This window comes from Strix aluco, chromosome 5 (assembly GCF_031877795.1).
Source record: "Strix aluco isolate bStrAlu1 chromosome 5, bStrAlu1.hap1, whole genome shotgun sequence".
In the NCBI taxonomy this organism is placed as follows: Eukaryota; Metazoa; Chordata; class Aves; order Strigiformes; family Strigidae; genus Strix; species Strix aluco.
Window position 1 is genome coordinate 61,176,481 of NC_133935.1, and position 119,367 is coordinate 61,295,847.

General features: G+C 39.2%; 1 protein-coding gene across 1 annotated transcript; it reads left to right on the top strand.

Moving 5' to 3' along the window:
• Window positions 1-26,592: 26,592 nt before the first annotated feature.
• CFTR (CF transmembrane conductance regulator) lies at window positions 26,593-118,273 on the top strand. Its single transcript, XM_074825474.1, has 27 exons — window positions 26,593-26,677; window positions 39,469-39,579; window positions 40,753-40,864; window positions 47,476-47,691; window positions 48,601-48,690; window positions 50,083-50,246; window positions 50,717-50,842; window positions 54,851-55,097; window positions 57,376-57,468; window positions 57,956-58,129; window positions 60,755-60,946; window positions 72,091-72,185; window positions 74,796-74,882; window positions 75,750-76,482; window positions 77,605-77,733; window positions 79,969-80,006; window positions 81,221-81,474; window positions 82,533-82,612; window positions 88,048-88,198; window positions 89,292-89,519; window positions 91,606-91,706; window positions 99,612-99,854; window positions 103,521-103,676; window positions 111,629-111,718; window positions 114,771-114,943; window positions 115,298-115,403; window positions 116,889-118,273. Exons 1-27 carry the CDS (start codon window positions 26,625-26,627, stop codon window positions 117,093-117,095), a joined length of 4,449 nt encoding a protein of 1,482 aa, XP_074681575.1. The 5' UTR covers window positions 26,593-26,624; the 3' UTR covers window positions 117,096-118,273.
• The last annotated feature ends 1,094 nt before the right edge of the window (window positions 118,274-119,367 follow it).

Here is a 119,367-nt window from a genome sequence, read left to right on the forward strand (position 1 = left end):
AAGAGGCAGGTGCTAGTGTGGAATGGTGAGTGTTGGCTTTGCGCCCATGACAGTGTAAAATGAAATTTTTAATAAGTTAATTTTAGCAAAAATTTAACTCATTTTAATCAGAAGGTGATTGTGAAGCATTTCTTTTTTCTTTTTTTTTTGGTGCAATGCAATGTGTAGGGCATCTTTTAGCTTGTTGGGAATTTGCAGGTTAGCTAGAGCTATGCTTAGGACATACTAAGTGCTGTAAAAATTGCACTTATTAAAAAAAACCCACTACGGTTTGCGTATTTCAATTGTGCACTTCTGACACTTTTAACAGCTGTTTTTTTCTGGATTTTAGTTGCTTGTCTGTAAAATATGACAACCTGTTTGCATAGAAGTATTATGAAAGTCAGGTTATTAACAATGAGGAATTCTGATACAGAGCTAGCAGAGCATTTTAAATGAACGCCCATGAAGAAGCTTCCAGTTCTGGAAACTTGTTAGAAATGTAAAAATCTTTCCTTTTGCACAGCCTTCCTAGAACAAAATATGCTAACATTGAGTCAACTGTAATACAAACCTTTATATAAAGGCTTAGGTTTATGTGCTTATTTTGAATTTACCTGCATATACTAAAGGTCTGTTTAAATTAGCTTGGTAATGAGGTTGTAACATTTGCTGGGTGTAATAATAAAACACTTTTGTAGCCATGTCAGTTCTTATAAAATTGTAACTTTTATTCTCTAGAGTTTTCAGTTTTCTGATCACTGGCCTGAAGATTTCTTGTGTCATTTTCTGCCTGCAGAGGAAAAGTAGAATTTATGGCATTGTCATCTAGCTTCTTTGTATCAGTATGAGTCTACCAGTTGTCAACATTATAGTCTCCATATCCAGGATCAAGTTTCCATAATATTCTTTGTTGGGGTCAGCTGTGATGCAGAGCATGGGCTTGCTAGTAGAATTTCTATCTCTGGCTGCTACACTCTAAAGACAACTGAGTGTGACTTTTTACAGTTAACACGATGCAGTGCAAGAGAGTTGTTTCTAACTGGCGATGGTACTATGTATAAATTCCTTACTTTTAATGCACTACTGATTATTTAGTATTTGGCAATTGTGATTTATTTGTTCTGGTTCAGATTGTAAAGTTTGAGATCAGTTGGGGCTTATTTTCTTCCCTTTTCTCTGCACCATCTCATGTACAATTTTAAATGTCACAGCAGACACTTCAAATGCAACCTGCATGCTGCTGCTTTGCTCAAAGGCCACCCCTCTTTAAAAAGGTCACCTTCAGTAACAGGCCTGACAGTTCCTAGTACTACAAAAAAAAAAAATCCTTTCAAAAGTTGAAGAGTCTTGCAGCCAGTGTACCTGATAGCTATTTCGAATGTACACGTGCTGATTGTGCGGAGGTTGATAGCAGGTGATCGCTCCTTGTGCATTTGCTTGGAACTGTGAATCAGATGTTATTGTTGATGTGGATTCTCCCTCTTTTTTTCACATTCTTCTTCCTCCAGTTCATTTGTGACCTTGAAGCCCATCTTCATTTTTCAGATGAACAGACTCTTCATTTTGGTTGACAGCATGGTAAGTCTTGGCTATCATCTGTATTTGCCAAATATCATTATGTTTTTACTTTGGTAGGAGCTGCTCCCAACATCTTTTACTTATTGCTATGTAGTACTGATTTTACACGCATGAGGCAATTATAGAATGGCTCAAGCTGACAAAACATCTCAAAATAATTTCCTGTATCTCACAAGGGGCATCAGAACAAGCACTAAAAGCCAACTCTAAAATAAATACCTAATCTGTTTGTAGCCTAGCTCCATATACTTGCATGTCAACATATACTAAACATACCTGTTAAAAATCCAGTGACTAGTAATGGGATAGCAGACACTGGATGCAGTAAATAACAGTATTCCTATAAGAACCTCTTTTTTCTCTAAATAATAGAACTTCCTTTAATACACTTTCTGTCTGTCTTCAGGCACCCTGCTTGCCAGCCATACTTGCATTTAGACTTCAGCTTGGTTTTAGTCATCAGCTGACTTTTAATCTTCTCTCATTAATTCTGGTTTTAAATAGATTTCATCAGTTGTCTGAATTTCTTCTGTATTTTTATCTATACCTGTTTTGTCTTGTGTGGGACTGATACATGCATAGATAAAAATTTTTATTCAAACATCGTTGCTAGAATATTCCGGAATATTTTAACTGGTTCAGTTTCCTCTGTTTCAGACCAAAAAGCTGAATCAGCAAATATTTAAGGGCTTTGATGTTGGGAAAGTAACACTCTTGTAAGGAGAATCAGAATTGGTAAATGTTTAAAGAGAAAGACTAAACCTTAACTACTGTGGTAACATTCTACTAACAACAAAGCAGCTAATAGTTTAGAAGTTTAATAGCAATAGCATTTTAGTGAAATTCTGCATAGTCCTCTATCACAGCTACTAGTCTGAGTAACAGTCTGTGCTCTTTCAGTATTATTCTTATGTAATTTTCATTGGTGGTAACATTACTTAAAGTAAAAACTCAGTGATTTTTTTAATCTTAATGTTAGCTAGATATTACTTTGACAGAACTTAAATGAACTGTGGGACAACTGATAAAAGGTCTTGAACCCATTCCTTTCATGTTCTCCTAGTTTATTCTTGCAGAGGAACAAAGAAGTCCTTGTGCAAGGAATGGGCCTTCCAGAAAGAAGGGACTTAGTAATTGTAAGAGATTCTCATTCCTAGAGAGTTCTAGCAGCTCTGGGTCTACTGAATTGAAAAATTACCAGTAAATTTTCAGTTGAGGGATGGTGAAGTACCAGCTGTACTAGTTCCATGGTTAAGGGTAGGACATCATACAGGAATTTGCATAATTTGAAAAATGTCCTATAAAGTAGCACAGATGCTTGCAGTTTCACAGGTCACATTCATGAAATAAATGGGAAACAAAGTACTTCACAGTAGTTTAGGTTGTTTTGGATGAATTTTCAGCTGACTTGTGTATGTATACCTGTACCATCTCTTATTTTTAAGGTATTTCAAGTATAAAGAACAGCTAATATTACAAACTTTCGCTTTTTAGACTGTAAGGCATTTATTCTGTAAAAAGCATTGAAGTGATTTGTGTCCTTTCTGTGATACATGAAATCACCCTTTGTGTTAAACCACTTTTAGTTTTGCCATCCTGAAATTTTGTTATGAGCAGCTGCACTACAGCAAATCAAATTATTCACAGTTATTTCAGTCGTTGTTCTGATGGTTGCCAATAGATGGAAAGCATTTAATTTCAGTTGTTTTGCTTCTGATAATTCATATTTTACAGCTGTGTTCATACTGTCTACTTTGACAAATCTGACTGGATATTACATGATGTAAAACTTTCAAACTGCTGCCAAAAGTCTGAGTATAAATTGCATACCAACTGTTTTCCTGTTCATAAAATTTGTTTTCTGTTAGCAGCCTTAAACCATTGTGAAAATGAGACTACATAAACTAATTAGTGGGGAATTCATGGGTGTGGTGTAAACCTGAATCCTTTTCAGGACCTCCTAGGTGTCAAAAGTCATGAAAATATCTCTCATTATCATAGTAATGTATAAAAAAATCTAGAACAGGAATTAGGGTGTTGAAATAATTTATTTTTTTTAAGTGTCAGACAGGCATATTTTTAGCTTCTTTCCATATAACCTAGAAGCTTTGGTCTGTATAACAAGTCCATGTCAGAATGATTCCTGCTATTACTAGATGCATTCTTTCTGTTAAAAAGTCTTCATTCCTCCACTATCTCTCCTCTGTTCTACACTGTTTTGTCCCATTAGTCTGGACTGGCAGTACTCCCACTTCATTATCATGTTGCTGAATGGTGAGTACCTTCATGTTTCAGCCTGTTCATTCTCTTCTGATCCTCAGGCAGCTACTTCTAATAGTAATGCCTGTCTCTTAGAAACTCAAACATTTGAGTATGCTAGTGACTGTTTATATGATCAAATGGTGCTTTGAACTTTCTACCCCATTTACTGATATATCACATTATCTTATCACTTTTATCAAGATTGAAGCTTATCCACATATTTCAGTATATTTATATATAATATTTTTGTTTAGTTGCCGTGTTCTTATTTTGCTCTGACCAATTCAAAAGGAATATGGTGTCTTGGAAAAGGAACTGAATCAAAAGCTCTTTTTGCTTTATCATGTTTGGTGGTTTTGGTTTTTTTTTCTTAGCAAAACGTGCAATCTATTTGTCATTTTTGCAGACTGAACTGCCTTGCTATCATAAGTTTATCACAAGATATTAAGTCTCTGATTATCTCTTATTTTTATGGCTGCTGGGGCTGCTCATCAGTAGTCTCTGGGCATTGTGACAACTCCCACGCATATACCATCTTCTTGGACTTGCTTGCTTGAGTTTATTAAGTCAGGGTGGTGTTTTACATTATGGTCTGTGATGCTGGCTCTCAAAGTGATTCTAGTACTTCAGAGCTCCTAAACTTAACAGCTTCTCTTCTGAGAAAAACTGTTCAGCCCCTCACTGAATTCCTAGGATGTACTAACTGGACTTTTCTGCTGATTCCTTTTATCTCATTCATCTCTTCCAGTAAAGTCAGCATCTCCTTTACCTCTGCTTTAAACTCTTCTCTGCATCCTCAGTGTTATGAACCAAATTTGTTACAAATGTCAATGTTTGGAACATGAGAACATGCCCTGTGGGAAAACCATCCAAACATGTTGCACTGTTTTCCAGCTGTCTTATACTTGCATTCTTACGCTACTCTGCAAACTTTTGTCCAGAAGTGTCTAACTGTGGAAGAGACTTTTATGATCATTTCTGGGTACGCTGTCACAGCTGGACAGACCAATAACAGGAAGCCATAAGATTTCCTTATTGGCCAGGAGGAAGCAGTTACGCACTGAGGATGCCCTGACTGTTTGGCTGTTCAAAGCAATGACTACTGAGATTGCAGAGGAAGGTTCTTTCCCTCTAGTAAATCCCTAATATTTAAATGGCCATAGTCCAGCCTCCTGTGTGCCTGTATTGAATCATGTTGTTACATAAGATCCTGTATGCGTATCTGCGTCTTTTTCTCCCCAAGTCTCTAACCACTGATATAACTCCTTCGTTCAAGTTGCTGTTGCCATAGATATAATGTTTTTCTTGTTACAAAACCCTTTTATTAGTCCCATTAGTTTTGGTGTGTGAAATCTTAGAGTTATCAACAGGCATTAATATATCAAAAAACATACCTCCTGTCTAATTAGTGCAGTAAAATCGTCAATTCCTATCCACATTGATACCGTAAAAATGCCCTGAACCTTTATAATCCTATAGACTGGAAATATTCAGGTTATCAAAGAGATGGTTTCTTCTTTGTTAATGCAGATGTATAAGCTGCCAAAACAGCTGTTTGCTCTGGATTTCTTTCTCATAACTCTTTCCTGCAAAACTTACCTTGCACTAAACTTGCAGAATCCCAATTGCCTGACTATTAGGCTCTGCAATGAACAGATTTGCCTCTATCCCGTATAGGTCTTTCTTGTGTTCTTCCTTGAAATACCCATTCCTTTAACCAGATCATCCAAACTGTCATGGAATGTATCTGAAATCCAGATGTATATGGGGGAAAAATGGGGCCACATGGCTTGCACTAATGATCCATGATCATAGATTTCCTTGACCACATCAGCAAATAGTAACAAACCTCCGATTAACCCCTCGGATAACTTTCTGCAAAATCTCCACAGTCCCCTTTGGCAACAAGCTCAGACTGGTCATTTCAAATAGATGGGGTTTTGTGATAAGCAAATGTCCATCTGAGTTGAGCAACTTTCAGGTAGATGGCCTAGTAGTCAAGAGCATTGTATCTCCACTCACCTGTTTCATCATTTGTTAGTATCTCTACTTAAAGGCATATGTTAAGTAGACTTATTTTGGTTACCACTTGGCCTTATGTCAAAAGAGACACTGAGATGTATCAATTAATGTAATGGGAATAATGTGACGACTGTGGATGGGAATGTAATGGGAGTAATGTGAGGATACAATATGGGTGTATCTGTCACAAGTGGACAAGTGACGAGTCATAACTCAGAGAAGAGAGGGGAATGGTAATCTTCCGTGATGGGGACCAATTTCTCTGATGTTGTTGCAGTGTACCAGTTGGTCCTGTCAGTGGGGTGTTCCTCTGATAACTTCACAGTCACTGTTTTTAACAAAAACCCAATCCTTTGCTCAGCTGGGATAGCACTCTATGGTAGTCTTTTTCTACCCTTGTAATCCACTATTGTCCTAAACTTTGTGAATTGTATTCTCAGGCTAAATGCTTTTGTCCTCTCCCATAGAATAGAAAAAACCCCAAAAACTTCTAAGTGTTCAGTATTTTTTAATCAACTACTTGTTCCTTCAGAAAAGTTTTATATTTTCCGCATAATTCAATGAATTTGATTTCTGGAGGGGAGAACAAAAATCCTGTTCCTCTCCTTCCAGTAAGAGCTACTTACTGAATGCCTCATTAATATCACAACATCCAAAATCCCTTTTCCTGTGGGTTGGCAATTCCTAGCCATTTGTATTTATGGTGCTTACAGCAGTTGCTTGTTTACATCTGGAGTTTTGGCATCAGAAATTTTAGTTGATCCTGTGTAAATGCAGACCTTCTGCCAAACACGCAAAGTATATGTTTGATGCTGAAGTTCAATATTCTGACCTTTTTTAAAACCATTGGATGCAACAGTATTAGAGAATACTGGCAAGCTGATGGAAAGTAGAAAGCTTGAGCAGTTTGTTGTCATAGTTTACCTAATTCTTGACTTAATAGAATTAGCTTGCGGCAGTGACACTTACAGGATTCTTACTATTCTTACATCTAGAAGAACAGACACAAGACAGTGTGCTTTAAATCTTATTCCTCTGGGAAGTTGAAATTTCAGCTGGGTGTCAGGATATCTAATTTGTGATTCTGAGTCAGGAAGGTGCTTGAGGAATGAATGGTCCTAGAAAGGCTCTTTGTTTGTTTGTTTTGGTTTTTTGTTTGTTTGACTCTCTCCCTACATACCTGGTTTCTGTTATCTGGAGTGGGATGGGTAGGTTTGTATACAGGTGGCAATAGAATTAAAGGATGTATCATAATGTTCTGGGGGAAAAAAGAAAAAAGGATTTCGGTGTGATTGGTTTTTTTTACTTTTGTCTTTGCAGTGTTCACATATTTAGCATAATAGGTTTTAGAAGTGTTTATATTCTTAGTTCTTACCAAGTTTGGAATTTTTCAAAGTTAAACACTGTGTAGCCAGATAGTAAAATTAAGTGTAAAGACTTCAGCAGAGATGCAAATTCACTGCTCTTTCACCTTGGTTTTACCTGGTCTGCTTACCTGTTTATTCCTACTTTTAACCATCCTTTCCATCCCAGTTCTGAAGAACAAGGCATGCTATTTCACTCCCTCCTTTGCGTGGGAGAGTTGGTTGTCTCTCAGTTGATCTTGCTTAATTTTACCAGGAGCTAAAAGCATTACAGCAAGAAAGGAAGCTGTGTTAGTTATACAATACCCATTAAGGTTCCATGTAGACTTACCCAAAGGAGGTAGAAGACAAGTTAGGGAGGGAAAGGAAGTTGGTCTTTGTACTGAGAGTAGAGGTAACATTTGATTTCTGCCAAGCTGAGGACAGAGGAGGTTCCCTATGTCACGGGGAGAAGAGGAGGCCAGTGGACAAGGCAGACTCCTGTGCAGCTCAGTAGTACTGGCTATTCGGAAGAGCTTTTGAGATTTTCTCCATTTTGTAACAAGTCATCAAGTCATCTCTTTTTCCTTGAGCCCTCTGTTACATCAGTAACGAACACATTTGACAGAAGATAAATTCATGTAAACAATTTCTAATGTGTTTCCTTTCCTTGTTTATTTTAGTTCCCATTTTTTTCAGTCTCTTAATTTCTTGTGATGAGACTGCTGCAAAACAGTTTTGATAAGGCTTTTGGAAACAAACAAGGCGTCATGTTTATAGATTTTTTTTTTCCCCCCCCTACAAGATAACATTAAAAACACAGTATGTGTCTCTAGGCATTGCTTTGTCTAAAATAAGGTCAGATCAGTACATTAAGAATGGAATTTTAGTTTTACCAAGCTGTGTTTATACTGAACTGAGAAGGCCTTTACACAGTGAATCTTTAAGAAGAACCAGGACTAAAAAAAGTACAATATTGAAAATACATTTTAAAAAAATGTTCACTAGATTGTGATGATAGGAGTAGTGTGGCAATCTGGAGTAGAAGAAAATAGGAACCTGAGACTGCCACAGTAGACAAATATTTTCTGTTCTAAATGCTTGTAGTGCTGTAAATATTTACAGAAAACCAGTTGTATGGCGGTTAAATGTAATGAAAAATTATGTTTCCATCATTCCACAATAGCTTTTCCTAGAAAATATGTATGGTTCATACTGAAATTGTAGTGTTATATGCTTATAACTGTTGAGGTCAAAGGACACAAGTGAAGCGAGATACGGGAAGAGGAAATGCTGTCAGCTATTTGCTGAGAGCTAATATTTGCTGAACAGCTCAGTTTAAACCTGCTTCACTAAAGGCATCACCAAACTTGGGCCTAGCCTATACCTCCAAGGTAGTGCTTTCAGGCTGCCTAGTTGGTACTGAATGCCAGAAACATCAGCATTCTAGTCTGGGATGTCTCAAACAGTTATTGCTGCGTAAGGTGGTTACTGTGCTGTATGTAAACCGTGATGAGTGGCTACTGATCTTTTACATTAGAATTTCTGTACCCACATAGAAAAAATATTTAGAGTCTTGAGTTTGATGTATGGAGATATTTAGGTTTCTGTTGATTTCCATAGGAGCTGTGGCTGCTTGCACACCAGAAAGAGTATTTAATCCTATATATTCAAGAGATGACTTTTTTTTCAGTGGTGTTCAGTATGGTGCTTGTGTGTGCTTTACCTATTCTGTCAACTTTTGCAAAACACCTTGAGATCTTCAAATCAAAGCAATTATATAATTCTGAGATACTAAATTAAATGCACTGGTTTTTGTTACAAGTAGTTGTCCTGGTTTAACCAGGATAGGGTTAAGTTTCCCCAGCAGTGGGGGGGAGCTCTAGCCGGGTTATTCAGATACCATGGGGACGTCACATCCTGGCAGGTCACATTTTCCTGGCACGGGAGCGCGGTGCACTCGTGGTTTTGTACATCGTGCTTCTCACTGCTGTATTTGGTAGCTATTTTGCTCTGTTCATTGCTATCACTATTACTGTTATTGTTATTGCTGTTGTTGGTTGTGTTGCTATTGCACTGTTGTATTAAACCTTTCCTTATTTCAGTCTTGGGGCTTTGCATTTCACTCCCTTTGTGGGGGAGGGGCAGCGGCCGCGTGGTCTCAGACCCTGGCAGGGGCTAAACCACCACAGTAGTAGATATGAATCTGTTAGTAAGTCACATAGATTTCTCCTGAAGTACATCGTACCAGGCTAATAAATGTCAACACATTCATTTCTGGTAACGTTTTTCTTAATGTTTTAATAATTTTGTTGTTATTTCCTACAACATTTACCAATACTGCACTATTGAATTTAATGGATCTTGGACCCATTCCTGTTAGTGTTATGACAGAACTCACCTGTACTGCTTTACAAATTGGCTTCAATAAAGGTGATCTAATTTCAAGTTTTGTTACTTACTTCTTAATAATGTAATTTGGTCCCAGTCCTCCTTGCAGGAAAATCATGATTATTATTAATTTTAGTGCACAAGGTGTATAGGTTGTGTGATATAGACTGTTGTACTCCAACACAAAGCTAAAGAAATGCACTATTTCTTTAACCTATAGTGCAAAAAATGCCACTATCTGAAGTCGGTGGAAATCTGGTTGTCAGCCTTGGAGATGGCAGCTGTTGGCACAGCTGTAGTGAGAACTCCAATTCCAAGAGATAGCAAAATTTAGTTTCCGTATTTGTAATATGATTATGCCATTTTTTCATCTTCAGTCATAAGATAATATTAAATCCAGCTGGTGGCTGGTCACAGGTGGTGTTCCTCAGGGCTCAGTGGTGGGACCATTTCTGTTCAACATCTTTATTGATGATCTTGATAAGGACATAGAGTGTATCATCAGTAAGTCTGCAGATGACACCAAGTTAAGCGGGAGTGTCGATCTGCATGAAGATAGGGAGGCTCTACAGAGAGACTTGGATAGATTGGATCGGTGGGCCAACGTCAACGGGATGAGCTTCAACAAGGCCAAGTGCCAGGTCCTGCACTTGGGCCACAACAACACCATGCATCGCTACAGGCTTGGGGAGGTGTGGCTGGAGAGCTGTCTGGAAGAGAAGGATCTGGGGGTTCTAATTGACAAGCAGCTGAACATGAGCCAGCAGTGTGCCCAGGTGGCCAAGAAAGCCAACAACATCCTGGCTTGTATTAGAAATAGTGTGACCAGCAGAAGTAGGGAGGTGATAGTCCCCCTGTACTCTGCACTGGTGAGGCCACACCTGGAGTATTGTGTCCAGTTTTGGGCACCTCAATACGAGAGAGATATCGAGGTGCTGGAGCGAGTGCAGAGGAGGGCAGCGAAGCTGGTGAAGGGCCTGGAGAACAAATCCTATGAGGAGCGATTGAAGGAGCTGGGACTGTTTAGTTTGAGGAGGAGAAGGCTGAAGGGAGACCTCATCACTCTCTACAACTACCTGAAAGGACATTGTAGAGAGGTTGGTGCTGGTCTCTTCTCACAGGTAATTAGCGATAGAGCAAGAGGGAATGGCTTTAAACTGCAACAGGGGAGGTTCAGACTGGACATTAGGAAAATATTTTTCACAGAAAGAGTGGTCAGACAGTGGAATAGGCTGCCCAGGGAGGTGGTGGAGTCACCATCCCTGGATGTGTTTAAGGGTCGTTTAGATGAGATGTTGGGGGATATGGTGTAGGGGAGAACTTTGTAGAGTAGGGCTGATGGTTGGACTTGATGATCCCAAGGGTCTTTTCCAACCTGAATGATTCTGTGATTACAGTATATTACACTCATTCATCTAGAGCGGCTCATGAGATTTCTGCTGCTTTTTTCACCCTGCCAGATGTTTGCTTAAAAAAGCAGTGGAGGATGGTAGTCTGTTACATGTTCCTAAATGTGGGTTCTTCTGTACAGTGGTCTAAAACCATCATTGTACCTGTTCAGAGATAGGGGAAGACATAGCAGGAAAGAAAATATGTCATTGGACTTCATATGTTCTTGGGCTAGTCATTGTAGCAAAAATTGTCTAGTGCTAAAAATAACTCTTGAAATTACACACTATGTGTGGGTTTAGGTGGCGAGTACAGGGAAATTCTATTCTTTTACAAGCCTCGACTCCATTCAGGACTATTAAATATACTTGTAAACTCTTTCTGATCCTAATCAGTTTAAGTTAGGGTTTGTCATTTTCTGTATGTATGTTTGATGTCCTATATGAACAATACATGCTAGAAAACAAATTTTCAAAAAAAGTGTTAAATATGACATTCAAACCTCATCTAAGCCTCATCTACATTCCTAAACAGCATAGCACGAGTATTTACAAATAAATGAGCAAACAGCGGTTTTTGCTGAAAGAAACTAATTTTCTAAGGAATTAACGTGACTTTTTAAAGCATAATTTAGGCTTGAAAAGAGTTAGCCTAGAAAAAAGGAATTAGATGTCTACGTTACATCTGGAATCAGTGTTAAGGATGCGTATGCTTTCAAATAATTTAAATTCATTTATCTTTTTTCTTTTCCTGCTTGCATTGTTTCTACTTCTGGTATGTAAATACGACTTCTGTTTAACATCTGCTTGTTATTCAGGTCTTTTTATTTGTATCCATTAACAAAATAGTCTTTTGTTTTACATGCCCTTGACATCTGTTGATCATTTTGTAACACGTTCTAATGTTATAGCTTTGACGTTACAAAGCTGCAAGTCACTGTGTGAAAAAGACTGTATCACAGTCAGCAGCAAAGAAGCATTTAATTGCATTTCATGTCATGTTATGTCCTGGCTATTAACTGATAATTTTAGCATGGCAGAGCCCCAAATAACACAGGGACTAGAATGCATAAGAGTAGGTATTCAGTATGTATATATTCACAGAATACACCATTACAATTCCACCTTTTGCATGCTACTTTAGACCTGTCAGAGCCAATTCCATCTTCCCTGGATTGGTACCAAGATATTTTGCTTCCAACTGTTCTCCAGATCTGTGAGACAAAAAGGTGACATAGTGAATGCAGTGTCAGGGTAAGAACAAAGAATTTCCCATTGAGAGTGCATGGTGTGCTTGAAGGGCAGGATCCCTCCGAAATAGTTCCTAGATGGTTTCTAGTGGGAGCACTTGCTTCTAGTAACCATACTGTCTAATTTCAGACTTCATTTTTATTTGAGAAAAAGCAATAAAAAAATCCTGTTGGATCAAGGAGAGTTTTCTTCTTTTGTTGTTTTTGCTGACATAATTTAGTTTATTTAAATGCTGCCAACAGAAAGTCTAATGAGTCTTGTGCCTTGTCTCGCTCAAGTGTGAGTGGGCTTTTTTATGCAGAGGCACCTGGTTTAAATGCCTGTACAAATTATTTTTGTCTAGATGTCTCTGAAACTTAGAGCTATTGAGGAAAAAGTTCACAAGCTTGGAACTCGGAGAGAAGCTAAAGAATTTCTGAGGAGATGATGAGTAGTTATCCATCTACTGATTTTCTTTTACCTTCTGCAGCTAAGCCAGGGAGTGAACTCAAGACTTCTTGAGCTATGACCACGTCCACATTATGCCCGTAGCTCCATGCAGCACGTATACACAATATGGAGACTGCTCAAGTGATAGGTATCTGAAAATCCCATCTCCATTTGGAATCATATTCTGGCTTTTTTGAGAAAAGCCCTGCAACTATGTCATTAATTCGGTAAATTGGATACATGAATGCAGTAAATTGAGATGTGATGGGCTAAATCTGTTTGTGCTCTGATGAGTGCATACTTGCAATTTTTGTCTGAGGATGGGCATGGGTTCATACACTTGATACAATGTCATAACTGACTTGGGGGAAGAATTCTCAAAATGTGGTGTTAACATGTCATAACAGACCTCAGAAGTCATCTAGAGCAACCTTTGCACTGAAACAAAATGCAGTGTACCTATAACTTTCTTGACAGATATTTTGTGTAACTTGTCTTGAGAGGGAGACCTGCAGTACTTCCTTACCCTTAGAAGGGGAAAATTTTTCTGGTCCTCTTTATTGCAAGTTATTATAGTTCTTGTCTTTGATAGATAACTGACATTTTTAGATGTATTTGAAGATTTAAGTCTCACAGGTTAAAAAAATAAACACATCACTCTTTAGGTCTTTTCCTAAATGTAACAGTATAACTACCTTTCATGGTCTATATACCCCACTTATGTTAATACATTTCACAACTCTGTTTGCATTTTTACCCCCACTTACTTTGTTGAATTATTGAACCTGAATTCCCAGAGTATTTTCCACATAACTAGTGGGGTATTCGTGCTTCCTATTCGTGCCCTTGATTATTTATTTTTTTCCTTCCTACTTGGTGTTTCAGTCTTGCCTTATTTCACCTTGTATTATTTCACATCACTTATATGCTGTCCTTTGTCTTGTGTATTTGTTTTGTATAATTTCACACACTTTCTCCTCTTTATCAAGATCATTTTGCTTGCATTACAGATTTATTGGTTCTGAAACGCTGGGCATGACACTGAAGTTTATCTTCCTATAAAACACTGCTCCTGTTTGTAGCAGTGAACAAACAAGCAGATGTTCTTTTTTGGACCTTTGTTATCTATTTCCTTTCTTATATCTGAGTTTTTAGTATGTATTTTCCTATCTAGTCACAAAAACTTCTTATCTGGAAAGAATGGGAAAAAATAGGTATTAATGATCTTGTAAATTTGAACCCACATCTACCAATTTCAATCACAACTGCTGATGTAAGTTCAAATGTAGTGTATTCCATGTAATGTTTTGGAGATTTAATTGTTAGACATGCAAAGTTTGCTACAGTGATGATTGTTTTGTAAATGTGGAGGAAGCACACCATCAAACAGTTATGCCTTGATTTGTTCCTTAATAAAAGAAACAATTACCCAATTTCTCACACCAATTTTGCAAAGATATAACCATACAAGTGGAAAAAAGCCATTTTGACTACAATACTAAAATAGACTTTGAAATGCCTGACTTCTTATAAAAATGAAAAGGTCTGTTTGACATTTTTAGACTTTTTACAGAGGGACAGAATGAATATTTTCAGACATGAGTGCATAATGTTAATCACCTGAAGTATTTAATGTCTAATAGATTACCAGCAGGTGCAGTGAGGAACTGTGTTAAATTTGAGCACAAGATGATAAATACAGATCTTGGTTTGGGGAGTTTTTCTGCCAAACAGTAGTGTATGTCTTGTTACACTGTTATTGGAGAGGGTCTCTAGGAAGCGACTGCTTTTCATTACAGATGAGTTCTCATGCTATGATCAAGCAACCTAAACATGTGATTGCTCTATTGAATTGTTAATCTCACTGCTGTACTTGTTGCGATACTTCTGGAAGGCTCTGTTAAAACTGCAACTATCTCTTGAAATAGCGTTAGAAGTTTTTGACAGGTGATGGAAGAAAAAAGATTAATATTTTTTTCCAGAAAACCTGAGGAATAAGAAAGAATTTTATACTAAGGCTTCTAGAAACAATGAGTAATTATTAAACCACTTCCAGTGATACAGTAAACGATCAAAACAGCAATGACAAAAGTATAATGAGAACAGTGGATTAAGTATAAAGAAAGGCAGTGTTTTCTGTTTGGTAATGTAGTGTTCAGTTAACAGCACTGAAACTGCTGTTTGAAAAAAAATTTGATCAAAGGCATGGTATGTGGGAGCAATAGATCTAATTGATCCAGAGATGATTAAAAGTCAAAAAAGAGGTTTTCTGTTGATTAGGCTGGGGTTTGCATCATGTGCTTTATCTGTTACAGAGTTGCAGTGGAAACTTAAGAAACATCCCATTTGGTTTGGTTACATAGGTTATTTACCTTTCTCTGCCTTCATTCTTTCAGTACTAAAAAAATATATAAAATTGCAGGAAGTAAGATCTAAGGGCCCTTTTTAGATAAATGATATCTGAAGCCTTCTGGGTTTTGCAAGCTTCTGACGGGTGTGGATCCTGGCTCTAGTTAGGCTGAATGATTCAGAAAAAATTTCAACCTACTGGAAGAACACAAAGGATACTTTTTTAATAGAACCTCAGTGCCTGAAAATCATGAATCAGGCAGGAAAATCTCACTCAGTAGTTGCTCTCCTGTTGAGGCAGCACTGATGCACACCTGTTTTAATTTAATTTGTCATGGATATGTTCCTGGGGGATATCCCAAGTGGGAATCAATTGGTCTCTGCTCATTTACGACTGATACACCCACAGAGAAATTTAACAGCATTGTCTTCTCATGAGCTCTGTTATATGGAGGATATTCCTTCTTCACTGTTTTTTAGATCAACTTTTTGTTCTGGCATTAACAAGGTTCTTGGTAAGGGTCAGCTATATCTGGATAGTGGTAAGTTACAATTTCTCTGTTTGCTTTTAAAAGGCTGCCTTCTTTTTGCAGTGGAGTCTGTTTGCTGTTCCTGCCTGCTGAAGCAGAGTATTTATGACAAGCTACCAACTCAAGTTCATTGGATATAGAGAACATGTTAGACTGGGTGTAGGCACTTGATGTTCTAGCCTCTGTTTTGAGAGTGAGTTTTCCCCCAGACATTTGTAGTAGAATACAGTTGTTTGTAGTTAGACAAGAAGGCGCTTGAATAGTGAGAAAATGTCTCATGACTTCAGAAAGCCACCTCTTCATCTGTTCAGTATTCAGAATTCCTATGACATTTCTCAAGATGGATATATTAGTTTCAGTTTTGGTTTGGGGTTTTTTCTTACTGTTTATAGTATTTTTTTCCATCTATATGTACATGAAGTGAGGTGTGTCAGCCATACCAGTAGAGTTTTAGCTGTATCTTTCAGCATGGTATCCATTTAAAAATTCTCCTTTAATTTCCTTTCCTGGCTTAATCTTTGAAGAATAAAAGTTAATTATTTCTGTTACTCCTTTTCTTCTAGCCTTCAGTGTTTCTACTCTCCTCTCAGCATCTGTATGGAGTTCAGGGAACATAAATTTCAACTGTTTTTTCTAGCTTTGGTCTTTTCACTGGTGTTCTTAATTATGTTATCCCTTAAGGAAGGAAGTAAAAAATCACACCACACCTCTGTTTAACTTCTTTCTAAAAATCACAAATGTCTACTTCTCTTTCTGACTTCTCTCTTCCTATGCATCCCAGGCATCCTCCTACCCTCCCAGGTGTGCCCTGACTGGGTAGACCTGCTCTTTCAAAAGCATGTTTGGTCTGCTTCACTCACAGAAAGCTGGCTGAGGCTGGGAAAAGGGTGAGCTGAAAGAGAAGCCTCTAATATGCATGCTGCTGCCTCTTGTTGTTACATGTTTTCTCACAATCTGAAAGCTTGTCTCACTTATTTGTCATGTCTTCAAACTGGAGGTGGTTTGAAGAAAGAGGGTAAATTTTTTATGTGTTTGTGTTCAGTAAAATCCTGATTTAGCTGACCGTAGGTAGTACCATAATAATAGGGAAAACAACTTTTAAGGTAATAAAGTAAATAAGCTGAAAATATCTCTTATTTCTGATTTAAAAAATGAAATTATTATACAGCCAATAAGTGTTCCTGTTCTTTAGTTTACTTGCTAGTACTCAGATGTTGTTCCTTATTTTCTAGCTCTGAAAGGAAAGTCTAAAGCAGTACTGTATCTCTGTCAGAATAAGACTATCTTAATTTGTGTCAAATGCATATAACAATCTACTGTGGTTGCCAACCCTAGCCAGGATCCTATACAGGATGCCACAGTGCAAAGAGTAAAGCTACAGTAACACAATGTTTTGTGATAGGCTGCATATACCAGATGTTGCCTCCTCAATTCATATAAGTAGAGATTGTCTTAAAACAAAGGCATTTTAGATTTTCATAAACAACTACTATAAATGCTTTAAATATTTCTCTTTCTATGTAAATATCTGTTTGTTTCCTGAGTCCTTGTAAGCTTAACAAAGCTGTGGGTCATTGACTTTCACAGCTTAATTATGTGTTGAATAACAAAAGCATTTCCTCTTACTTATGTATTATGCAAAAGTGTAAACAGAAGTGCTTGATATTCTTTGTCTTTCCCATATAGTACTTCAAATGCATATTTTTTTTGTTATTCTCTAAATTCTACTCTATTGTTGCATCGTTTCTGAGAAAAGATGAATGAGATGAAACAAATATTTGATGAGAAATCGTTACATTTCTCTATAATATAATTAAATACTTTAATTATTATTTTTTATCTCATAACTTAGACTTACACCTTGTGTTGTCCACTCCTGTTTCATTGTGCTATCTACAATTAGACCCACAGCTGGTTCTTCCCCTCAATGGTTATACTAATTTATAACCCATTAGAGTGCATGAACAGTTCATATTGTTCCTTTCATACTGGCACAGGGAAGTGTAAATTAAGTTTTTGTATGCCAGCAAGGGAGAAGTCTATCCAAGGGTAGAGTATTAAATTCCTATTTTTAATTTCTGCAGTAAATGCAGTTAGAATTAAAACTGTTATACCTGCAAATATTTTCCATTTCTTAAGAAACAAAATCAGTGTGTGAGTTTATAGTTGTTTTTGTGTATACCTGGCTTTTTCAAACTCTACTTTAAAAATATTGTGAATATTGGCTGTTTGGGGAGGTAATTATGAGCATATTTGGGTAACATTTGTCCACTCAAAGCTGACATTAAGCAACATAATAGTCGTAATTGTAGCTAGCTAATTATAGAAACCCCTGGGTAGGAAAATAAAAATGTAAAAGAGCCTTTGTAGATTCTAGAGTCTAATTTGAAAATGCTTTCTCCCATAAACTCTTTAGAACTGTTTGAATCTGTCATTTCAATGCTCAAGGCTGTTAAATTTATCTTTTTTTCTTATTTTCTATCAAACTCCATTATTGCCAGCTCTCTCCAGTCTCACACCAAAGAAAACAGTGAGATTATCCATTCTCCCGTTCTACTGTGCGAAGGAACTGAGACACCTGACAAGTTCAGGGGTTTGTTTTGGTTTTTTTTCCTTCTTTTATCAAAGAGTACCTTTCTTTTCAGAAAAAAACTCCACCCATCATTCCTCACTTGAAAGACAGGGTTCAAATAAAGGATTGGAACTTGGGTTTCACTAAGCAGCTCATGACTGTGGGTGCTTGGTTGTCTTTGAGTGGAACAGCTTTAGCAGAGCAAACCCAGAAGACTCATCTCAGAATGATCACCCAGGTAGGTCTCTTACAGTGTGGGAGATCGTGGTTGAAGTTCATGGTCAGAACTTAGTGAAGCATGTATTTTGTCATCAGTTTTGTCAGTCCTTTCAAAACTCCTTAATCTTTGGTTGACCAGTTTTTAATTCCTTTACATATCAGCGATTATATCTTCAATATGTAAAGTTTGTTTCTTTAGTAAATAACTAAGTGAAAAGTCAGGGGCCTGAGTTGCCTTATATGCCCTTAATGTCCCTTGCTCCCTTGTTTTTGCAGTGTTAGCTGTGGTAGCCACTATTTTACAATAAACCTTAATTTTCCTAGAATAGTGGAAAGTACTTTTATGCCTGCAGCATCTGGAGGTGTGCAGTACTGAATTGCTCTGCAGGTTTACTTGCAACAGTGACAGGCTGGGGTTGATGATCAAGCTTTATGTTCCAGTGGTTTAGCAAGTATCATCCTGTGGTGGTTTAGTCCCTGCTGGGGTCTGAGAGCAAGCGGCTGCTGCCCCTCCCCCACAAAGGGAGTGAAATACAAAGCCCCAGGGCTGAGATAAGGAGAGGTTTAATACAACAGTGCAACAGCAACACAACAAACAACAATAACAATAACAGTAATAACAATGAACAGAGCAAGGTATGTACCAATACAGCAGTGAGAGGACCGGCTGCGCCAACCCACGCGATCACCGATTCTTTCCGCGCTATATCGCCCGGACGTGATGTCAGCATGGTATATGAATAACCCGGCTAGAGCTTCCCCCCCACTGCTGGGGAAACTTAACCCTATCCTGGCTAAACCAGGACACATCGGAATTCTTAAATCTCAGGAATTCCTTCTTAAGTGGAGGAATGCTTTTTTCAACCAATTCTGTGGACAACTTCTTGAAGGCTGATACCTGCTTTGCCACTGATGCCACTGTGCTGTGATTGTCTAATATGAATCTTACCTTCATGTAATGTAAGCTTTTTTTTTCTTTCAGAAAAGTCACAAAGCATTTTGTAAAGAAAAATATGGCAGCTGTCTTCCATAGGTATGTAATTGTGGGTTTCTCTTACTGTCGCTTATGTAAATCACAGCTTTACATAAGTTTACACAAATTCAAAGGCCTTGCTTTTAGCCTCAAAAATCTTAACTATTTAAAATACAGCTGCACCTGCTTGGCTTAGCACAAGTAGCTGCAAGATCCCATGATGAGAAGCACTTTTCACCTCATATAAATTTTCCATTGTGTCCAATGTGAAAGGTTTTTAATTAAACTCAGTAACTCGTAATATTCTGCTGTCAGCTGCCATTTAAAAAAAAAAAAAATCACTTCTCATTTTGGCTGGGAGAAAATCCTTTGTGAAAATGTCAGTCAGCGAGCCCAATCCTTGTTCTTTTGTACTTGAGAACATTATAGGTTTTCTGAAGCCTGACTAAACTCGGGGCTTTAACCTACTAACCTGAATCTCAGCATGTCCTCTGGAAATGGGGTGGACATGGGCTGAGAATGCTGAGAAAACTGCATGGAGAGTGGGGGATTGTATGCCTCCCGGCCCTTTGTCTTCATGTGGAACACTGGCTGCCCCCTTTACCCCCACAGTGAGCTCAAAGTCCTTGGGAATCTTTAGGGGGACCTTTATCCCTTCTTTTTTTTTTTTTTTTTTTTAATTTTTTTTCTGAAGATTGAGGCAACTTCCTTACTGAAGAGGCAATTGCAGAGGCAATTTTAGGCTATTTGAAGACTAGAAGAAAAGACCAAGTCTTACAGTTCTTTTGTAACTTGAGTAATGGTGGTGTTTGCTTCAAACTTTCCATTAAGATGAGAAAATATTTGGACGCATATGGAATTATTTTAGGCAAGAATAGCATACAGCAAACTAAGAACACTTTCAAAAAAGCAGTGGGTTAAGGATTCATTGCACTGCATGGATTCACACGGCAGAGTTTATACTGCATGATCTGTGCAGTAGAATTCCAGCAAAGAAGATGCCAATCTCAGTGCTCTGTCAGGAACTCAGGCTCTTTTTTCTTTTAAACAGTTGTAAATAATTAAGCACTTTTTGTTATGCTCTAGGTGGTTCAATAATCTTTGTTGCTCAACTGTTTAAGATTGCCGGCATGTGCCTTTTATTGAGTCTTGGATTTTTGCCCCTTTAACCTCAATAATATCATTGTTCTAGGATTATTACATGACAGTATGAAGAGGAAGAAGTTAAAGCTATCTTTGGAAACATAAACCTTGCAAGCTTGTCAGACTTGGATTCTCAGGCTCTTAACTTCTCTCACATTTATTCTAGACTGAAAGCAAACAAACCCTGAAGTCTTCAGAAAACCTTCTCCAGCTTATTTTCTGTGGCAGCTTCCAAAGAAATGTTTTATCACGTGTAAAGTGCAAGAGTGTGCCCCTACATCTGATAACTGTTCTGTTATATTGCTACCTTTTTTTCTTTTTTCTTTTTTCTTTTTTTTTTTTTTAAATGCAGATGCCCTATCTGCCAGGACAGTTCTCATTTCTGATTAAGCTGTGTCCAAACTGACAATATCCTCCACAAATCTTATGAATGAGGGTTACTACCAGCAGGGCTTTCATCATTTTAACAAATGTTTTAGAATTCATGCTTAAAAATGAGTAGTATGACTTCCTCATGTAATCAAGGCCCCAGTCTAAACTTCCTATTCTCAGATTCTAGTTCCTTCAGGACTTTATTCGACGTAAGCTTAGTCAGCAAGACCTCAGTGAGTATTTTGATAGATCATGTAGCAAGGCAGATCAAGATGACACTTCATCAGGTTTGAAAGTTTTTACTGGTTTTGATGCACTGATGATATTTTGAATATGAATATGAATATCCATCAGTACAAATAGAAATGGGTTGTCACAGAATCCTGTGCTTCTGAATGAAATAATATATTTTCACTTCCCTTATTGTGCATCAACAATTTCAAAAGGCTTAAAAATACCTTCCAGTTTAGAAAGGCATTCTTGCAGTTCTTATTAACTTCTTAGACCAAATGGCAGCATATGAATGTGTCTGACTTTTGTCTGATGGTTCCTTCTAGTGTGATGTTATAATTTTTGTTGAAAACTATATGCAATTTGAAGTGCTTTGAAGAAGTTTGTCTGGAGTATCTGTAGAATCAACCTCTGCAAATTTAGGATGAGTTGCACTAAACACCAACACACAGCTATTCTTCTGTTCTTGCATCAGGCTTGTGATGCATTCATTGCTGTTTTCCCTTTCATGACTTCCATGTAAGAGTTTATCAACATGTGGTCTTCTGCCCATTTTGCCTGCCTCGAATGAAAGGTCTGGTACTTTCACAGTACTTTACCTCCCAGCTCCATACCCTGTATCACAGAAATCCATGCCTGGTAGAAGATCTGCTTAGTTTCCCTGAAATATTAAACTGTTTTCAGGATTTATCGAGACCATGAGTTGAATTGACATAGTCAGATACTGATGACGCAGTGTGGGAAAACATACATGACTCTTCTTGCCAAAAGTATCTGGTGCACACAGATTAAGAATGTTAATCTACAAATACTGAGAGCACTGGTTGAAGCAATTTTAGCAGTACTAAGACGATGCATTGGGATACAGTTTTTGCTTGTGTGAATGGATCCAGCAGCTGTCAGGCATGCATCTTCTGCATCTAAAAATAAAATATTCTGTCCATCTGTATTCTAAAAGTATTACAAATGTGGACTCAAAATCTATTTGCCTGGTAAATATTTGAATAGTTTACTTTTTTCCAATAAATGCTGCTGTAGCTTTTATCTTGGTTATGATTCAGTTTTCATTATATTTCCTGAGAATAGAGAAGCTCTTTGGAATTCATAGTAGTGTAAGCCAAAACTGACAAGCAATATGAAAAGCAAGACATTGCTAATTTATCCACAACTAGAGAGTCTTGTGGGGACTTCAACAACTAAAAATAGATATTTTTAAGCCATCAGGTAGAATGCTTTTGTTGAATATTAAAATATACATATAATTCTAGTTGGCAAAGTTCTTTCATTGTTACTGCTTTACTATTTTGTATCCTTTTCTAAGGTTGTCTCTACCTTGGTGTGTGAGAAGCTCTGAGATAATAATTTTTTTTTTTGTAAATGAAAACTGTAGGGTAAAGTAAAGCTGTACCCTATGGAAAGGTGGCCAGAGTGCTTTCCCTGCTACCAGGAATAGTTGGACGTTAGATGAAGTTAAGCCATCTCACAAGAGATATTGAGGGACTAGACCTGACCCATATCTTAAGGGCATTCATCCAAGAGGATCTGAAACAAGGCCTCCCACCATTATTTAAATCCCTTGGAATGAGGAAGTGAACCCAGGTGCACTAGAGTCCTCAGGAAAGCTTGAGGGAAGGACCGTTGTCAGGTTTGTGGATCAAGTTCTCTGCTTTTATTAAAAAAAAAATCTGGAGAATGGACAACAGTTGAATGAAACATTGCAGATATGGAAAAATTTGAGGGTTTGGATAGAAATTTGATTGATAGGTCTGGTTGCTTCAACCACTGAACAAAGAAAATAAACTTCACCTTGATACCTGTTTTCTCTCTCCCTATCCCTGCAGCAAAGGAACTGGTTTTTTGTCAGGTCTATTTTAAAGAATAAACTTTTCAGATCGGAATTACAAGACTGAACAAAACACTTTTTCATTTTAAGCAACAACAAAAAAACAGTGGCTTAAATTGTTACTTTTGGCAGCTCCTTGGCTTAATTTTCTAAGGAGATGGTGTTTAATATGATCATGCTTTCTCTTTCTTTTGTTCACTGACGTTAGCTAGTCCAAGATTCAAATATAATTAATTTTGTCTACCCTTGAAAATCAGCAGCTGTATAAAAAAACAAAAAAACTTCAGACCCCTAATGCATTGCTGTACCTAAGAAAGGGGATGCAAAATTCCACTGGTGACTCTGTGGCAGCTAAAGCTGATCTTTCCCCTGCCCTGCCTTTCCTCCTGCCTTGCCCCTTGCCATAGGGTTTTTACCCTTTGCGCCTGTGTTAAGTGGGTTTTCCTCCTCCTAAGTTCAGATTCTGCTGAAAATGCACCACTCTGGTGGAGTTTTCAGCTAGACCAGAAGCCTTTAGCAGCTTTACAGGCAACCTGGAGGTCCTGGAGAGGAATGGGAATGGGTACCCAAGGGCAGGAGAGAGGCCAGGGTTACAGCCCCTGGGGTAGAAATCACTTTAAGTTGCTGTGAGCATGAAAGCATGTAACCAGTCAGTCTGTTTCCCATGTGTGCAACTTCAGACTCTCCACAAGACGCTGGTTCTCACCTGATTGAGGTAGCCCTGCACAAGTGCGGTAGCCAGGGTTACTGCAGCGATGGTACAAGAAACCGGGCTTTACTCGTCCTCCTGTTCATGTGTCACCTGGCTCTGTAACTCAGCCTCACTACATTCTCTTCAGAGATACAGGGTAAAGACAGATAGATGGTGCATGTGGATATAATTAAAAGATAAAGTAGCTGTTGTCATAGTGGGTTGCATTTCTGTAGAAGTAAAAGATCTTGTAAATGAAATTCATAGATAGTACTAAGATTGGAGGTATTTCAGTCCCTAGAGAGAATAGAAATATTATGGTTTATTCATTCCTACTCACAGTAATGCTAATGACAAGTTTCACATTCACATCAGCTGAGTATGTTCAGGATCCCTGAGAATATTAGGAATAACAGTTGCCTAAAACTGCAAAATGTTCAGTTAGAAAAAGAAAAAAAAAAAAAAAGGCAAGGAAATGTACTAGTGGAACGTTTTTGGAAACAGTCAAGAGAAACATGACAAGAAATAATTCTGTAAAATGCAACTAGTTAGGAGTTTGTGATTGGGGATGGGTGTGTGTGTGTTTGAAGTAGCTGTTACTGGTAAAACTATCAGATCACAGAGCAGGGAAGTAATCCCTCCCCAGGTTCTGGTGGTGCTGACCATAGCCACAGCTGGTACTTAAGGAATTAGGCAAAGAAATATTTTAAGAAATGCTCACAATAGAGATCTAGAGAGCTTGACTTATAAAAGGTAGTGGAATTTTTCAAGTAAAAAAATTAAATAGTTGATAATGACTGACGGGATGTCTTTGTTAGTTCCAAATTTGCCACAAATGCTCACAAGTCAGCTCTGGTGGTAATAGCAACAGGGAGATACTGTTATGAAAAACACTCCATTAGCCATTGACATTTTAGGCAGTTTGGACCTGATCCATGAGAGGTTTTAAATGACTAACATACCTCACCTCCTAATGTAAATTACCAAAAAAAAGTATAATCCCATGCTCAGTTTCTGCTTTATTCACCTGCACCAGAGATCCGAAGGCTAGAGAGGGAAAGAGCCCCTACCAGGGGCGTGTGTACTGCTCATAAGACTCAGTTGCCAGTCTGTCTTTAAATTAGCATTTCACCGTTTTCTAACGAAGTGGAAGAATTTTCGAGACTTCAGTGATCTGCAACGCCAGGGCCTACGCAAAGAGCTTCCGTCAGGGGTGGACGGAGCGTGTGGGGTCGCAGCCTTGCCCCAGGTCCGGCAGAGGAGGGATCTGGATCCTGAGAGCCGGCTCCAGCATCCCATCGCGGTCACGGAGCGCGGCCGGGCTGGAGGAGCCGTCACCGGCTGCCGCCGCCAGCGCCTCGGGGAGCGGCGGGAGGTGCCTCCCTGGGGCCCGACACCAGGCGCCCCGAGAGGCCGGTCCCGCCTTCTCCCGGCGGCCGCGGTGCGCTGCGCGGTGCGCTGCGCGGTGCCGGCCCGGGTCCGTCTCCGCTAGGTGTCAGGGTGCCGAAGGGCTCGGCGCTGCTGTCCTGGAGGAGCCCGAGCGGATTTCGCTCTGCCTCTACACATTGTCTGAGGACATGATAAAGTGCGGACAGTTTCCTGGAGTCCTGCCTGCCCCGTGTTTCTTACTGGTTTTGTCATTAATAAAGCAGAATGGGGAAGGATCCGAGGGAGGTCTGAGACACAAAGGAGCCCGGTGCGGTGGCAGGGTAAGAGGGCACTTCTTAGCTATCCACAGTCTGCGAGGGAGAATTGCCAAGGCAAGGAGAAATTCTTTATGAAAACACAGTGGGGTGTAACAAGAGGCGGCGAAATAAAAAATGTCTGCGAAGTTTGCAGAGAGTTACAGCTGGTTAAATTGTAGTGCGATCTATAAGTCTATAGAGAAGCACGTTTGCCTCTTTACAGAGCCAGTTTAGAGGGGAACGGCTGCGTGCTTAGGAAAGCGTGACCTTTTCCATCCATTTTTTTTTAAGAAGTGAAACTGGAGTGTGTGGATACCACAATAAAGCATTCAATAAAATTAAGTCTTAATACAGAATTAAATCCGAGTTCTTTTTCCTGTTTCTTGTCATCTTTGGCTTCTTTAAAGCATGTTTTCTACTGTGTGCTCTGAAAGCGGGGATTTCGTTTGGACGGCACGTGTATAACGCTTCGGAAACAGCTTTAGTGTTAAATCTGGGTGTTTGGGTTAAACTTCTTCAGGAAGTTTTTCTTTCAGTGCTCGTTTCTCTCGGTTCAGGTAGCTGTGCCTGCCAGAAGATTTGGAAAACTGAAGCAGGTGTGTTTTAAGGTGGGTACGATGGGGCTTGCCGCTCACACGCCCTCCCCGCGGCTCACAGGCCCTGCGCCCCTGCGCTCTCCCGCGGGACCGCGCGCAGGTGCGGGGGGGCGGGTACGGGGGCTTCTGGCTCGGACCCCGGGTACCCACCAGAGCCAGACCCCGCTAAACCCGGCTTCGACTCCCGCGGGTCTCGGGGGATTGCGAGCAGGCGGCCGGTGTGCTGGGGCAGGCTCAGCGGTGGGCAGCTCCGTGCCCCGAGGGGGGTCTCCTGGCTGCGCTGCGCCCGCCGCCCGGAGCGCGGGCAGGAGGCACGACGAAACGGGTGGCGTCACCCCCGCGGCCCCGGTCGGGCGGGGGCTCGGGGCTGGGGGAAGGTTGGGGACCCGCCGTGGGGCGACTGGCGAAGCGGCGTCGGCAGGTGGAGTTAACGGGCTGGCCGAGAGCCGGCGGGGAGCCGGGGAGGAGAGAGGAGGGGTGCTGGGGGAGCCGCGGGGCGCGCCCGGTGCGCGGTGCCGGGCGCGGCGGGGAGGCGGGGGAGGCGGCAGCGCGGGCCGGGGCCCCAGCCCTCCCGCTTTTGAGCCCGGGCAGAGCAGAGGCGGGGAGAGGGGCAGGGGCAGGAGGCAGGCGGTGACATCAGAGCCGGCCGAGCGGATAAGGTGGGAGAGCCGCAGGAGCGGAGCGGGCGGGCGAGCCGTCAGCGATTAGCGGCCGCCGCCGGGTCCCCGCGCACCGCACCGCACCGCACCGCAGCTCCGCGCAGCTCCGGGCACCATGCAGAGGTCCCCGCTGGAGAAGGCGAATGTCTTCTCCAAACTTTTCTTCAGGTGGGAGCCCCGTCGCGGCGGACACGTGCGGCGCGGGGCAGCGGCGGGCAGCGGCGGGGCGGGGGGCGCGGCGGGGGCTCCTCTGCCCCCGGGCTCGGCGGAGAAGGGGGCCGAGCGCTGGGCGCCAGTTAGCTCAGGAAAGGTCTGCGGGAAGAACGGTGGAGGCTCGCTTGTTGCCGAACGATGAGATCTCTCTTTTTTGCGTTGTTGTTGCTGGGGTTTTAGCACCGGGAACGGGTTCTGTCTGCCAGGTGTCATAAACCCTCGCTGGACCCGGACAGATGTATTTATGACATAATTTGAGTAACCTTTGGTAAATTGCTCAACTAGCTAATCTGTTATTTCACTGTGAACTGTGAGAACACGATGAGGTGGGGGGAGCAGAGGGGAAATGCTCTCAGAGCAAGGATTCCTTCTGTTTGTCTTTTCGGGTGTTTAGCATTTGCTTGGTGTGCGAGTGTAACATAACTGGAAACTGCTCCTTGCCAGCCTTGCAAGTGTTCTCTCCCTGGCGCCTTTTCTTTCTCACAACTTCAAATAAAAAGAGAAGGAGCCAATACCAACGCCTGGGCACAACGTACTTTATAAGACAATGTAGAAGCCTGAACATGTTTTATGTGACATTGCTAGAAATGACACTGCCAACTGGAAAGAGCAAATAATCTTTCTGGCATTGGCCCACACACCAGCAGCTTTGCCAGGGTGCTGATTCCCCCTTTTACTTGAGGGTCTTTTGCACGGCAGGGAGGGGAGGGAGGAAATCTTGTGTGAGATGCGAACATGGTGTCTGAAATGGGAACACGTGATGTAAAACCGTAACATTGGCACGAGGTCTCTGCCCGAGCAACTGAGGGCTTTTAGCTCACTTTTTAATCCTTTTGGGATAGGTGTCCTTCTCAGCAGCTTGGCCTGGACCTTTTTTAAAAGTTTCTTCATGGAAGTGGGTCTGTCTGAATCACTCTGCCTGCCTCCCCCACTTTAGCTCGTTTTAGCCAGATGTGACAGTGGGGAAGGATCCCAAATGTAACCTGTTCCTAAAGTTTTACAACCATCCAGGTAAAGGTGAGGATCCTAGAGGTGTCCTCCAGTGGTGCTGCAATGGGAAAGAAGCCATACCTGCTCTCAAATGCTGTTAGAACCAGGGAGTGTGGATGATGGGAGTGTAAACCTTTACAAATTCTCCACAGACGTTTCAGTCAGTGCTCCTGACAAGTATAATACAAATCTGTAGGAAATAAAGCTGCATATTAGCTTCATTGCTTGAAGAGCCACTTGCTCTATTTTGTTTTATTTATTTGTAAAGCTTCTATCAGAGTAGTGCTCTCCTAGAAACTGTGATGCTGAAGGTGTCACAAAAAAGCCCCAGTAAGATAAAGGAAATATATTTCTGATTCCTACCTTAGTTTAAAGTTCGTGTAGCTGAAACCAGATGCAGTTCGTGCTCATTAAGTGTATAATTAACCATCCTTGGGCCTGACCTGGTCTTTTAAAATCATAGTCTTTAAGTGAAAATGACGTTTGAATCATGTTTATCATGCATGATACGGTATGTTGTACCAGCTCTCCGACTGTAACTGAAGTGATAAGTATATAAAGTTAAAGAGATGTTTATGATGAATATACTAGAGCAATTTCTTTACAAAATTTTATAGTAACATTGTTTCATAGAAAAATCAGGCTCTTAAACGTTCAGTTCACTGTGTAAGAACAGCCAAAATTGTATGTGTACATCTATAAAGTACCCAATATGGTTCTAATACCTTCAGAATGATGTTTCTGTGAATAACAAAGTCTCTCTTACTTGCATTTTACCACATACACTGTGAATATCTTTGTTTCTTCACATATATGAAATGAAAAGGTCACAAAAGTGAAAGCCACAAGGTAAGAAAATGCATTACATCCAAACTGACAGCAAAGATGTCTTTCTCTTAAAAATAAATAAATAAATAAACATTTTAAAAACATACATTATTTATAGAGATGAAACATGTTAGCTTGTTTTAAAATGTATCCCTTCTGTATTCAAGGTCTCCATCAGTTTCTGTCTCATCAAAAGTAGATCAGGATCAATGCTAAAGATTATTAGCAGAGCAAAGATTCTTCAAGGTATAAGAATTTCACAACACTTTGAAGTGTATTATTTGGGCTGAGCTTTAAGTCAGAAGCACTTGCTGCATATCAGTAACAGGAGACCTGTCCACTCAACTGGAAACATCCACAAAGTAGTGATTAATGAGTGAGATTGGAACAAGGTTTTCCAAGATGTCAGACTATTCTATTAGTGTTTTAACTGAGTCTACACACATCATTGGTTTCTGATACTGACCATATTTAGTAAAGCACTCCAGGACATGCCTACATTTTAGTACATGCTTTACTTCCATGAAAACATGTGAGACAGAACTCAAGGGCATTATATCTGAAATAAGTCGTCAATTCTTTTTAAAGAAAATACAAAATAGAAAGGTGTGTATGGAAAAAGATTGCTTTTTCCAATTATGATGAAATAGTTGCTTTCAAGTACAACATTGCAGAATGCTTCAGTTAAGAAACTTTTATAGGAGGCTCCTATGCAATTATGTGTGAAGTACCAATCTGAACATAATGCAATAAGTTGAAGGTCATGTTAGCAGAAGTGACGCTAAAGTATTAGCTGTTATTCAGGAAATCTTGCTAATAAATGTAATATTATTAGTTAATATTGTATGAGCTGTTATCAGCGTCTTGATGCCGATGTCATTAAACCTATTGGCAAGGTTTTATTGCTTCATAATGTGTTGTTTGGGCTGGAGGGATGGGTTTAAATGTGTGAAAGTCAGAATGGAGCTCCATGCTCTTAAGTGAATAATTTAGACATGTTTCATTCAGTATTGTTTGTACATTTTTTCTTAATTCTTCATGCCAAAAAGTGAGAAACTGTCATGTCTTTACAACGAGTAGTATCTTAGGGAATATGTTACCTTTTTGTTGGATTTCCAAGATTAGTGGCACTGGTGGGGCAAAAAAAGAGAATTGCTTGGGGTGGTCATGATAGAAAGTATTTAGACATTAGAAACCAACTTTCATCCTAAAATCTGAACAATTTTTGTTTAGAAACTGAGTTTTGTTGGTTAGGAAATGAGGTATGAAGACAAGTGGTTTGAGATCTTCCATTGGGATGACACTTATAAAACAGTAGATACTGTTTGAGCTTTCAGGGTTTCTTTTGTGTTTTGTTCTATTTTCCTTATGACATTTTCAGAGCTGATCCCTTTTGTTCCCAACCACATGTGAGATATTTGTCTGTGCGCTGCCAACTTTTTGTCTTGTTTAAAGAAAATAGAGTTTTATGCAGAAGCAGTTAGATGGTCATATGCTTAACTTTGTATTCATTGTGAAGCTTCATTTTTGTCTTTATAACAGTTACTGATGTTCTTGGAGTTTTGCAGGGTCAAGCCATACCTTTTGTAGCAAACAACATCAGAGTACTTTGCATACACCTAGTTTTTATTGTAGATTAACTGAGATCAGGCAGTATTGTTATGGTTTTATTAAGGCAAGTTAATTAATTAATTTCTAGCTGGCTACTGAAACACAGAGTTATTGCTGGAGTTTCAGAAATGGCTGCAACTTTGAGACAATTCTGATTTTTTTTTTTTACATGCAAATTTAGATATTTAAATAGAAGTTAACAAAAAGCAATCCTTGTGCTCGTGACCAACTCTCTAAGCATATACTTTTGCTTTGGTACGTACCAAGTGTGACAACTGTCTTGGCAGGACTGAGTAGTTTGGTGCCTGATTCATTATTAAATCCAAATGAGAAATACAAACTGAGTCAGCTTTTGTGCCATATCTTCTTGTGGATTCAGTCCATCAGACCTGCTCTAGTTACTTATCTCTTTCCAAATCAGAGAAAAAGTAACCTGCTACCTTTTTATACAGCTGTCCAGTAGTTTCAAGAACAATTTAGCATGTAGGGGATAAATGTTGGATTCCTTCTTCTGCCATGTGTGTGCTGGGATGGGTGGGATAAGGAATTCAATTCCACACCTCATCTCTTCTGTGAAGTAGGACCAGTGTTACCAGTGTATGGCAGTGAAGGTGTTTTAGTTCTCTATCTCTGGCTCAGCAAGACTGACTCTGTAGTCTACTGGGTCAGAAACTTGTTTGCAAGTCCTGATTTCTGTTCCGAGGGCACTTTTTATGAAGTCTGTTAATAGCCTTTAGGGTGGATAACACATCCAGGACTTAAGTTTTGAAAGTACCTAGCCCATGAGCTACAGTCATGGTTATTCTTTCACTCTTTCTAGCTTAATTCAGTCATAATTGCAAATTTGAGACCTTGACCAACATAGTTTCTGGTTTGAAAAGGCATTCTCATGAGAATTAGTGTGATTCTCTTCAGCGAAAGGAACTAAAGCCAGACCTGCTCTAAGCAGTCCCTGCTCTATCCTTGAACTATGTATTTTAGGATTGAATACCAAGAGGAGACTTAGGATTTTGATTCCTGAACTGAAAAGAATTTATGTGCCTATTTTCCTGGAGAAGTTTGGGAATTAATGTGTACATTTGTACTCAAAACTTGCCCTGAAACTGTCTTGAGTTTCTAAATATCCAAGGTATTGTATAGGAAGTTTAAAGACTTAATTCATGTCTATAAATTTCACTCGGGAGGGCAGGTGTCTGGAAATTGTCATATCCAACATATATTTGGAGCATCCTCTATCAGTACCTAGCTGTAGCATCGTGCTCATCTTTCCCCTCTGAGTAGGGAGGCTCTGTGTATGCTGGCTGCTGTGAGCAGGTGGATTGAATTGTATGGTGTGATGTCTCAGTTCCTAGGACAGCTGGCTTAGACACTTATACAAGCCAAATTTCTTACAGTGTATTCTTAAGGCCCTTTATGGGTCTAGTCCTGAGGATGTGCCTTTCACTGATCCCAGGTAATCATACGTCCTAGCTGTTAGTGAAAACCAAGCACAGATGCAGCCACAGAACAGATTATGGCCCTGTGAGGCTGCCTGGTCATTTGTCTGTTGCCACAAGTGGTTCTTGGAGACCCACTGGTCTGCCAGCCCTTCAGACCTGTTTGAAATGGCAAGCTTTCAGTACTTCTGAAAGTCAGCCCCAGATGGTTCAAAGATGTGTGTGCAAGTTTTGGACTCCTTTTGAAAATTTTTTCATTAATGTGTCTAAGGTAAAATATGAAACTTGAACTGGAGAAAGGATGCTGAGTCTCCTACTCTGAAATAGTTTCAGCCCCATGAATACCTTCTCTAGTAGTAAGGCTAAATTTTGTCCTTGGCTCAGCCTGATACTGCATCTAACGAGCAGAAGTGCAAACCCTGCGTAGCACAGTGACCTCTGTCTCCTTTATACCTCTAAAGCACAGTTGCCTCTAAGTTGCATCTGAGTTTCTGGAATGTATGTAAAGCTTCTTTTACTCCTGCAGGAGGAAAACTTACCATCCTGATATTCAAAATTAAATGATGAAGATTTGCAGACCTGTCTGTACCTTTTTATTCTTCTTCATGCTTATTTGATCTTGGTGGGATAGAAAATAACCCATACAAATCCTTGAATTCTTTCTTAATACTGTAGGCAATGACATGGAAAGCAGTTTTATTATCTGTATTATAGAGGCTACTAAACGCCCTAACAGAAATCTGAAATCTACTGTACTAAGCACTGAAACATATTTGATAAGGAAGTCTGTTTTGAACATCTTCAAGTCTAAGTAGATAGCACAAAGAATGGGCTAAAAAGACATTTCCTTATTAGTTCTGTAGAGAAGAAAGTGGGGTGTACAAGGACTGTGATTTGTCCTGGGAGCATGTGGTGGAGTCAGTGCAGACTGCCTGAGATCTCCTGTCCAGGACTTTAATTACACAGGGATATTTGTGGTGTGGCAAAGTTATTTCAGAATATTTCTACAGTGAACAACTATCACCTCTTTCTTACAAAAAAGTCTCAGTCTCTGAATGTCTAAATTTTTGGAATATGCTTATTTTCAAACTGGTGAGAATAGTGTGTATTGTTGCAGAAGAGTTCTACAGGTTGCCATTATCTTGTTTTTGTTTTGTTTTGGTTTGGTTTTTTTCCACCTCCCCCTGCTTTGCAGCATATGTATGTAGGTATAATGGTTGTGGGGACAGGATGGTGCCAACCTGACATCTGGATAATAGTGTGTCACATTATGTCCTCTAAAATAAAAAAGTCAAAGGTCAAATTAAATTGTAGCATATAAGAAGAATTTAGTGATACATGTTGCAAAATTTTGCAATGTAGACTTGTAGATGCAGTTCAACTGCCTTTCATGAGAGAGGGGGTATGCCTGGGTGAGATGAGCAAGAACTCACAGGCTGTGTTTACATATCACTCCCTCTCATGTAAGCAAAAGGATCTGCATGAGCATTTTCACAGTCAGCAAGTAGCTAAACCAATGCTGCGCTGTCATGAAGCTCCCAAAATTAGGAGAGAATGAGTAGGCTTTTAAGACATATTTTGAAACAGCATTGTTTTTCCCTTGAAACCGGAACCCTCCTGCTTGTCAGATATGGGTAAGCATCCTTCCTTCAGGAGAGGGTAGGTGAAAGAGGGGATCGATCCTGAAAGGCAGTGCTTGGGTTGGCCTGCTGCAATACTAATGCCTTGGCTCCATGGTCAAGATTGTGCCTTAAGAGAAAATACTAAGTGACACCTGGGAAAGGTACTTGGTTTCAGGTATATTCCCATGTTTTAATGTTGGTATTTATCTTTTTATAAACTTTTTTTTCAACGTTTAAAATAAAGGATGTGATTCTGTATTGTATTAGAGTCAATCTGATATTTCACTTTATTTCAATTTAACTCAGTTTAAGGTTAATCTGTAAAATCTGGGATGCTTTTATTTCTCTGGAGGTAACAAATGCAAAGAACACAAAACCAAAAAAACCCCAGTGTTGCTTTGCACAAAGCCCAAGATTGTTTTGGAAATCAGAAGATATGAGACATTTTCTCTATTAACTTGCAAGGGTCAGGCTGAGAAATAGCAGCATCGAATACCAAGATACAGAGACGATGGCAAAGAGCAAGTAGTAAGAGAAGCAGCCCCTAATTCAGGATTAATTCCATGTTACTGTAGTGGCGATTTACATTTTGATACTTGGTATTTAAATTAAAAAAAAAAAATCTTCCCACCTTCCAGTTGCCCTGTTTTAACTGCCACAAATGTGTTCACCAGTTTGTGAAGGTGTTTATACCTGATCACATATCAGTCACTGGGACTGGAACAAATTACAGGTTTGGAAAGGGCCATTGCACCTGATGTGTAACTGTATGCTAATTTGTTATGAAATGTATCTATAAATGCACAGCTAAGACAGTAGAGTGCTAAATTGGGTTAAATTTGTTGCTGTCACATTAGTGACACATCTGGGAGATTTTAAAATTCAGTTCAATCATGAATAGCACAGCTCTGCAATAGTTTTGCTGATGCAAACTTTCTGCAATGTTCCTTGGCCTTTCAAAAGACTAAGAGAAAGAAAACTCTTTCTCTTATTCTTGTTATGGGATATATAACTGAGAAAAACAGTGAAGATGAAGAAACATCCTCTCCTAGCCAGTTTCACTGTAGGTACATGCTGAAACAGCCTTGCAAACCCTATTTTCTAGCACATCATCACCACTATGTTATTTTGATAGCTTTGTTAAAGAAATATTTGAGGCGTATATTACACTTGACTTTGGTATCTAAACAGTTGACAGATTTTAATACATTGAATGTATTCTGTCCTTGCATTTTACACAATTTAAACACCTTTGTACCCTTAATGTACTTTGTTTTCTCTTAAAAATAGCTCTCGGTACTTCTGCAAACTGAAATAATTTTGCTACCTTATTAAGTGTAAGGAAAAAGTATTGAGTTTTTGCTAAAAATCTGAATCTCAAAAAGCATTTAGAGGTTAGATAATAATCTGAATAAAGGTTGCTTTGCAAAAACTAGGCATAAAAAGGCAAGCCTTCCCCAAGAATTGCTGTGGAGTATTCCTAATTAATATTTGCTGTTGAAATCCTAGGGTTTAAGCAGAACATTGATTATTCTTAAAATGGTGCTGCTTACAGCTAGTGGCAGAGTCAATGATACTGCAGCTTAATATTTTCCATGTCAAATAACATCTCATGGGGAAGAATTGTTTATCAGCGAAGAAATTTAAATCTTAATTTTTGTGATCTGGGGGAAAACCAAAAAAAAAGCAGAAATCAGTAGGGTCTGCATTTACTTTCTGTTGTTGAAGCCCTGCAATAATTATGCGTAAATATTAAGCTCAGAATGTTGCATTTGTTTGTTTTTAAAGGGGAAAATGCTAAAGGTTTAATACAGTTTTCAGCATATATAACATGCTATTTCAGCAGGTTACCATTTGAAACAAAGTAACTGCAACCCTGCTCTGTTGAGAGTCACCAAGTTGCAGGAATTGGGCTGTGGTGCCCGACAGTCGTGCTCCGTGGGCGCGCTGACTCGTCCCATCTGTTAGCAAGGATCATGCAGAGCTGGGGTCACCCTTTGTGGCTGCATTGCAGGATGCTCAGAGAAGAGGGTATGTGGTGCAGACACTCTTCTGGGGAAACAGTTTTGTGTGTAGTAAGGATGCCACCTCCAGTATAAAGTAAGCACCAATTTACAATTTGTTCTGCTGGCAGGGTGATGGATATCTTTTGGGACAGGATGGGAGTGCAGAGCCTCTGACAGAGTCCAGTCTGGTTTGACCCTTTGGGAATGTCTGAGATCTACATGATACCTCAGTCTTTTCCTGCAGTCAGCAGGAATTTGTGGCTCTACAAACACTTGTATAACACAGTCTCCAAAGCATCATAATCATGGCTTGATTATGTTCCCTGCCCCCCTTCCCCTTAACTATTAAAAGAACGGATAAGATAAAGACAGAGGCACTTTCCTTGCTCTGTCTCCATCAAGATTTAGGTCCGGTTCCTTAGGAGCCGCAGGCACTATGCCTAGTTATGGTGTGTACAGGTATCAGTGCTGTGGAAGAGAAGGAAATGAAGCCATGGTCACCTTGGCACTGCTCAGTAGATACTGCTGTGTTGTGCATAGGACACCTGTTGAAATGGTACCAGCCTGATCACAGACCCTTGCAGGAGAGCTGCTCTGCTTTGCAGGTCTTGGATAGCCCAGCCCCGCTGCTCTGTCACTGTCTCAACGCTCCGTGCTTCTTGACCTGAAGGGCCTGATGGAGCTAGGGAATCCCTGTGCCTGGGAGGAAGATCTGGGCAGTTGGCTTAGCAACATGGAGGCTCTTTCTGTCTTCAGTGACATGCAAAGCAGCCTTAAGGGAGAATCAAATCCTATTGACAAGCTAACAGTCTGTGTTAATACTCTCTGGAAAGCCAAAGACATCTGTCCTATTGGTGGAATTTGCTCAAGTGGGATGAGGCTGAACATGCTGGAGAAAGAAATAGCTGTAGTAAGAAATCTTCTTATATATTGTTAAAGTGAATGACAAAGAAATGATCATTAGAAATCTACCAAAAGAGAAGTTAAAACAGTGTGTTATGTATATGATGTTTACATATCAAGCTCATAAGGTATTTTTTGCTACAGCCATTCAATAATAGAGGTGGAACTTGTTTTCCTTCTTATCTTCTTTCCTACTGTACACCCTTGAAACTTGTCCCCTGCTGGGTTTCATGTGTGTACCCATAATAACATTCCTAGTTAGTGGCAAAACTCTGACAGCACTACAGGTTTCTCTGTGAAAGAGTTCATTAAATGCCAGCCAATAATCCGGTGGCATTTGCTAATGTAATGGTGTAAAGCCAATCTGTTTTCCTTCCTTCTTGGTCTCTTCCTTTTAAAACAAATTTCTCGTTCTCAGTAACCACAAGAAGGAAAAACTCAGAATTAATGCTGGCAAATTGTCTCTATTAAGCCAAAAAATAGAAGAGCCGTATTCATTGGCAAACTCTGACTGAGCTGTGTTGGCTGGTGATAAAGAAACATTGATAACTACAGATTATATTGCTAGTTAAAAAAAATTTATAGCCATTTTGCATTTCAAAACTTTGCAAGGAATCCAGAGCATAATGGTAAACTGGATGTTATTGGAATCTGGCAAAAGGTTGGTTTTAGGAGATATTTATGTATTCTAGGTCTAGTAATAAAATATATACCGTCTCCCTCCTACAGTTCTTGACAGCACAACCCAAGCAGCTGTTGAAAATCTGCTTTGAGACAAACAGCACGTGACACCCCAGCTCCTCCCATGATTACCACTCCAACCCGAAGCCACTTGGCACAGCTTGCAAATTGGCCAGATCTAGTTAGGGTGGGACTTCTGAGCAAGGCCAGGGCAGCTGGGAGATGAACATCTCTGTGCAAGCCCTGCCAACAGCCTGTGGTAGGAACCTGACTGTGGACTTGGAGTTGCCTGGGGGAAGGTGTCAGCACTGCTCCTTTAGCAGGCTGGAAGAGTTACTCTACCATAGTTGCAGCTACTCCGATGAGCAGAAAGATGAGGACAAGGAATGCACTAAGTCTGTATCAAACTTGTTGACTTAAGAGAGGAGGGTGGCATAATTTAGATGGCACTGATAACTGCACCCGGTTAAGCACTGAGTAGAACAAAAGACATTTCTAGGAGTACAGTAGATCTGCTAAGCATACTGCCTTCCCCAAATGATAAAACAGCCACTCTGTTCACTTTGTAAAGGCACGTTTTGTTACTTCAGGCAGTGGCAAAATGCCAGGGTAGGTGCTATTCAAAAGTATAAATAAAATCAAATGTGTGGAGGGAAACAGTGCAATGAAAAATGTTTTCCCAAAACAGTCTGAAACTGTAAAGCATTTCTCTTTTGTCAAGACAAGTGGGGAATTGCAGTCTCAAAGCTTTATTAAGGGGCTCAGCAAGGTTATTACTTAGCTACGGTATTGGGAATTACAGAGGTTGTTTAGGAAGTACAGTTACTTACTTGCATTAGCTGCAGTAGTGGTTTAGTGTCCTATAACTTGTATTCATTGCCAAAATATCTGCGTATACAGAACTTTCGATGAAGCCAGTCCATAAGAGTTTCTGTTCCCAAAGGATAAGGATTAGCCATTTCTCCACATTATGTGCACAAAACCAATAGCAACTGGTCCTTTCTGCTGTCAGGAGCTGGCAAAATACAAATCAATACCTGATTTATCACTTACAGTGGCCATGAAAGACTTTCATATAACAGTATTATTTTAAATTCAAAAGTTTACTCCTAATCCATCTTATTATATCCCTGAAAACATTGGCCCTTGTTTCCAGTAGTAGTAAAGTTTATGGATGTTTTACCTAGGACTCTCCAAAGTGGACTCTTCTAGCTGCCTTGCTGTAACATACCATGAATCGTGTGTTATTTCTCAGCTACAGTGGTGTCAAAGATGGAGCTAAGGCCCATATGATTTATCTGAAACTGTAGTGTGATTTCAGAAATTAAAGATAATCTTCTAATTTCTTAGAACACATTCTCTTTGCAGTGTGTGTGATATTAACTGTTCACTTGGGAAATATCTTTGTGCTTTACTGAATTATGGGGATTATAGACTGGTGTCTCATATGATTCATAACTTCATTAAAGTAAATTTTAGAGTGTGCATGTGCGTGCGCACAGGTGCACACCAATAGGCTTTGGCTGTTGTGCTAAGGTCTTTTTGCACTCGTGTAGTGTCTAATAATGTTCTTTTACCTTTGATTCAACCTCTTTGCACTATCAGAGGCTGCAATTGAGTGTGGATTACTTTGTGTGTATGATACATGTTCTTACAGGCATACGGGTAAGCATCTTCAATAGCTGTTTGTATTTTCTAAATGATCATGGGAAACATTATTGCATTTCTTTTGCAATTTTGCTAACTGTTGTCTATAAAGAAAATTTAAAACAAAAATTCTGAAATGATTGAGGTTTTGCTGATGATAACTTTTATCATAATCATAAATCATGGGGTTGTTTTTTTTACAAACTGTGTTTCCATATGGAAGCATGACAGCCATCAACCACAAGCTACTTCTTTCACAGGCATTTTATTTTTTTAAGGAAATGTTTTTTAGCAACAGCAGTAAAGCAGAAACTCAAATAGTTTCAAAATAAACCATTAGTTCTTAGGGTTGCTTGTTTATGTTTTGTTTTAGTCCCGTGCTTTCAAAAAGATTTCAGAACAGAAGCTGCTGCAAAATTTTGTACAATTCAGCGTGTCCTTTAAATTGGTATTACATTTTTAAACATAATGTTTGAAAAAAAGAAATGCAAAATGTTTACATATGATGGATGCAATGAAGATCTTACGAGGAGTCATGTAAAAGATCTTGTATGTTGTTAAGTGCATACCGCAATGTCAGCTGTCAAAGGAACACTCAAATTATATTAAGATTTTCTGTCTTATAGGAATGAAGCTTATACATCCAATTTACTAGAGTTCTGATTTATTATTCATTTATATGGACCAAGCACATATTTGGAAATACAGTGCAAAGGTCTCAATCACCTGTTCGTTTGTCTGCTACTGACTGAATAGGAAGTTTGGGGCATGATCCCATCCCAATACTGATAAAATGCAACAGTTTTGCAATTATTCTTTTAATGCTATGTTTGTCAATATAGTTTTGTAAATAGGATGCAGAGCTGCACTATATTATGTCATATTATGTGTGTGTATGTGCGCCTGTGCACATAGATGTACTTGGGTGCTGTGCACAAAATATTTCAGGGTGAGAAAATGCAACTCCAGAATGACCCTCAGAAACTGGTGATTTTTTAATTTATTTTTTTTTTTCTGCTTAGATGGACAAAACCAATTTTGAAAAAGGGTTACAGACGACGGTTGGAGCTGTCAGATATTTATCAAATCCCTTCTGCGGACTCTGCTGATAATCTTTCTGAAAAACTAGAAAGGTATGAATGATTCATGAAATTATTTTGTTTCAGGAATCACACTGTACAATTTAATTAAAAAGGCTGTTGTAATGTTCTAAATGTTTAAATAGCATTGGATGCAAGCTGTTTGCACCCATTGACTGGCTCAAGTGTGTCCTCATTGAGCACACAGTGGTCTTTTGGAGCTGACTGGGATCCCTGGTGCAAATATATCACCCAGATGCTCTAAATTACTATATACAGGTACCTGTGATATCTGTACAGCGACTAGCAAGGCTAGACTCACTGTTCCCTATTCTGCTGTTCTTTCTTCCCAAAATATCCTTGTAAAACCTTGTTTTATTTTTTCTTCAGCTAAATAACATTCTTAATTTCCTTCGATACCACTGTTGAAAGACTAATTGCTTCTGCAGAAATCATACCCTGACTTTCCTACATTCCTTTGGTGTAGCTTCCCCTGATGTGCCGGGGCAGCTCATGTCTGCACTGTTGTGCCAATCCAACTAAACTTAGTTGCAGTGTGATATATGTATTCAAAACTGGTGGAAAGTATTGAGAATACCAGTAAGCTTAATACATTTTGAATATTTATAAATGGAATATTCTGGTTATTTAATATTCTGTGGAAAAATGGAGACAAGAGCTGAGGAAATTCTTAGGAGTTTTTTAATCTGTGAGTTGAATTTTGACTAAACATATGCTTTTGGTATATAGCATTGCTTCTGATCAACAATTTATTATCGAATAAAAAATTATTTTCCCAGCAACACAGGTTAAAAGTAATGCTGTGCAGTAGAAAAGTCACATTTTTATACTTTGTTGGTGTTTTCTTTTTTGCAGACTGGAAGAGCTCCAAAACGTTTATTTGCCTATTATTTGTGCTTTGGTCTTAAGTACAGCAAGTTTCTCTAAAACACACAATGTGACCTTTTCATGAATTAATTCCCTGCAGAGTGATGTATGGCTGAGTATTTAAAACTGCCAAATATGTGGCTGAACTAGGTTTGAACTTTTATTGATCTATCAACTCAATGAAGGCCAGGTCTTTGGGGTCTCTGCAAAGCTTTCTTTCATTAGTCACCTTAGCTAAATCTCCTTGGATATACTTGAGTGAATTGAAGTATGTCAGAGCCATAGACCCATGTATTTGCTCACACAACTTAATGGTCTTGTTTTTTGGTTCCTTTTCAGAGAGTGGGACAGAGAGCTGGCAACTTCAAAGAAAAAACCCAAACTTATTAATGCTCTTCGACGATGCTTTTTCTGGAAATTTATGTTCTATGGAATAATGTTATATTTAGGGGTAAGATTTGCTCTTGTCTTCAGTAAACTTCTGGTGTTCCATAAATAGATCCAAGTCTTAGGGATTGCTAAATTAATACAGAATCCTGTGAATAGCTACAGATTTTGCTCTGTGTATTGCTTATGAAGATGATAAATACAGAGACATACTCAGGGACCTTCATAAAAAAAAGGTATTTTCTGATAATGTCTTAATATCTTTAAAACATGCATATTAATAATTTTGAAATATATGTAGTGCTAGGTGCTGGCATATGCTTCTCCAAGTACCGGTAGAGCACCTGAATTTTTGTATCATTGCTGAACTAAAGTAATTATTTTCTCATGTTACGGTTTTAAGAAGTTTCTAAAGAATTTTCTACCCTACTGTAATGTAAATGACAGCAATTTTACATGATTTAGTCAATTTTGTCAAAGTGACTGTCAGCCAACTCCATAGTTAAATGCTTTATTCAGGTTTACATATGCAATAAACAAGTTGTCTTCCTTAGTGGTAGCAATTCTTCATAAATAACTGTGTGAAATATGCTTGGATCTTGGTGCTGTTAGTACTCTGAAGTGTATGATCAGGAACTTGATGTAAACATCTGAACTGATTATCACCTTTTCAGCATGTTAGTTAGGATTGCTCTGACTTAGAAATGCCACCTGTTTGAAAATCCTATCACTGGGGTTAGGAGCTGTGAAAATAGTTTATTATTAGTGGTGTCTCACTAGGTATGTTAGACAGCAAGACTGTAAATCTGAAAATTCCTGTTAACCAATATGCACATTAAATATCCATGTTATTTTCAAGTTTCTGCATTTCAGTAGTAAAAGCAAGATATTACACTCCATGCTACCCTGTTCAAGATGCTGTGATATCAGAAACTGCAGCTATAATAGCCCAAATGGCCCAAAGTGGTCCGAGGTACATAGATAGTGTTTTCAGGTGTGAGCCGGATCTCTAGGCCAGATTTTTATTTTCAGAAGGTTGGTACAGAAAGGAACTAATTCCACCGGCATTAGTGTTGAGTGTGATCTATTTTAGCTGTACTTTCAAGATCATGGATTGAGCAGAAGAGTGTAAGGGGAATTTATGGAGAATAGCCCAAAATATCTCTGAAGTTCACGTTGCTTGCTATAAAAGCAAACTTCTCTTTTCTTCTGCCTTTATATAGAATATCCCAAGGAACTATTCTAAGAGAATAACAGTTACAGAAATGCAAACCTTCATGCCCATTAGAATGACACCTCTCTCAGGCAGGAAGGGGAGAGCAGTATGGAGAGTTGTCATCACGCCCATGAACTTGCTATTGACTCCTCTGTAGAAGGGAAATTTCAAGCTAGGTAGATCTTCTAGTAGGTAAATGAAGAAACATCATAATCTGCACTATGGCAGCCATGCCAGATGTATGCTCAGTGAAACCACACCAACACCTATACCCTCAAGTTTTAATAATTTTGTATAAAACACTTGAAACATAAATAAGAATATCCTGAAAACTAAAACACAAGTCCTTAACCACATGCAGTCTTTTCAGCATTAAAAGGGGACTTTTTAAGTGTGAAAAGTTTTAATGCATCAGGCAGCATTTCAGGTCAAAGATCATTTTTCAGGTTAAGCATCAAATTTGGAGCCTGACTTCTGTTAGTTTTATGCTGGAATGGTTCTACCCCAATAAACTTCCATGGAGTTCCTCCTGTTTACATGTCTGTGTGAAAGACAGGCTGATCGTGCAGATTACAAAATAGGTAAATTTATTTAGTGTCCTGGGATGGAAGTCCTGTAAAATATTCCTAAGTGTATTAATTTGGACTGCTAACAATGTGAATGTTCTGGTTTAGATCACTGTTGATTTGATTTGGATAACTAATAAAGGACTACAATTTCACTTCAGATTGGATTTTCCCCTAAGAATTATGGAAAAACTGACTGCTTCTTTCTCTTATAATACCATGGCCAGAGGAAATGAGTATCAGTAATAGAATCAGAAAGTCGCAAAGTAAAATGGCCTAAAGAGAAAAGGAAGAAATTCTCTAAAGAAAATGGAAATTGCTTCCCTTAAAATGCAGCATTCACAGTCTTTTTAGTTTATGAAAAATTTAGCATGTACCTCAGTCTGTCAGGCTGCTTCATTGATTCAAAATGAAAAAAAACCTATAGGCCTTAATCTTTTGCAATCACATTTAGACTGTCACCCAGATGTAGTTCATAAAGAACAACTCTGAAATTTCTCAGCACCAAGGCTTGATTTTGAAAATACAACCTAGATTGAAAAAGTTTTTTAAAATTTATCTTTTGCTTATTTCTTGTGGATAGATTCACTTACATGTGTGTGTACACAAATTCTGATTAAAAATAGGGGAATCAAGAAATTAGCTCCCAAGCCAACTTTGTTCTCTCCCAGTTGAAAGCTCTTCAACTTGCTGGACTCTTGTCACTTAGTGAAGAGCCTCAGGTCTCTTCTCACTGCTGCTTACCTCAGTCTGAAGTCTCCACTGCTATAGATCTGGTTCAAAGTTTCTGGTGCTGTGCTTGCCTTCTCCATACACGAGGGCTGCACAAGGAGAAAGGAGAGATGGTGTGCTCACTCTGGAGGGCTTTTCTGCATCAAATCCTGGGTTACCCTCTGTTAGAGTGTTGTGCAGGGCTGGCAGGAGGCAATGTGGCTAGAATGGAAATTGATGAGTCAATTAATTGTCTTTGTCCAGGTAGGGCAGTTAACCATCTAGGACAGGGCCCCTTGCTATCTAAGGAGCTGTGTAATAACCCTTCTTTCTATACTCTTTCATCCTGTTTGGCAGCTCTTTTCTGGGACAAGACCCTTTCTTTGTGGACTCCTACCCAGTTCTGTCTTTTATTTGCTCCTTTCATCTCATTACTGCCTTTAATTTTTTAACCTTTTTCCTCACCAAGCCAGCAACTCCTTATGTCAGGTTTGTATTTTTAAAAAGAACATCAGTTCTACAAATTTAGCCTACCGTACACTATAATAGGTGTTCCTGCAGAGTCTGCCAGCCGAAACTTCCGTGGTAATGCATTCCTGTTAAAAGTTAAGCAGTGGTTGAGGGCTTTTGCAGGCAGTTTTGAGGGTAACTTCCTTTCCCGGAGTACAGGCATGTGAAGTGTGTGTGGGCATGCACATGTGGGACTTGTGCAGGGCTGATTTTTCCATGTGGACTTTTTTAATTGAGTACAATTTTAGACCAGGTGAGGACAGAACAGGCCTACAGATTTTTTGAGTCATATTCTTTGGTTGTTTTTTTCTTAAATTCCTTTAAGAAATCTCAGACATGTGTGATAGGACATAGGATAGCACATATGAAACAAAATCTGCACCTTTCACAGTGAACAGGGAAAGATTAAATGTTAGTTTAAATTCTTGATTCTGTTATCATTAGTCTTCATTTTATTGAAATCTGTAAGACAAAAAACTCACTGCTAAAGCCACTGGTGTTCTTTTCAGGCCTTGCTCACGGAAATTAATGGGAGCTTTGCCATTAATTTGAACGGGGACAGGATGTTGTGCCGTATTGGCATAGGTGCAACCAAGTTGTGCCTTCTTTTGAACTTCACTTTCCTTTCAGCTCTTCTCTTGTCTAATCTCTCAGATGTTTTCACGGCACCTTTCTTGGAGTGTGTTTTAAACTCTGCTGACATCCCTGCTGTTTGTGTAGTTGTTGCAACTGGCATCACAGCTTAGCTCTCATTAAGTCTAGGAGTTTTTCCGTCTCTCCCTTTCCTGTGATCACTGTAGGTAATGTTATTGCAGGGTGGACACTTGCGCTCTGGCCCCCTAGAGTACTACGACTCTCCCTCAACACGTGTTGTGTTAGGCACGTTGAGTTACTACACCTAATGCATCTGCTCCCCTGTTGTTCAAAACAGCTTCTGTGCTTCACCTCATCAGCAGATGTGTCTTTCAATCTAAAGAAAAGATGGTATGGCAGTAAAACAAAAACCTTGCTTTTTAGCACCATACTGTCTAACAAATTGGGTGCTTTGCTGTGAGGATCGGTTTGATCCTACTTACATTTTTCTCTTATATTCATCCCCATGAAATGTGTATTTCCACTCAGACACAGCAGCTGCTAACATTAACTTAGAAATGGTTTTAGTATCATATCCCAAAGGACCCTAATGAGGATTTCCTGAAGTTCTCGCATATAGGTCACGGGTGTGAGTGAGAAGGCAGGGAGGGATATGAAAGTCCCGAAGCACTTCTTGGGCATATGCCAAAACAGAGATGTGCATTATTGTCTTCAAATGCAGAGTGATTGAGCATATGGGGGATACACGTAACGTAAAAGTTCTCATTGCGTAAGAATAGCCACACCAGGTCAGATTAGCACGGTATCCTGTGTCATACTCTCATTTCTCTTCAAATCTTTGTTCTTTAAATAAAGATTTCTGTGAGGGGGACGTTTCTGAGTTTCTCAATGGCTTATGATGAATGCAGAGGGAAGAGTAAGGACAGAAGAAGGAAAAACATGACTCCTGAAAACTGGATTTCTCTTAGATGTACAAATCCCATTCCATTTTTTAGGCAGGTCATTCTAATCAGTTCATTTATCCATATTTATATCGGTGGATAATTTCGAGATTGCAAGAGGAAAATTGGAAAACAGGTAATTCTGCTTTCATTTGTATGTAGACTAGATAATATCATCTTCAGTAAGTAAGCTGATAAATCTCCACCTTAAACCCATGGATTTTTTTGCCCCATGAGATAGCAAATGATTTGGCTTATTGCCAGCCATTATTCTACCCTTAGTCTGTAAGTCATGTTTTTTTCCAGCAAACTAGACATGTATGCAATACCTTTATAGTCACAACAAACACAGCAGCAGAGCATGGCATTTTCACTAGAATAAGGGTAAATAAAAAAAAAAAATCTTGCTATATTAAGCCTATATACAAAAGCTTATCTTGGAATCTCTGAGACTATGAAAGCACCACATTGTCCTTGAGAGATGACTGTTTTGTATTTTGTGAGTTTTGGGGAGTTTTGGTTTGCCACTTCGGGATGCATATGATCTAAGCACAGCTGCCTTGGGTCATGTGTGTTTTAATAAACACTCCTCCCTTTGCCTACTAATAACACTGAAGTCTTTGTCAAAGCTGGCTCCAGGTTTACAGCATTTGTGTTGTGGCAGAGTGGTGTTTAATTTGTGAAATGTAGTGCGTAGCATAGGTATGCTATTTGAAATGTAAAATTTCATCTCTTCTGTGGAAAAAGTGTATGATGACTATCAGTTCTACCAACAGTGACATTCAAAAGGGGTTACAGTACAGGTTGTAGAAGTACTTCGGATTGCTCTTCTATAAGAGACCAAAAGGAACCCAAAGGAGAAGGAAAAAAATTAAAGGGGATTTTCCCAACCTATTTTTCACTGTAAACATTAATTACAGCTGAACTCCACTAGTTCACTTCTCTCTGAGTCTCTATAGTGGTCTGTGTGGTTTTCAGCTGGAAGGCAGTACTAATAACTTTTTGGCAGAATTTAACATATCTGCACGAAACAGAATTCAGTAGTTTCCTACTGTTTTTGAAGTATTAGATGCTTTCTGCTGAGACACAACAGAAAGGATAAGGACACACACATAAAAGTTTTTAGCACTAAGTATTTTTATACTGAATATAACAGTGAAGCAAAGGATCACATACATACTTCATACCCTTCAGAAGCTGATGCAGAAGATGAAGCAAATTGTTAGACCGCAGTGCACTGATGATTTTTGCATTTCTTGGGGAAGGATTGGGTAAGAAAAGAGGGGGCAAGAGGCAGAGATGCAAAAGGAGTAGGTTATAGGAGTGAAAGTATGAGAATCGTGAGGGTGTGAAGGGAAATGGAAGACAAAGGTGAGATAATGCTAGTGGGCTTTAATTACAACAGAAAAGGAGGCTGAGAAAAAATGTAATAGCAGTCTAAGGTAAAGCCAGGGCTATAACAGATCTTTTGGATGCCTTGCAGTTTAGCGAGGGACTGGTTTCTCTCTGGGACTTTTATTAAACGTGCCTCTCCTACCATTTATGCCCTCTCCTACTGCTTTTGTAACAATCCTGGTTACAATGTCTAGAACTGTTGAGTAGCATGATCAAATTGTTTATGCTTTTATTTTGTTGCTATTTCCATTTACTTTATATTTTAGCTATATCTTCACTGTCTTGTTCTGGTGGTGGTCATTTGAAGAGCTCTGAGTCTTCCTGTGTCCTGTAAGTCCAGTAAAGTGCAGTGAGAACTGTTCCCTAGGGGCCAAAACAGAGATCCAGCCTGCTAAACTGGATTCAGTCATATGATGTGGCTAATCCATTGCAACTCTGAAAAGTAAATGTGGAAGCTAATCTCAGTTGTCACTTCTGTAGAAAACGATCAAACAAAATTTACGATCTAGATTCGCTTTGGTGGAGTTGCAGGAGCATCACAGGTTAAGAGAGCAGTGAGTTGTCTGTTCTCCTGAGCAATTACTGCAACTTTCTGTGGTTGCACAGTGAACAGACCTGGCTTCCTCATTTAAGATATAAAGCTGTAAATCTCATTTGGTAGAACTTGAAATTAACATGTTAACCATTTGGAAAAAATGAACAAACTACTGACCAAAATATTTTTTCTTGTTTCCATCTGCAGGAAGTCACCAAATCTGTGCAACCCCTTCTGCTGGGAAGAATAATAGCCTCTTATGATCCAGACAACTCCGACGAAAGATCCATAGCCTACTACCTGGGTATTGGCTTGTGCCTTCTCTTCCTTGTGAGAACACTACTCATACACCCTGCTATATTTGGTCTTCATCATATAGGAATGCAAATGAGGATAGCTATGTTTAGCTTGATTTATAAGAAGGTAAGTGTTTCATTTACGCTCAAAGCCAAACCTCTGTCTGTAGCCTACGTAACTTTTAGGCCAGTTTGTTGAAAGATTGATAGTTTTGTTAGTCAAGGTACACAAAGTGCACAAAAGAATAATGTGGCTAACATCAGTTTCTGACAGCTCTTCATTTCCTAAGTCCAAAGAATTAAATACTCATCTGCAGCTGGTTTGACTGAAGTCAGCCTCTGTGCTGCTGGATATGTGGTGAGATGCCTTAATTGTTCTACCACTGTGCTCCTGTTATGCATGTGTATTGCAAAGGCAGAATGACATATGCTGGTGGCCAAAAAATTTTTTCAAAAGAGGATTAGAGGTGAAGATTTAAACAATAAATATAACATAGAAGGGACTGAGTTTGAATAATGTTGTGTGAGATCTCTATATCATGAAGAATCAACAGATACTGATGCATCACGTGTTCATAAATTCAAAGATTTAAAAAGGTATTTGGTTTTACCAATACCAAAAGCAAATAATTTAAACAAACATGTTAGTTACTCTAGTATAAAGCTCAGTGTGTAAACATCTTTCAAAGGTATTTGTCAAAATAGGCACAGTAGGAGATTTTTGAGGATGCGCTGCGACACACAGCATGCATGCTTAATTAAACTTGCATTTGCATATATATCTATATACATAAAATATTCAACAGAAAGCAAAGACTAAGTCAATAAATCAATATTTGTAAAACAATTTAATGACTATCTTAAATTCAAGTGACATGAATAACAAGTTTAATGAGACTTTCTTTATAGCATGAGCAGATAAGTGAATTGTTATTTATACTAATGTACCATTGCTTATTATTTTTATCTGTATTTATTCTGTTTTATGGGGATGAGTTACATGGCCATTTTTCTATAGTTTTGTTTTCTTTTACAGATCTTAAAACTGTCAAGCAGAGTTCTAGATAAAATAAGTACTGGACAATTGGTCAGTCTTCTTTCCAACAATCTGAACAAATTTGATGAGGTACGTCATTGGTTGTTTAATCCACTTGGTGATCCATCAAATACAAATGCAATACTTCAAGCTGTTCATGACAAATATAAGGAAGGAAGGAGCATAAATGACGAACTGCACTGAGTGCTCATTGTAGATACAAAATGAATCACTACCTTAAGAAAATGTCTAGGCATGTGATAATGGAAATGTTTGTTTTGATACTTATGACATCCTTCGTCTCCTGTGCTGATTAGTAGAACAAACCTAAAAATCAGGTATACTATAAAAACATGTTTGTACTACAGTCCAGTGAGAACCTGCCAGGAAATCTCTGGGTTATGCATTGGTTTCACAGAGGTCAGAACTGGCTGGTTCAGTCCTTCCAACCTCTTTTCCTGACCACCATATCATTTCACTAAGGCGATCCAGTCTGTTCCTGCCATTGAACAAGCAATGATGTTCAGCATTGTGTTGCTACTATTACCCACTCTCTTAAAAGTGAATAAGTGTTGATATAAGACCTTATTAGGAATCATTCCGAACACATCTGTCTTAGACAATACTTCCAGAGTCTTCTGTAAAACTTCTCTTTTGTTAAAGACACAGAGGTAAATCCCTGCTAATGGCTTTGAGGACTGGAAACTCTATGAACTTCTGTTCAGCGTGTATGTTTAACTGGCCCATTGGTAGTATGAGGTTTGCTTCCTATGAAAGAAGCAAGATCAGAGAGACTGTAGACACATGGCTGGAACTGTAGGCTGTATTTACTTTAAGCACTGTATTACTATGTAGAGCACTGTCAGCTAGCACTGAACAAGCTAGCACAAGTGCCCTATCATTGCAGCAGTGTAGCTGCAATAACACAGACCCCTGTGCAGCCCGATCACAGGATTCAGTCCAAAACCTCCCTAATGTGAAGGAACATGGCTGAAGTAGGCAGAAATCTGTTTTGAATTCGTTGTGTTCACACAAGAGTCATCTCTTCATCAAAATAATATTTGCCTCCTGTATCAGATTCAGTCACTCTCAGAAGATTCTTTTGTGCATTTTTTTCATCTTGCAGTGGTTGAAAAAGCAAGCATCAATGGCAAATTATGTTTACTTTTACAAAGCTGGGATTTTTCCTTGTGCGTATACATAGCAAAGAGACAACTGCAGCCTGAACTTTGCCTTACAAAAATCAAAGTTTAGGTGTGGAATGTATATGTATTGCTGCACTGTCATCATAATTAACACCCAGAATGCTATGTGCTCAGGATCACAAATCCTCCTTTATAAACTTGTTTTACTACTGGAAATATTTGTACCATTCTTCATTACATTTTTCAAAGTGTCACTTTAATGACTTCTTTCTTTCCATGTAGTTTTCAAAGCACATCTGTAACTTGTATTATTATTTTCTGCTGTGGGCTTCCACAGGGTCTTGCTCTGGCTCATTTTGTATGGATTGCACCTTTACAAGTGGCACTGCTGATGGGACTGCTCTGGGATATGTTAGAAGCTTCTGCATTTTCTGGACTTGCTTTTTTAATAGTTCTGGCCTTTTTCCAAGCCTGGCTGGGACAAATGATGATGAAATACAGGTGATGAGACTGTTTTAAAATATTTCAATATATTTTCCTGAAATACATTGGTTTAAGAGGTTTATACCACTTGATTAAGGGTCTCTAGTTTGACATTGTTACAAGAGAGGTCCCCTAACAGTGTTGGCTGTGTTGGGAAAGTTACGGACAAGCCTTTACTTACTTAGCAGCAGCTGTCTAAACTTAACGAAATGAAGGGTCTAACGTGCAGTAAATAGCGATAATGCTTTGTAGAATTGAAACTCCTAGTTAGTGACTTGATTTATTCTTTTTAGAGCTTGTATTTTCTCCTTAGTTTAACGATTACTATCTTTCTAATAATTCCTTTCACATTCTTTCTAATAATTCTATTAAATAAACATTTTAAGTGTAGGCATATAGGGAAAGTGTTTTCATAAGATAATGGGATACAAACTATCTATACAGGATGAGAAAGATGAAGACTGACCTACTGCCTTTTTACTTTGTAGGAATAAGAGGGCAGGAAAGATCAATGAGAGACTTGTCATCACCTCAGAAATAATTGAAAATATACAGTCAGTTAAAGCCTATTGTTGGGAAGATGCAATGGAAAAAATGATTGAAAGCATCCGTGAGTAAGTGTTCCATTTGTTAGTCAAAATTTTTATGTGCTCAGAAAAAAAAAAAAGAGGTGGCTATGAACACCATCTGTGGTCTTGTTAGTTGAGAAGTAAAGCACACAAATGTTAATCCTTCATAAACGAACTGTGCATTCCCACACTGCGGCTTGGGTTTTTTCCCAATTTGTCAAGTTCACTATGGAGGTGAGATTTTTTATTTTTTTAATTTGCTTCCTCATTTGTTATAATGATATTTCAGTGGTTAGTTTGCACAGGTAAAACAATTGTGGCATCTGTGTTTGTTTCTGGCCAACCCTATCCTCATCTAACAATAAAAAGCCCTTTTGTGATAGTTACTTAAGGCTTTGCAGACTTTTCTATTCTGCAGTGAAGGAAACAGTATGAGTCCTCTGCAGACATTTTCTGAGAAATGCAATAAAGCTGGTTTTAAATGTTATGTGCAATCTGTGAAAGGATTAAAGTAGCACAGCTTCATGTATTCACCCTCCACAATTGCATTAAATTTATTGTCTGTAGATAGCCATATATAATGCTTATCTCTTCAATTAATATCAAAATTGACCTGGAAGTACAAGACCTGAAGCAGAAAGGAGGTAAAAGAGCTAACCTAGTTAGCTGAGAGCTATGAGAAGGAGAGCTTTGTTTCTCACAGGGAGTTCTGGGGAAAGGGAGGAGAAGTGACATATTGATTGATGGGTGATGCTTCACTAAAGCTGTCCCGTGTGTTTGTTTAGTCCTTTACAGAGAATTAAAATTCTGTGCCAGGTGTGTGATTGGGAAAATAAAATAAAAGAAAAGACATATAAGTGTATTATTATCATGTAAATAGAAGAGATGAAACGATATTATTACACAAACACCTTCTTGTTCAGCTGCTGTCTGACAGACAATTTGGGGAAGGTGAAGTGTTCTTTAGAATAACAAAAATCTTAAAATTTGTAATAATTTACTGTAAACAATCAGGGAAAACTCAGTTTGAATCCAGGCTGGGAGTTCCAGCTCGAGGATGGAACCAGGTTAGGGTTCCCCTGGTGTCACTAGTCACATTCACTTTTAGGAAATTTGAGACCACAAATTGTGAACAAATCCTGTAGAAATGAATTAAATAAATTTTAGTCCACAAAATGGTCTCAGAAACCTGGAAAAAGGACTGTCATCTTATGATCTATATTTTCTACAATAATTTGTAGTAAATTTTGTAATGCTGGAATTCAATTTTTATTATATTATGAATGGATTTTTAAAAGACAAGAATGCTAGCAATATTACAAGATCAAAGTGTCTCTCTTTTACTTCTCTGCATCAAAATACCATATTTTTTTGAGTGATCCAACAGATCACTTGGTGAAGACATCACTGGAGCAGGTCAACCTTGGACTGTCAGAGTTTCAATTGGGGATGAGTCTCTTGAACCAAGTAACAAGTGATAGGACAAGAGGGAATGGCCTCAAGCTGCACCAGGGAAGGTTTAGACTGGATATTAGGGAGTATTTCTTTCCAGAACGGGTTGTTGGGCGTTGGAATGGTCTGCCCAGGGAGGTGGTGGAGTCCCCAACCCTGGAGGGTTTTAAGAGTCAGGTTGACACAGCGCTGAGGGATATGGTGGAGTTGAGACTGGTCAGTGTGAGGGTCATGGTTGGACTGGATGATCTTCAAGGTCTTTTCCAATCAAGGTGATTCTGTGAATTTTGCTTGCTGAGCCAGGGCCTCCCAGTCAGTTGGTTTGTTAAGCTGGTAGGAGACAAGACCTTGCGCATGAAGCCATGCCTGTGTTTTTGTAACAGTGTGTTATAACTCAGTCATTACCAGACCACTTCTGCATGCTGGCATTTTCTGATGCAACCCATTTAATCAACTCTAATGAACTAGATAGAGCTGTGCCCTTACTCTGGTAGACTTGAGCTGCCAGGGCTGGCCATCCTGCAGGTGTAACACTGCCGCAGGCAAACTCCCCCAGAGAACTGTGACACTTCAGAGGGACCAATACGGGCTATCTCCTGTGTGCCCTCTTAAATCTGTACTGATAATAACTATTTGTAACAGGTGTTTGAATAAACATACCTGGACTCCTCTGGGCTATGCAATGTATTCAGAGAAGTAAAAAAACACAACATCAAACTGTTCTCTTGAACCATACCATAGCACTGGAGAAGGTGAAGTCCAAGGTTGGAATGTCTATACTTTGTCAGTGGTAGATACACTTTCACATAAGGCAAAGTATCTCAAGCTCATGTATTTGTACTGATTCCTGCAGCATCACTTCAAAAACAGGCATACACTTGTGTGCACTCTATACATGCATGAGGCTCATAGTGTCCCTTATGTCTCACTGCAAGTGCCCATCCACAAGATCTGTCCCAAATAAATGCTTAATTTACAGAGCTCTCAAGCCTGTATCACAGACTCATGTCTGGAAAATTTTTGCTTGTGGCTGGTACTTGGGAGCTTACTGAAGGGGTTTAGTTCTTTCATTCTCCCTCTTCAGAGTAGTGGCTGTGTGCTTCAGCACTGGGGGGCTTTTTGAGAGCTTCTACCCAGGCATTTGTGTGGGACTGGATGAGCACCAAGCCCAAAAATCTTTGTTATTCCTATTCAGTGCTGCCACCCACAGTCTCATAGAAGCTCTGGAGGGACTTACAAGCCCTTTCTCCAGGGCAGTGACTACTACCGTGGTGGTGGTCTGCATGCCCGGCTACTGTCTTCAAGCCTCTCTTGTGAAATACAGAACAAGAAGTGCTAGGCACCCTGCTCCAGAACTGTCTGAGCTCAGATTTTCTGTCAGGGACTTTTAAGAACACTTTAGCTAACAAAAGTTGGTAAGATGCTGGATGCATGTGGAAGTCTCATGCATGTGTAGTGTGGAGCTGAAAGGGGGTTCCACACAGCTCCAAAATCCTGGATGGATTTTGCGTGCAGACACTGGCCCAATACCAGGACACATAGAGGTTTTGGTACTCAGCCTTGCAACACAAGGTATTACTGTCACCAATGTGACTGTGAATTTCTTCAGTGTCCCAGTGGTTAGAGCACTCACCCACTGAATGGGCACCTTGGGGTCTAGCTCCATCTCTAGCCCCAGTTAATTTCTCTTGCAGCAGAGCATTTGCTCTTTCACTGCAGCAGAGGTGCCTCTGTTCAGTCAAAGCTGAGCTGCGGGGCACCTGAGGAATGTGAAGTGAACAGGGTCAAAATGAGAGCAGTCAGTAGAAAGCTTCAGCAGTGTGAGTTGGAGCTATCAACTCAGAAAATGAATTACGCGAGTTAGCGCTATCGACTCAGAAAATGAATTACGCTCCCTGAATTATTTCTCTTTTTATTTAATAGCTTGCTGTAAGATACATACACATTGTGGAAGCAGCCAAGATTAATTACCTTTTGCATTCCTGACTGCACAGCAGTCAGTAAGCTACTCCGTAGACTGAGCTTCTATGGAACAAGGAAGGTGGAGGGCAGACTCCCTGCCTTCCACCTCTTCAAGCTGAGGTTAACTGATACCTTTCTTCATGGGTGAAACTCTTAGTAGGGTGCTCTGCAAAAGGAAATGACACTATAATCGTATTGTGGATTGTTCTTAGTTTTTTATGGTCACGTATAGCAAATCTGGCATTTCAAAGTATCTTATTTCTAGGGGAGTTATGTATCTAGATGATCAGATGAGTATGGGATGATGATTCTGGGAGTGTATCATGTACCACAGCATCAGATGCTTAAAGATGGTTGTGCCAGGAATTGTAGAGGCTTGTGGTTTATGAAGTATCTAAATCATGAAAGATCATTGTTATTTGCTCAGACATCTCTGAACACTGGTGCCAAAAATGGGCTGCAATTACTTTTTAGGTCCAAAAACTGTTTCGAAACTTGCTTTTTAACTGCAATGCTAGAAAATAAGAACGATGAATGAGCCTCTGAGTGATTTCTTTTACCAACAGTTCCATTCAAAATATTTCTAAGATGTAAACTGTGGAATCCTATACTAATTATTTCTATTTCTTTTTATAACAGAACTGAACTGAAGCTTACCCGAAAAGCTGCTTATGTGAGATATTTCAACAGCTCAGCTTTCTTCTTTTCAGGCTTTTTTGTGGTGTTTTTAGCTGTGCTTCCATATGCTGTGATTAAAGGAATTATTCTCCGAAAAATATTTACCACCATTTCCTTCTGCATTGTTCTTCGGATGACAGTGACCAGGCAGTTTCCTGGGTCTGTACAGACCTGGTATGACTCTATTGGAGCAATAAACAAAATACAGGTAGGGTACATACACTAAAATCTTCCCAAGTACGCAAGCTAACTCTTTATAGCATGTTATCTTGTCAGTTGATCAACAAAAGCGCACAGCATTTATGCAGGCTTTCCAAATATACTATATGTTGCTTTGACTACACACCATGAAATGTCATTATAAATCTTGATACTGTTATATGGTTCCCCAGGCAGCATAACCACAGGAGTCTCGTGATACCTGCACGCTGCTTTTTTTGAAACAGTGGCATTTAGTTATTTATTCTCATTGCAGAATAAAGAACTTAATAAAAATGTATCATGAATTGTGGTGCTTAAGAAATGTTTTTCCTTCAGAAAAGGAAGTACAAAATTAGTACATGTTTTATATAGCACAGCTTCCAGTCACAGATCTTCTGTTTTTCTAGCTATTAGTGGCCAGAACAGCAGGAGATTGTGCATCTTATGCAAATGTGCATCTCATTCATTATGAGTAGTAAACATAATTAAGATACTGGTCAAATAATTATTACCTACCTTACCTACTGAGATCAATTGCTCATATGCCAGCGTGAGAGGCTTATCTGCAGAGTCAAATCAGGCTGAATTCTCATTAACTCTGTCTGTTTTATCTGCTGTTTTGATATCACTCCTCAGGAAAAGAATTCTTATTCTATTTCAGGGTGAAATCTTAGGCTTTTTTTTCCTACATATTTATATATTTTTTGGTAAAACATAGTTTATATTATTTTTAGTGTGATAAAAATACCTAATATGGAACTTAAAGATCTTAATCAGAAATCTGAACCTTCATATAGAATAGCAAGTACTGGATTTTTATGATTTTAAACTGGGCGGAAAATTCGAGTCTAGCCATAAACCTTTCTATTCAACATTCAGAAGACTGCCTTGTTGGGTCCCAATTTATGCAGTCTTTGTGCTCTCAGGTTCCCTAGGCATTGGTGGAGGCCTCCTGTCTCTCGTGTTTCCTGGAAGTGTATATCCAATGCCCTGTCACAGAACTGGCAAGCCCAATTGTTGTACCATTGCCCTCACTTTGCCGAACGCTTGTCTTTGGGGATATTAGCTCTGTGGGTGCTCCGGAATCTATAATCATCTCTTTGTGGCAGATTCAGTATAGACCCCATAGACAGACTGCACAGAATCCCAGAACACTGATGCCCTTTACTTGTCACAAGAAACATAAACAAGAATAATAAACTACTCATACATTTCTCTGATTAATTTTCTTATCAGTTTAGAGAGTTCACTGGGCCAGATATATCTCCTGGGTTATTGTATTTTCCCCATAGCTAGACCCATGTTTTCTAGACCATGAAATGTTTCAGGATCAGTGTGCTTTCTCTATCACTGCTCCAGCAACTTCACTGGATGACCCCATTGCCTTTGTTATGAAAGAAAGCCTAGCTATCATTTCCTTTTTTTTGCATAAACTCTGTATGTTTTGCCTTACAGTTTTTTAAGTTCCTGCCCTTTCAATCATCTGCTTTTTCCCTTCTGCTTTTTCTGCTTGGGAAATTTGCAACTTTACTGTAGAGAACTGATTTTGCCCAGTGTCTGCTTAGTTTGTCTACTGTATTGCTCATGTAGACCTACTTGGTTTCACATAAATTAAAAAGACAATTCAGAGAAGATGGTACATACAGACTGCATAGCCTTAACAAAACAATGGAGTAGCGAAGTTATCTTTCCTACATTAGCATAGGCTTACTCTTTTTTTCTAACATTATCCCAGAAGGTAACACAAGCATCAGGTTGCTGACTTGCGTCATTTGAAATTACAGTACTTCAGTGCTGCACTGGCCAGGATCATTCTCTACCTTTTTTTTTGTTGGTAGAGACATCATTCTAACTCTTTTAAACTCTTGCAGTTTTGGAATAAAGCGATAGTAGCACATAGCTGCTTTGTTTCACTGTTTATCAGAATGCAACCTTCCACATCCTACTCCAAACCCAAAGCTTTTTTTGAAAAGGATTAAGGTTGGAGGAGTGATGCTGCCTGATACAAGTCCTGAAAGCAAAGGAAATGTCAAGTTTTGATACTCTTTCTAAACCAGAGCTGAATACATCTATGGTTATGTTTTCACTAGCAATGAAAGAATTGGTAGTTTCCTTCTGCATCTGAAAGATGTATAAACTATATTTATGCCTCTCTCTAAGACCCTACAATGCAATAGCACTATCAAAAATAGTAGCTAGTGCTCACTGTTGGCAAGTAGGTACTGCTTTGTGTGATACAACCGTCCCTTACTGTTTCATCTCCTCTGCTTTCATGGTGTTTCTAGGATTTCTTGCTGAAAAAAGAATATAAAGCCCTGGAGTATAATCTGACAACCACTGGGGTTGAGCTGGACAAAGTAACAGCTTTTTGGGATGAGGTTAGTAAATTAAAACACAGAGTGTATCTTTTTTACCAATATTTGCCTTGGTGTTCTCTATTAAGAGCAGCCTACACTCCTTCATTTTAATTGGCTTCAGCTATCAGCAGGTAAGAAATATATGGAAAGTAATTAATGCATGATATCAAATTATCCACGGTTGAGAAACTTTGGAAGAGACCTTTTAATAAGTGTTAAGGCCTGTAATAAGTAGTTACTTCTGATTTAAGTTGGCCTAAAAACAGTATCAGGCTGTGGCATGTATAAACATTGGAAATCAGTTTTATAAAAGGCAAATTTTGTTTGTGTCCACAAATTTAGGAGCAATATATTTAAGAATATAATGAATATATTATAGATAGGAAAAGTAACATTAAAAAATTAAGCTCATATGTTTTCATAGGTCTATAGTATGATATACATGTGTCCATATGCATGTTTATTTATTTTTTATATACATACAAATACACATCTGTGTATGTTGCAGGGAATTGGAGAGCTCTTTGTAAAAGCAAACCAGGAAGACAAAGCTCCTAACCCTGACAATAATCTCTTCTTCAGTAATTTTCCCCTTCATGCCTCTCCTGTTCTTCAGGATATAAATTTCAAGATTGAGAAGGGACAGTTATTAGCTGTTTCTGGATCTACTGGAGCAGGCAAGGTATTTCTATTTCTGTTGTCTCAACAATACTCCTAATAATTTTAAGCAATAATATTGTCTTATCTGTATTGTTACCTGTATTGTTACTGTATTCTTGCTATCCTGTGCTCACTGTAAAAATCATGGCTGCAGGGAAAAATATGGATAAACTGTAAATTTCAGTAAAGTGGCCAATAGTTATTTGAAGTTTTACTCTGTGGTAAATATGAGAAAGAGTTTGCTGGGTATTTTTTGTACATACAAGGATACAGACTTAATAAGGAAGTAGCAATTTAAATGACAAAACTATTTTTTCATAGGAAGTAAAAGGAGATTTGCAGGAATAATGCAGACTGAAACCTAAAGTTAATGCTCATGGTGAGAATCTCCCTGCCTTTAAAACAATAAACTGGAGAACATATCCAAATCGCTCAGTGTGCTAGAAAGCTGGCTTTTTTTTTTTTTTTTCCTGCCTTGCTAACATTTTAAGGAAAAATTTGAACACAAGGTTGTCAGTAACCTGATAAACCTGACATGGATTAGCCAGGTAACTACGATGCATGCCCTGGACATGTGGTATACCTGGTCACTTGTGCTCTGGTTCCTATAGTGCCTCACTCAGACAGGCTCCCTGAGTGCCATGTGAAAGCCTGGGGAGGTGCTCTTGGAACTGGTGGTTTTCTGAGAAAAGTTGTGGTTTAGATTAATCATCATTTTAGGACCCCAAAATGTTATCAAAACATTTAGTTTGCAGATAACACATCTGATTAACCTCATTAATATAAAATGAGTTGAACTATGATACTCATTCACTTTGAACAGCAAGTAATTAGATGAGTCTTTCATGTTCACTGTTTTTTCTGAGATGTGAAAGTCAAACATTCATTATGCGTTTGGCAGCTTTTCCTGTTTAAGAAATTATTGGTGAACATGCTCATGATTTCTTTTACTTGCATGGGGTAAAATCTTTGGTCTGTTGGAGTCAATAGCAAAGGACCCATCAATTTCAATATGGTCAAGGCTTCTGTATTATTTTTCAGTAATGATACCAATAGGAAAGAACAAGGAACTCAGGCCATGATGTTGTCCTCAAGCTGATATGTTGACATGCATTTTAGTGTGGTACTTCTGAATTAACAGAATTCCTATGTTGCTGATAATCTCCGATGGCTATTGCTAAAGCTGATACTTGTAATACAAAAATGTCAACTAGAAAGTGCTGAAGGATGTATGTATATCTCCTTTACTCAGCTACTAAGGAAATGGAGAAAAATTCAGGTTGCACTGAGCAATTTATGTGAGTATATACATACAACAAATTTGGACTTTTCAAGGCAATAAAGATAAAAGGTTATAATATTATCTGAAATTTACAAAAAATAAGGTTTATACCCCCCCCCCCCAAAAAAAAAAAAAAAACAACCAATTTCTCCTTCCCTTACACCCTCTTAATTTGAGGTTTCCTTCATGTTGCTTGAAGCTGTTACTGTATCTCCCAGGAATTGTCAGGCACGTGAAACAGACTGCACACTTATAAGCCTGACATCAGCTCTTTAATACTGCTTCAATATTAGTTAGGGTCAGGTTGGGGTTTTTTCTTCCATTTGTGTTACATTGCACAAGATGCAATAGTTTAACATCCAGTGTGCAAAACATACTAAGTGCCTGTCCTTTGCAAGTTCAGAAATTTCTTACTCAGCATTTTTGAGAAGTCAGATTCTGGTATAATGGAAAGAATCTCGTGAGACTCCCCTTGTGTATTGTATAACTTGTCAAAGGATTTCTGGGCTTGACAGCATGAAACTGTGACTTAGACAGATTTTTAGATCTTTGGCTGTTACGTCCCAACTTTGTTCACTGTTTATTAGTGATAAGAACACCACTGGAATGGCTCTGTAACATATTTTTCCTTGTATTTCTCAATTCTATTCTTTGATCTAGTAGCCAGTGATGTGTGACAAGGTTACTACAAGCTACTGATTAACTCTGAAATTATAACATGTCAGTACTGAAATTGCAATCAATTCTTTTATGAAGGGAAATAGTAAATATGCTTAGGTCATGTATTCACGTAAATGAGTTAACAGTTACAGAGGAAAATTCAGATCACACTGAGCAGTTTTTGAGTAGTTGTATACACATACACAAAGAAATTGCATTTTTCAAGGCAATACAGATAAAAGGCTTATGAACATTAGCAAAATTGTAAACATGAATTGTATTGTACAAAGAACAAACAAAATAGTCACTGATAATGTTAAAAATGAAATAACAATCTCCATAAATACTAATACCTTATGTCTCTATGTGTCTCACAGATACTTGCATTTTTACCTTGTAAAATTACTGGAAGTTTAATTAAAAACACATACTTTTGCAGCAGCATGCCTTTTTCACAAGATATCTCACACAATTTTTATCATTCATTAAATGAAGTTTCCCTCATTTCAGAGGCCTTTCAGAACCATATGTATCATGACAATCTCTACTACTTGCAGTTTACACTAGAACACTACGTATAGGGACACTCTTTACAAGACAAATGTACCATTTAAGTGATTTAGCAGAGCAATTCTCTCTTTGTTTAGCATTTCTTATAGTTGTATAGATCTCTCATATACTAACCAAGTGTTAATGATTTTTCAGACTTCTCTTCTGATGTTGATAATGGGAGAATTGGAGCCTTCGCAGGGTAAAATTAAACACACTGGAAGGATATCCTTTTCACCTCAAGTCTCCTGGATCATGCCTGGAACAATAAAAGAAAACATAATTTTTGGTGTATCCTATGATGAATACCGATACAAGAGTGTCATCAAAGCCTGCCAGCTAGAAGAGGTCAGTGATCTAGGACTCTTAAGACCTGTGACCCCAGGAGCTAAATAAGCCGTCTCAGATATTATAAGGTGTCTGCCTTCTCAGTCTTCCTTGCTAATTAAAAACCTGGGTAAACATATTAATGTTAAAGAAATTATGTTAAAAGTATGGTTCCTACAATTTTTTTTTTCACATTTCTTCCCCATAAAGAAGCTATTCCTTACAATCTTGGAAATCAACCTCTTCTCCTCCTTTCTTTTGCACTTCAAAAATGGCTCCAGGAATAATTAGAACTCTGCTCCAGAAACCTGAATTATTTAGAGGAAAACTTGGGTTTTTCTGTGTGCACGTTAAAAATTCTCACACTGGAAATTATTGTAAGATTGATCTTTATGTGATGTGTAGCCCACAATTAATACAATGATGTGGAAATGTCCTTGTATGTGTTTGATGTTGCCAGAGGGTAGCATAGGAAAAGATATCTTTTCACATTACAAAAGAAGACAGCATTTTAGACCTTTCCACCCTTATTGCTATGCCTTAAGTTCAGGCATTTTGCTGTAACATGTAGATGAAAACAATAAATATTTAGCTGTGCTGAATAGGATCTGTCTTTAGGCCACACAGTGAAACATATTTTCCTTTAGTGACAGTCAAGCAAGAAAACAATAGTCAGTCTGTTTAAAAATAAGATGAGGTTACTGCGCTTTATCTCAGAGCAGGGTATAGTTAAGTGATAAAATAATCTTTTCTTATGTTTATGGCCATTTCAGCTTGTGTTTGGATTGTGGTTTGCTGGAAATCTTTGCAAGCTTCTGAAGTCAGGTGAACTAACAGCTTTTGCATCAGGCTTTCTGAAGAGAGTAGTCCTTAACCTTAAGTAAAAGTTGTAGTTAAAAGTTGTAGTTAATGCCAAAGCTCCATGAAACAACTGCTTCAAGCAGTTCAAAACTGTTCTTGCCCTTGGCCTTGTCCAGGCCTGTCCTAGAGCAGAAGGTGGTGGCTCAGTGTCTTGGTGTTGGTGGGATGGCTTGGTGGCTCAGTGTTGTTGGGATAGCTCACTGTCTCAGTGTCGGCAGGACAGCTCAATGTTGCAGTGTTTGTGGGATGGATTGGTGTCTCGGTAGGCTGCAGCTCCTTTGTTCTCCAAACAGGTTCAATCAAGCCAGCTTTGATCTGTGTTGGTGCAGCTCTGTGTAGAATGATATGCTTCACCTCCTAGCAGGGCTCATTATTTGAGATCAAGTTTGGTACTTAGAAGGATATTTTCTTCTGAGTGAAGCTGAATAAATTGGGCTGGTCTGAAGAGAAGGCAGAATGGTCTGGAAGGAAGCCAAATACATTACCTTGTTGCTATTATTATTCTGCTTTCTAGTCTTGTTAGCTTTCATATCTTAGTTACCGAACAGGACTTAGCATGGGAGATTGATGTATGGATTTAAAATATTAATTCCCTGTTTATTGCCCAGTGTGACCTTTTAGGGGTTTATTATGACAAGGGTTAGTGCTTTTTTGGAGTGGGGTAGTGTATGTTCTCATTCTCCAGAAAGGACAGGTACCAGAGGGTTTTTGCCTACGGGAGTTCACTTTGTCCCCTCCTCTGCAACTAGGTAGTTATATAGTCCGCCTGAATGTAGGCCTGTTGCTGAGTCTAGTTCTTATATGGGTTCTTCAAGGTGAACCAAGGATTGGTGATAAAAGAGACTTTATTTCCTTATTGCACATATGCTGAAAGTCAGTTAACATACAGCTCTTAACAGTGGCTGAAATTTACTTCCAAGTTCCATGCTCACAAAAACTTTTTTTGGAATACAAAGCCATCTTCTTTGACCCACTGGGTCAAGTAGTGCCAGTAAAGTACTGCAGGTTACTCTGTGTGGGTCACATCATACCATCTCATAAGTTTAGGGCTTCCTGACAGACAGTGAATAGCCTGTTCTTGTCTGTCAGCAGAACAGCACACTGAAGCTGGGTGACTTCATACAAGGTGCTCTGCACTTTGTTTTTGATCTATGGAGATATGCAAATGATATTAAGCTAGTGTAACTTAAATAATTCAGGATGCATGAATATTTTGTAACCCATACGGTCCCACAGATTTGTGTGCATCCAAGTGGTGTAGCAGGTCTCTGACCACTTCCTATTTAATTGTCCTGACCTCATTCTGCTTCCCCTCCCCATCTCCTAGCTCATGAGGCTGGGTGTCCAGGGAACAGCCAGTTCCACAGCTAAAGACTGAGGCAAAGCAGGCATTGAGCACCTCAGCCTTTTCCTCATCCTTTGTTACTTTGTTTCCCTCTGCATCCAATAAAGGAGGGAGATTTTCCCTAATCCTCCTTTTGTTGTTTGATTAGAATCTTTAGAACACTAAAATGGGACATCTTTTTGTCCAAAAAGTTCAGGTAGCTGCATGTTGTACTTCCTTGACTTGTATACTCAGCTTAAGAGATTTCTGCCTTCAGCTTCTTACTCTTGTTGCCTTACTGCAGTTCACCTACCCTCCAGTTGTGCCAGTACACTTGCTCATGATGTCATACCATGAAACAGAAGGTGAAGATTAAAAAGCAAATGATTATGATATGTTGGAGAACTGCATCCTTTATAAATACTCTGTTAGCATAGTCTGACAAAGTGTGTTTGTGTACTGCACAATACATTAGGATCTCAGTTTGTGCCTGGGTTTACAGGCTCAGTTAGTGTGTACATGTCTCTCAAGTATCCTTTTTACTCATGCCTATCATAGCTGTTGTCTCACTCAGCGCCCATCACATAGGTGTGTGACTGATGAATGGTCAGATGCAGTGAATCACGTCATACAGTAGATACTGTTTTGTGAGTCTATGTATGGGAAGCATGTGTTTTAATGGTGCTTCTTTGAGTGTAGTCCCACTTGATGGCGCACATGTGGCAGCAGTATAGTGTCATAGGTTTCATTCATGGTCCTTGGTCCTCACGGCTCTGCTCTGTAGCCTGTGGCACGTGGCGATACCAAGGGCAAGGGACACCGCAGTGCAACTCTGTGCAAGTGTATGAGATCTGAAAGGATCCACAATGAAAGGCAGTTGTGTGTTGAAGGCTCAGTGAGGGAAGTTTGTTAGGTCTAAGTACCGCTGCTTGTCATAATTTCAGGATGTCCCTGTATAGATATGTAATACTGAAGAACCATGAGCAGGGTTTTCAAATGCATCTCTGTGCATCAGGAAAAGCATGCCTAAGGTACTTATAAAACTTCTGTTTGTAAACCTTATATGTGTATTTTTATGGTAGTATAGCCTGCTTTATATGCGTAAAATGAATCAGAACTTGATTATAATTACATTTCTTGATTACATTTTTCCTTTGAGGACAAGTAGGGCATCAGGGGAGGTAAAATCATGTTTTACAATGTTGTTCTAATTACTGGAGTTTGGAAATGGGCAGAGGTTAAGAGAACAACAGTGGAAGGTGATAGAACAAAAGAAAAACTGCTTTGAAGTTGAGATAAAGGGATGGTGATTAAGACCTACCTTAGTGTTCTTGATATCCTACAGAAACAGTCTTTCTGGCAAAAGTTATTTTTGAAAGCCCAGCACAAACTAAACATGGCTGCAGTAAGATATAATTGGTGTGTAGACATTGCACTTGCCCTTGAACTCAAGGGAATGCCACTTAAATTATATGATACATTCTGTGAAACATTACATTAAAAATTTTTATAAAAAGGCATAGGAGAAGGGCTGCTTGTTCCTTCTCCACTGCCTTCTTCCTCTTTTTTCTTTACTTGAGAAATAGCAAATATTTTAACAAGCAAGTAAGGTGAATACCTTATTGAACATGTCTTCTAAAATAAAGGTCCCAGTTTGCAAATATGGAAGTGAAGCCTTTCAACTTCTAGATCAAACTATTCCAGCACAGATCAGTAGTCCTTTCCATTTGTCGTTTATTTGGAAGCTTTTTTGAAATAAATTGTTTAAATGGGTTTAATTTTGAGTGTGCAGGTATTATCACAAATCTGTTAACCTTAAAATCTTGTATTGGCTCGCTATGATAGAGAGAAGCCAAGCTGTAATTGGTACAGATTCTGAACTCATTTCCTAAAGAGAGTCTCCATAGGCAATCTTAAAGGTACTGGAAAAGTAAGATAAGATTAATTGGTGCTGTCTCGGCTTATGCTACCTTTTTTTTTTTTTTTGACAAGGTGTTTTACCATTTTTATCAAGTACTTTTCATTACATTCATCATAAAAATCAGTTAGCAAGAGAAGGTGAACTTTTGCCTAGCACTTCAAATTAAGGACCAAATATGAACAAATATAACACTGAGAAACCATCCTGCATAATTAATTGATTTTTATTCTCAGTGCTCAATAGCAAAAGCCACTGGGAGATGTGAACTGGATGAGTTTATGTGTCTATGGAAACTTGCTACTAAATTTGAAGTAATTCCACAAGTGTAACTTCCCCAGAGATTGAAGGGTTGTATTAAGGTCTTGACAAGAATAACATGAATATAAATGGGAATTTGTAGGAGTAGCCAATTGGGTTTGCAAAATCCTTATTACTGATGTGATGAAAAATGAGGAAGGAATGTGGCTTGATTTTTAGGCTGAAAAATCAGTATTAGTAGCCTACTATACACAGGGTGTGGGATTTCTGTTTGGTTTTAGCACTTGCTAAGTTTAAAAAGGTAAAACATTTGGACAGTTGAAACAAGAATCTTCATGTCTTAATACTATTAACATTGAACAAAGTCATCCTAAGAGAATGCCTTTCTCTAGTCAAGACTGCAGAAGCAGGCCCATTATACTCATTCTTGTTAAAAAATAAACAAGCATTGTATCCCATTTGAAGGGGTGCAGTAATTCATTAGTTTTGAAACCATACTTCATGACTTCCGTTTTTAGCTTTTTGCAATGTAAGACAGATATTTTTCCACCTAGTTAGTTCATTTGATCCTTCAATAGTTACCTAAGAGGCCATAAACACATAATGGCAAACTACTTTTAAAATATTACCCCTCTTAAAGTAAACACATGTTCTGATTTTAGAGCCACCAGCTGCTCATGAATGTAATGTTTAACATGGCATGCAAATAGAGGAAGTGTTTCCATATGAAATCAAATCATATAACAGTACTAAAGAAATTTGTGGCCAGATCCTGTGGTTTTTTGAGCTGGTTTTACAGGGAGTGCAGGAGATTAGATTCATTTTCATCTAAGAATTTAGATTATACAGAGAATAACTAGAGAAAGAGACAGTCAGTATGCCAAGGCCTGGTTTGTGTGCCTGCATGTTTGACATCTCCTTCTAAAGGATGGCATCCATCCCTGAGTGACAAGTTCCTTGCAATGTCAAGGATGCCCTGAAATAGAAACATATATCCTTGCATCCCACTATACTGCTCCAGCCCCTTTTACCTGTGCTGGTTTGGGGTTTGTTTGTTTTTTGTTGGTTGGTTTGAGGAGCTTTTTGACACATAACTAAATCAGTAGGAGTTGGGAGGTTATTATGTCAGTGAAACAAATACTTTGTGCCCTGATTTTGTGCCTGTTTTTCACAAGGGATATTGGCAGATCACAAAGTGAGTGGAAGAGAGGAATAATAAGGGTTCAAGTCTGGAACTGAGTACTTTGTAGCAGGTAATTCTCTGCAAGAGGATATGAAGACGTGTCTGGGTTACCTAATCAGGTACATGTCTACAGTGTAAACTACGTGACAGCAAGTTACTTAGCCTGTCTTCATAGCTGGGGAAAGCAACAGACATGTCAAGGTGAAGTTCATCACATCCTAATGTAAATAACTAAAACAGCATAAATGCCTCTTTCAGGCAGAAAGTGCATATAGTATGTCAAATCTCCCACTAAAACCATTGCATCTCAGAAACGTGGGCCCAAAAGCTTTATACTTTTTCCACCTTGCACTGGTATGATCCACTGGCATGAGAAGACTCCTTTAACTGCAATTCTTTTCTGTGGCCCAAAATCACGGGCAGGTCAGCTGTGAAGCTGCTGACGCAGTGAGTTCCCTGGGGTAACTAGAAGTAAATAGGCTGGCACAGTTTCTTTATAGCAGGGAAGCATCTTGATTAGAGAAAAAAATGTACTCAAACTAGCAAATGCAGTGACTTCAAGAAGTTTATCAACGATCACATAAATATGCTTAACAGAGCCCCTCTGCAATGTTCTGTGTTGATATCGTTTAGTTAAAGACCTGTTTCAGTCAAGACATCTCTCCCCACCTCTTTCCCTGTCTTAGGTACAGGGCTCTGGACTGATTGGATGTTGTCCTATCTTCTTGATACTTCTGGAATCATATTTAATTCCCTTGCCCTGCATTTAACCTACCCACATGCAGCATACCGACTACTTCAAGTTTCAAAAATCTGTTCCATGGGAATGTTTCCCCATAGAGAAAGCGAGTTTTGTGAGCATTCATGTGAGTGTTGGGTGAGCCTGACACTCTGCTCAAGATCACAAACTCTTGCAAAAACAAAGCTTATGCTTTTGGATCATGAATCCTTCATAAATGGTTCAGCTGAAATCTAACAAAAGCCTTGGCTTCAGGAATCATAGGCAGAGAGAGGTCAGTTACCTAAATAAAATAAAATTCTAAAAAGTAATTTCTCATTTGAAATACTTTAAAGAGATCTGGTTTTCTGGCTTCTGGCCCAGGAAAATGAGGACTCGAGTGTGTTCAAACTGGTTACCCAAAAGTCAAAATATAAAAAATTACTGAAAATTCTTCATATTTTAAAAATTAACAGAAATGTTCACTTGTAGGTGTGAGTCTAAAACACAAGACTAGATTTTGAAAATTTTAAAACTTCTAATTTGCAGTTTAGTTCATATCTGTCTTACTTCCAAGATAATTTATTTTCTGAAAGTCAGGACAAATTGAAAGTTATGCTTTCTGCAAAATGACATTTCAAATTCATTAGCTTAAAGTTTTTAGTAATCACTGAATTCAAATCTGGAGGTTTGTTTCTGTTCCATTTCTACCTTGTTGGCATATTTGAATTGAATATGATTGCTTGGAAATACAGAAATAATCATGTTAGTGAGAAAGCAGGTAACAGTAAATTTTCCTCTTATGACTGAAGGGAAAAATTATCAAATAGGTTGGAACAGTATTGCAGCTCCTGCTTGAAACCCTTGGTGCTGCTTCGGCTTAACTTGTATTCAGCTTTACTAGGCATTTTATATAATAAAGGCTTCAGTACTTTTAATTTATCGCAAATAGTCCATACTACAGAAAGGGAATTGCAAAGTTCATTTAGAGGCAGCTTCTCTAAAACACAAAGAAAGTGGTCAAAAAAGAAGTACTTTGGTAGGTGAGAAGGAGGTAGCAATGTGAATGGGCGGATTTTCTGGGAACTGTGAAAATAAACATGGGGAATGTTAATGGCAATGAAGAAAAGGAAGGTGATAGAGATGGTAAAGAAACTGAGACTGCAGGAAAAATGGAAGTGAAATAGAGAAAAGGGTTAGTGAAGGTGAAATGGGGAGAGTCAAGACCACTGCTCTGTTCCATCAGTTTCATGACTGTTTTACCTTTTTGGAGGGAGGCAGAAGAGCAAAGATCTAAAACCACATCATTAAGGACGTATTTAAGGAAGAAAGGGGGGTCCCATAAGTAAAATATGTATGTTCTGCTTGAATAGCTTGAGTAGCCTTGGATATATAGAGCAACTATATGCTGAAAAGCATGGTTCTCAGAAACTCTTTTCTGTCATGTTTTATTATCTTAATTCTTGCTAATGATTTATCAAATTATTTTGATAACAATCTCTACAGAAGAGACTTGGATTGTGAAGTGCATTCTGAGGTTTCCTTTTTTTATAATGAGACCATATTTCCTGTTCAGCCTGAAAAAAAATATTACCTTAAACTATCATCTTGGCTATATTCTTCCATACCAAATCCAAAGGTATTATGAGGGTCATCACTTTGCTGCTGAGGTCGATGAATATGACATTTACACTGTTAAAAATGCAAACAGATATTAAAAGGGGTGCCTTCTCCTTGGGTGTGCAACATGAGACTTGTTAGCTCCTGATATTAGAAGCACCCATGGAAATAATTAATATCTGTGAGAGCTGTGAGGGTTTTCTTCTCTGAATAGTTACCAATAGGTTTTTCAATTTAAGCATTTAGAAATAGATATGTTAAAGAAAATCCAGTGGCTACTTCATTAATATGCTGGGGTTTGTGCTGTTCAGCATCATTACATTAGGTTTGTCCCTGGCTTGATTTAACTTCCTGCATAAAATGACAGCAAGGATGTATTTGGACCAGCCCTATTACTTTTTTACAATAGGTAATGCATGTTCCAACAAACAGCATTGTGTGTCTATTGGACTTCATCACTCTGTTTACGCCTTTGAAAGAAATTACTAAACATTTTTTAATTATTATAATTACAGCCTGAAAAGTTCTTTGTCTGTTCCGTGCCATATATTATGGCCCTGAGGTAAAGGGTGGAAGAGAGCAGAAGGGGAACTCATTAAAAGTCTGATTAAAATTCCATGTTGACACACCTGCAATGAAATATAGCTGACGAAATCCCACCACCATTTAAAACAATGGGAACCTTGGAGTTAATTTCAGTGGGGCTAGGATTTTACCCTGTTTGCAGGGGAAGACATACTGGGCCCAGTTCTTTACCTGGGCTTTTTTGGAAGAAGTAGAATCAGGAAAAGGCAATGGCACCAGCACCATTACAGGCAGCAGTACTGGTAGAAATGGGAAACAGTTGAAATCAGCTTAGATATCTAGATACTTAACCATGCAAATCCCAATGTTCAGGTGAAGATATTGGATAAATGTCAAAGTTACAGATGAATAACATGACTCCCACATGCATAACAAGGGATAGGACAAAAGGTAATGGCCTCAAGTTATGCCAGAAAAGGTTTAGACTGGATATTAGGAAATATTTCTTTACAGAACGGGTCGTAAGGCGTTGGAATGGGCTGCCCAGGGCAGTGGTGGAGTCCCCATCCCTGGAGGTGTTTAAGAGTCGGGTTGACATAGCGCTGAGGGATATGGTGTAGTTGGGAACCATCAGTGTTAGGTTAATGGTTGGACTAGGTGATCTACAAGGTTGTTTCCAACCTTGATGATTCTGTGATTCTGTGATAGTGAAATCACAAGTGGTCTGAGCAGAATAAATGCCAGAAAAGCTTTTATGCCAGAATTTCACATGTTCTCTCTAAATAATTCATGACCTACAAGAAAATGATTTTGCCATGTTCAGAAAATCTTTAAAAAATGTTGCCAGTCCTGTTTTTCACATCCCTCTTTCTGCAAATACCTGAGCTGTTATGTATTAGGATTTGCTTGTGTGGCTTTCCTTTTACAAGAGCGAAATAACTAGTTAACGTGAGAAGAATTTAAAAATCACCTGCAATAGATTTTCCATACGTAAGAGCATCTTGATTTTAAGGTCAGAATCCTCTAAGTCAGGAAGTAAATGCTATTATCAAATTAAAGAGTTGGGAGAATCTCCCATTTCCTGACAGACCAGGCAGTCAATTTCTAGCCCTTGAGTGGCTGGACCTTTCATCTGTCACTGATCCAGGGCTGAACAGCATTGTTCACTCTGTTCCTGAGGTCAGGGCAATTTACAGGGAAGGAAGAAGGAAACATTTCTCTGGAATGACTTTTATTTATTTATTTATTCTGCAAAACCTCAGAGGCCTGGAATGCCAAAAGGCTGCCCAACAGACAGTGATTAACAAAATCACAGCAGGGGTGATCAAAATTGATTTATATCTGACTTTGTATGAAATGCAAACTTCTAGGGAGCAGCTTAACTTAGAATCCCAGGTCATATTGCCCTGGAAATGCTTCACGTATCTTCCAGTCTTTTTCCCAGAAGCTGCAGGATTGCTGTGGGTGCTGCAGAATGCATGCAAACAGCTGAGTTCCTGTGTGCCCCTTGGCTGCTTGGGGAAAGAGAGACCCTAAAACAGGCTACCTCTTTCAGTGCACTGTGTAAAGCCTGCTCCCAGAAGCTCACTTTCTGAGGGATTTTGCATGCCACCTTTTTCCCCCAAGAAGTTGCACTAAAAGGAAAATCTTTGTAAAGCATGAGAACACTGGACCCAATTTTGCCTGGTATCAGATGCCTTGGTCAGTGGGGGATCCCTGCCTTGGCAACAAGAGTGGCAGTCCAGTGCTGCCAAGCAGGGAGCACAGGCACTGGGAGCTTCTGGGACACTTGGGGCTTCCAGCTTGGTCATGGCAAACTGCCCTGGCCCTGTACCCACTGAAAATCTAGGTGCCCTGGGGCACAAGGAGGTCAGCCAGCCCGTGTTTCTGGGAAAAGTCCCCTGAAACTACCACCATCACAGTGATAGTGGTGTCACTGTATCAGCTTAAGGACATAGGCCAGGTAAGACTTGAAGGCAGAATTAATATTTTTTATTAGAGCAAATGTTAAAGTAGAAAAACTACACAGCCTTCAGGCGCACAAGCCATTCTCCATTTCTCCACTTCCATGTATTATTGTGGTTTCATGGATCCTCAGTTTTGGTGCTTAAATACTCGTCTCAAGAAAATTTCTGGCCACCTCTGCCAGTGAGGCACAAAGATGTCCTTTGCTCCTTTTTCTGTCTCACAAGAGTGAAATGTTATTTTCTGGTTTTATCATTGGCTAAAGATTAATTTTTAGCATAGTCATGAGTTGTAAGTAACACAGCCCAAGCAGTGGAACTTGGCTCCCAAACCTTTTGCAAACCTTGAGCATTCCTGGCATTCCCAGCTAGGAATTTTGTGAAAGCATTTTTCAATGAACTTTCCTGAAATATAAATTTCTCTGGGTTTTGAAGAGCTCTTATCATTTTATTTGGCAGAAAACTCGAATGGTTAACCTCTGGGATTGATGTTGTATGAAGGTACATTCCTTGCTTTTATGGAGATCTAGCAATTAAGACAAATATTTGTTCTTGAGGTCTTGCAGCTCATGATTGCTCTCCGTGATAGAATGATATATTTTATTTTATCACCATTTCTGATTACATAAACAAATGAAAGAATTAAACCTGTGGGACTTTTTTTTTTTTTTTACAACTTTTGTCTAACCTGTCTGTACACTGTTGTACACTATGCTTCCATCCAGTCTGTAGCTTGAGTTTCTTGGATATGGAAAATACATGTCTGATTCTTAAAAACAATTTATTAACAGGACATTTCCAAGTTCCCAGACAAAGATTATACAGTGCTGGGTGAAGGTGGAATCATTCTGAGCGGAGGCCAGCGAGCACGAATCTCACTAGCAAGGTATTTTGGTCTCTAATATTTCAAGTATAAGGAAAGTGTTATGACTAAGCACTGAAATACACGTGGACCAAGTCCTGCTAAATAAATATCCTCCAGGTATACCAGGAACTTGATTTTACTATTAGAAATCTGAGTTTTGCTGTGCAATTGTGTTTGTGATATGCCTGCATATTTTTTTATTGAATTTTAAAAGTTTAATGTCAGATGCATGCTGTAGCTTAGCTGAAGACTCTTTCCCTCTCTGATGCAAGATGCCGTTTGGAGATTCAGACCTTTAACTGTAGCTTTCTAAGTACCAAAGAAACTCATACAAAGATACAAATAAAAATATTCCAGGATCTTTCTCTGCTATGACACTTCTACAAAGCAGTTTATATATTGAATGACATACTCCCTGTCTGCAGGTAACAAAAATGAAAAAAATGCCATGTTTCAAAAAACATTGCTAATAGTTTTGGTCTTCTTCTGTTGTAAAAAGTGGAAAGCAATGGCTCGTCAGTACCTGTGAATAATGGTCTGGCCTTGTCAATGTTAGTAAGTAATTTTGAAGGTCTACAGAACAATAACATAGGTGTTTGTCTTATAAATTAGCTATGTGTTTCAGCGGAATCACTTAGCTAACATTAGAAATCCAGTAATGACAGCTCTGATGTGTAAATGGCCCCATTTATTTCTGTGCCAAGTGCAAGTTGTGCTGGTTCCCATGCTCAGAAACACTGGGTAGAAGTACAATCGCATTATAGTGATCTTCACTGGCATCCCATGAAAGATATGCATGTCTGTATGAGGCTAAAAGATGGTTTCATTAAAATAAAGAGGCTTTCAGTGTGGATCTTTCTAGTGGATTTGTGACAGGGAAGAGGCATATGGATAGTTTTGTTTTATGCAGTAAGAGAAGAGAGAAGGGGAGGAACAGGCAAAGCTTTCAGAGCAAAAAAACCTCAACCAACAAAACCCACTTAGATTTTCATTTAAAATGCAACATTTATGTGAAGTATTTTGCAGATTCTATTAATAATCATGTCTGTCACTTTTCAGATGGTCACAGCTTATTTACTGGAGGGTCACAGAGCTGATATAATATGTTTATTGTCAGCTATATAATTATTATTTTTAAAACAATTAATTGTCCCAAAGATAGTGGTTGTATCTGCTTTACATTTTGTTCGGGCTCCAGTCTAAACTCAGCATACTGCAAGGTGTGCCACTGTTGAGGTGTGGGTTGCAAATGAAGCTCTGAGAATGCTAGAGGAGAAAATTTAGGACTACAGCCTCGGGTTGTACCCGTCTGCACTGGTGATAAGCTGGAAGTTATTTGCTCGGACTGGCTGCATACAGGTGTCTGGTGTACTCTGTGCGAAGTCATGTGAAATGAGAATCCCTGCTGGAGGTGTCATCAACCAGCCGCCATGAAAAGCAAATGGACATGGCATGAATCCGTCTTTCTTACAGAGCACTGTCAGTGCCTGCAGCTACAGCCAGGGGAAAGAGAGGATCAAGGGAAAAAAACAATGCATGCCCTGGGTTTAAAGCCGGTCATGTATATCTAAGTCCAGCATACAAATTACAGCGATAATTTGAGTACTACTATTATTCCAGGAAAAAACCTGCAAACTCTTTTTGCTGATGAAAGCGCCAGCAACAGTATAAACTTTTTGTTGTTGTGCAGTCACTACATCATAATGTATGGTCAGTGAAATCCATCGTGACAGAGGATTTTTCAATGAAGTTCCTTTGTTTATTAACATAATATACTAGTATTGAGGGCTTTTTCTCCTGGTGGTTAAATATTTTCACATTGTTTAACATAACAATTTTAAAACTAATTTTTAGAGTACTTTTAAAAGTACCGAAATGCAGCTGTCCAAATTTTCTTTACTAATTATACCCTGATTCATATCACATCATGATTTTCATACTCACAGAGAAAGGCAAGGGGCCTTTTTGAACTTCTATTGAAAGTTTATTTAAACTTTAAATAAAATATTTTAAAAATACCCCTCTTAACCATAGGTTTATGTTTCAGTGAGCCATGTCCAAGCACATACAGCTTAAGGTCCTAATGCTACAAATAGTTTTTCGTGTCCTGAACTCAAAATATTGTACAGTCCCATTTCAGATAATGTTTTCAAGATCATGGGTCACTAATACACTTGTCTTTGCTCACCGCTTATTTCAAAGTACTTTTAAAACCAAGTGCTGAGACCTAAGTCTTTTCACACACTTATTTAAAGATATGTAATATTCCCTCAGGCACCAGTACACGTTACAGTATTTAAATGGCTGTTGTACACTGATGGAGACTGTCAGATTCAGGCCATAAACAGAACTTCAGGGTAAAAGACAACTGTATAGCTTCCTTTGATTGCACAGAAAGTAATGGAAAACTGAGTTAGTTTGTAATGTGGTCTGCAGCAAGGAAAGGCTTTACTGAAAGGTGCCCTATAAGCACATTTAACATGGAACTCCAGCTCCATATTGATGCTGTAGAAAAGTCTTATCAATTACAAGTTTTGGAGACAAAACTGTAAAGGCATTCTTTTAAAATTAGATTTATGTAAATTTATAAGTCTTGTGAAAGTTAATGTCATTTCCATTTTCTCTGTTCAGAGCAGTGTACAAAGATGCTGATTTGTATCTCCTGGATTCTCCTTTTGGACATTTAGACATTTTTACAGAAAAAGAGATATTTGAAAGGTACTGTATGTTTTGATAGATTGTATTTAAGAATCCTACCAAGCAGCACAACGTAAAACCAAGAACAGAAATGTACTAACAGTATAAAATTACTGAAGTGATCAAAATTATATCTTCTGAGGATGTTTATTTTTAGGGATTCTCGTGACTGAGCATTTGTGTTAGCAGTAGGACAGCATACTGTGCTGGGAACAAGCCTGGGCCAGGTGTGAGCATTACTGCTCCCTCTTCCATCTCAATGTAATGAGCCTGCTATAATCTATTACTCCCAGAGTGCATGGCTTTATATCTGGTGTGTCTGTGTGCCAGAAAGGCTTCCATTTTAAAACACTTACCTGCTTTGTAAGTATGAATTTTTACAAAAAGCTATGTTTTGTATTGTTTTTCTAATCACCTGTGAACTGAAAGTGCCCACTGACCAACAGAATGGCAGCAAGTTGGCCAAAGACAGACTTGTCATGGTGGTGTAGCTCAAAACAGTAAGGACACACACTGCCATCCATGAGCTTTTCAGTCACCATAAGTCTGAAGTTTTGCCAAATATTTGCTAATACTTTTAAGTTTAGTAGCAGAAGATCTAAGTAACCCTATGATGAAAAGAAATATTTCATTTTCATGTTGAAGTGTGCTTTTGGATTGACCTGAAAATGATTAAATTTTCCCCCTTTTTTTGATTCCTGTGATAAAGTACACACCGTTTACACATCTCAGCCTTACTACCTCCTTTGTAGTTTAAAGGAGCACCCAAGACTGCTCATACTGGGAGGGGGGCAGGTAAAAGCAAATAGATTGAAAATGAAAGGGATAAAAGCAACCTTTGATCGTGAAGAATAAAATCTAATTGTTAACACTTTTCATCTTTTATAGCTGTGTATGCAAGTTAATGGCGAATAAAACTAGGATCTTGGTTACTTCAAAACTGGAACATTTAAAGATTGCTGACAAAATACTAATTTTACATGAGGGGAGCTGCTATTTCTATGGAACATTTTCTGAACTTCAGGGTCAACGGCCAGACTTCAGCTCAGAGCTGATGGGATTTGATTCTTTTGATCAGTTCAGTGCAGAGAGAAGAAATTCAATTCTAACTGAGACTCTCCGACGATTTTCCATTGAAGGAGAAGGCATGGGAACACGAAATGAAATAAAGAAGCAATCTTTTAAACAAACTTCAGATTTTAATGACAAAAGGAATAACTCCATAATTATTAACCCCCTTATTGCAAGTAGGAAGTTCTCAGTAGTGCAGAAGAACGGGATGCAGGTCAATGGGATAGAAGATGGCCACAATGACCCACCAGAAAGGAGGCTTTCACTGGTACCTGACTTGGAACAAGGAGATGTAGGTCTGCTTCGGAGTAACATGCTGAGCACTGAACATATGCTGCAAGGTCGGAGGAGGCAATCTGTGTTAAACCTGATGACGGGCCCCTCTGTGAACTATGGACCAAACTTTTCCAAAAAGGGAAGTACAACATTTCGGAAAATGTCTATGGTGCCTCAGACAAACCTGGCTTCTGAAATAGATATCTACACCAGGCGCTTGTCTCGAGACAGTGTCTTGGACATAACTGATGAAATCAGTGAAGAGGATTTGAAGGTATGTGTTGATTTACATTCATCTTGCTTTTTGATATGGTGATAGTTTAGTGCAATATACTTATATATTTTTCTACGTGATTATGCCATTCCTAATGTAGTACTTCTCCGTGGAATATATTTTTTGGAATATCTGTGAATTTTTTTTAACTCAAATATCATCTTGAAATCATTGAAATCCTCAAAAATTTATTTTGCCTGATTTTTTTATAGTTTTTGAAAGCTATCTGTAGAGAATTTCAATACAGAATTTTAATCTCCTGCACTTTAATCTGTCTTCAAGATTACTTATGCTAAAATGAAATTTGAAACCGTAACATGGAAAAACATTGTTTTAAAACATTTATGTAAAATTGACATTGGAAATGTAAGGCTTACAGAAAAAATAAAATACATTTGAAGTACTAGCACAGTTTTTAAAACTGGAATTTGATCAAATTTGACAAATTTATTAGACTGCTTAGTCTATGTTCTGATACAGAAAATGAACAGAGAGTAAGCTGGATATGACTCTGTTTTTATGGATGTGCTGGAAATTATACAATTAAGGTTGAGTTGTATACAAAGAACTGGACCAAAATTAATTTTGTCTAATAACTATCAACTGGTCATGATAAACTACTTTCGTTTTCAAAACTGACATCTGATTTTCACAGGATAGGAAAATTTTCTGAAGTAGTTTCCTAGGTGGAAAAAAAGTCTACAAGAAATATTTAAACTCATAATTTGCTGAAGCACTGCCCATTTTTTCTTTTGCTTTATTGATCTGAGCAGAAAAAAACCCCCTGAGAGTATTTACAAATTTACTCTAACAGTACAATAGTAATCTTCATTGAGAGAAAACAGCTATTGTTTAACCATTTCTGGGCTTCTAGTAGTGCTGGACAAATCTTGGTGTTTCTTTCAGTGTTTTCTGAAAATTTCAAATCATCTCTGAACTGTGTTGTTATATCAAAAATTACTTAAGCAGTCAGTACCTTCCTCTCCAGCCATTATCAGCCAATTTGAATGCTACAGTTCAACTATTTGGAGTGAGTTAGCAGAAAGAATGACAGCAGTCACGTGTCAGAAATTCTCATATATAGATATCATTCTTACTGTGGTCTTATCAATTCTTTGACAGGAATGCTTCACTGATGATGCGGAAAGCATGGGTACTGTTACCACATGGAATACCTATTTCAGATATGTTACCATCCACAGAAACTTGATTTTTGTTCTAATTTTGTGTGTAACTGTCTTCTTAGTTGAGGTAAGAAAGTCTGCGCTTGAAGTCATGTTACTGCAAATGATGTTTGTTCAAACTGTGTTCTTTGCGATAAAAGGATAAATGGATAAAGTGTCAGACATTAGCTCATATATGTATCACTTATTGGCAACTGCTGTTAAATGATGTTGCAGAATTCATTAGGAATATAGGACTAGTTTCTGGTTGATTGTGTCAGTGAGAGGTTTTTAGCAGTTCTGTGATGGCATTCAAATTTCTAGTATCATCAAGGAGATGAAGAAGGATATGGCTGATGGTATCCTGAATTTAAACTAATGTTATGTTGCAGGTGATTTAAATTACTTCTTTTGGACCAGGAATAAAGCCTGGAGCTTAGATCTAGTTTGAGTTCCCAAATTTTTAAACCACCTCCAGAAGCAAGAGAGTATTTAGATGTGTAGCTGTTCTTATCATGTAAGTTTTGTCTCCATGGTAGTGGAAAATGGCTGTGTAAATCTACAATGGCAAAGATGAATGTGAGTTGTAAAGGAAAAGCAAATTTAACTTTGAGGTATATCAGATTTATCCCCATATATTCAGCATACATTTCTAACCTTGATTACAAATTTTTGCTTGTAAATTAGATTAAAACCTTTTTAAATAATTCAGAAGTCTCATCTTCTAATTGAAGAACAGATCTTTTGACAAAGTGTATCCATCTGAGTTAAACTTCCCAGTGTGACTATTGCTTAAGTAAAAGCCTACTGATAAATTAATGGGCTGGAAAGTATTCAGTCACAGCACAGACTATATAACCTTTAGCAAACCTCTGTGCATGAGATGAAATACCACACCAAGTGGTTATGTGGCCTGTGCTAACAGTTTGTACCCTTCTAACATGACAATGAAGAGATGCTAGTGATGAACATCCAAGTGCTGAACTGAAGCAGCAGTGACAAGTAAATTGAAAGTGGAGTTTTGACACCCTTCAGAGCTGGGTGGGACTATTGTGGAAATGCTAGAGATACTGTTTTAGATTTAGAATGGATTGTTTTGTATTGCAGGTTCCAAGGTGAGTCCACACAGATCACCATAAATAGGGCATCAGTTGTACATTCTTCCTAGATTTGCAAGGGGGCTGTGTGTGTGTGGCTCACTTAAGTAGCTCAAAACTGTGTTTCCTAGATGTAATACCCAGAGACTATGGTTGCATAACTGGAAGAAGAGCAGTTATGAATGGAAATGTATAGAAAGCCTTTGTGAAGTTATTCTGTCACAATATTGTCTACCTTCATCTTCACAGCTGAAAAAACTACTCTGCTGTGAGGAGTCAAGATGAGAACAGAAATCTGTTGAGAGATGTAAAAATATTATTGTGAAAGAAGCCTGATCCTTACAGATGCTTAAATTCAGGGCATCATGGTCAATCTTGAGTTATTTACTGTAAGACCTGCAAAAGTTAATGGTTTCCAAGGAGAAGACTAATTATGTGCTGAGGTATTATTGCAATACATTCCTGTACCAGTGCCTTAAAAGTACTTGGGAAGAGGATTGTAGAAACTCTATTTCAACCCTTAGAAAAAAGGTCATAGAAATAGAGCAGACTGAAATGTGGTGGTCTAGATGAAGATCTCCAGTGTCTCAGTGGACAGACAGGAAAATGTGTTACATACAGGGGAAGCTTCTGTTGAGCACTGAAGCATCTCAATAAAAAGGGTTTAAGTCCCCATTTAAAAAAATATTAAAATAGTTTATGTGGAGAATTATGTAAAACTAGCAGCCAAGCAATATCAGACAAATAGACATATCAAATGTAGATATCAGCTAGCAAGAACAGCAGTGCAAAAATAACAGGGTTATAGGTTTGACATTCATATTTGAATAGTTGCCATTGAAGGTATTGAGAGACTCTTAGGGCCATCAAGAAATATTAAACTTTAAAACTTAAAATATGTTAAAGTATACAGTGAATTTTCCTTGTCATTAGGAACGCATTAGCAAGCCTTTGTTAATGTAATGGTGAAAAAAATAAAAGAATATTTAGGCACTTGAGAGCCTGATTGTAATACAAATCTAAATGTAGCTTTCCTGGTGGGATGCACTAAATGATTTCTGTGGAAAGAGGAGCAGATATGACAAGGTTTTTGCTTCAGGGAAGTTTGACTTCTATCCATTTGTAATGCTCTCTCTAAAAACGACTATAAAGTCAGTGAAAGGTGATAAGAAAAAGTACATAATGTGACAAGACAAAAAAATTGACTCTGTTTTCTTTGGTCACAGGTAGCTGCTTCTCTTGCTGGGTTATGGTTTCTTAAAAAGTAAGTAGTGGTGATCATTTTTTGAGAAATTGGGGTCTCCTTTATATTGATTTTTGCTGTAAATAATTAATAAATTCTGCCAGAATTCTACACGGATAGGTACCAGCTTATATTCAGTAAAATGGTTCACAGATGGATAATCTAAATACCTCATGTAGGTGGTATCTTAAGCTGGTACTTCTTCAAGTGCTAACAATCAAATGCTTTGTGTCTTGTTATTAAGCACATAACAGTGCACGCAAGACTTTTCCTGGGTCAGCTCACTCTAGAGATGCGTGGACTTGATTATTCTGAATACACCGTGGTTCACCGCTGTCTTTCAGAGGTGCCAGGTGAGACATTTGCTTAGGAACATTTTAAGGGAGCAGTTTCTGTAAGACTCCATTTGTACAATTTTCTCTGCTCGCTTATGAAAAATTCCCAAAAGTTACAGGGTCAGGCAGATGAAGGTTAAAACATACTGAGCAGTGGTATGGCTTTTCCTGGCTTAATGCTTTTGATCCCTGTGTTTCTCCTGCAGTACTAAGTCTGTACGTTTGGGAAGAGAAGGCATATGGTGACTTAGATCTGAGCCGGAGGAGAAGGGATTTATGTTGATGTCCCGTTACAATAGGTCACTAAGGCCTTTGATTTTTATAGTACACCCAAAGCATTTTACTTTCATAATAATTCACTTTTTTCAACACTTAAACTATTTTTTCTGGTTGAAAGAAGTGGATGTGTTTTTCTTGATTAGGCTTGTTTTGTCAGTGATTAGACAGGCAGTAGATTTGCAAGAGACTACCAAAGCAGTACATTTTCACAGTAGTTTGGAGAAAACTGTTGGAGAGGTCGCAGTTATATGCCAATGGCTTAATTTCCATCTTTGTAAGAACCCTTCATTGCACAATTGCAACTGATTTCAGAAATTACTACAAATGCTGCTAGGTGCCTGAATCACCAAAGGTATCTGAGAAGATGAATAAGCCATTTATTGCCTTGACCCCTGAACACACAGAGAGTAGTTTTGCCTTAGTGGAACATGGGATAGTTCATAATTTATATTTCATATACACAGGATAATATTTTAAAAATTACTGGAAATACATAGAACTAACCATTAACATAATTTTAAAATGAATGAACATTGCAATACTATTTGTTTAGTAGAGAAAATAAAAGAGAAACAAATGCAACTTCCAGTAATGCATTTATTTTTAATTTCCATCACACAGGACAGCTTTGAAAGCAAATGCAACACAATCAGAAAACAGTACCTCTGACAAACCTCCTGTGATTGTCACTGACACTAGTGCCTACTACATCATTTATATCTATGTGGGAGTGGCAGATACCCTGCTTGCCATGGGAATCTTCAGAGGTTTGCCCCTTGTGCATACGCTTATAACAGTGTCTAAAACTCTTCATCAAAAGATGGTGCACGCAGTTCTTCATGCACCTATGTCAACATTCAACTCTTGGAAAGCAGGTAACTGAGATGGGAACTGATTGACTCATGTATGGCTTTCATTTCAATTAAGCAGTTTTCATTCTGTTAAAGGATACTGTTGTTTCCCATTTATATTTTCAGTCAAGCTGAATGTTAAAAGTTTGCTGCATAAAGTAATTTGTGAATCTTTTAATGAACCTTGATTGTACTTTAAGTGTGACATATTTCAGTTGTCAATTCTGATTCCGAAATATCACCTTCTAAGTTGGAGAAAATTAACTGTTAACTGTTTGAGGCAGTAAAACTAGAATAGCTTCTAATGAATAGACTTTGTCTAAAACTGCAATAGAAAAGATGTAGTCAGTTATGTGGTGAGTGACAAGGAGTCAGGTGTGGATGATAAATAGTGCTTTATGTCATGAGTAGTCCTACTAAAATGACATAAAACACCAGTTAGTTTGAATAATGGTATGTGTATTCAAATTTGTCTCTGGAGTTGATACAGAGTTCATTATATAACTGGTGCAACAAGTTCCATCTCCCGCTGTACATGAAGCTCCTATCCCATACCCTTCTTACTGGTGCGTACTAGATTACAGGAGGCACTGGTAAATGACAATACAACATAGGGTTTCTTCTTCATTTTCCCATTATATTCTTAATTCTGTTGTTACCTGGTGATTAATACAGTAATTCTGCTCAGAAGCTAAGAAACTGGTGTACAAACTCATACAAATGCTGATGTGCAAATTATCTGTGTATCAGCAGAGCCTGCTGCATAAGGGATACAGACTTTGTGCTTTGTGCCTCTTTCTGTCCTGTTTAATTATGTTTCTTCGTTTTTATTACATTTTCCTGGGGTTTTTCTGAGATTCCAAAAGCTGAAACAGAAGTGGTGGAGCCAAATTTCTCCATGGGGAAAGAAGCTGTAACTCTACTAAACTGTAATGGAATTGCCTGTACTATAAAAAATCTTGTGCTTATCCCTAATATATTGTATTCAGAAGCAGTTGTACTTTTTATTAAAGTAATATAAGTAGGATTTTGGGGGTGTTAAAATGTTTGACTTTTTTTTTTTTTTTTTCCTTAATCCATAGGTGGTATACTTAACAGATTCTCAAAAGATACGGCAGTACTGGATGACTTACTTCCACTTACAGTATTTGACTTCGTTCAGGTTTGTAGAATAAAAGTTCTAAAGTTAGCTGTCTTATAGCACTGTAAAGTTTCAGTTGTACATCATGCAAAACAAATCATATTGATAAGAAGAAATAACAACTGGAATTAAATCCCTCTTCCTTTTTCCAGTCTGTATATCTATTTATATAGCTGCTTATCTTGTAAGTCAACTTCATTGCTTCTTTTTTGAGTACTTGCCTATATGTGTACCTCCACTGTTTGTGCAAACCACTTCTAGTACTCAGGCTTGGAAATATTTTTGCCCTGCAGACCCCTACAGTACAAATATCCCTGCTGCTGCCCACATACAACTTCAAAGGTGTATAGGGCATTCTTTAGTTTCTTTCAGTTATCTTTGCTCACGATTAATTATTTTTTCATGCTATCCTTTGACTGATTCAGTCATTTCCATGACTTTACCTCCTTAGCCTCCTTCGTACCCAGTTTGCTAGCATCACCCTTAATTTACTTCTCTTTTGTTGAATATATTATTGGTTTTTCTGTTCTTTTATGTTCTGTGGAAACTCTTCCAGGCCTGCCTTATTGGGCAGTTTGACCCATGCTGATGTGCTTTCAACTCTCAGCCAGGCAGTTCTTTTTCTTTTTTGTCTTTTTTTTTTTCTCATTCACAAGTTTGACTGATTAATTTTGTCTTTTATGCTTTGCATCTTTGTGGCTTCCCCTGAGTCTCTGGGATTAAAGCTGAGTCTGTCAAGCACTGGATAACTACTTGTGATGAAGGAAAGCTTTAGATGACTCTGCTCCTTGGAGGAATTTTACATGCCTAAGAGTGGTAGAATTGCAAACTTTTAATTTTTTGGATGGAAAGACTTGTTTCCAGCATACCTCCTGGGAAACACCATGCATTGCAAAGTCTTGAGTTTTGAATTACCTTCCAATTCATCCACCCTGAAGAGAACATTGAAGAAATACAGAGATAAAGGCAATTCCAGTGTTTCTCAAGGAGGATAGCATTCTTTGCTCCCCATCCTGCCTATTCTAAGACTTAGTGGCTCTGTGTGAATCTCAGCATCCCTCATTAGTGTCCCACCACTAATGCTGCAATGACAGCTTTTCCTCAGATAGAGATGGTTCCCAGAAATTTTAAAAAATAAAAGCAAATCTTCCCCAGCCCTCCTGTTCCTCTCCTCCTTTATTTAGGAGGTGTGCAGGACTGACTTAATCAACCCAAATGCTCTGCTGCACAGATTGCCTGTCTCCATCTGTGAGTTTGCTCTGCTTTACAGTCCATACCAACATGATGGTCTGATAAAACCGAATGCCTTTCCCTGTATCTTTTTTAGTAATTGATAACTTTGACTCATGACTTTAGAGAGGCCAGTGCAGCTCCACATGAAGAGGTTCAAGGACATTGCAGCTCTACTTCATGTCCTGCAAACATCATGAAGATTTGCTGAAGGAGTAAACATGGACATTGAGATCTCTGAATCGTTAATGTCATCTTCAGTGTGATCAGGATTCACTACTGTCTTTTCTGGTGTGACCACTTTGTTTCTGATATTTTTGATCTGCCATAGGGATGTTATTCCAAAATTATTTTAGTTAGTCTGTCTCCACATTTCAAACTCTCTACAAGAAACTGACGTGTTTTTCATGTTTTCAAGGACAAGGAAAATGCCTAGACTTGGCTCTTCTGTTCTGATGCCTTTCAGAGGCTAACTTATGCTCTAATGTTCCATAGGTTCACCTCTGTCTTCTCAGTCTCAACAGCAGAGGCTCCAGAACATGAATGATAAGCTGCCCTGTCTTTCCAGGTTCTTCTGGTGAAGATCATTGAACCTACCCACTATCTTGACTGCTTTTTAACAGTCATCCCTTCATAAAAAATTCCTTCCGATTCTCCATAGATTCAGACTTGTTTGGCAGTTTCAGACTTCTGAAAGATACAGAAAAGTTATACATATGACTTTCTCCTTCTGTGCTGATTATTGCAGAGTCACAGAATGTGGGAGGGACCTCTGGACCTAGGACCTGGGACCTCTGCAACCCCTCTGCTCAAAGCAGGTTCAGCTAGAGCAGGTTGCCCAGGGCCATGTTGGATTTTGGATATTTCCAAGAATGGATACTCCACAAATTCTCTGAGTAACCTGTTCCAGTGTTTGACCAGCCCCACAATAAAAATGCTTTTTCTTATGTTTAAATGGAATTTTGTGCATTTCAACTTGTGCCCATTGTCTCTTATGTTCCAGTGGGTGCCATTGAGAATAATCTGTCTCAGGCACTGAATACCTAGTGGTATTTATATAAATAGTATATAATTTTAAAATATATATGATTTCTAAAAATTATTTGTATATATACACAAATTTATAAAATATAATTATAATAAATACCATCAGATACTTATACAAAGTGGTAAGATCTCCTAAGCCTTCTCTTAGGACTAAACAATCCCAGCTCTGTCAGCCTGTCCTTGCATATGAGATGCTGCAGTCCCTTTATCATCTTCAAGACCTTTCACTGGAGTCACTCCAGTATGTCTGCATCTCTTTTGTACTGGAGAGCCCACTCCAGATACCATCTCATTGGTACTGAAGAGAGGGGAAGGATCACCTTCCTTGATCTTCTGACAATGCTGCTGCTGTTGGCCTCCCTTGCTGCAGGGGGATGCTGCCTCATGGTTCACCAGGACCCCCAAGGCCTTCTCTGCAAAACTGCTTTCCAGTCAGTCAGCCTCCAGCTTGTACTGGTGCATGTGGTTATTTCTTCCCAGCTGCAGAGATCTACAGAGAAGGTTAGCTTCTAAATGTACTGGGATGCCTAAATCTGAGTCCAGTGGAGATGGAGACTTTGTCTCTACTAGCCTTCAGTTTATGTTTGCATAAGTTCATCCTTCTGGCTTCTGAGCTTTTCCCAAGAATCTGACACAAAATTTTAGAGCTGGTTCTTACTCCCTCTTCTATGAGAATGAGCTGGTAGATGACTCTGGCTAACTCCTTGTTTAGGGACACTGCCGCCTCCTCTGTTGCAGCTGTGGATGTCACGGCATAGTTTCCCTTAGGACTTCTATGGGCATTAGACATATCAGGGAGCCTTCCCCTTTAGGGAGCAGGGCTTTTCATCCAGGATGAATAAGGCTTCAGGATGAAAGAGGCCAGGGTTACTCTCCAGTCACTGGGATATACCCTGTTGCCCATAAAAGAAGAAGCAGTATCAACCTTTACATAAGTGACAAGAGATAACATCTGTAGTGTTTTCTCTGACAGCCATCTGACCTGCTTTTGTACATCTTGGGTGTGATTTGTAGGCAGCTAATGACTGCAGTAGCATTACCACTAGTTTTAACATCCATCTTGGTTTTCTACCAGTGCTTACAGTGAGGTCATAATTTCTTGGAGATCCTTCATGTGAGATGCTGCTAAAATATGTTGCTTGTCCCTAAGGTTTAATATAGTCACACTCAAAAGGTCATATTGAACTCACTGGACATTTATACCTATGGTCATGACTGATTTTCCCTAAACGATAAATCCCCATTGGTCAGACAGATTGGCTGCTGCAGTCATTACCATCCTGAACCCTCGCTGAGTTTCTGTCTCTACCACCAGCTGCGTTTTCCAAACTGGTGACACAGAAAAAGTACTGGAACATGTCTCCCCATCTGGCCTCTGTCCCAGGCCTGAAAGCTCAGCACCTGGGTCACTGCAGCGCAGCACTGTGGCTCTTAACTGGGCTGCATGGGCCCTTTGCTGACATTCCTTGACCATATGCCAATGTAGCTGGCTTGTGTGTTGAGTTTTGCTATTGCCTTTTTAGAGAAGGTGTCATCTTCTGTTTGACTTTACCCTTATTTTGTGTTTGGAGTTTATGAGATAATACAGATTTTCATATTCAACTTTTTAGTGAAATCACTGTTGGACCAGCAGTGAGAACAATATGGCATCATGGTGGCCTTTGCAAAGATTGAGTAAATGACGGAAACAGGAATTAAAGCAGTCGCTGTGTGACTGTGTAATCTTAAGTATTGCGAGAGCTGTATAACTTGGCTTAATATCAATTAAACAGCTCATTCACTTCTTAAGAATTAGAGCTACAAGAGGTACTAAATTCTGCAGTTTGAAATAATAAGTGAACACAAATCCATTCTTGCATTGCTACAGACCAGTGCTATACAGCCTGCACAAGCATAACCCACGTATGTCACCATTCTTTTAAGAGAAATGAGGAAAATAACTAGTCCAGCTGTTACAGTAACTTTTTTTCATAAACTTTGATGCTGCTATTGCATTGCTCAGATTTCTGATGAAAAAAAAGTGTAGGAAACCTGGAACATGCTTACCTATTTGTGAAAGACCTCTGACTTGGAGTACTGGGAATTTAAATCCTTCCTTGAATTTATGTGGATGTAGTAGCAAAAGCATGAACTGCAGGTCTCTTCCTAATGTGAAATTAGTTTTGTCTTCCATCTATTTCTTTGCTGATTGGTCATTTGCAGTGATGTTTCAATGTGATGTTCATAATTTTGTCCAAATTTTCTATTTGCGTTTGCTTAAGGCTGATAAGTTTGCAGTTTGAAGTAGATGTTTAGTGTGAAAGGTAATATCCTGATACAAAGCAGAGCTTTGCTATTCTGTGTGTGCTGATATACTTGATTTTCATTACATTTAGGTATGAGACAAAACAGTCTAAGTGCTTAAGATGCTTCTAGAGTAAAGGCACTGATTTAGCTAAATCTTTCTGGAGCTACTGAGGATCAGGTCTTATGAGAATGGTAGTAGTCTTTAGTGGGTGAAATAGATTAACTCTGGAATTATTTTTTTCCTTTTGATTCATCTGTCACCTTAAAACATCTTTTTTTCTCCTGAAATTGCAAATTTTTCATACCACAAGTCCTCTTACGACTTACTTCCTGTCTTCTGATCAGGATGAGTAGTAGTGCTAGTTTCATATGTGTGTTACAGTCCCTGAAGCAAGTGATGATGTATGACTTCCCACTTTTTCTGACCCTCAGAAAAACTGCTTGGCCCAGAACCTGCAGGAGTCTGGCACTCAGCTCCTGACAGTCCTGCACACCTAGTCCAGACAAGACAGGGACAGCGCTGGTAGGTCTGGCAGGTGGCTTCAGATATTGCAAGTGTTTTCCTTACAGTTTTAACTGGAGAGTGAGTGCCTAGCTGCCATTGGTTTTGCATGGCTTCATAATTTAGAATCCTGCAATACTGGTTGTACTACAGAAAACACTTCTTCCATCTATTGAAAGGTGGCAGCTTGTTCCAAAAGATTATGGATCTGGTCTCAGTTATTCATGATCTTTTCATGGAGGTTTGTTCTCAGCTGCAAATCCTATTTAGGTTAGCACTTTTATGTTTGTTGAAACAATACACAGTTGCCATAGGAAGGAGATTCATCACCAATCTAGTCTATAAAATGACAAGTTTACTATATCAATAGTATTTTTCTTTCATTCTACAGTTAATACTGATTGTGATTGGCGCTATAACAGTAGTCTCAATATTACAACCCTACATCTTCCTGGCATCAGTGCCTGTGATAGCAGCCTTTATTGTGTTAAGGGCATACTTCCTCCACACTTCTCAGCAGCTGAAACAACTGGAATCTGAAGGTAGGAGCAGCAAAATTGGTAGACTTCTAAATCCACAACAAATCAATTGAGAAGTGATTCACCCTTTCACCTCTTCTTTGCCTTTTCTCTTGCAAGATGCCATTGTCTTTCGGAGCAGAACACATCCTTAAAGCCAGTGCTGTTACTGATCCAGCCAATACTGAGTGCTCTGCTGCCAAAGATCAATGGAGATCTTTTTAAAGCTGGGGCTTTATCACCACTGCAGCTGAAAACAAATAAAGTCCTGATATACACTTTTCTTGAGAGTAAACATAACTTGAAAAATTGGGGTCAGACTTGGTATGTGCCCTGTGAGTTTGTTTCTTTGTAAGAAAAAATTAGAATGGATATATCTTGTCTGCAAAGAATTCTTATTTCTGAATAAGTTATTTGACTAAATTTCCTTCCTCTTTCCCCTTTAAGAGACTAACATGTTCCCAACAAAATGGAAAACCTCATTCTGAAGTGTGGGTTCGCAAATCAGGCACTGTGGCCTGGCTTTACAACAAACTGGCAGATCCTCAGCAAATCAGTCCTGAATCTTAACTGATGATTGTCTTCCCTTTTACTTAAGTGTAATTCTGAAGTTCCTCAGATCTAAATCTAAATTTCTTTGATGTTCATAGGGATCCAGCATTGGCTCACCACTTTTTATGTAATGCAAGATCTGCTTAAAATTACCATGTCAGTACAGTTGAATCCAAAGCATTACAGTATTCTGTCTGCACTAAAAAAAATTCACTTGATGGAGTTATCAGAATTGCAGGAATTCATTTTGGCTGGGGAGGAGCCACCTTTCTCTTGTGTCATTTTACAGCAGGCCGGGAGCTTCCCCAAGTAGTGTGCTAACTATGAAGAATTAATGTGATCCCTTTCTGGCAATACACTGAATGGAATTTCAACCCATTCATGCAAAGACTATCGTTATATATCCTGTGATAGGATTGCCTCAGTCAGGTACTCCAACAGCATATGTAAATTAAACACTGACAATAGTTGTACTGTTGTTAGAGCATAAGGCTGTGTATTTGCATTATATCAAAGATATTTGCTTATGAGTGTTTATGATGTTTCTAATTTAAACACTTTACAGCTCGGAGTCCAATATTCACCCATCTTGTTACAAGCTTAAAAGGGCTGTGGACACTGAGAGCTTTTGGGCGGCAGCCGTATTTTGAGACCTTATTTCACAAAGCCCTGAACCTACACACGGCAAACTGGTTCCTCTACCTGTCAACGCTGCGCTGGTTCCAGATGAGGATAGAAATTATTTTTGTTGTCTTTTTTGTTGCTGTGGCATTCATCTCTATCATAACAACAGGTATGGTAACTTTACTGAAATTGAAGTCTTCTGCTTCTGTTTAACAGCTCAGCTTTAGAAACTTCTGAGGGAAATTGTTGCAAAATTTAGCGTACATTGGAGTAACTGATTTAAGTATGTCATAATAGTAAACACAATTAAATAAAATAGAGATTTCACCATTATCTTCAATCTAATGTAGTAGAGGACTCATTAAAGGGATTAATCTGAAAATAATATTTGAAGGGACAGAACTTTCATTTTCTTGACTGTAATTGCTGTAAAAGTAATCATGTGTTTTAAGTCACATTAATGTAACCATGCTAGGGTACTGAAAAGCTTGGATGTTGATTATCATCTGTATAACTCAAAGTTTTTTAGTAAACAGAGGTTAATGTTCCTCCCATTTGCAAATGGCTAAGACATACAAAGTTTTAACGATCTTTTAAAGCCACATCAATAGCAGAAAGTCATACAGTTTTCTAATTCCCAACCCACTGACCCATGTTCCAGTGTGAAGTTTTGCAAATTCCATTCAAACTTCCCTTAAAAATGGCTCACCACTCCTAGTAAACCCAGTACATGAATGAGAATCACTCTATACCTTACTATCCTACTGCCAGGCACAGCCAGTCTCAAACAAGCAGAGGATAGTAGAATAATGTCCCCAAAATGTTGGAATAATTCAGTTCTGTGGAAAAACTCAGCAGGTTTAACTACAGATTACTTCAAAAATGGTTTTTAATTCTACGCTTTTGTTATGTAAGTTTTTTGGTTTTGATTCTCAGGCATTATTCTTCCACTCCTAAGTTTTACACTAAACTTTGTGTGCAGGATGTGGATGCAGTTTCAATACTGTGGTCACTGATGAGCAAGAACATGCAGATTTTGTGCAGGAGGTTTTTGGTTCTAACAATATCCAAATTTGATCATACTTCAGTGTTGAAAAGGAGTTATATAAAAGTGTACATTTTATCTAATATTGTATTGTGTATGAAATGCTATCCTCTATTTCTTGTATAAGGAGCTCTCCTGATTCTTAGAAAAAAAAATCCAACCACACAAATACTTCTGTATGAAAATAAGCTCCTGCAGTACTTTTGTTACAAAGGAGACTTTAACTTCCCCTAAAATTCATAGGCAAACAATATCCCTTGGTGCCCCTCTCATTTTTTACTTTGTGTGCTTAGAGGTTTGGGGCTTTTTAGGAAAAATGTTTCTTGTGTTATTGTTTTTCATGATATTTTATTTGAGAAAATAAACACTTTTTAAAAACATGAAAATTTGTCATCTTGCCACTATTGTAAACTTTACTATTATAGGTAATAGGTCCTTGAAGCATCACTAAATTCCTTTTCTTAATCTGTCATCTTTCAGGAGGAATATTTTGCTTGTATTGTTTACTCCTGTAATTACTCTGATAATGAGATGTCTATAAGCAAAACAGGAGGAAGTTTACTGAAGAAAGCCATAGAAGAAATGGAGAAATCATAGAAAGGCATTTGTCTTAAATTCTCAATTCATTTTAACACATAGTGAGATTAAAAATCAACAGTGGGGTAGTTTAAATGCTTGGATTGTATTGTATGAACTCATAAAGGAAAATCCCTGGAAAATCCCATCATTGTTACAGCAGAGAATTAAAGCAAAAGAATTTATATCTGCATCTTTGTGAAACAGTAAGGAGACATGTCCTCTATTTGTTCAAGAAATGAAGATGTAAACTAGCACAACTATTTTGAATTTTAAAGTTGTTATCTGTGGTGTTTTAATTAGATAAGAGTAATTTCACAGATTCATATCTGTTGGAAAAACGAAATTGAAATCAAGATTACAGAGGCCTGATTCTGTTTACAGTTTAAGTACCAAGATTTAATTGTTTCTTCTGCCAAAGCAAGATCAGGGTTTCTGGTGAATTCAGTGCCAAAGACAGGTGCTTAATGATGATTAAGCGCTCAGTCCTTTGTATAATTAAGAAATCCATGTTTTCTCCATGAAATAAAAGAAGAGAGAATGTAAATATGTGTTTTAAGATATAGATGCTAATTTTCTGATTTCTATTGTATTTTTATTTGCATATAAATTGAATGTGTTTTTTTCTCTGCAGGTGATGGACCAGGTAGAGTTGGCATAATTCTTACTTTAGCTATGAACATCATGGGAACCTTGCAGTGGGCGGTAAACTCAAGCATAGATGTGGATAGTTTGGTAAGCATAAAATGCACTGTGCTGTGCTTTCTTTTGAGGAATTGCCTTATTTTGTTGATTGTGAATATTCAGTGAGTTATTTTCAGAGTTGGATATCAGGCAGATGTTAGACAAGTTCCCCACATACCTTTCATAGCAACCTTCTGGCTTTGGCAGAGCTCAAACTGATTTTTTCTGTGAACAGGAATTTTCCTGAACTAAAATAGGCAACAGCAAATAATGGCATTTGAGGATTCAGATTGCAGATGTAGCAGTAATGGGAAAGCTTCAAAAAGTCTTGGAGCTGTTTTGTTATGATTATATACCTTACTAAAGGTATATAATATACCTTATTTGGTCTACTTAAGGGCTTTGCACAGCAGATCACAATGGATGTTTTTGAGCTCCTTCCATGCAAAATCAATAGTGATTTAAAAATCTGTCCTGGACTTTCCTGGGGGTCTTTTTCTGGTTTTATGTAAAATACCCTCTGACATAAGGCTTTGGAGTTGTATATGTTTATCCCTTTAATTTGTGTAGTTAGTCTGTTAGTTAGGATTGGCTTTACAACAGAATACTTCATAAGGTTAACTCATCATCACCTATTTGTTGAGGTATGAGAAGCAGACAGGAAACTCGTAGAAGAGTATGTTTGTTCTTGCAGTTTTCATCATACCTTAGCTTAAATGTATGAAAGTTTTAGATGTTATTTTAAAATTAAATTTACTTCTCTCTTTACACTTCAGGCATACTAGGATTTATCTTAGACAGAATTCTTGTAACAAAATACAGTACTCTTATAAAGCAAAAAAAATTTCTGAGAAAAAAAAATGTCCTACGTCCAGTCATAACCTCTCTGAACCCTAAATTAGCTTCTTGAGCCAACCATTTCAGTATTGGAAAACAAACAGCTTTTACAGCAGATCTTGGAGATCATTAAATCCTGATAAGCTGAAATCAGTTGTTATTTGAAGAAAATGTAATTGGGGCAGATGGTGACAGTGAAGGAATATTTGCCAGTTTGACATATTTTTTTTAAATAAGTTATTCAACCACCCTCATCCTGAAGGAAATCCTTGAGCCCCCAAACTGGGAATTAACCATTTACCTCATCTAATCTCTTGTTTACATGTGTGACTGGTGATAGTCCAGAAAGCTATCTGCCATTCAGGGACACATTTTTTCCCTATCCACCAATTGTTTTATGCTGACTCTTTCTTTGCTTGTTAGAACAGCCTGTCTTGAAGGGCAAGCACTTTGTGAAAGGGCTTCTTTACAGTAACTGCAAGACACACTGAATAGCAGTTGTGTGACTGATAATGAAGTAAATCGTGCAGTTGTTAAGGCATGACAGTGACAACAATGTTCAATCAGCTCTCATTTGTAAACTTCATCTTAGCCTAAGGCATAATGTGGTCACTTTAACAATCTGTATAAGAATCACGTGCATATATTATATGGCTTAATACAAACTGATGGTGTTTCACAAGAGCTACAGAAAGTCTTAATGTAGGATTCAGATGGTGCTGGACACACTAGTGTGTTAATAATGAACTTCCGCTTTTTTAAAATACAGTGATGTTAAAATGTTATCTATTAGTAGCAATAAGGAAGTAACTCCCTTTCCCCTGAAAAGAAAGTCTAAAGTTGCTTTAGATGTTTGTGAGTACTTTTTTCTACATTAAGACAAACTACTGTACTGGACCACTGGTTATTTTATATTAATGATAGCCTTCTAAGGTGCATCAGTTTATAGGTGGATCCTCTGCCCACCCCCCTCCCAGGGATTTTTAGGTATCCCAGGTGACAAACTAATAGATATTGCTGGCAGAATGGTTTTCCTGACATTCAAAAGCTGCTCCTGTGCACAAGCAGATAAGAATAGCTTCATGGTTTCGAGACAATAAAACTGCTTCACTGGGTGATGCAGATGTATTATTTCCCACTCTGTATTCTCTACATTTAGCACTTCCCTCTTTAAAGTGTTTTACAATTATTTTGTTACAGATGTTCTGCAAAGGCTTGCATGTTTGCCTGACTTAGTAGTCTATTTGGTTACACTCTATTTTTCTCTCAAGGGGTACTTTGAAGCTCCCCACAGGACCGGATTAACTAGAACTGACACATCCCCACGTGTCTCCAGTTACACATATGCATGCACTGGAATAGGTGACATAATTTTTGCCCTTCCTTGAGCAGCTGTGACATCCATGCTTACAAGCCCGCACACAAGCATGCCTGAGTGTATACACTTTTGTAGGTAGCAGTCTTTGGTTGTCAGATAAGCTGGAGTTTCCTGCAAGTGGTTGAAACCCATGTCCAAAGATAGCTGCTGTAATAAGTACATAACATTAAGCTCGTACTGAGTTGTTTTACAAGATATGCAAGGTACAGGACATCAGTGAAATAAAGGCAAGCAAAAGGACAGGAAGGCAGAAGAATAGGGAACCAGGGTCACATGAAGAAAGGAAAAATGTACCAGAAGAAATACTGGCCAAACAGATGGGTAGGTGGCAAATTTGACTTTATTCCATGCAATCTCCTTCTGTGACACTGAAATTCTGTGAGGAAATCTAAGTTTCTAGGTTGGATTTGTTTTTACATACACAGATATTTTCTTTGAAGCAATTTCTGTTGAACTGGTTTGGCTTTACCTGAAAAATCCCCATTGTCTTTTAATACCCCATAATGGTTTTGGCATTTCATTCTCTCCAGCCCTGACACTTTATCTGCTCTGCTTTTTTTTTTTTTTTTTTTTTTTTTTTAAAAAAAAAACACCATATGTGGTCACTCTGACAGCTAACCATTGTTTCATTTAAAGTTACCAGTTGGGCTAGATTTATCTTTTCACTTTGATCATTTCTGCTAATATCCCTTTAGCTGGTTTTCAGTCTTTTTCTTATCCCTCCAGGCAGTCTTGTAGCATTTTTAAGTTTTTTCCTTCATAAGGAAATAGAAAATAAGTTTTCCAGTAAGTGCTGCTTTCACAGATAAGCATTGGTTAGTCCCAGTGGACTGTTTTAATGCTTTATAACCTCCTCCTTCACTGATACGTATCCTGCAGTAGCAGCACTATAACTGGGAAGGACAATTCCTTTTATCAGGGAAAGAGAAAATGCCGTGCTTTTACTGTTGCCAGGATTACTTATGTAAGGAGATATAAAAGCAGTCCCCCAAAGAGATATTAAAATCACACTTGCTGAACCTCACAGTGCCCCACACTGTACATCAGGGGTGCTGAAGAATTAAAGTAGTACGTGGTAGAGGACCAAAGAAAAAATTAGGACTGTGAAAAATAATGATGCTTTTACATCTGGTTTTCATGCTTTTATTTTCCCATGTTATTTCTCCCTAACCTGTTCAATTGTTTGGTTTTTTTTAAACTAGGACATGATCTTAATATTCTTTACTGCTATTAGCAGAAAACCTGAGAACACTTACTTTTCAAAGCTTAAGTAGACTGAATTCTTGACTGTAAAATCTGCATCAGAATGACAATTCTCAAAGTGGGGTGTTGGTCATCTGGAAGAAAAATCTGTTAGAACATTTACTTTTCTGCCTGCAAGACAGTGTGAGAAAGAGCAAAAAAATCAGTACAAGTTTGACATGAACAAAATATTTCATTTTTGCAGTTTGGAAGAAGAGTGTATGTCCTATAAGTGCACCCAAAATGTAACAGAAGATGTGAAATTTCAGTAAAACCACATGGTCTGCCTGCATTGACCCAGTTTTTGCACTGACTTAATGCAGAGGGTTTTTTTACAACATGAGCCATTGGACGACCCTTTCATAGGATCTCTCAGTTGCACACTGCACTTTCCAGAAAGCATGTTTTTGAGGAGGTGGTGTCTTGCAACATGGTCGTTTAATACTATGCATTTCTGGTCTGGAGAGGTTAACTGCTCTCTTTCTAGCAGAAGAGAACATAGGGCCTGATGAAATTAATTGTATCAGATTACTTGTAAAAGAATTACTTCTTCCACTTTCTGGAAATATACATTACATAATTGTATTATGAATTCTTCAACGTTAAGAAGAGTTTAAGTGATATTAATGAGAAAGTAAATTAAAGAATTTGCAGTGTTATTAAAATCTCAGTAAAATACAATTAGGCAAGGCTAAAAATAGTGTATTATGCTTTAGACATTTTTAGATGGAAGTAGTAAATATACTCCTTTATTCTAAAGCATTAGTTAGTTAAAGAATGTGAATATAGCAGGCACATTGCTGATGGGAATGATGGATAAGAAACTTGCTGTCACCTACACTGTACCTGTCATTATGAATGACAGAAGATTTCTACCTGTGAAAGGAAGAATTGATATCTTTGTAAAATGTTACTGACATTTATGCTGCATTCTGCCCAGATCTAAATCATAATTCAAATTACAGATCCAGGAAAGCATCCTTTTGAATTGATTTAAAGTATTAAGCTGTCTAAAATATCTGCATATGTGATGTGACTGACAATTCTCTCAGGTGAGCTGGGACATAGAGATGAAATTTTCTGTTGTAAGGGCTCTTTGTCCAGCTGGCTTCATAACAGATTTTAACTAGTGTCTAATGGTAGGATCTCTTGAGCAATTACAGGGAATCCCTGCCTGTACAAATGTTCACAGCTCTTGATGAAGCCAAGAAAGACCTCATTTCTGAAGTGGCAATACTTCAGTAAAGATAAGATTTCTGAAAACAAATGTACCATCAAACACTGATTAAAATAAATACATGGTGCCATTGTGGGATTTACTATAGACAGTCAGACAGGAAGAAAATTGTCAGTCTGATCCAAGGTCTTTCTGTTTGTGGCACCAAAATGAGATGACATTCATATATCAACAAGATGATGACCATGCCTTTCCATCTTGCACAGTGATTGAGATGGAAATTGTAAGCGATAGGCTTGGATTTTAGCATGCTTTTCAAAACTTCTGTCACAATTGTGTTTCAAGATGATATGTAAGTTATGATCCCAGTATTTCCTTGCATTGTGTATAAATTTGCTTCCACATGGAAAATCCAGCTAACAATATTTTAATCTGGATCGAAGAGCAGGAAGAAATGGTAATACATTAAGTAGAATCACTTTGCAGAAGGAATACAAAAGCTGTTAAACAAGGTCAAAGATGTACAAAGGGTTTTCCATAATGCCACTAAAGAGAGATATATTACTGGGAATACGGATTAGAGGACAAATCCTAATAATAAGGTCCAGATATTCCTGGATGCAGTAGCTATGCAGGTATCTATCTATTTATTAATTTATTTTGCTAAATAATTTCTGACCAATAAGAATTAACACTACCTTATAGTTTACTCTTGTTGTTTACAAGGACAAATTTTGGTAAAATGAGGAATCTAGTTAATTAAGTTAGTTGGACTAATGCACTTAGGAACCTGAATGTAAAATAAAGTCACAACTTCTTCAAGTAAGGGGCTGAAATTTGTTTCCTGGATAGCAGGAGAGAAAGAATAGGAAATTTTGGAGGCTCTAGGACTACCAGCATGAACAACATTCTCTGAAAGTATATTAGAAATGACAGCCTCTGTAGAATGGATTAGTTAATGAAAACAAGCTATGCGTTGGAGGTCAAGAAGCAGACAGAGAAGAGAGACTTGACAAAATCAGAGTTAGACTTGCAAATGGCCCAAATTCGGGATAAATACTTGATCTCAGTTTTCAGTAAAAGGGCAATGTTTAATCTGGGGAGTTGAAATTGGACCAAAAGGTAGAAATGGGATTTGCAATATGTGAGGTGGCAATTATATGCAAAAACCAGCCTAGCTGTGGGCATGTAACTGAGTTAGGATCCTGGTCTCCCTAAATTTCCTGTACAGTTTGTGCAGGGACAAACACACCACCCATGAGTCAGTCCATCTAAAATCAGAGTATTCAACTAAGTGTGATTAGGTTCTGCAGTTAGACATTTCAGTTTAAACATGTGAAACCGGGCTGGAACAATGCCGCCCCATGCATACAGACCAGGTGGGACCAGACGTCCCATCCTACGGTTTAGGAAGAACTGGCTGAGAAGCTGGAGATCTGGTAATGGCCACTGGCAGTGGTGGTGGCATGTGATAGAATAACAACTGTCACTTTTGGTTGAGAAGGAGAAATGGGAAGTCATTGATACCACCATCAGTTTGTTATCTGATGGCAGTAGTCTTTAGAAACTATTTTGAAGATGTAATTAAAGATGCAGTGCTTACAGAGTGAATTCACTCAGATTTGCTGACATGTGGGTTGCATCAGACTAACCCAATAACTGTGTTCAGTGATTTATTTTCCAGACAAAAGTAATGTAGTAGATCTCATTTGTCTTCAGGAAAGCACTAGCTGTGGGTCTGTTTCAGAAATTATATAAATGAAGGAGATCAGGATTATTACAAGAACTGTAAACTAGTTAATGAGTTGGACAGAAAGGAAATGGCATTAAGCTGTAAGTATTAAGCTGTAGAGAGACTACTCAACAAAGATTAGATTTGTGACTGAGCTCATTTTAATCTTTTTTAAATGCTCTCAAGAAAGAAAAAAAAAAATGTGTTGAAGAAATCTGCCAAAGGCACAAAGCTGAAAGGCAATGTTAGCATGAAGGATGCTGGGAGTTGAAAGGTATTAGGTGACCTCAAATGCAGATATAAAATAGATTTCAGTAACTGAAGTGCAAAGGCTTGAATTTAAGGACTGCTAAGAATAACCTCTGTGGTAGCAAGTATCTCCTCAGTTAGAAATGGCTAAGATGAAGGAAAGCTTGGCTGACCACTGCTCAGTCAGAGGGTGACTATAAGATGTGACTGTGAAGAAAGGACCATATGATCCTAGGATGTATTAATCAGGATATTCCTAATATAGATAGGAAAGTATCAATGCCTTTGTACAATGTCCCTGTGAAATATCCAAAATGCTGTGTATATTCTGGTCAGTCAGGAAAGATTAATTTGAACACAGATATTTTCAAACATATGTGAACAAGGAGAACATATGTTAAGAAAGAGGCTTAAACCTGGATTTTCTTTAGTCCTGGAGAACAAAGGGTGACTGGATCTAAGGTAGCCCTCTATAAATTAATGGGGAAATCAGCTAGGAAAAAGAACTATTTAGAATTTTAAATTAATAAATTTACAAGATCAAATTGGTCCATAGACTTAAAAATATGTTTTCTGACCACCTGAGCAGAGAAGTTCTAGTGAAGGAGATGAATTGCCTAGTTATTAGTTGACCCTTGACCCATTTAAAAAAAAAAAAAGAACAGGATGATCCCTTCTAGTCCTATGCTCCTTTGAAAATTCACCAAGACTGCTACTAGCAACCTCTGTCTGAAGTTCATGAACTATAGGACTTGATTATTTCACCTAATATATATAATTACTGATATAAAATTAATTATCATGGATCTTCCTACTAATTTTTTGGTAAAAACTATAGATAATTTCTCATAAATACTCAGATGTTAATGTCTGATTATTGTTCCTCTTTACTTGATGCTACTGCTTTACATCTTTCAAATTCCACAGTCTGCTTCTCTTTGGAGATCAATCATTATTCAAGGAACTTCAGTTTTTGTGTTGGGCAACCCTGTACAGGAGGAAAGAGTTGAAGACTCCAAGATTGTTTTCATGATCATATTTTGTTTTCATAAATACAGGTGATCTACAGTTTTCAAAATACATTTTTAAAGGTAGAAAGAGCTATTGTGTCCATTTAAAAAGGAAGCAAGTGGAATCACATGTTGGACTGATGTCAGTAGTACAAGAGCAATAGAATCTAGAGCTCTATACAAGAAGTATCCTACCATTGAAAATTATATCATGGTATAACTTACGCAGAAAAGAGACTCACTGTTCTGCCTAGGAATTAGGAATAATTTGATTTCATTTGTTGTGATAGCTATTAATTACAATTAGAATACTGTTTGTTTTGATTCGTAGATGAGGTCTGTCGGACGAATATTTAAATTCATTGACATGCCAACAGAAGAGACAAAAAACATTAAGCCGCAGAAGAATAACCAGCTTTCAGATGCCCTTGTAATTGAAAACAGGCATGCAAAGGAAGAGAAGAACTGGCCATCCGGGGGCCAAATGACTGTGAAGGACCTTACAGCCAAATACAGTGAAGGAGGAGCTGCTGTGTTAGAAAACATTTCCTTTTCAATAAGTTCAAGGCAGAGGGTGAGACACTGTTGTGCTGTGTTTGATCTGATTTCTATTCAGCTTAACTATAAAAATGTCATTATAAACCTATTCATTGACTGAAGAATAGGTTGAGTTCAGTAAGGTTTTGTAAATAAAATTGTTGCAAAACAAAATAATCATCTAAAGCACCTAAAGAATGGAAATCTCTTGTGTCTCTTCTTAAAAAGAGCTCATCTGTAGGATTATTGGCCACAAACCAAAAAAAGGCAAGGAAAATCTGCTTCACTTATCCTAGAAATTTATACCTCGGTGAAGCACAGTGGGGTTGTTTGCTGGCCATGAAGAACAGAATATACCAATAAAATACGTGTGCAGTAGTTCCCCACGTTGTATTCCTGTGGCTGAAGTCATCTGCTTTCTCCTTGTGGGGAGAGGGAAGCTTGCTGGAGAGCGCAGGTGCTGGGGGCAGCCTGACCCAGGTGGAGCAGGGCACAAAAGAATACCGGCTGCTGTGCCAAGGGTAACGCACCACTGGCTCTGGTGGTTGGAGGGTGGAGGTGCTGTCTCGCTCGTTTGATGAGGGCTCTATGCCATCCCAAATTGTTATATAACAAACCATAAACAGCTCTATTCTTTAGAAGATTGACAAACCTCTAACCTTCATGCATGTTTGGGGTTGAGTTCAAGAAAGAGCTTTAGTTTCAGGACAGCAGTTAGTCAGTTTGCTTTAAGTTCATGCTAAGGACTGTCATTGGTGGGGTGGGAAGAAAGGCTCACTCGATTTCCTGAGCCGGAGCCATATGGATGAAGAGGAGATTTTAACTCTCCCACATAGATGAGAAAACAGTTTCAGTGACTGTTCTTGCCACGAGGCAGCTCTTCACTCCTAGTTTGGATAGCACGAGTTTCTGCCAGGCTTGGTAGATCTGTCTTGGTTTACATGAACTGAATGTTTCATCTACTAAGTTTGAGGGCACCAAAATTTTGAAACCGGGGGTCTGACCTCCTGTAGCACCATCCCGAAGCAGCTCTGCCTTTGGAAGAGAGGCACCTGCGATTCCTGGAGAGTAGAGGTGTGGTTGCAACTGCAATCTGGTGGATTTACTTCCTGGAAAATCCCTTGGAGCAACGGAGTATGGGAAATGGAAGATACTTTTGTATTGTACAGAGAGGGGGAAGAGCCATTGAAACAAAGATCCTTGTTTCAATGTCTGTCATTTAGGAACTCGATCCAATTTTGGTGATGATCCCTGGACTCAGAGGTAGCATTTTGAGAATTGGAGCATGCTCCTTAATCTGGAGAGGATTTGTCTCTGACCCATAGGGAAGCACATGTAAAACAAGCAGGAAAGGGGAGAGGTCTCCTCTGCTGAGGGGGTAGAATAGAATAGAATAGAATAGAATAGAATAGAATAGAATAGAATAGAATAGAATAGAATAGACTATATCTGTTGGAAAGGACCTATAATGATCATCTAATCCAACTGCCTGACCAATTCAGGGATGACCAAATTAAAGCATGGGTGTTGTCCAAATGTCTCTTAAACACTGACAGGCCTGGGACGTCAATCACCTTTCTAGGAAGCCTGTTCCAGTGTTTCACCACCCTCTTAGTAAAGAAATGCTTCCTAATGTCCAGTCTAAACTTCCCCTGGGGCAGCTTTGATCCATTCCCATGTGTACTATTACTGGATGCCAAGTTGAAGAGATCAGCACCTCCCTCTCCACTTCCCCTCCTCAGGAAGCTGTAGAGAGCAATGAGGTCACACCTCAGCCTCCTTTTCTCCAAACTAGACAAGCCCAAAGTCCTCATAGGATATTCCTTCCTGCCCTTTCACCAGCTCTGTTGCCCTCCTCTGGATCCATTCAAGGACCTTCATATCCTTCTTAAATTGTGGGGCCCAGAACTGCACACAGTACTCAAGGTGAGGCTGCACCAACGCTGAATGCAGCGGGATGATCACCTCTTTTTACTGGCTGATTATGCTGTGCTTGATGCACTCAGGATGCAGTTTTCCCTCTTGGCTGCCAGGGCACACTGTGGACTCCTGTTGAGCCTGCTGACAACCAGCACCCCCAGATCCCTTGCTGCAGGGCTGCTCTCCGGCCACTCCTCCCAATCTATACCTGTGCCCAGCATTACTCCATCCTAGGTGCAGAATCCGGCATTTCAACTAGTGAAATTTCAACCCATTAATCATTGCCCAATGCTCCAATCTATCTAGGTCCCTCTCCAAGGCCTCTTGTTCTTCAAGGGCATGAACAGCACCTCCCAGTTTGGTATCATCAGCAGACTGGCTCATGGTGCATTCAGCTCTTGCATCCAGACTGTTGATGGATATATTGAACAGAACTGGCCCTAGAATTGAGCCCTGAGGAACACCGCTGATGACCGGCCGCCAGCCAGCGGTCGTCCCATTCACTACAAGCCTTTGATCTCTGCCCTTCAGCCGGTCCTTCACCCAGCGCACGGTGAACCTGCTCATCCCAGAGTTGGACAACTTGTCCAGAAGGATGCCATGAGGGACAGTATCCAAAGCCTTAGTAAAATCCAGAAAAACTACATCCCTGTCTTCCCTTCATCCACTGGGTGGGTGACCTTATCATAGAAAGATATCCAATTAGTTAAATAGGGCTTTCCCTTTGTGAACCCATGTTGATTGTGCCTGATGATTGCCTTATTCTTTAAATGCCTTTTAATTGTATGCAGTATGATCTTCTCCAGAGTTTTTCCAGGAACTGAGGTTAGACAAACAGGTCTGTAGTTCCCTGGGTCTTACTTTACGTCTTTTTTGTAGATTGGAATATAAATCTACCCAATGAATAGATGGGGTCAGTGCAACAGAGCACAGACTGCTCATCTGGTTCAGAGGCCTGAGGTACTGTTACGGAAAGGATGCCAGGCAGCAGGAAGAATTCCCTTCTTCACCTTCACATGGATATTGTCACTCTACAGAAGTAGCCCACACTCAGACAGGACATCATTAGCTGTGTAAAACCCAGCTGTTGGAAGAGCAGTATCTCAGCATTTGCTGATGGTTGCTGCAGATATTGCTCATTCCAACAACAGGTCAGTGCAATCTCACAAGGGAAACACAACATTTAAAAACCCCCTGCGTATTATGTTTCTTCCCACCTAAGAGAGAAGTAAAGGCAGCACTAGCTGGGCAGGTTGAGGACTTGCATTGCTGCTTGGGGGTGGGCAACTGCATGGTGTGTGCTGTGACCACTGCCTCAGGCACAAGCTACCCCACTACAAATTCATGGTCTGATCAGAGTTAAGCCCTCTGTTTTCAATTATATGGAAACAGAGTAGCTTACTAGAGTGATTCAACTGCACTCACTACTTGTTTTTTGTTCACTGGATGGGGTTTTGCTGAATAGGGCTTCATAGCAAAAGAAAGAGGAAAGGCACAAAAAGCTGGACTAAGTACAAGATAACATATAAGGAAATTTCTGTTCTTCAGCTAAGGGTAAACTAACAGACTTTTCATCTTAGTTAATTCTAACAAAACAGTCTGGCCCAGTGTTTCATTCAGCCCTTGCTGTAGGCTTTTATCATTCCCAAATGAACAACATTTACCGTCCCATTGAGATGCATTTGGATTGTTCTCCACTGCTGAGATCTCAAGTGTTTCTGCCTTGGCCTGTGGTTAATATGTCGGTAGTATTAAATGTTTACTTTTATGATTTGCATTGCAGGTGGGCCTTTTAGGAAGAACTGGTTCAGGAAAAAGCACTTTACTTTTTGCATTTTTAAGACTGCTGAATACAGAAGGGGATATCCAGATTGATGGAGTCTCCTGGAACACGGTCAGCGTGCAGCAATGGAGAAAGGCATTTGGAGTGATTCCTCAGGTAATGAGATTATTGTAATTTGTGTGCCTTTTATTTTCATTGGTTCTATATCCATATGTGCATAATTATCTTCAAGCTGGAAGTTAGTTGTTTTATGCTGATAAACAGAAACAAAACACAAAGATTTTGTGAAAAGGGGAGTGAAATGGATGGATGCAATGCACAGCAAACTACTTTTTGAGGGTTTCTATGCCACTCACACAAGAACTCTTCTAGAAATGGGAAGCACACTCAAACAGAAGCGTTCATAGCCTGCTTATTCCTGCACCTCTGAAACAGTTTCCATGTTGATTCAAAATAAGATAGTGCCACCTGAAGAAAAAATTAAATCAGTGGTGTTCTCAGCTACTGTTTTCTAAAGCCTTACATCACATATCATGGTTAACATGTGGATACTATACATTGCCTGCTTTCCCTGACAGGCTGGTAGCAGAATTACTGCTTTTCTCAGGTTTTACTAGACCACTAGCTGATCCCCAACTTGGACTCATCACTTTTTTAGCTGTCACCTCTCATTACTGTCATGATGCACGTATAAGGGAGCACTTCAATGTTCTTTATGCTTGCAGCAGTCCTGGCATATGGGAAGTAATACCATTTCAGAGATGAAGAAGGAAGCAGCTCCTCACATGGGTTTAGGCACCCTAATACTCTGAAATAACTGGAACAAGAAACATAGTCTAAGGAGGAGCAAACAATTAAACCTAGGGCTTCTGAGTCCCTTGCCAATGTTCCTGCCACTGGACCAGTGTCCTATATTAGTGACAGATCTGGATTATCTGTCTCAAAAATTAATATTATTGGCTGCATGCAGTAGCACTAAAAAGAGATTGCTCACTGTAAAGGTAGGAATGAAAACTGATGGAATGAACTGTATCATTTTAATGTCATGTTTTGTATTTTTGTTGTTGAAAGCTCTCAGTCCTTTCCAACAACACTGATACAGGAGTAATATGTATTGGCCTTCTCTTCTTTGAAAGCTATACACTGGATAGTTCTTCAGCTACTAAACATACACAGTCTTCCATAACAATGATGTTAATTCCTTTGGAAATCTTGTGAGTGTAGCAGATTAAATTCAAGTAACAGTTGACTGTAATCTTACCAATGAGTCACTTGTGGTATTGGGAGGCAGAGGGACATAGTTGCAGATCAGCCTGCCACACTGTGAGAGGACACACAGTCTGTCCCACCTTTATCCATCCTTGAGGGGTGGCTACTAGCCCCAGAGACTGGTAAGTATGGTTTGATCCTTGGTCACCCACACCCACTGTCAGCTGTCAAATCCTTATGGTGCTATTCCCCCCATCCCATCTCTACCGTAAAGGAGTTGCCAGCTGCTTTCTGTGCATATTGCTTTGTTCCCAGATCTACTGTCTTAGAAAGGTGGTTACTGTCTTAGAAAGCTGGTGTGCTGCAGTGAACATATGTGTGGTATAAAGCTGTTGTGCATTGACTACATGAGGCGCATTAAAATAGATAGAGAAACTCTGGGACAGCCAGCTGATTTAACTAAAAAATATGCTGTCAGGTTTACATTTTCAAAATAGTGGTTTTCTTCCCATAACCATCATAGCAGAGCAGAGGTCTGTCTTCACTTTCACCCTCTGTTGGATATGTAGGTTAAATTCTGCTTTTTACCACAATACAGCAAACCAAACTAATTGTAGTGAAGTCACTGATATGACTGTCACTCAGTTGCTATAGTCACTTCTAATCTATTTCAATGTCATGGAGGTGGGATTTAACTCTGACTGAGGTGTTCCTGATGGCATTGTCTTGGCTTTGGTAGCTGTTAAAAGATGCTGAAATGTTCATGCTGGAAACAGAATGGCTTTGATTTTGCAAACACAAGAGGGACTCAAAATGTAATTTTTATACTTAATGATCAGTTTTGAGTTGTGATAGCTTCCATGTCAAAAATGTTATCCCACAGTAGTCCGAGTGGCATTTATTTAAAGTAGGCATGCAAAGAAGACACAACTCCCTCTTCTCTGTGCATTTCCACAATTGTGCTCTGATATTTCCTCAAAGGCAGCAATTTTTAGCACTTTGACCTTGCCAGAACAGACCCTTTCTTCACTGCTAAGTTACACCCTCAACAAAACAGAACCAAGAGAGTGGTGGTGAGTCCACTGGTTGGATTTGTTTCTTGCCTGAGCTCTACCAACAGCCTGATTGGTCACACACTGCCTGCTGAGCTGAGGCTGGCTTGGCAAGCTGCCCTTTGATAGCTGACCTGTCATCACCCTTTCTGTCCTCTCTTCAACATTTTCACATCTATCTATTCCTGTAAACTTTTATTTCTTTATTATTGCTGGTTCAGTTCTGCAGCATGATTGTTGCTTGCAAGTATGAAAAAAAGTCACCCCTTCAAATAGAGGCAGCTGTGCAGTGAACTGCAAATGCAGTGGCATCTATTTAGTTTGGAGGACAGGTATGTTATACAGCTGTCCTCCAAACGATAGCTGTATAGGAAGAAGGATGCTTTTACCAGTATAAGCTATGTCTCCATTGTGAAATTTTCCTATACAGCCAAATTTCTGTATTGGAAGGGGCTTCCCTGTCTCTCCCATAGTTATTCTTTTGCTCTCAGCCCTTTCTTCCTTTGGGATGTGGTTGCCCAGCAGGGTTTCTGCTTTCCATCTCCAGCTGCCCTTGGGAACACGTAGACTGAGGAGAAAACTGAATGCATGGTAACAAGTAGCCTCATCCCAGTGAAAAATATGTTTAATAATTCTCATAGCTGTACTCACTATAGAGTCGCTACTGGTATAGAGAACATCATTCTGCAGCCATCAGCAAAATGTGGGAGACATTTATTACCTGAGCAGTGTAACTTGCCCTACTGCTAGTGCGGTGCATTGTTAGTTCATTGTTAAAATTACACATTTAGTTCAGTTTGGAAGTCCCTGATACATGGATCAGTGCCAAAAAATCCCAGCCCTCCATTCTCTGGAAGGTCACGAGAGTTGTCAGCCTGTTCGCATGCTTCAGCTTGCAGCTCCTGTCCCAAAGCCTTGCCAAAGAACTGCACATTATGGCTCAAAAGTTCCCACATTCAGAACAAAATGAAGTTTTCACCAGCACTTTCCCAGCAGAAAAGAGAAATTGCATATGCCACCCTGCCTTTCCCAGCAAAACAGAAGGAGCCCTTTGTTCTTTGCCATTCACCTAGGGCTTCAGAATGGAAAAAAAAAGTTGCCTTTCCTTTCCTGGGAGGTTGGCCTACAGCAACACCTGGATATTTGCTGTCTCCAGGAGAGGCTTCGCTAACAAAACAAGAACGGGGCTCTACCTGAGGCATTCTTCTTCATTAAAACCTTCCACCCCGCTCCTCTTCCTTCTCCCCAAATTTCCCAATTTAGAAGAAAAGTGCTTTTCCTCTGTGGGAACCTCACTGATGCGCACCTGCATAGCACACACAGTGTCCTAACACACTGCCTGTCGTCTGCTCCATGCAGGCGATGCTGGAAAGGCCTGCAGGATGGTCAGAGATCATGCTGAGCTGGAGCAAAGGCAAAAGCCTGTTTCTTTCAGTATCTTAAATCCAACTGTCAGCGCATTGCAGTGGCAAGGGATAAATCATATAAAACATGTTTCCTGGAGCAACCACGAGGAAGTTCCTTCCTGTAGTTCCTCACACGCCTGCACTGCTGAAGCACAGCCTGACCACAGTGCTGTGCCTGCAGGATGTTTGTCATTCTCATGCAGAGCAATTACTCCAGGGATAATAGGCTATTTGAAGTATAATCACAGCCCATCATCCCTTCTTTCTGGGCAGTCCTTTCTGATGCTCCTTCTGCAAGAGTTTCCCCACCCCATTTCCAGGGTGAGGACATCCAGCTGCATCTGGTTTCAACATGCTAAGGCTCTTTTGCATGCCAGTCCTCATGCAGATTGCATCCTGAAGTATTTAATGGAGTCAAATTGAGAAAATGCCTTCAGAAATTTGCCTTTGAATGGAGAACAGGAGACCTGCAGTCCATTTTCCATTAAAATAAATAAGGAGAAACCTGAGACCCATATGGTGCTGCTAGCTCAAAGGAAGGGGATGACTTCTGGTGTCTTCTTGAGTGTTATTCCACTACACCCTGGCAGATCTCACACTGTTTTCTATGTGTAAAAACTCCCTATAGAGTTAAAATCAAGCTTAGCATGAAGAATGAGATTACTAGAGTTTGTGGGACTGCCAGCTGACAAAAAAAAAAAAAAAAAAAAATCAAATCACTTTTGCTCCTTTATTTTACTTAAGAAGTGATATTTCATGACTTTTATCTTTGTAGTTCCAATTTTTCAGTATCTATCTCACTTTTTGTTCATTTTATCTGTCTGTGTCTCTGCCCGTCTGTCTCCAGCACTGTTTCATTGCCTCTCACACCCTTCAGGCTGTTCACTTTTGGAGGTCGTGGGTGTGGCTGTTTTGCAGCGTGCCAGGGCACTCTTGCACAGTGCTGCTCCCCAAAGGTGGTCCCACAGAGGGTCCTGCAGGGACTGGGTTCCTGCAGGGCATTGAAACAAGTCAGCATCACCATACTGGGGAGCATCTGCTGCAACAGACCCATGCACAGAGCACCAGGGGACATTAATTAACAACCCTACATGCTCATTTGGGGCAGTATATAGGTGGTTTTCTGCATCATGGGTTCAGTGTTGCCAAGAGCACGTCACTTGTGTTTACCAGTAAGCTCTATGGGAGGAAGAGGTTTTAGCATCTTCAGAGGAGAACGTTACAGAACTGGTCCCAAAAAACTTGCAGAAAGTCTTCATTGCTCCCGTGCTCATATTCTTGTTTGCAAATATTTTAACGTCAGTGTAAAACCCCTAAAGGACACTTACCAAAATGAAACCTCTAACTCTGTACCTAATACTAAAGTATTCACATAGCAATTTGATTTTCTTTCATGTTGATATTGTTGTCATAATATATATGAAGCAGAGGAGGCTACATGGAGGTCATACTGTTGTTACTCTAACTTCTCTGTGCTTGGAGCTGGTGTCTGGTTCCAGGTGATGGTGTGTTTGTTCTCCACCCCTGGGGCATATGGGAACAAGGGTCCATGGGTCTCACTGAGGACCTGCACACAGGTTGTCTTTTGTTGCAACAGCAGCTGGTCACAGCCAGGATACTCTCATTCCTTAGCAGCCTCTCCTTAACTGATCCTTTACTCTTCTATATGTGTTTGCTTAGGTACTCCAGGGTCTTGGTTCTCCACATAACACTTAAATCACTTAGGAATCTTATTGCCACAACCTGGGTGTATCCCACACCATAATCAATATGCAGAGTCTCTAGCCACTGAGGGGGAATTGATGCCCTTCAGAAGGGTTGATTTACAATATTTGGGGTAGCCAGAACGTAAACATGACCATATTTATATTCCCCAGCGTTCTGCTTGTGGGTGGATGTCAGGTCTGAGAAACTATTTGTTGTATGATCACACTCATTATCACCCTGGGTGAATTTGAACAAGTGACCAAGAAAGAAATAGTTCCAAATCTGTTGCTAGCCTCCCCAGCCATCCATTCCCCTTTCCAATGTTCTCCTTATTCCTACTTCTTCTATATTTATAAACAACACATGAGTTCATGGGATTCACTTTTTTGTTTTTCACTTTAGACTTCTAGCTTTTAAGAATTTTGGGGTTTTTTTTCCTGCTGCTTTTGAAGTGGAGTCTAAACTGCCCATGTGACTCACATGATATTTACTCAAGTGAACCCTATGTGGTTTCTAATGAGCTGGGAGGAAGGAGGTGTTGAAATGCAGAGAGAAGTACCAGAATTTAGGACAATGATATATTTACCTTGTGGGGGAAAAAAAAAAAAAAAAGTACTTTTGGCAATAGCTTGCTTTTAGTGCCCTGCTTCTTGAAAGCACGGATATTAGGAATAACCAGTTTCTGAAGAAAGTAGTTCCCTTTATTTCTCTGCCTGCCACACTTCAGCAGGAATGGTATTCAGCCCTATCTTCTTTAAAACTGGTTTGTTTGGTTAACTATTCTTTACCACTGAGAAATGAAAATACCTGTTCCATTAGTTAAATGTATGGCGCGCTAAGTGTGAACAAACCCACGTCTGATACTTTCCACAGTATTATTATTTCCACCGCACCCACTACTTGTGAGAATCTAATCCTGCTGCAAATACGTTGCCCTGCTCATGGCACCTAACCAGTGCAGGCCATGGGAAAAGGGCTGCACTGCACTTTAATGAAGCATTAATTGTTATTAACAATCATGATTATAAAGGAAAGAGTCTACTCTTTCCCCTAGTCTTTACCAAAAGTGCTTCTATGACTTTTAGCTGTGTGTGCTGCTGCCTCCGCTGCAGCTCGGTCACTGTGGTGTTGGCAGTGTGGTGAAGGTATCATCATACTTAAATCCACCCTGCTGACTGCAGGGCACCCCAGTGCAGCTGCTTGTCTCCTCTGGTCTCTTGAATCAGGTACTTCCTTCTCTCTTACACCAAATAAGTTACTGGCAATGGCTTACATAATTAAGCAAATTAATTAATATAATTTATTTTCCTCTGCCACATTAAAGCTTTTAATTAATCATAATTAAATGATTAATCTAAATGTGTGTATAAATCACTTGAAATCTGATGAAAGAATGCCAAGTTTCCAGGTTAGGTCAGATGGAAATTGTAGTAGACTGGCAAAACTCTGGGAAAGTACTTGCTAAGTATATTCTCTTGGCCATTTTCTGCTGGTACAGCTAGTCCTTCACTGCTTTTGGTAGCGTTTGACTACCAAGACTCCAAGAAATTATGTGACTGTGAATCTCTGGCATTTCAACACATTTTTCTCTAAATAAATATTTTCTTTAGGAAGACAAAAGAGAAGAAAATAATTGTCTTGAATTTTTCCTCTTGGTATTTGTTCCGTATGTACAAGGAAAGAGCAAGCAAATGGTAAGGCACGCACTTACATTCTTTGAGAGCAAGTTCTCCCTGCTACAACCTGCAGGTGTACCTCACAGCATAGAAAGCAACAGCTTGGTTTTATCTCATAAGAAATGTTGTGCAACCTCAGTGCCCCTTGAAGAACCTCATTTCCACCAGAATTTGATACACCCACCCCATGTAAAAAGAGATTAAACAAATATTTAACTTTGTCTGAGTCATTGCTTTTTGAGCTACAAAACATGTACCTGAGGGATGTTCACTTAAATCTGCTTGCCTAAACTGATGAGAAAAGCAGAACTAAGTAGTAAACTTCAGTGCAAGAAGGATGCGCTGTCAGTGCCAGGAAAGGAGGTGCGGGACAGAGCAGGGAGAGAGCATGGGCCATAGCATCAATCAGGGAAGCCTCAAACAAGAGCAGATTGTTGCTGCTACAGTCATGAACCAGGTCATGCTGCATCACATCTCAATGACGTGACAGTGAGAGAGAGTAAAAAATCCTCTTTTGAGGTAGGACTGGGACATGATGAAATGTCAGGTAATACATGATGCTAATATATATTTGGATACAATTGATTAGAAAAATTCATTGATGAAAACAAACTTGGGACACTGTCCCTGAACACCGACAAATGTCCAGGAGGTTTTTTTGTTTAAAAAAAAACCTGTGGGAAGACACGCTTTGGGTCAGTGATCTTATTTTTGTTTGAATATGTTTCACATCATAAAGAATCAAAAATGGTTTTAAAAAGGCTTGTTCAAAAATGGAAATACAGGCAATCTTTTATCCTCAAAACTGTTGAAGTGTTATTTTTACTGATTTTCAGACAAGTTTGGGTAAGTTTTTATTAAGACAATTGCCAAAAACTGAGCATAAGGATTTTTAAAATCACTTTTTTTGGAACAGTGTTTTCCAAAATTTTTAATAACCTCCAATAAGCTCTATGGCGTCAGGTTATTCTTTCTCTGTAAGCTTTACAATTTACGATGCTTTACACAATGTTTCAGGGTATCTATCTACCTGTGTCTGTTTATCTTTTTTCTTGTAGAAAGTGTTCATATTTTCTGGAACTTTTCGGATGAATTTGGATCCTTATGGGCAATGGAATGATGAAGAAATATGGAAAGTTGCAGAGGAGGTAAAACTGTTCAGTGTTGTTTGTATCCCTCTGATTAAGTGGTTACAGCAGAGTGCAGTGTAGGTCAAATGATTGTCATATGTTACATTTATATAGAGTCTTAGAAAAAAAAGTGTTGAGGAAAGATAATGCTATGCTATAAACCATGTTTCCTTATTACCTAATAAAAAGACGCCTTTGTCAGACATTCAGGGGAAAGAAAAAAAAAAAAAAGATAAACTTCCATACAGCGCAGTCTGGGTTCCTCATGCAGTGATTTAGTGTAGGGGAGGTTTTATGTTTGGCTCTGCTGGGTGACCCTGAGGGAAAAGCGGAGGAAGCTGATACAGCAAAACGTCCTGTAATCTTTTCTCATTTTAATGCTTTGGCAAATATACGCAATCTCTGCAAGGCATTTTTCTACCAAAATGTGTTAAAATGACTAGTAAACATTTTGGAGGCCAGAAAAAAAATGCTAAATGTCTGTCCTAGAAATAAGACTGGTGTTACTGCAATAGGAAATATTTATACTCAGCTTAGAAAAATCTTTCCTCGAAGTATTTTCTAGTTATTGTGATTTTCAGGGCAACATAAAGCCAGCTGAGGCTTACATACTGCTCGTGTCACAGGCAGCTGCCCCTTCCATGGAAAATAAGAATCATGGAATATTAGATTTTATGAACCTGAAGGTTTCCTTCTAATTTTATGTTGAGGTTTTAGCATCTTTTTTTTTTTTTCAAAATTAGGAACCAGATTTTTTTCCAATTGTTTCCACTTTGAGCTGAACCCTGTGCATTACCATTGTCAGGTGCCAACTGTTAGCTCTGATAGTGCTTAATAGGTAGCACAGGTGTATGTAATGCTCCGAGATAATGCAGGTGAGAGTTATGTGAGGGAAGGAGCTGCAGCCTAGAGCACAGATTTCTCTTTCCAGGGTAGGGATGACCTAATTAATACAGTCTCAATAATGAATTGGTGCCATTTTCCTTGTTCATAGCAAGTCTCAAGTATCAGAAAATGCTTATAAGTGTGGGAGTTAATCCAAAAGCTTCCTCCTTTCCCATCCAGAAGGTTAACTCCGTCTCTGCTCTCTCTCGCTCTTTTGGGTTTATCTAATTTCTTCCCTATGTTTGGAAAAGAGGAAAGTAGACACTTTCTATGAGTAATTTACTGTCAAATAAAAACATCATGACGTTTTGGATTAAATGATGTGAAGGAGCTTTTCAGCCGGTCCTAGCAGAGGCAGCAGGTTGCTCAGTGCTGTGCTTCTCTGCTTCTCTGAGGCTGGGTAAGAGATGGAGTGTGGATTAACATCCCCTTTCCTGAAAAAGACAAGCTCTACTTCTGCTTTTGAGGATTATTCTCACTGTGCATGTGAATTGAGCCTGGGATTTTAAAGAGCTAAACCTCATTTTTAATGGCATGAAAAAAAAATTTATTTTGAAGTGTTTATCATTAAGGAGTTTGGCAGATCCATATGAGATACAGAGTTTTTCATTGCACTGGCGAGAGGGCAAAACAAATAGAAAAGAAAAAGAGCTGTAATACTTTTTAGTAGGAGTGATGGGATAGTTTACAAAGTTCATGCTCTTGAATTCTGGCTTGTTAGTGACAGCGAGTCCGTGTAACTTTGGGAGCACAGCACAGAAGGAAAATGAACTGTCAGTTTATCCCTGATCCATGTTGGCTGCTGAGAATTTAGAGGATCCTGCTGAGATCAGCATCAGGTTTTTATGCTCCTTGCAATCAGCTGCAGAGAGCAAGGCATTGTCTGAACAGATGTCAGATGTTTCATTTTTTATTGTCCCCTTATTTCAGCACCTGAATCTGTCAACTTTTGAGGCTAAGTTTTACTCTTGCAGTCAGCTACAGGTACACAGACAGACCTTACGCAGTTTTAAGAAGGAAGCACCTTTTCCAGCCATTAGTTGCGGAATGTCTTTAAAGGACACAATGTGTGTTCAAAAGAGGAGTGAGGAACAAAGCGGTGGCCTTAATTTTCTTATAAATAAAATAATGAACTCTTCAGAAACTCAACAGACGTACACCCACACCACAGTTCAGTATGGTTTCCATGTGAAATGGAAACACAGAGGAGGAATTCCATTTTTTTTTTTTTCCCTAGAATGAAAATGCATTGCAGATCGGTAATATTTAAAAAATTCAAGGGGGCTGTTCATAAACAACTCAGGTTGCATTGCATTTTTATAACGTCTTTTGGAGCAATGCATCTCACGTATGTTTCCTAGTTCTCATATTATACAAACATTTTTCTGTAAATGCTGCTGATTAGGCCAAGGAGCACAGTTGGTTTGGACCTGTGGAAGATGCGAAGCTTTGCTTTGGGGTGTACAAAATGCATCTCTCAAGGAGAGCAAAAAGGAGCACTGAAAGAAACAGTCAGAAGACATCTCCTGGACTGGATTCTGGTTTCTGGTCCAAGAGCTTCATTTGGCCAGGCACCCCTCTAAACATTTTGTCAGCAGTGCTAGGGGGAAGGCTGTGATGCCATTAGTATGAACAAGGTGCATGAGACCTTTGGGGCAGCAAAAGAAGCAGATGGAAATGGTCTCAGAGCCATAGAGACGAAGGCCATGGTGACCTGGGTTATTTTCTCTGTTGCTGTAATGTAGCATGTGAATTTTGGTTGTTTCTTTTTACCCTCCTAGTAACCAGAGGCCTGGTTTTCTTTCAAAAATCACAGTCCTTAACATTTCCGATGACGTATGTTGCTGCTGGATAAAAAGTTTCAAATATATTGCTTTCTCCAGCCTGCTAAAACAGAATGTTTTGGTCAAAATGCCAAAACTCATTGTATGTGACAAACAAATGAAGCATTAACTCTCAGCTTCCCAACATAAATCCTAGTATGTTTTAAGAGTCAAATGTTTCAGTGCTTTTCATATCATCCAGCTACTAGCTTGTAGTCTTTATAGGACAGATTCTTCTTTTCATAAATTTGTATTTTCACTGTCAGAAATGAAAGGCAAGGAAGTTAAAGGCTTTGGTTGCCATACTGAAAATCAGCAGTAACTATCTCACTGATTTTTCCTGTCCTTTTTGTTTGCGGCAGGTTGGGCTGAAGTCTGTAATTGAGCAATTTCCAGGCCAGCTTGATTTCGTTCTTGTGGATGGAGGCTGCGTCCTCAGTCACGGCCACAAACAGCTGATGTGCCTTGCCCGGTCAGTCCTCAGCAAAGCTAAAATCTTGCTGCTCGATGAACCAAGTGCTCACCTGGACCCTGTGTACGTTTTGATCATTTGTTCTATCTTCTAATATGAAATAAGAAAATCAGTGAGGCAGTACCACTGAAAGAGACCTTCTGTAACTTGTCTGGTCCGTTACTAAACCTGATTTCAGTAATGTATGTTAGTAATTCTGCATGGGGGATCAGGGAAACCTAGTTACAACCTCAGATTTATGGCTGATACGCACTTTCACAGGAGAAATGCAGCACACTGAGACACTGCAGAGAGTTGGGGTCCATGCACGTGAGCTTTACAACACGCAGTTAGACTATTTAAATACCACCAGTAAAGTTATGAGCTGTGCTGGCCCATATGTTGCAGTCTAAATGCTGATGCTTGTTTGCCTTTCAGAACTTCCCAAGTGATCAGGAAGACTCTGAAGCATGCATTTGCCAACTGCACGGTGATACTCTCCGAACACAGGCTGGAGGCAATGCTGGAGTGCCAGCGATTTTTGGTGAGCTTTCCTTGTAGTCTCACATACTGTTGTTTCATCATATTTGATGGACATGCAAAACACACCAAGCAGAATTGGCTGGATTGATGAGGGTCAGCTGGGGCAGTTGAACAACCTAGTCACCTGCAGAAGAGCAGCAGGCTCCTGTTTGGTCTTTCACATGAGCTGTCATAGACACCTGTGTTCAGATGAGCTGGGTCACATTATGGAAGAGCTGGATTCCTTCTTTCAGCCAGAACAGTTGTGTAGGTTACCCAGCTGCTGATCCAAGTGCCTTATATTGCCAATTGACTCAGGAGCTCCAGAAAAATCCCAGCATCTCACAGAGCCTTACCATTGCTAATTCAGAAACAACTGCACTTGCTCTTGAGCAATGGGAGGCTCCATGGGGCAGAGGAGTTTCCTGAGAAAACATCTGATTGTCAGAATCACTGATTTCCTTCATCAAGCCACTTGAATATTCCTTTCTCATTTAACATAATAAGATGATAAAGTATTGGAGTCCTGGGATATTTCCTTTGTTATATAAAAATGGTTAGTAAAGGAAATAAAAGGCAAGTTATGTAATTGTTCTCAAAATCAAGGTTCCTTCCTCTCTATTTTCTTGACTCTTCCATCAGAGAGGACCTTCATTTTATTAGAAGAGTGAAACATTGTTTTCCGTGTGTACTTGTTTGGGTGTATTAGCACAGCAGGAGGAATACAGCCTGAAGTTGAAGCAGGCAGGTTGTATGCCCCTTTGGACATGCAGCTCCTGTACAAGTGCTGGACTCCAGCCTTGCCGCCAGCCCGCAGCCTGCTCTGCACCTGGCTGTGTCGGGGCCGCAGGCAGGCGGCCTCGGCCCAGAGACGAGGTTTCCCACCATCCGTATGACATTTTAGCAACAGAGCTGCTAAAAGCTTTCCCATCAGAGCTGTGCCCTCATCTGAGACATGCTGGCGTTGCAGTGCCAGTGGAGGAGCCTGATTTTTCCCTGTCTGCTGCCTGGCAGGGGAGTCTGGCACAGCCGTACAGGGCAAACCTGTTGTCTCCTTCAAACACAGGCCAGCAGCGCTTCCTTGTTTGGCAAGAAGCAAGCAAAGAAGGCCTGGCACCTTCCTGGCAGCCTTCTCTCTCTGCTTGCAATGTCACTCTGTTTTCTGCAGTTAACACTTCCTTAACCTGGCAATTCAGCAGTGCCAGGGAAATGCCATGGTACCTGGAGACTTCAACAAACAATCTCTGAGGTAAAAATCAAGTTGCAAGGAGAAACCAGCAAGCCCAATGGCACCTTGGAACTTGACCAGTAGGCACCTTTTCCACATGTTAAAATTTTAACATCTGGTTTTATGGTTGTAATTAGAAATTGCAAGCTGTAAACCAGGCTTTTCCTGTTAGAAGATCTCTGATATGTCCTCATGTCTCTTCCCTGCTCTGTTAGTTGTGTTAGCTGAACTCTGTCAGCACCACCATTGCCCATCTAACAGAGCGATATGTTTCTTCAGGTAATCGAGGACAATAAATTGCGGCAGTATGAATCCATTCAGAAGCTGCTGAATGAAAAGAGCTCCTTCAGGCAAGCTATCAGCCACGCCGATCGCCTTAAGCTACTCCCGGTGCACCACAGAAACTCCAGCAAACGCAAACCTAGACCCAAAATCACTGCCTTGCAGGAGGAGACGGAGGAAGAAGTGCAGGAGACGAGGCTGTGAGACATGGTGTGGGCACCCTCTTTATGGAGCGAATCATCAGCAATGCCCCACGATGACAGGGCCTGCATTTCTGAACCTGCGGGAGCCATGCACAAATTGAACCTTGCAGGAGGTGTTCACTGCAGCCGCTACATGTGCATTTGGGAATTTCTTCCCTTCCATGGTTAATTGAGTGCGTTCTTTGAAGTTTTGCCACTTTTAATGGTGAAACCAGACTTCCTTTGAAAAGCTGCTTTCGGTTGGTACTAATGAGATGGCAAGCAGAAGTAACCTGCTTTGGCCGACATAATCATTTCAGAAAACTTTTAGAAATGTTCTTGCTGGGGTGAGAGGTCCAGACAGCAGGAAGAGTGTGAGAAAAATAATCAAACCTGGGTGGAAAATAGAAAAATCAGAATGTAAAAAGCTTCCTTGGATTCACTTCCTGCAAACAAATTAAGGGACAATATCAGCAGGGTGCACAGAAAACTTCCTCCTCTTTGTTTTCCATGAAGCAACTGTAATTTCAACTTAGCAGAAAAGGCCAAATGCCCTTTCATAACAACGCACCACTCCATGTGCGTAGGTGAGAATGAAGGAAGAGAGGACATTGCCTTGCAAGCCAGTCAGCATCTCTCATATCTCCACGATTAAGGGAGAATTTCCTCTTAAAACCTAGGAGACTGTCAACCTGACCCAACACTCGCAGCGGGATGAGTGCGGGCTGACATCAGCATCTAGTGAACGGTAGGACTCCTGGCAGTGGATCACTAATAGTCTGCATAGGTCTGGCACCTTTACATGCTTCTTACTCTGGCCTAAAACAAAAAGAAGAAACCTCTCAGAAGTAGACTTTAATAATGAAGTTAATTTTTATACTCTTCTGGTTTGCAGTTTTATGATGAAACTGAACTTTCTCTAGGATATTTTATTTATTTTAATATTGTTGCAAACATTTACTAAGAAAATTATGTATTTTAAAGGTGATTATGTACTATAAAAATATATTTGTACAAAAAGTTTTATATTTGGATTGTTGGGGGGTTTTTTTGCTACTAGTCTTTGATGTCACATTATGATAGAGCTGTTAAAAACAAGGGCAGCTCCAGAGTTAGGCCAGGTACTGTCCAATGCTGTCTTTGTGCACTAAAGTATTTTAGTGATGCAAACATTTTACATTATTTTTTTCTTTAAATAAAAAAAACCAACCAAACAAACCAAAACTGTCTGTACAACATGTTACAACCCCACCCCCGGTGCGGATACCGCAGACCTATTCTGCTCCTTCCACTTCGGTCATTGCTGCCTGTCAAAACGTGTCCCTCATTTTTAATAAATACCTTCTGTTGCTTACAAAGGCCCGTCGGTGAAACGCGGGGCTGCGGGCGGCGCTGCGGGCGCGGAGCGCGGGGCTGCGGAGCGCCGAGCTGCGGAGCGCAGGACTGCGGGCGGCGCTAGGGGGCGCTGCGGACGCGGGGCTGCGGGGGGCGCCGCGGGCGCGGAGCGGCGGGGCTGCGGGGGGCGCTGCGGGCGCGGGGCTGTGGGGGGCGCTGCGAGGCGCTGCCGCCGGCCGGTCCCTCTCGGATCGGTTGTTCCGGCGGGAGCGCTCAGGCCGGGGAGGGTCTGCACAAAGAGCCCGTCTAACGCCGCCGCTACCAGGTTGTTGGCAGCACCGCCACGCAGATGCTTTGCAAATACGAAGTGGTTATAAATGAGCTTTACATCTCACTTTGCTTGAGCCCTAAAGCTGCGGAGAGCAGCACATGCGAGTCTTGGAAAGAACCTCTTTTAGGCCTTCTGTAGGCACAGCGGCCGTGCCCCGAGCCTGTGGCAGCAGCCAGCGTGGCTGGGCACCGAGCGTGGAGCCGCTCAAGGTGCTGCTGGGTCCGGCTGGAGCTTGTGAGCGCCGGAGCTCACTCTGGAGCAGCTGCTTACCCCGTCCCACTCTTGTTTCCCTCTAGGTCTGTCCCACAAGACGTATTTTCAGCCCCTCATTACATATTTCCTCTGCAACTATACTACTTCTTTCTATCTTACTTTTTCCTGCCCAGACCTTCATACTGTGCTTTTATTCTTGTCCACCTTCTAGCACTGACCTGGATCTCTTTCCTTTCTGTCTGCAAGAACATCGCCTTGCTTCGCCTGATTTGCTCCATGAAGTGATGCCTGTTGCTACAGAGAGTTCTGGATACCCTTGAGTCTCAATTATGCCATGTCACTGTTTCTTTACCACTAAGCTCTGCCTGCTTCAGCCTTTATAGGAACTGAAAACCAACTGTATATTGACGTAGCA

Coding starts and splice junctions, on each gene's coding strand:
- CFTR (XM_074825474.1), top strand. CDS start 26,625: ATGCAGAGGTCCCCGCTGGAGAAGGCGAATGTCTTCTCCAAACTTTTC. Junction 60,947..72,090: donor AAGCCTGCCAGCTAGAAGAG/GTCAGTGATCTA, acceptor ATTTATTAACAG/GACATTTCCAAGTTCCCAGA. Junction 111,719..114,770: donor TATGGAAAGTTGCAGAGGAG/GTAAAACTGTTC, acceptor TGTTTGCGGCAG/GTTGGGCTGAAGTCTGTAAT.